Source organism: Carassius carassius, chromosome 2, assembly GCF_963082965.1.
Source record: "Carassius carassius chromosome 2, fCarCar2.1, whole genome shotgun sequence".
In the NCBI taxonomy this organism is placed as follows: Eukaryota; Metazoa; Chordata; class Actinopteri; order Cypriniformes; family Cyprinidae; genus Carassius; species Carassius carassius.
In genome coordinates, this window is record NC_081756.1 from 35318520 (window position 1) to 35462698 (window position 144179).

The 144179-nt window shown below is 39.7% G+C and overlaps 3 protein-coding genes and 1 long non-coding RNA gene across 4 annotated transcripts in view; 1 reads left to right on the forward strand and 3 right to left on the reverse strand.

The window, feature by feature from the left end:
* The window catches only part of LOC132097957 (uncharacterized), an 18425-nt gene extending 15419 nt beyond the window's left edge, over positions 1 to 3006 (reverse strand). The window contains exon 1 of the mRNA XM_059503994.1: positions 2612 to 3006. The gene's annotated coding sequence lies outside the window, so the exon portion shown is untranslated. The remainder of the gene's footprint in view (positions 1 to 2611) is intronic.
* Positions 3007 to 6798: 3792 nt separating this feature from the next.
* On the reverse strand, positions 6799 to 92214 carry LOC132109351 (NACHT and WD repeat domain-containing protein 2-like). Its single transcript, XM_059515371.1, has 8 exons — positions 91972 to 92214; positions 90443 to 90614; positions 80717 to 80805; positions 42188 to 42304; positions 19866 to 20069; positions 15796 to 15946; positions 13154 to 13743; positions 6799 to 11692 (listed from the first exon to the last, which is right to left on the reverse strand). The coding sequence occupies exons 1-8, from the start codon at positions 91984 to 91986 to the stop codon at positions 7799 to 7801; spliced, it is 5232 nt and encodes a 1743-aa protein (XP_059371354.1). The 5' UTR covers positions 91987 to 92214; the 3' UTR covers positions 6799 to 7798.
* LOC132109390 (uncharacterized) lies at positions 83671 to 84700 on the forward strand. Its single transcript, XR_009424493.1, has 2 exons — positions 83671 to 83747; positions 84446 to 84700. It is a non-coding gene; the product is annotated as an uncharacterized LOC132109390 (long non-coding RNA).
* A 16872-nt stretch (positions 92215 to 109086) lies between the features above and the next one.
* LOC132097963 (uncharacterized) lies at positions 109087 to 111888 on the reverse strand. The gene is made up of 2 exons (XM_059504008.1): positions 111802 to 111888; positions 109087 to 110958 (listed from the first exon to the last, which is right to left on the reverse strand). Exon 2 carries the CDS (start codon positions 110401 to 110403, stop codon positions 109471 to 109473), a length of 933 nt encoding a protein of 310 aa, XP_059359991.1. The 5' UTR covers positions 110404 to 110958; positions 111802 to 111888; the 3' UTR covers positions 109087 to 109470.
* Positions 111889 to 144179: the final 32291 nt, after the last annotated feature.

Sequence of the window (144179 nt, forward strand, 5' to 3'; positions counted from 1 at the left end):
AATTTTCAGCAGCCATTACTGAAGTCATTAGGGATTAGGGATGTTGCATCATTAGATGGACTACAAATGAAGTCTATACAACACTAGCGATCACAATCAAGATCCGTAGTCATTACATCACACAAGGCCCTGGGTGTATCACAACATCTTTTATTTTTTGGGGGGTGGGTTTGTAAAACTATTACTGTTAAATGTGCTGCCCTTTAAACGGAGTCATGATTATAAAGTGGGAAATGGCTAAAGGGAAAGAGATGGAGAGATTAAAACTAAATAGTGAACCATGGAAATAGGTGCTGCTTTGTGCTACATAACGTCATGCTCAGATGTACAATATAGGCTAGTCTGTGTACACACTAGTGTGTAAATATCAAGGTAAAATGTCGGAGCCTGACAGAGCTTTAGGCCCAGTGGACCTTTTGTAGGGCACCTCAGACCACACCTTACCCAGATCAGCAGACCTTGCTCAAAAGTAAACAATAAGTCTGACAGTAAACACCTAGACAAACTGCCGCAGCCCCCCTCACAGCTACTGTATACAGTAACACAAACTGAGACTGACTACCTGGCAAAGTCTAGATTGGATTTTACAATGTGAAAGGTACACACAAATAACAAAACATTATTAGGAGCTGTTAGTTTAACAAAGTGTTCAAAGTGTCTGCTACTTTTTGTTTTTGAAAGTCTCTTAGGCTCACCAAGGCTGCATTTATTTGATAAAAAAAAGAAAAAAATTAAAATAGTAATATTTGAAGAATTTTTAAATATATTTTAAATTTTAATTTATTCCTATAATGGCAATGGTGAATTTTCAGTAGCCATTACTGCATTACTGCAGTGATTTGGTGCTCAAGAAAAATATCTTATTATTATCAATGTTGAAAACATGTTCTTAATATTTTTGTGGAAACCCAGATATTTTTCTGTGTTTGTACATATTGCTACAAGTGTGACTGCATCATACAATAATTGCTGTTAATTATGTTCTTCGTCTGACTGACTACGTCTTGTATAAATTTTTCGGAAAAATCCTGTCATACTGTACGTGCACAAACCTTTTACAAACTACAGTTACACACCTTAACATTTCTTCTGCCTTCAGTTCATAGTAAAAGTAATGGTTTTAACCACATTTAAAATTATACAAATGATAACCAAACTCCAGCACATATTAATTACTTGTGTTGTTCAACTCACATTCCTAAAACAAAGCAGTGATATTACCAGAAAGAGAGATTTAAGCAACTATTCCATGTTGCTTGAAACCCATCTTTTTTTCCTTTTTTTTTTTTTTTTTTTTTACCATTAAAGGGTTACTCCTCCTAAAATAAAAATGTTGTCATTAATCACTTACCCCCATGTTGATGCAAACCCGTACATCTCAGATTTGCCAAAATGTCGCTAAGCTGATTTGGAGAGACACAGAGAAGAGGAATTGTTGAATAAAATCGTTTTTTTTTCTTTTCTTTTTTTTTTCTTTGTGTACAAAAAGTAAAAGTAACGTTACGGTTGAAACAGTGATGCAGATGGACTATTCTGACGATGCTTTTCATACTTTTCTGAACCTTGACACTGTTATTTACTTGGCAGTCTATGGAACAGTCTCAAGTCTATCAGTTTTTATCCAAAATATCTTAAATTGTGTTCTGAAGACGAACGAAGCTTTTACAGGTTTGGAACGACATGGGGATACGTGAATAATGACAAAATTTTCATTTTGGGATGGAGTATCCCTTTAAAAGAGAAATTCTGAAGAATGCTCCGGTTGTTTATGATCATACAATGACAATGGTGACTCAAAAGAGAAGCGACATTTATGATCCAATAATTCAGTCAGTCATTAATAGCTCACTGAATTGGAATATTTTCAGTAAATAACATCATAAAATTTGAATCTGTCCTTCACACAAAGCTACCTCATGGCTTCAGCAGACAAAATCTCATGGGCAACTTTTTTCATCATGCTTCTGTTTCCTATTTTAAGCTTACATAGTCACCGATCACTGTAATTGCATAAAAACGTTAAATTAATTTTTAAAATGTTACCGACTTCCAACCTTTTCCATTTGTGTTCTACAGAAGAAAAGTCATATGTGGTGAGATGACAGAATTTTTATTCTGAGGTAAACTATCCAGCACACAATTACACCGTTTACTGCAACACATCCATTTCACAAGGCAAAAAGTGTTTCTTCTGCAGTCACAGTACAAGAACAGGCAGAAGATGACAGAATTTTTATTCTGAGGTAAACTATCCAGCACACAATTACACCGTTTACTGCAACACATCCATTTCACAAGGCAAAACTGTGTTTCTTCTGCAGTCACAGTACAAGAACAGGCTTCAACCACCAATAATAAATAATAACTAAACTTCAGGTAATCTATCTGACTCATTATGTTAACTCCCTCATATTACAGGAAAAATGAACAGTTTTAGTGCCAAAAGATAGTTTTAGTGGCAATAAAGTAGACTTGATCTACTGTTTATCTTTTAAAGATGAATCTTTATATCGCCCAAATGTTCAGTCCGCCTGTATTGAGCTTTGCGCAAAAGGTGCGAGAAAAAACTTGAGCTCTTACATGATGTAGCGCGTGAAGAGAAAGCCTTTACCTGTTAGACTGAGGATGAATGTATGGCAGTTCTTTGCCAGAGGGGCTACAATTTCATCAATAACTCCAGCGTTCATTTATTTTCCCAATTTGTATATCCTAACATATTTCAACAGAAGCGATCCCAAAAAACAGTGTCCCAAAAAACTTCTTCCATGACCAGAAGACGTCGCACGCACATCGCAGCCGCTTCCTCCACCTTCCTTGTGTTTATTTTCCCTCTTGTGTTACTTCTTCCGAGTAAGGGAAGGTCCCCCGTGACTCCGCTCTGCCGTGCCTCCTCCACAAGTCCATTTGAATTTCAGATGGCAGTCCAAAGAAGTTCCTGTGCTCTCCACGGTAATGATCAAACCATGTGACGAGGGATCAGGAAAACTCAGCGGACTGGGAAACACAGTTTAAACCGCTGGCACACAGGGAAATAAGGACCGTCATGCAGTCTAATGAGGTGCTAGATAGGCTGGGCAGGTGCATTCAACTAGCCTCAACAAAACAAAAACAAAACAACTATTCATATATTAATTTATTGCAATAACATTTCGTGCAAAAGTTAACTTATTTAAAAAGGTATTACTGTTTTACTTTATCTCATCATTCCCTCCATTATCTACTTTTGCTCACAGTGCTTGCTTAATGAGTGTGTGAAGCCATGAGGTAAGCAACAATCTGATCAACTATAGTTGTATTTGTTGTGATAAGTGATCTTCTCACCTTTGAATGCCAGCTGAAGGTGACAGTAGGATATCTTTGTGTGACTGTCAATGGAAGCTTCATGTAAAGGAGTGACAAGTTCATTTCTGAGTATCTATTTCAAGTCAAAACATCTTTGCTGTTTTTTTCTCAGGTGGTGGTGTTTGTTTTTGTACCTACGTAACAACAAAAATGACTTGTGAGAATATTTGAAATGGTGCTTTCTATTTAGGATACCCATAAATCGGCTAAATCATATTTTACATTAAATCTAGTGATCTTTTTCAGTGATCATTTCAGATTTAGGAGATAGAAGATACTACCTTTTCAGTATAACAACAGAAGTCAATGGAAAGTCCACACTATGGTAGAAAAACATAAGCTATGTAGATTTGTACGTGTATTCTTGGTGGCCCTTTTCCTTGATTTATTTATTTAAATTTTATAATGTCCCTGGCTTAGTCTAGTAGTGTCTGTATTAGCTTAGAAGGTATGGTAACACTTTATTGTAGGGTCTCTTAACTAGTTGATTATTAGCATGCATATTACTAGAATATTAGCCATTCATTAGTACTTATTAAGCACATATTAATGCCTTATTATAAATTACCTTATTCTTCATCCCCAATACTACCCTATACATAAACTTAACAACTACCATACTAATTATTAATAAGAAGAAAATTTAGAATTTATTGAGGGAATAGTTAAAAGTGAATAAGTGTTCCATATTCTAAAGTGTTACCAAGGTATTATTTAAAAGCAAAAGATATGTTAATGTGTCCACCACTGCTACATACAGCTTATATCTGGAAGGACCTGTTTTTCCTTTTGTGGGAAATTTATTTAATATGTTGGAATTTTTTCAGCAGTTTTAATTTGAGTATACACAACACTTCTGGCTATATTGAAAATAATACTGTACATTAAAACACAGGTTTGATTATCATTCAAAATAACGTCCATGTGACTATGGTGCATAGTGAGGATGACAACAGGACACACATTTTCACTCTCTTACATGGGTGTTTATTGTTTTTGCCTCGATCCTCTACCCAAAGACTGTTAATCTTTCCACTTATGTACTTACGAGATTGAGTTACATCTCTTTATTTATTTATTTTTTATTAAAGATATCCTTTGAGCCAATGAACTGTATACTGTAGATTCTAATTAGTTAAAGAGTTCATGAAAATTTTAGATGATGATCATTTCATTTGCAAAATAGTTTTTACTTCTTTTCAAATTGTCAGTTGGTCATGATTTACGTATTTTAGCAGTCATTCGTGAAGAATTATATACTGTAATAAAAAATGTTTCTTGAGAACAAAGTCAGCATATTGGAATGATTTCTGAATCATGTGACACTGAAAACTGGAGTAATGTCTGCTGAAAATTTAGTTTTGCCATTATAGGAATTAATAAAAATGAAAATAAAATAAAATAATAAATTAAACTTTTGAATGGAAGTGTATATCAGAAGTGTTTCTTTTTATTTACAACAATACTGTACTTTATAGTATGGTACTAGGAATCTACTTGCACCAGGAAAAGAAAGCAGAAACTGCAGGATGATCAGAATGGATGTGATATATTTAGCAGTACAAATATTGACTATTTGATGACAATTGTTCAGTTACAGCACAGTGACTTCCCAGAGAGAGATGACTAAGAGCGTCTATGCTGTGATGAGTTTATGTATAAAAAAAATAATAAATAAAAAGGCAATGCATTTGTTTTTCCCAATGTTAATATGCCAGTTCCATAGTCATCACAACAGGGGGCTGATTCCACTGAGGGTTGAGTTTCCATAGACACACACACACACACACACACACACACACACACACACACACACACACACACACACACACCAGCAGTCCTGGCATGAGCTACTATTTGTTAATGGTGGTGTTTGTGTATTGTTACCTGCAGTGCTGCAGACGTGTGCGAAAGAATCCAGGTGTTTGCAAACAGTAATTGAAATATTGATATGGTATAACACGTGCCCTCTATTTGTAAAATATTTAACACACTTGTTTGCATACTGCACAGGGGAGTAAAACTATTATCAGCCACAGTTTCAGTCAATGTTTCTGAATGTGCCATGTAAGGTATCGTTTTAGCAAAGCATTCCTCATGTAAACAACATGCCTCTTTAGGGATCATTATGATAAACCAAGTTAAACAAAGATTTGCATGAGCTAGATTAGAAAGGCATAATTGTATCATAACAGGTTTTTTCGAAAATTATGTACTTTTATGTATCCATAAACTAATACATCCTATCTAAGAACCAAATGTATTGTGTTTTCTTTCCAAAGAAAGACCAATATATCCAGATGAAATACAATGAGATTTAAGAGGCAGAAAGAAAATTATTTTATTACATTAAAATGCTCCCTACAAACAATGCATACACATCAAGTCATATTGCTTTCAGACACATTTTCTGCTATTTTTTTTTCTAGAATACATAAACAACTTTGTAACAAAATGTAAGTACAACATTTATGAAAATATATATATATCTCTAAACAGGGATCTTCAATCTTGACAATACAAATAATAGAATAAACACATTCAATATCAGTATGTGAACTATGTTTTGCAAACGTAGTTAAAAGTCATTCAAGTTACATAACATTTAATATACTGTTCAACTGCTCTCATATCGACACATTCAAATATACTCTAAAACTGGCATTCCAATATAATAGCAATGGTATTAGATAATGCATGTTCTCAGAGTTATACTAGAAAACACAACAAAGCCAGAAAACTCCAGAAAAGTAACAAGAAGGGTCACAAACAACACCATTTAACATTCTGAAAACAAATACTAATAATTAATTAAAAAATAAACAAAACTTTGGCAAATATTGTACAATATCTATACGTTTTAAACTTCAGTGGGAGAAGCTAATCACACCTATACTGCTACAGGTTTTGGGCTGTAAATGGGCCTATGTGTCAGTATTCCCAGAGGTAAACATACAATTCGACGGAATAGCCCTTGAGTTATGGAGAGAAGAGTTTGGATGGAGCATGGCTGATCGTTTTGTTGAAACTAATTTCTTTTGTGACATGCCAGAGAATACCCATAACTGAAGCCAAAAATTGTATAGTTAGCATTCATGACACACTTACAAAGTCAATCTCTGTGAACAACCCATTTACAATAAGTGCAACCACCAAACACTACCTTGGCAAACACCATTCATAAATTAACATTGTTTATGAAAACACATAGTCTATAGTCATCTATAACTTGAAAGTACAAAGTATATATATTTTTTTCAAACACACAATCAATCAACCTTCACCTTACAAAGAACAATTATAAATACACTTTTGTATAAGATGACCCAACTGTTAAGGCGTAGAAACTCTTGGTGAGATGCTACACATGACTCTTTAACAGTGGTTTAGTCTTCGCATCAATACTCAACATTTGTAGCTTGATACAACTGTACCATCCTTCGATACAACGAATTGCACATTCTTTAAAAGTAACTATTCATTTTTGGATTTAGTCGAGTCAGAAGATGACCTTCTCAGTGTCAGTTTTAGAATTAAATATATGAGGATGGGTTTAATTCTGTCTGTCATTTAGAGCAAATTCCACACATGGATTCATGGACATCCATGCCATTTTGGTCAGAGAAAGCCTGGAACGCATTCTGAAATGACTAAGAAGCTTATAATGACTTCAGACAATTTTCTGAATACCTGAATACTGAAATGTACTTTCCAATGATCCTCATTTAGATTCTGTAAGCAATTTTGTATGAATTGAATGCTAAACCATAATGATGAATATGTTTATCAATGTATTTTTGTTTAGAAATTCCCTGCAATTTTTTCTTCATCAGTTTCTGTAACAAAGAAAATAAAAAAATCCAGGCACTCACTTTGATTGCATTTAGCACAACATAACAAATATTTAAGTAGTTGCACAAACGGCAGCAGCCAAAGTACATATGTACAATGTACATACGTTTACATTTTAGTACAGTACCAGAGGACGTAAATAAACAGACACAAATGAGTATTTAAAAAAAAAAATGGCAGCAACTTGTATGGCTACAAATATTTTACATTTCTGTATGCTTCTGTATAAAGTGACGTTATGGCTTGATTTGACTAAACTCATACAAAATCTGAACTATTTGGCCACAATGGCACATACATGAGAAGGAAGGACATATAAAGCCGAATGGATTGGCCTTTCCAATAAATCACATTTGTTAGGAATTATTTTTTCCCTTAGTACGATATTAAATTCAGTGTATACATTTGACAGTAAATTGATGATGGATAAAATAAATCAAGGTGACTGATTGCATATTAAGTTCAGCTTAATAGCAATTGGTCAGTTGCTATTATCTGATAACTGATCTGTGCAGCTGAATCAAAGTTGCTGTAAACAAAAATCACCTGTATCCATACATGGCCTTGTTCCTTCATGCCTGTCAGTGCGCTTTCATTGCAGCAGTTAAGTTTTCTTTGTGGGTGTTGTTGACTCTGGCTCTCCACTGTCAGACACGTTGATAGGACTATCCCGAGAGAAGACCTCAGTGGATTCTCTCCACACACAGTCAGCAATGGTTTTGAAGGCATTGGTGCTACACTTAGGTCGTACTTTCTGTGAGGCATTGTTAACTATTTGGCGACTGTTTGAGGTGGCAATCTTGATTTTCAGAGCGGCATCTACACGGTCTACGACTGTGTAGGTGCCAATGCTGCCATCCTCAAATCCCACAATTATGTTAAGTGCTCGCTGTGATAGGCACAGATAGGTTGCCGTTTTGTAGAGGGAACAGGTCCCGATGCTTTTACCATCTGCCAATCTCATGACGATCAGACTTGAAACCACACCTGCATCATCATCTTCATCGCAATTCTGGAAACAGATGTACACTAAGTAGCGTCCATCTCGTGAGAGATTTTGCCGCCAGATTATGCCAGCAGCATGTACAAGACGCAGTTTACCACTGTGTAGGTCTAGGACATTAATGTTCTCATCACCTTTCGACACAATGCCAAATTTCCCATTTGGTGATATTTGGAAATCCTCCAGGTTCTTCAAAAAGTTGCTAGGCAGCTGCACCCGCCTACACACAGACTCGTCAGCAACACTCCAGATGAAAACTGTTTCTGTGGAGGAGATGAAGACGACATAATCTGGACTGTCAGGAACTAACTTGAAGTTAACAATTGTGATCCCATCATCACAGATAAACTTTTTGGATACACTGCCTGACCACAAGCTAACAGCCAACAGTTTATTCATGTTGGTTCCCACAAGGAATGTGTTTGCTGTGGTAATGAGGGCATGCTGGAGTGTTACAAGAATGTTGCACACCTTGTGACCAGTAGCAAGCCTCCAAACGCGGGAGGCATTCTGCTCACAAAGGGACACTACAAACTGGTCATTGTGTGTGATGAGAAGCTGTGAGATCCTCTGACCATTGATACGGAATATATTCTCACCTGTGGTTGTATTCCAGATGTACTGACTACTTTTATCATCAGATGTCACCATTAGGTCACCCGATGTTGTCAAGACACAGTTTTCAACAAGGCCTTCATGTTTGAACACCATCTCAATGAAACCTGTGCTGTAGTTCCACTTATGGATGACCTCTGACCCATCCATGGTGTACACAAAATCCTCTCTGCCAGACAGCTGCAGACTTCGGATAGGTTTCCCAGTTTTATCAATGTTCGACATGGCTGTTATAATGTCAATGTCCCACACGGAAAGTACTCCGCTGCTGGCTACAGACAGCAGCAAGTTATGGTGTGTTGATTTGATCAATTTTACAATGGCTCCAGATATCTCTATCAAGCTGGCCATGCACTGTCCACTGTCTCTTCTCCACACAAATATGGATGATGTGTTCTCCATGGAAGCTATTATGCTTTGGCTATTCTTGGAGAGAACGGCCGCTACAAACTTTTCGCTACGCTTGGCCTTGAACTTCTCTGCCATTTTCCAAATCTTGGTGTCCAGCACCTCAATGCTTCTCGCTTTGCAGATGAGGATGGATCGCTGATCCTCAGAGAGTTCTATGCCCACCACTTCGGTCTCATCTCCTCTGCAGTCATAATCCTCCATCAGCTTGGTATTTGTGATATCTTTGGTGTTCCAGACGGATAGACTGCCCTCATTGTCGATCATCACCATTTGATGGATTGTATCTAGAATCAGGATGGACTTAACAAATCCACCAGAGAACTCAGAAGTCATTGTAGCAAGCTTGTCCCCACTACCAAGGTGGAATATGGTGGTTGTGTTGAGATACTGTCCACAGAAAGCATACATTCCATCTGGGGAACATTGGACACAGGTTACCTCATACCAGCAATGGAACTGATACAATGGCCAACCATAGAGCAAATCAATCACATTGACGTCTTTGCTTGCCTCCAGCCAAGCTAAGGCATGGTGGCTGGACAAGGTGAATCCATTGATGAACGCTACCCCACCAGTGATACCACAGTTCTTGGACCCTTTCACCTCCACCTCCGACAACAAGCAGGATTTGTGGTTGTCATAAATTAGAAGTGTGTTTTTTGTGGTTGCCACTACCAGATACTTCTCATCTGAGGTTAGCCTGATGCCAAGAACAACCGACCTCGCTGTGTCTATCTGTCTCATCAACTGTCTACTCTCAACATCCCATGTGCTGACAGATCCATCTTTGAGGGCCACAATGACTATGTTTGGAGCTAATGTAGGTAGAATCTCCACTATTTGCATGTAGCTAGAACAGAGTGGCAATCTCTCTGGACTGTAGGTGACATCCATTGAAGAGTGCAGTGGCACAATGGAGCAGTATTTAGGACCATCCTTGTCACATTCAAGAAGAAGGTGTCTGAGCTTGGGAAGAGACGTGACAACTGGAAGGAGCCTTTGCTGTAGTTCAGCAGACAGTGATGCAGGATTCTTTGTCACTTTAAGCTTTATACTGCGGAGCATAGTTGCAAGAAATTTTAGTTCCTTTTCTTGTGTGAAGCTGTAAGCTAGGTCAATATCTGACAGGGCCTTGTCAAACTGCCCAATCTTTATCATAGTGTAGAGCCAGCTGAAGTTCATTATGACACCATACATGAGATCATCTGTTCGGCCACTCCTTGTCAGGTGGTATGTTAGCTCCATCATCTTACGGTGGTTGACAAAGAAGATGTCCGGCTCTAGCAAGTTACACTGGAACACCCAGGGTTGTTCGGGTGTCTGTCTGTCATAAGAGTGCTTGTCAGCAGAAGCTTTGTCATGGCCATGAAGGCTCTGCTGGTGATGAGGGTTTCGATGGTGTGAGATATTCAGGGAGGCGAAGTGATTATTGTCACAATGGAATATCTTCTTTCTACCACCTGCCCATGCTCCAAGGAAGTACTCAGCCAAAAGGCTATGCATTTGATGTACATCTTCTTCATTACTTAGGTATAGCTTTTGTGCTATAAGATGCAGGTGGCGATTTGCCCACGCCATCAGTGTTACATTATGGACTTGATGCTCCACTAAATAACCTTCTAGTTCTTCTTTTAGACTGGCTATGAAATCATAAGAAATACGCAACGGGCTTTTAAGATTAGAGCTCACTATGATGTCCCCAAGGACACTGTTGTCCAAAGATAAGATATCCTCTAGCTCCAGCTCTGTCAGGCCTGCCCGTGCCATTGTGATGTAGCCCAGTGCCCGACAGACAAAGTGTGAGCCAAGCTTGTTTTCAGTAGTGTAGAAAAGCTGCTCAATGCTTTCGTGTACTGTAGAACTCAATGATTTGTCATCCACATCCTTGTGTGACCGCCAGTGAACTACCTCTCGGTAGATGAGGTTGACAAACATGGGGAGTGTACATTTTGCCATTGCTTCATTCACATATATCTGTTGGCCTGAGGTCACCTTCCGTTTGACACTCAGAAGCTGCAGTTTAAGTGTCTGACTGCAAGCTCTGCGATCTCTTTGCATCAGTTCAACGTAGGCATCCTCGTCATGTATCAAGCAATGTAATTTTTGGAGTATCCCATGCTTGTTGGGTAGGGTGGACACTACAATTCGGACTGTATGCGGCAGGTGGACAGGCAGCCACCACAGCTTTCGGGCCTCGTCAACATCCGCCAACTGCTCCAAGGCATCCAAAATGATGACGAGAGGTCGGTGGAAGGATGACTCCCCAAGCAAATTCACTAGCAATTCCCTCATCTCCTGGATCTTGTTAGGTAAGAAGTGGATCAGGCACCGATAGTTGATGGCAATCTGCTCACAGATGCTCTGTAGCAGGGTGCGAAGGTCAGTAGAGAAGTCTGTGGAACCGATGAATCTGACAATGATGACCGGGTCTGTTTCTGGTCCCATCTCTTTCTGTAGCCATGAATAAGCCTAAACAAATGAAAATGAAACAGAAGCTCAGAAATACAGCATTTACATATAGTTTATTGAATGTTTTCCAATATGTTAATTAACATTTTTTTTTTTTTGCAAACAGATTTAATCTACATAAAATACAACTACTGTATTCAATATTATTTAACGTTTAACAGGATCTTGTGTCCTGTTGTTATAAAAACTCACATGGTTAAAAATCCAGAAACTACTGTGACCTAGAGCAACGCTGTTATAAGTATGACTCTGGCAAACAAAGCTTGAGTGACTCGAGTCCATCCATTATTTAGTAGATCTACTCACTGTACACTAACTTTGACATCTCAGAATGTGAGGAAGGAATACAAAGACCAATGACTATAAAGCAAATAATCAAATGTACTCAACAGTGACAGAGTCAGCACTGGATTTCTTGTGCTGAAGATTTTATAAATCAGTTTGAAACGTTCCCTCATCCTTAGCACAATTCTTTTTTGGATGTGGTTAAAGGGTGCCCCCAACTGTGATTCAGGAAAACATGAAATTTTATTTCTCTCTGTCTGGAGAGGCTGACAATTAGTGATAATATGCTTTTCCAAAGCAACCATTTGCAAGAGGATCGTGTGCCTCTGTGTTTGTATTATTAGCCAAGGGGTGTGTGTGTCCAGATTGCTACTTAAATGCATCACTGTGCTCATATTTGCTGCATGATTCATAGGACCGTACAGCACTGACAAAGGCAGTATAAAAACATGCCAGCTGTACCAAACATGAAACTAATTTGCATGACACAGACAGACACCCTAGATTATAAAAAGTGTATGCAATGTGTGGGCATGTAACTTGCATTTCATATATAAATATTTTAGAATATCTGTCTCTCTGTAGTGTGTATGTTACATAGAAGCGTGTGAGAGAGTGAGAACATAAGTAAGGATGAGGGAGTTAGTCAAGGTCCCCAGGCTCATCATCTGTGAACTAACATTAGAGGCTGAGGTCTGTGATGGGTTGCCATGGGTGATGGGAAATGTCAACACTACGCTTCCTCCTTTTCTTCCTCACCCCCAAACTTATCAACACTGTCAATTCTGACCATCAACACATAAAACAGACACACCACTGAATCTGATCTCCATAAGCCCTAATAATTGGCTGAAGCTGACAGATATTAGTAATTAAAGTTTATCAAATTATTATTATCTATTAAATCACACAATTTGTTATGCAAGGCAAGTTCATGTAACAGCAGCCCAAAATACCTTAATGTTCATTTGAATCTCATGCCATGACAGATATTAAGTCAGAGGTAGTAAAGAACAGCTTTAGGCTAAATACAGGCATCCCGCAGTATTAATCTAACATGTGCCGGCATCCAGATGACCTTAAAAAGCAGGTCAGTATGTTCACACATGCTTTCTCTCTCACCCACCCACACACACACACACACACACACACATGCATTTTATACATGCTTTTCACCTGTTTTGCCACTTCAGCAAGTAACAATGTCTTTCCAGTGCAGGGTCCTCCATACACCACTAGGGGGGTTATTCGACCACCTTTGGAGTGGTACAGGTACTCCTGGACTATGTCCGAGGCTTCACTATTGTACACAAAAAAAGATGAAAAAGTCTTGCATAAAGACAGATGCTGTATGATTTCATCATAAAGTGGATCTGTCTCTGTGTCAAAGTTCTGTTGGACCGTGGCCTGGATGATATCCACCATGTCTTCATAAAACTGTTTACAGAGACCTTCAACGTAGTGGCTCTCTACTTCCTGTGAATAGCCAAATTTCATGTCACAATGAGTGACCGACGAGTAGACTCGAAGATTGGATGCTGCCACCACCGTTGGAATGAACTCGTCTCTTACTTTCAAAAGACGCTCATAGGCTTCTTGGTTTCTCATGACACCGTCGGCGCTCACCACAATGTCCATGTAGCGTGCCATCTCAGGGAGTTTAGCGAAACGGTCAAAGTTGGATATCTTCCGGATGTAACATACACATTTCTTGAGGAAGGCTGGGGTTTGCTTGCCCAGTGCGAAATCCAGTTCATCCTCTAATGCTGAAAGACAAGAGTAAAACAGAGATCATAATAATTACCCAGTTCTGCATGACACAATGTTTCTTTTCACTCATGGTTTTCATCCCTGCCACGATTTACTGTCAAAAGTCTTCAGTGGCACTTTCAGAAAACATACTTAATTTGATTTCATGAGGTGAGCGCTTCTCCTGGATTTGCCAGTCTTTAGCAAATGATTAGATCAATGTCTCTGAGCTGCCTTGACGAAGAAAAAAGTGATATGATCTCTTAATCCAGCCTCGCTGGTTTTATCAAAGACCTCCGAAGGCAGCGTTCCAGTGATAGCCTGCCAACCTCGTCAGTATCGCATACTTGCAGCTTGTTTTGTAAACGAGAGGAGAGGGGGATGCAAAGATGGCAAGTAAATGGCTGCAGATCCCTCAGGAAAGCATTAGCTCAGTTAAGTCTCACATGTACTTTCCTCACACTGGTATTAATAATCAAAATAAAAAATATATACACTATATACACTACCATTGTCATGGGTGCCTACTTTTTTTATTATTGTGTTACCGGTGATACTTTTTTAATAAAGATCTACAAGATGCCACATCCGTCAGACATAAGAGTGCACATGCAGATCAGGGAACTCACTGATGCTCTGAAGTAAGACAGAAGACCTCAGTTTTAATGAAAGGAACCTCTGCGACTAAGAATAAATTGTTTGTCACATAAAAAAAAGAAAAAAAAAAAAGAAATGCCTTGCTTAAGGGATCCTCTTGAATGCAGTTGTTTCATATATATTGCATGTCAAGATGAAGACTTAACTGTATTAGTGATTGAATTATAAGCCCATGCTCTCAGAATGACATTAAAGAGCGAGCAGTAAATCTGTTCTTTCTCCGGCGCCGACCCACAGTCTCTAATGTGGAGTATGGTAATGAGACTTAACTGTATCACTGAATATTGGATTAACCTAGATGAATTAAGTTTGCCTGATAAGATCTCCTCTTATGCCGTCTAATGCGGGCAAATTTTAATTTAGTCACAATGACTTTCAAGAGTGGGATAAAAATAACATTTACATTCATTATGAGCTTTAAATATGATCTCTCTTTGAAGCCACAAAGCTATAAACTATGGCTCTGTAGCATGATTCAGCCTTTTATTTTATTATGCATGCAATTTTACAGACAAACAACCTAAATGTTAAGCATCAAGCACCACTGAAACGTTTAAAGTGAAACGGTGCCTTTTAAGTAAACCTGGAAATTGCTTCACACATTGCTCACAAAAGATGCTGGAGGGCCACTATCTTGCAGAGTTTAGTTCCATCCCTTCTATGTATAAAGGCATTGTGTAAATTACTTTAAACTCATACTAACTATAGCATGTGGTCAATGTATGCAATAGAAACATATACAGTAAATAAGCAAAAAAAAAAAAAAGGCTAGTAGTTTACATGCCCTCTTGTTCTTTATTGTTGTCATGTGACGACAATGCCCAATCAGAGCAGTGTAACTGATTTACTGTCCTAATGTAGAGACATTGACATATCTTAGGTGGCAAATTTTTATTTTTATTTATTTATTTAAAATAGTAAATGTCAGAGAAATTATGACAATGGCCTGTTCAAAACTAGCTTCGCAGCGACAGCAAGCATGACTGATAGACAAGACTGCATTTATTTTCCCCAACAGAAGCACCAAATCAGCAAGATGGTGATACTTGTTAAAAGTGGTAACTAAGAGTCACTTTGGATCAAAAACATGTATTTTTAGCAAAATTACTCACAGAACACAGGTTATTTAAAAAAAAAAAAATAGATGAAAGAATCATATCGGGAATCTAGTCATATTAAATGTAGATTCTGTGGACCTTCAGCTCAGTGGAAAATAAGCTGACCATAATGATTTAACTTTAAGTACCCTTACTAAATATATTTACATATACAGTCAATGTTGACATTTACAGCAGTTGCAATGTACTGCAAAACACACTGCAAACCAACTCAGGCATTTAAAGCCATGTAAAATAACTAAACATTTATTAGCTGTGAGCTCAGTCATTACCGTAAATATAACTACAGTTTACCCGAGCAAAGAAATTTCTTGGCTTGACCGCTCTTCATGGTTCCCTTCTCCTGCAGCTGTAAAACAGAGGTTCTGAAGATCTTCTTGATTTCCTCTGAGACTGCCCTCCATGCCTTGTCATTCTTTGATTTTGCTATGCTGTTTGACTCCATCTGCGGGGTAAAATCCCATATTGAGTCACAATCACAATTATTCAAGGTTCCACGGTTTGTATGTTGGGCATTTGAAAAAAGGAAAAGCTACAACATATCATGTCACATTTACATTAATTAACACTTCTTTCATTCCACTAAAAGGTAGGAACAAATGCATTAGTACCCTGTACTTCTTGGTTTAACTGTAATGCTAGCTAGCACAGTTAGCATAATTTTAATCTTGTTCTGGAACAAACTGCGCTGAGGTTTTGTCCTAGTACTTGATCCCTGTCCTTCAAAGATGTTGTCACCATTGTTCGAGTTGTTTGTAAGTTTTTACTCTAAAAATCCAGTCATTTCATTAGGAATCCATGTGATCATGAATTTCAGGAACATGACTCTAATTTGAATAATTATTTAGCAATTTTTATTTTTACTGTAAAAGACAGGGGGCTGGCATCAGGACATGAATGAACTGCTGCCCCAGCTCCAACATTATTTAGGTTTCTACAGTACTTTATTAATAACTTCACTAAATAATGACTGAATTATTGGCTGGCTTTCCACATTTGGATTAATACACTCACTTGACTTCTTTGTGATTATTGTTTGTCACTACCCACTTTATTTTTAATGTAAGAGCAGGATCAACCATTTTTAACTTGAATGTGCAAGGCTTAGCGATAGTCCATTATGGTGCTTGATTCTGCAAACTGTTATTTGTTGTAATGTTTTAATTTATGAGTGTAATCATAAATACTGTAGCACAGATAATTTTAGTTTACGGCACTTTATTCTTTAAGTTATTCACATATATACTCACACACTCACAGGAAATAGCTTACTTTTTAAATAGCTTACTTAAATAGCTTAAGAAATAAGGTGAATAACATACAGATTTAAAAAAATATATATATTTTTTAATATAAAATAAAAATTACTTTATAAAGCACCTGTGAAATCTAGCTGATTAGACATTTTTACAGCAAAAAAACAGTATAAAGCATATTATTATATTTATAACACCTATTGAAATGAAAACATATTAATACACTTCTATGATTTTTTTCTATTGACTTTTTCCAAGTCATGCCTAGAAATCAAAAATTTGAAAGCTCCTAATATTTCTGTCACCACAGGAACTTTGTGTAATGTAGATTGATGTCAAAGGGAGTCCAATTTACCAGAGTTCATAAATGACTCTGTCTACTTGAACAGAGAATGTGAAAGCAGACACCACTCTGTGTTACTGAAGTAATATTTTAAGAAGTGTTTGTTATGAACCCAGTAACCTACCAGAGAGAAAGAGGACAGAAACACACATACACACACACACATAGAGAGAGAGAGAGAGAGAGACCAGTGGATGTTTCTGCTGAGTGCAGGTAGAAACTCAGTCCCTGCTGCGTCTCTTATTTTAGTCCAACAGAGACCCTCAGCTTCAAAGACGCTCCCTCAATTTGTAACCACTCTGCATTTCAATCTGATTTATACAGCACTAAATGATTTGTGTGTGTATGGGTGACAGAAAGCAAAACAGAATTTGTCTGTGTGTAAGAAAGAAAGAGAGAGCACGATTAAGATTTAATGAATGACAAACTGAATTTATGAAGCTAATAAACTCTACATGCAGTGAACAGTGTTTTCTCACGGGCCTGCCATTTCTACAATGCTCCATATAAAACAGCTATATCACCGGTCAGCCACTGACATTTACAGGTTGCTTCTGTGCGTGCGGGAGAGGTCAGGTTCAGCGTAATTCTGGATGCCTTCTCATGTGCCAAATTCAAATTCTAATTTGAATTAATTTTCCAGTTGCATTTGCTGTTTACATAGTTTCTGGGTTTCACCTGAGAATGAAAAATCATCTAACGTCTACTCATTCATGAAGCATCCTAGGTGTATGTGACTTTCCTCCTTCAGAATAAATTGAAGTTATATTATATATTATTTCACATCTTCTAAACAACAAACACCCGATTACCCCCATTGAAAGGCATGGAAGAGCAAGGACAATTTTTTACATAACTTCGATTGGATTATTCTGAAAGAATAAAGTCACATACACCTAGGATGCTTCAAGTGTGAGTAGAAGATGGACAATTTTTTATTCTTGGGTGAACTAACACTTTAATGGAACAACTTAAACTTGGGAAAGTCAACAAGCAAATAATACTAAAAATGTGTCATTTTTGCATCTATATGCCTGCTCATACCTAAATTGGATTTTAGCCTGTCCTACTGCTAAGATTTTGACTGTACTCAACAATTAAATTAAATCATATTAATACTGGAAAAAAAAAAAAGTCAAATTACTTTCAATTGTGACAATCAAAAAATATAATTTGACATCCTTTACCATTCAAAAGTTTGGGGTCTATAATCTTTAAGGGGTATGTACACTGTAAGATTTATTTATTTATTTTTTATTTAGAAAGTATACATTAAATTGATCAAAAAATACAGTGAAGACATTTCTTATAAACTCTTCTTATGAACGTTTTATTCATCAGGGAGTAATGAAAAAATGTATCACACTTGTTAAGCAGCACAACTGTTTAAAACTTTGATAAATAAATGTTTCTTGGGCACCATGTTTCTTGAGTATTAGAATGATTTCTGAATAATCATGTTGCAAATTTTAGTGGACAGCACATTCCAGGGCCAAGTTTATCACCAACATTCTGAGCCTCTGGCCCATGAGGGAAGAGGCAATAACAGACGCCAAGTCCTAAGTCTCCATCTTTGAGACAGCAACAGGTACAACCATGTTCTGAGGCTCCAGCCTGCGAGGAAAGAGATAATCTACATTCAGACTTAATTTAGAGTATTCATCCAGTGAGAAAACAACAGATGCAGCACATCCTGGGTCTCCAGCCTAGAGAGACAAAGCACATCGACCAAGTTCTGAGTCTCTAGCCCAGAGAGGCACAAGACACAGAAATCTGCAACAAGGTTAAGCTCCGGCGAGCAAACCTTCACTCCAAGGTACCTTTGCTTGCGTGTTCCAGGCTAAGGACCTTCTGCACCTACTCCAGGGCCACATCTACATTTTCGAGATTTTAGGATCCTTTGGTGATCCAGCAGATCAGCATCCTCCAGCGCTTTGTGTTCAAGACTGTCAAAATGGATTCCTGCTCCTTTCCTCTCTGCATTGCTACCAGCACAACCAGTGGATGAAATCACCGCTATCAGACTGCTCACTCGACCACAGAGAATGTAAATATCATTTATCCAAACCTCTTCCAGAGTCCTTGGTATTGTTAGTTATTATAAGTATATGATTTTTCTAATTTACATTAGATTTTATATAGCTGATTGCAGTTTATAGCAAAAAATGTATTTGTTTGACGCAAATGGGTTTCTTCACCTTATTTCTTTCAGAGTAGCAACATTTTATCTTTCCAGATAGTGTAGCTCTGACATTGCAACACCCAACATAATTACTTGCATTTTATGTATGTTATGCACTTTATTCCCATTTAATTTATGGTATTCATTTAGTAGTTGTTGATTATTCTTGTCTATCTATTTTATTACACTTGTGTCTTTCTTGTGTTGATGATACAGAAGAGGTTCTACAACGTTCTTATGTGATGTACTCATGACCACACCTTAAGTGACACGTGATCCAAACATCATAACATCATTGGTGACATGAGTACCCATCACTACACTGTTTTGCCTCCCTAAGTTAGCAAATGAAAGCAAATATCACTACAAAATGTATTGTTGTTTATAATAATAATTATAAAATATAATACTACAAGATGATTATATAAACTGTAAAATGTGGTAACCAGCATTTTGTACTTTTGTACCTTGTACTTTGGAATTATCTATCCTTTTAATTATCAAGAAGGGTTTTCATTGTTTCTAAAAAAATAAAGAGTATCCCAATTCTTCAAATATATTCTCTCATTCCTGCTCTACTTACGGAGTTCTGGTAGTTCTTCAGCATCTCAGCTTTTGGTTTTAGGTAGTAGGCAGGTGGGACTGAGTTCTCATCCCGACAATACCACTCCTCCAAGATCCGTGTGTCTAGTCCCGCCTCCACTGCCGCATCCAAAATCATCTCAAACTCGGCCGACTCCACCTCACCTGGGACCCGAATGCTGCCATACTTCTCTCCAATGAGACCCTGGGAAAGAGGGAGAAACTATATTTACACCTTGATCTTATCACAATGTATCATAAAAGCATAAATAAATAAACAGGGAGAGAATAGGGCTGTTACACTGTACAAAACATTGGCTTATTGTCTTTTTAAAATTTGGACTAATGCTACTTTTAACCCTGGGTAAATCAATGGTTCACACATGTAAATTTTAAGGTTAGCACTGTTTTTAACCCTGGTTTATGAAAAACTATAAGCTTTTGCAGTTCCCATCACAAGCAGTATTCATGTTTGCATATTATGAGGTCGATAACACTAAGTGGACATTGCAAAGTGACCTCATAAATATGCAAATAAGAACATTATCCCAGCGTTTACAAGTTAACAGTAAAAATCATGAAATATGGGATTAATTATTAAGACAGGATAAAGTATGAACAGTGTGAAACCAGGGTTAATAATTTCAAATGTAATATGTCAAAATTACTAACTAAGACTAGCAGGGTTTATTTAAAGATAACGAATGTAATGAATTCACAAACGTTCAGTAAAGCCTGTTAGCTTAGAAAGCCAATTTGTTATATCATTGTGTCCACAAGGCCATAATTGCCAGTGGCAGAGCATTCAAATTATGCTGGATAAGCCTATAGACTAATGATCTGACCCTTCTTCAAAAACATATCCAGACTTGCAGGAGATGAGACATGGGTTGTGGGATATCACGGTCTCTGATTAAAGCGGTGTAGCAGAATCTTTGCCTTCGCTCATATCTTTTCTGAAATTGTAGGTTTCCTACAGGAAAAGTGTGACAGCGGTGCTGCGAGATGATTTAAGTGATGGCTAATTCAGTATTTTTTAATGGCTACTGGGCTGAACTTTTAATGCTTTACTTTCCCCACCTTTACATCATTGTGCCTCTTGATCTCTAAGTCTATATGTCTCGCTCTTCCTCTGTCATTTTAGCTTGCACATTCTCTCTTTTTTTAACCTTCAAATTCTATCCGACTCTGTCCTACACAGAGAAAGGTACAAGGTGATTAGTGTGCAATGATAAGGAGTATTAGGACTATGAAACTCTGCCAACTAGATTAATAATGAAGGTGATGAGCCAAAACCCAACTCTCTCGCACCTTCTGCCTCTTCATCTCTAATAAGCAAGGTGATATGATTAAAAAATACTTATTAAAAACCTTAACCTAACTTATATATACAAAAACATATAAAATCACATTTTATTTGATATATAAATTAATGAGTAAATGTGCCAAATCATCAGTGTTGGATGTTACAATGTTATTACAACATTATTACTACATTTAACACTTTTTTTTAACTGTAGAATTCTTTCACATTGATTTTTTTTACTACAGCAACTACAGCAAAACATTTAGCAATATCCATGAAAATTTTATTTGAATATACATTGTTATATGAAATTTAGAATAACACATAGCCTGACATTTACTAAAATCAACTCCACTGAAATCTGTTGATTTAATTAAGGAACGATCCACCCCAAAAATGAAAATTCTTGGAAAATACTCTTATATATATTTTAAAACAAAATAAATATACTAACAATAGCAGAGGGGGCATTCGTGTGTGTAGTGCATAAACCGCAGAAGAACCCATAACCCTAAAACAATACAACCTTAGCGGGCAATCTATAAATATTAAAAACATCTTTTAAGGCCATTGCTGATTTCATCTGATAGATGTGTGTTTGTGCACAAATATGTAATCACACAATCCTGAGCACCAGAATGAAACCCTGAAAAGAAAAACAGCTTGGTATCATCCAGCTCAGACATACACAGTGTTCAGCCTCCAGCAATTCTAAACATTTGGTTCCAATTTCAGGCTTCTCAATTTCATAAATCTCATCACATTGGATGTGGAAGATGAGCTACACTTTTCAATTCACCTAGTGTAAATCTTTTTGACCTGTAATACATTTCTTATTTTTGTGAGGATCTTCCTCCACCAAAATTTAATTTTGGGTTTTTAGCCAGTTGTGAAAATAGCAGTCTACAATATATATATATCGATCGTTAATGCGCATCTCGTCAGTAAAGCCGGTTCTCTAATCAGCGGTAAATTCCATCAGGTGAGTGATTTCACATAGAGCAGCTGTTACTACACAGAGCCGTTGTTAACTGAGAAGCTGCGCAAATAAACGCTGAAATGAATGTGGATTTGCGCATCTTCTCAGTTAACAACGGCTCTGTGTAGTAACAGCTGCTCTATGTGAAATCACGCACCTGATGGAATCAGTAAAATTACCCTAAAGTACCATCTGTGTTGCTATACTGTTCCTCTGAGATGGTTTGCTTGGTCTACGTACATGCAAGGCAGTGTTTTTCCTTAAGCATGGACAAAACAAGAGTATGTATATATATATTCTGTACTGTATAGGCGCTGTATGCATAGACCCTAAACATTCAGTGCCACAGAAACTCTGGACCATGTGCTGTGAGACAAAGTCCCTTGATACTGTACCACACTTTGATGACACTTGAACAGGTACTAGAATAAACAGACACGTTGAAGTTGTATTAGGAGTGTGTATCCTAGTGCTTTCTTTTTCTCATCAACTCCTGTGGCTCTGTTACTGCTTGTTTCTTCCTTCTGGTTCTTTCTGCCCACTCTCTCTGTCTCTGCCCCAGGCTGTGTGACAGTGAGTTTCAGCTACTGTCTCCTCTTGCAAGAGCTTTGATGCCTTACTGTTCTTACTGTTACTTTTCTAGGAAACCATAACCTCAGAGCATTGTGGGAAGTGTAGAGTGTGTTCAGTGTTGTTCAAGATTAACTCGTCTTTAAGGAATGCCAAGTTCATTGTTTAGGAATGTTTTCATTTTTTAGATTTGAGGCTCTAAATGCAAACATTTATCATATATTTGATGTACACTATCGTTAAAAAGTTTGGTAAGATCTCTCTGATCTTCTCACACTGTACCATGTAGTTGCTGTTGTGTGCACACTACACAACTGCTCAGCAGTGGTGGAAAGAGTACAGAAAAAAATATATTAGTAGAGTAAAATGTACTTGTCCAAATAACTACTTGAGTAAGCAGCAAAAGAATAGCTTATTTAAAAGTACTGACGAGTAGTGAGTACTGAGCCGTGGATTCTACCCCTTTTAATACACTGCAATTAAAATAAATAAATAAATAATGTACATACTGTAATTCACATTATCTTTTGTTGTTTGTCAGAAAAAATGAAGAATATCTATCATCTGACAGTTTTAATTTTGACTGACAACTCTTTAAAATGCATCATAACAGCACTGAAAATCTATTAAAATTATGAAAAGATGAAAAAAGTTATTCTCTGTACTCATCACCATTTAAATAATAATGTTTGAACAAAAAAAAAAAAAAAAATCTTGCATATAAATTATTAATATTTAGAACGGTGTGAATAATACAAAACCCTTAGAAACTCATACAAGACTTCAACATCACACCATGAGATGGGTTAAAAAGAGCCATTTTCCTTCAAAAACAGTGCCAGTTTTGCCATTTTATAATAAAGAAATGAAAATCGTAAATATGATAATTTATGTTACAATTTAAACATAAATGCACATTGTTCTAGAAGGGAGTATCATCCCCTACCTTTTATACAGCTTCATTTACTCAAATTGTTATGCTTATAATGCAATTTGTAAGGAAAAAATATTAAATTGCAAAGTATCTCCAGGAAAGTTTTCCACACACACACACACACACACACACACACACACACACACACACACACACACACACAAATTTATCTTTGTGGGGCTGTGGCAGTCTCGTGAATAAGCTGCTCTATCAGCAGAATCCACAACTGAATGGAACAAAAGGTGTTGAAATTGAGAATTGTTTTTGCACGAGTGCACTTGCTAAATGAAGGTGGATTGTATAAAATCGATCAAAAAAAAAAAAAAAAAAATATTAACAAGCTACAATTTTGTTACATCACACTCTGATAGAGATGCAGTATAATAATGGCACAGGTCATCAATAAGGTGCATATTGAATCTGAGCCTCCAATTTCAGTACATTAAGCCATGGCCAAGCCAAGTGTTTTAGAGTGTCCCCAACACACTATTGCACAGCACACATCACACACTCAAACTTATCAGAAGTCAAAGCATTGCTGACTTCTTCAAGTGACTGCTGCCGGACACAAGGGTGAGACGCGGCAGTGCAGAACGCATGTCTCTCTATATACAGAATTAAATTAGAGTGGGAATTTACTGCATTATGAATGTGACACTTGCGGGAGTTATTAACATTGTATGCAGTACCAGCAACCTCGCACCAAATTTCAGGCCTTGTAGATATAGGCTAGTGTATACAAGTCATACAGTAACCAGAAATCTGAAATTTACCTTAAAAGGATACTCCAGCCCAAAATTAAAGTTTTGTCATTAATAACTTACCCTCATGTCGTTCCAAACCTGTAAAAGCTTCGTTCGTCTTCGGAACACAATTTAACATATTTTGGAAGAAAACCAGGAGGCTTGTGACTGTCCTATATACTGCCAAGTAAGTTACACTGTCAAGGTCCAGAAAAGTATGAAAAGCATTGTCAGAATAGTCCAACGGTGGTTCAACCATAATGTTATGAAGCGATGAGAATACTTTTATTCACGATTCGTCTCCTCTGTGTCTCTCCACATTAGCGCCATTTCGCCATTCTTCTGTGTGTAAGCCGTGTCAGAAGGGTGTGCTGTTTTCTTTCAAATCACAGCGTAAATACACGTAGAAAACTTATCCTATGACAAAATTTACATTTTGGGGTAGAGTATCCCCTTTAATATATGAGAGGAGCTCTCCATTACTCCAGACTTTATTATCACTTGATCCTTTAGAAATATGCTGATTTGTTGTCCAAGAAACATTTTGTAAAATTATCAATGTTGAAAACAGTTGTGCTGCTTAATATTTTTGAGGGAACCGTGATATTTATCTTTCAAGATTATTTGATAAATACAAAGTAAAAAACAACAACAACAACAAAAAACAACAACAACTGTATTTATTTGAAACAGAAACCATCTGGAATTTTATAAAATGTCTTTAGTGTACAGTATCTTGATCAATTAAAAGCATCCTCGCTGAAAAAAAAAAAAAAAAAACTTACAGACTCCAAACTTTGAACAGTGGTGTATATATTTGTAATAATGAGGCTAAAAGAGCTAACAAACTCAAAATCAGTGGTTCTTAATCCTGGTCCTGGGGACCCCCGCTCTGCACAGTTTCGTTGTTCCCCTTATTCAATCATCAGCGCGTTGGAGAGAGCTCAATGAACTGAACTGAGTGTGTCAGATAAGGGAGACAGAGTGCAGAGCAGTTGGTCCCCAGGACCAGGATTAAGAACCACTGATGTAAATGATATAGACTGAGCTTTAAAAATCTAATTTGCGTTTAAATGCTACTAGTTTCAGCAGCCCTAAAGTCAGTTTCCATATTAATCTGAGAGTTTTTCTCAATCTTTCTCTCTCTCTTTTACATTTCTACCCATCTCTGCCTGTCACACTTAGATTAAAAAATTATGATTTGCCTGGAGACTTTCTTTGGAGACACACCAGCACATGCAACCCAGAACTGTCAGCCACAAACCCCCTCACACTTGCACTCTCTCGCGCTCTGATCAAAGCCTAATTTTTTACTCTAAAATAGACCCAAATACATGCAATGACACAACACAACATCACTGAACTTCAAGGAGGAAATCCTGCATACAGATCAAACGCTCACAGAGTTCCAAGTGTGTCAGGGTTTGCGTACTTGTACTCCAAACCATGAAGTCCAAAGAGAGGTCTTTGAACTAAAGTCTGTTTTGGCTGTCCAAAAGGGTTTAAGGGAGAATACTTTTTTTCTATACAAACTGACCTCCATTCTTTTTCTTATGAGATAATGAAGTGCTCTTGGAATGGCCAGCAACTAACTCTCACTAACTACTTAGAGTACTCAAGTCAGAAGACCCATATATCTCTTTGGCAAAAAAAGATGAGTTTAGCTCATTTTAACTAGACCACTGAGAAAAATGGCCTGGATCTTTCCTGGTGAAGTGTGTAATTTTTCAGGGTAACATACTTTCTCCTATCCCAAAATAATATTTAGCACTTCCAGCTGTAAGAAGCAATTTATAGGCTGATTTTGGCAAAAGCTGAAAAAACTAGATAGATTAACATGACATATAATCAACTGACATTAGAACTGACTTTATTAGAAACTCAAAAACACCACAATTCTTTAGGTCTGTATGAATTCAATGTTTGAACGAAATTAATATAGAAAAACTTTTACGTTGTAAGGGTGATTTCTATTTCCAATAAATGTCGTTTTCTTAAAAGAATCCAAAAAATTAAATAAAAAATTATGCAGCACAATTGTTTTCAACATTGATGATAAGTGTTTCTGGAGCACCAAATGAGCATGAATGATCTGAATGGCTGCTTTCTTATAAATTATGATTTAAAATACATTAAATATAAAACATTTATTTTTAATTGTAATAATATTTCACAATTTACACAATTTTCTACTATATTTTGATAAAATAAATGCAGCCTTGATGAACATAACAGACTTAAAAAATCTTACAGACTACAAACTTTTAATTGGTAGTGTATATCTAATCTCTTGACACACATTTTAAAAAATATATTAAATGAAATGTTCTGCAACAGGCATAACAAATAGAGGTAACAAACGGAACATGTCCAGCCAATGACAAACGGGAAATATTTATAAAACTGTTATTGTATTATTGCATGCATCATCTTTGAAAAGTAGCTGGACCAAGAGCTCATATGAACACAATTTTAAATCAAGAAGAAAAAAATATACTCTTTTCATTTTACATGGCAAAAAGGAGTGCTTTGAATACCACAGCACAACCTGGCAGCTAATGCTAATGCAGGAAAGAGAAAGGCTAATAGGGGTGAAAATAGACTCTGCCCTACATGGATGGAGGTCAGACACTACATATCATTTAGAGAGAAAGAGAATGAGAGAGTGAGGAAGTGAGAGAGAGATGAGAGGGTGAGGAGGACGAGAAAAGAGAGGAGGATTAAGTGAAAGAGTAGATACACATCAGAGTGAAATTAGAGGTGAAATGTACAATAGATCACTGAATGTAGAGATTAAAGTGAGAGACAGATGGGGGAGTGAAGTGGAAGACAGAGATGGAGATAGAAAACTCCTGAAGGATGAGATTGAGAGAGAAGAAATGGTTGAGAAGACAATTAAAGACTGGTTCAAGGGCAAAAGAGAGTCAGGACTTAAATAAAAAAGTTCAGTTTGGGAAATAAAGCAGACTGAAAGAAATCCAAAGAATGTAAGCAAACTAGATAAAAAATGTGAAGGTATTTAATTCACTGGTTGAGTTCTTTCTTTGTATGGCAGAATTGTAAAACTGATGCTTGCCTCAGGTCCTGAAACCATATGGAGGTAGTCAAAAAGGCACGTGATCACATCATATATGCACTATACACACTAGCCTTCCTGAATATGCCCCCAATAAAAGTTAAACTCTACCTATTTGTGACAGACTCATCTAAAAAACCTGATCTTTATGGGATGTGTTATGAGAAAACGAAACACACACAGTCCTGTTCACATTAACATGAATTCTGGCCACAAAAATTCAGTTGCATGCGATGCAATAAGATGCAAACTCACTCTCTGACAGTAGCTGTAAGCAAGTCAAACACTATTTGCATGTTTTCAAACAGACGTTTAGGTTTTTTTGTTCACTGTGGTGTAATATATATATAAAAAACAACCAAATAAAAAAGTACAGTGATGAGACACTATTGTACTATTGGTTTGTCTGTTTTCTACACAATGCAATGGAAAATAAATTAGAATATCACTCAGATTTTTTTTATTTTAATTTTAAATTTTACCTTTTCTCACACCACTTGTCTGATTAGGAGTGGTGGAGGTACTGGTCTACTTATTTCAAATGAATGCAAATTTGATACTTTACATCTTTTATTGGCAACAGTTCATTGGAATCACATGCAATTACTAATACCCACCCTGTTAAAATCCATGCTGTAGTTGTTTATTCTCCCCCAGCTTGACTACGTAACGTCTTGGAGGAGTTGGATGTGTTACTCTTAAACTTCCCTGAGGACAGTAATCCTCTAAATCTACTTGGTGACTTCAACATCCACCTAGAAAAACCCCATGCTGCTGACTTCAACACTCTGCTTGCCTCATTTGACCTCAAGCGAGTGTCTACTACAGTTACTCACAAATCAGGTAGCCAATTGGACCTTATCTACACATGCTACTGCTCCACTGACAACATCTTCTCTTCTCTTCTCTTCTTTGTCCTTCTCTTCTTCCTTCATCAACTCTTACAGCTGACAACTTTGCAATATTCTTCATAAATAAAACAAGAATCTTCAGTTCTCCACACCACAAACTGACAAACACATCATAACAATAAATACACACTCTCTCTCCTCATCCTTTCCATTCTCGGAGGCAATAACTTACGCTGTAAAACTTATGTTTACAAACTTATCCATTCCAATAATCCTACTCCCTATCCACTTGATCCTATCCCCACTCACATCTTCAGTCCATTTTCTCCAGCTATACTGTACCTGCGCTTACTCACATTATTAACACCTCTCTTCACACTGCATTTAAGCAGGCTCGGGTAACCCCACTGCTAAAACCCTCTCTAAATCCAGCACTTTTAGAAAATTACCGACCGGTATCCCTTATCGAGCGCAGAGTTAGTTCAGTCAGGCCACGGAGGCATAGGCTGTGACCAGCTGATGCGGTCAGCTGTCAAATAGCTCCAATCACTAGAATTCTCCTATTAGACACGGGACATATATATGTGGCACTACTGCTCAGTAAGTATGCTCAAATGACTTGCAAGGCTCAAACTGCTCATACGAGCTATCGCTCACTCAGAAAACTAATCAGATGGTAAATCCATCTCCATAGGAAGTGTTAAATCAGGATTTTTTTTTTGACAGGATTCCCACAGAGTATCTCAATAGATTTCACGTTGTGGAATTCACCGCGTTGTTTGTCAAGTGACGGACTGGAAGTGATCTGAGCGACCACAGCTCCTATCAGTTGATATAGACACTTTGCCCGTGATTCATCGCCGAAGTTGTACTAATACAACTGACCCAACAAATTTACACGAGATCTGCTTCCCAGCTGGAAGAAGCAAGATATTCAAGAAGAATCAAAGCATCCACAAACAATTGGCCATTTCACCTTTAATTCATCTCGGGACATCTTCACGAAGCTAAGCAAAGTTTCTTTCATTTTTATTGCCTAGTGCTATTTTGGCGAACATGCTTCAAGACATTGCTCATTGTCCTAAGCTCATTGGTCAGTTAGGTTTGGTAAGCATCGTATTACCACACCGCTAACACCGCTAACCAATGAACCTTGTTAACTGTTGTCAAAGCTGTTGATATGAATGGGCTGCTGCTTCAGGCTCATCTATTGGGGATGTGTGACGAGCGGAGGAGATTGGAAGGATACAAAAGGGGAGTGACGACAGTGAAGGACAAGAGAGGACCAAACACAAAATAAAACCCAGGCCTGGTCCTCTCTCATCCTTCACTGTCGTCACTTCTCTTTTGTATCCTTCCAATCTCCTCCGTGGGACTCGAGACCGGTGAGTTGAGCAGGTGTCACTTATTTCCCAATCACTCCACCGGCCTTGCTCCATTCCCACAGCTCTCTGCCCTGCCCCACTCGTCACAGGATGCTTTCATTAAACTTATCCGACTATAGCCAACACGCTGTGTTTAAATCAGTGATATGCTGTTGCTCAAACTAACTAGTGTATCGATAAAGTGCTTGATACTTAAATGTACAGATTGTAAATTTTGTTCATATCAATGCTAAATGTTATCTGGACAAGGACTAATGCTGTTGCCTACATTCGAGTACTGACCATATGTCATACTTCTTTAAGGGGTCATGCTGATCTTTTTAGCTGTTATAAAAGAGCACCCTTCGCTACTTCTATTCTTCTGTAAGGGGATGCTGCCCCACTCTATGCACTTCAGAAGGTCTTTGCTTAAAGCTATCAGGGTATTGGGACTGCTTTCTTGTTGAGGCTTATCTACTGTAGTGTCTAGCACCATATCGTGCTAGATCTGCCGTTGCATAAGCGGGATTTATGCTTTCGCTGGCTCCACTTGCGAGCCTCCGATGACTGCGTGCGCACCTTCCCAAGCGGTCAAGGCTTTATACTCGTCGTGTTTGCCATCGTTACAGGGTCATACGGGTGCTTAAAATCTTTGAAAATCCTTGAAAGGTTTAATAAAAAAAAATGCTTGGATTTAGATAAAGTGCTTGAAAATGCAGTGCATTCGTTCATAATTATTTGCTTTCTTACTGAATGGTTAATCATTGTTTTTCATAAAATAAGCTGTAGTGTGTTCTTTATTAACGTGCACCCTCCGATAGAGGAGAAGGAAGAAAAAAAAGAAAGGAAAAAACCCTTAAAACTGAGAACTAAATACTTGGGTAGCCCCCTGATAAGTCTGCTTGGTTTTGTTTTCCATGGGAGAGTGTACGCTTTGAGCATATAAAAATAAACAAAATTTTCCCTGCTCAGTAAAACTAAATCTTAAGACTGTCGCGATTAAAGAGAAATGTGAAAATGAATGAAAGCGTTATTGTGAAAGAAAACCTTAAAATAAAATTATCAAACAGAACCTACATCACCACATGTTGTTTGGGAGGGTTCCAAGAAAAATTATCCTAGCTCATCCAAAAACAAACTAAAGCATATTAAGTTATCATGACTGGAATTTCAAATGGGACAGGTGGACATGGTCAGATGAAACTAAAAAAATAGCTTTTTAGCAGCAAACACTCAAGATGGGTTTGGTGAACACAGAGATAAAAAGTACCCCATGTGTACAATGAAATATACTGCTGTATTTTTGATGTTGTGGGCCTATATTTCTGCTGGAGGTCTTGGACATCTTGTTTAGATACATGGCATCATGGATTGTATCAAATACCAACAGATAAAAAATCAGTAAGTGACAGACTCTGTTTGAAATCTTATAACGGGCTATGTTTGGATCTTCCAACCATACAATAATCCAAACACAAACCTCAAAAACAACACAGAAATGGTTCACTGAGCACAAAATCAAGCTTCTGCTGTGTAGCCATCCCAGTCCTCTGACCTGAACCCTATAGAAAATGAGAGGAGTGAACTGAAGAGAAGAAGCACCATCATGGAGCTGGGAATCTAAAGGGTCTGGAGTGATTCTGGATGAAGGAATTGTCTCTGATCTCTTGTCAGGTGTTCTCTAACCTCATCAGGCATTATAGGAGAAAATTTAGACCTGTTAAACTGGCAAATGGAGGTTTAAAAAAGTATTGAATAAAAGGGTGCCGTTAATTGTGGCCAATGTGTATTTGAGAAAATCCTTTATTTCATAATAATATTTCCCCCCATTTTTAATTCTTATTATCCAATGAAAGGATACATTTTTGTGAATTAAAATAAAAAGGATTAATTCAATATTTTTGACCATGACTGTACATTTAAGATTAGCTTACAATGCATACAATCTTTATGCAGGGTTCCCCAGCATTAGGGTAGGTATTATTGGCATTATAATTAATCACATACGGCATTGAACACTACAGTTGTGTTCAGATTATGTGCTCACTGGACTGGACTCTCTCGAATATCATCATCATAAACAGTGGAAACAATAATTCATTCGTGGTGTAGCCGGCGAGATGCAGTGGAATCATCAGTCATTAATCAGGGATGTTTGTTTGCGGTTCTGCACGTTTAAATTCTGAATGGATTAACCATCTCGTTTCATGCTACTAAAATTACCTATTGAAGGATGTATGAACAGGACGTGTCATTCCCCCACCAAAAATATAATCGACATTAATCGTCATTGTGACAAGACTAAAATCTAAGGACATTCAATTGTAAGGACGTTTATACAAACAGTTTGTACCTGTCCAAATGCGCCGCCTGCTGGCAATTAGCTGATTTTTGTTTAGAACAATGCAAAATTGCTAATGTGCTTTCAAAAAATCCAAACGATTTAGAAAGTAAGGTGTGTCTGAGTTGTATCTGTGCGTGTGCTTTAACTAAGATAAGAGTATGTATGTAAACGGGTAATTTACCACAGTTGTAAATTGCTGGAAAATTTAAATGTCCTTGGAAGTGCCTGGAAGTGCTTGAATTTTACTTTGGAAGGTGTAAGAACGTTTAAGGTTACGTATGTAACCCCGGTTCCTCGAAGGAATGAAACACTGCGTCGAGAATGAATGGGGAACGCGCCCAGCGTGACGTCTCTGAATAACATGTATAATCAGTCCAATGGAAGGGCGAGACATCATAGGCAGGTGATGTCAGAGACCAGGAAGCACAAAAGCATGAGCGGCGAAGCCGGTAATCAGCCTCAAAGGATGAAGCAAGCGCTGGCCAGAGATGCCGGAAGTGTGGCACTGCGACGCAGCGTCTCGTTCCTTCGAGGAACCAGGGTTACATACCAGAAACTCGAGCTGTGTCGAGAACGAATGGGGAACGAGAATGCCCACTCCGCCAGACTTTCAAATCTCTGCCTAGTGTGGAAGAGCACAGCTAAAGCAAGAGAAGAGAAGGAGCCTGACAGAAATCGGGGACAGCCCATCCAATGGCCAAACTTCAGAAGGAGTGAGTCTTGACCCCCAAGAGAGGGGAGATCAGAGGACTCGAGGCTTAGGATAGCATCCTGATCACCGCTTAGCATAAGCTTCTTCTGGCCGGAGGCCTCAGCGCACCATGGAGAAAACATGTAACCAGAGGGTATCTGCCCACTGACTGGCCACCGAGAGGGGCGCGGTAGGCCACCATGGCCGCCACATAGACCTTCAGGGTGGAGTGGGTCAACCATGCAGAGAGCCTGCAGGAACTCCAGCACTGTACCAACCGGGCAGTTAATTGGGTCGAGCTGGCGGTCTCCACACCAAGAAGTGAAAAGCTTCCACTTCAAGGCATACAGTTTCCTCATTGAGGGAGCTGCTCTGATTGAGCTGATATCAACCAATCGTCAATGTGGTTGAGTGGTGAAAGTGTGGGGTGAGAGTGCAAGGCCAGTGGAAGATCCGTATTGGTAGGCTTTTGCCCCCAAAAGCAAACCTCAGGAACTTCCGATGAAGAAGGATGGATATAAGTGCATCTTTTTGAGAAAAGGACAATCAGCCCCCGAGAGCCGACTGTGCGAGCTCCACTCTTCATTAATGCTGCTTATTATAATATTAGGCATAATATGCTTGTGTAACTGGTGCTTGTGCAACTGATGCTTGTGCAACTGGCGAGCTTATCTACGCCTTTCCACATCAATCTCCTCAGGGAAAGACAGGCAGCGCGTCGCGCCCTCTCAACGGGGAGAAAGTACTGTAAACGCGGGCTTCTGAACCCCCGAGAGCGGGCGTCGAATCTGGTGGTTAAGGAAAAAGAAATTGACTTGCCCATCTTACATTCCTCCGCCTCGGCGAAAGCGGGGCTGGCACCGCGAGAAACGCCAGTGAAGGCTCCCTCCTCAAAGAGAGCCTTCTGAGAGTGGAGCAAAATGCTCGCATCGCAGCCGTCAACTCCCTCGAGAGCTGACACTGCGCGCTTCACTCTCAAGCAGACAACACACGAGCTGAACTTTTTTTTTTTTTGGCAGGGAAAACACACAACCTGAACGCTGCCTGCTCTCGCCCAAAACTTCTCTTGATTGAAGCTTTGACAATGGAGTTTATCAGTGGACAAACGACACTAAATAAGACTCACAAACAGATAGCGACTGACAAACACACATCGCTTGCTGAAAACAGAAGGCTGATAACCAGCTTCGCTGCTCACGCTTTTATGCTTCCTGGTCTCTGACGTCACCCGCCTATGACGTCTCGCCCTTCCATTGGACTGATTATACAGGTTATTCAGAGACGTCACGCTGGACGCATTCCCCATTCGTTCTCGACACATTCCACCTCAAGCGCATGTGAGCTCAGCTTTACAGAAACTCGCTGATCAGATCACAGACACAGAACAACAACACTCGGACTCTGTTTTAATCATTCTTGGGGACTTTAATAAAGCCAATCTCTCCCGTGAACTGCCAAAATACAGACAGCATGTTACCTGTCCCACCAGAGACAGTAATATACTGGATCACTGTTACACCACAATAAAGGATGCATATCACTCTGTTCCACGAGCAGCTTTGGGACGTTCTGATCACTGTCTGGTTCATCTTATACCGACCTACAAGCAGAAACTTAAATCTGCTAAACCTGTAGTAAAGACTGTGAAGAGATGGACCAGCGAAACAGAGCAGGATTTACAATCTTGTTTTGACATCACAGACTGGAGCGTTTTTGAAGCTGCTACCACCGATCTGGACGAACTCACAGAGACTGTAACATCCTATATTAGTTTCTGTGAGGATATATGCATTCCTACCAGGACTTATTTAACATTCAACAATGATAAGCCATGGTTTACAGTAAAACTCAGACACCTTCGTCAGGCCAAAGAGGATGCCTACAGAAATGGGGACAGGGTCTTGTACAATCAGGCCAGGAACACACTGAGCAAAGAGATTAGAGCGGCTAAAAAGACCTATGCTAAAAAGTTGGAAGACCAGTTTACTTCCAACGACTCTACTTCAGTTTGGAGAGGACTGAGAGCCATCACAAACTACAAGACACCATCCCCTTGCACTGAGGCTAATCAACGACTTGCTAACGACCTGAATGAGTTTTATTGTAGATTTGAAACCCCCAACACCCACTCTGACCATCTCCCTACACAACCATTAACACCTCCTGCAATCCCCCTCTCCATACCTCCTGCTCTTCAAATCTGTGAAGATGATGTGCGCCAGGTCTTCAAGAAAAACAAAAGAAGAAAAGCACCAGGCCCAGATGGCGTTACACCAGCCTGTCTGAAAATCTGTGCTGACCAGCTGGCCCCCATCTTTTCACAGATCTTCAACAGATCTCTGGAGTTGTGTGAAGTGCCTTCCTGCTTCAAACGCTCCACCATAATCCCCATTCCAAAGAAACCCAAGATAACAGGACTTAACGACTACAGACCTGTGGCTCTAACGTCTGTCGTCATGAAGTCGTTTGAAAAACTGGTTCTGGCTTATCTGAAGGACATCACTGGACCCTTACTGGACCCCCTGCAGTCTGCGTACCGAGCAAACAGGTCCGTGGATGATGCAATCAACATGGCATTGCACTTCATCCTGCAACATCTGGACAAAACAGGGACTTATGTGAGGATCCTGTTTTTGGACTTTAGTTCGGCTTTCAACACCATCATCCCAACAACCCTCCAGACCAAACTGACCCAGCTCTCTGTTCCTAGCTCTATCTGTCAGTGGATCACCAGCTTTCTGACAGATAGGCAACAGTTAGTGAGACTGGGGAAATTCATGTCAAACAGCTGCTCCACCAACACTGGTGCCCCTCAGGGATGTGTTCTCTCCCCTCTGCTCTTCTCCCTGTACACCAACGACTGCACCTCTAAAGACCCCTCTGTCAAGCTCCTGAAGTTTGCAGACGACACTACAGTCATCGGCCTCATCCAGGACGGTGACGAGTCTGCTTACAGACAGGAGGTTGAGCAGCTGGCTGTCTGGTGCAGTCTTAACAACCTGGAGCTGAACACGCTCAAAACAGTGGAGATGACTGTGGACTTTAGGAGAAACCCCCCTGCACTTTCCCCACTCACCATCATGAACAGCACTGTGGCTGCAGTGGAGTCATTCAGATTCCTGGGAACCACCATCTCTCAGGACCTGAAGTGGGACAATCACATTGGCTCCATTGTGAAAAAAGCCCAACAAAGGTTGTACTTCCTTCGCCAGCTGAGGAAGTTTAACCTGCCACAGGAGCTGCTGAAACAGTTCTACTCAGCCGTCATTGAGTCAGTCCTGTGTACTTCAATTACTGTCTGGTTTGGTTCAGCTACAAAATCAGATATCAGAAGACTACAGAGAACTGTTCGGACTGCTGAAAGGATTATTGGTGCTCCCCTGCCCACCCTCCAAGAACTGTACACATCCAGAGTGAGGAAAAGGACTCAGAAAATCACTCTGGATCCCTCACATCCAAGTCACCCCATCTTTGAACTTTTGCCATCTGGCCGGCGCCTCAGAGCTGCAAATACAAGAACAGCAAGGCACAAGAATAGTTTCTTCCCCCAGGCAATCTACCTCATGAACAGTTAAATGTTTCCCACTTAAACGTATGCTTATGCAAAAATGTGCAATATCCTTATATTTATTTGTTACCCCTCCATCCTAGAACATTCCTGCATCTCACTCAATCCTATTCCATTATCATTTATAGCACAATTGTTTATACACTTATTTATTTGCCAATTTGTAATTCTCCTGTAAATTTTTTATTTTTTTTTTGTCTGTGTGTTGATGTCTCTGTTTACTGGAAGCTTATGTCACTAAAACAAATTCCTTGTATGCGCAAGCATACTTGCCAATAAAGCTCTTTCTGATTCTGATTCTGAACTCGAGTTCCTGAAGAGGAACCCTGGTGTAATATTCTCTGAACAACAGGGGGCGACGAGGAGTAATCATCCTCTAAAACCATCGGGAATCACTAGTGAGAAGTCATTGGATGGATCTGAAAATTTAGGCAGCTGACTTGCTGAGTATCAGGCAATGACTTGCAGGCAGCATTTTTTGCACAAAGTCACCTTATGCACTGATTTTGGAAAGGCTTCTGATGCAGAGTAATGGTATACAGCATGATCTACAGCTAAATATAGTTAGTGATGACTAAGTGGAGATTTCGTGTAAAACGTACATTTACAAAAAATAAATAATAGTAATAAAAAAATTAATTAGGGCCTGCTATTTTCACCCGCTGGAGAGAACACCCTTTGCTGCTATAACTATAGGGGTCTGCTGTTCTATCCCTCAGCAAAGGACGAACACCCGTCAAAAAGAAAAGGACCTGCTGTTTTTTCCCGCTGGAGAGAACACCCTTGCTGCTATAACTACAGGGGCCTGCTGTTCTATCCCTCCTTTTGAGGGGAGAATACCCCTCTGTTAGCCAGTAGGCTGCATTAAGAATATTTCAATAAAGTTGTCTTTTCTCTTTTGCAGGAATGGAACAAGTGTGGTTTTGGGGGCTTCTTCTTCAGGCAGTAATACCTCTCATTATGTTTGAGGGGTAAATGTTTAGGCTTTTGTATGTTCAATTAATTTGGGAGCAAGAACCCCCATAAGGAACCATACCGCCAAAGATAAATCGTGTTCAATAAACTCAAGTAACTTGCCAAAGTGGTCCTGTCTGAAATTGAGCACAGCATTAGTTCAGTCAGTCCACGGAGGCATAGGCTGTGACCAGCTGATGCGGTCAGCTTTCAAATAGCTCCAATCACTATCATTCTCTTATTAGACACAGGACATATATACGTGGCACTACTGCTCGGTAAGTATGCTCAAATGGTTCGCAATCCTCCCTCCCTTCCCATTATAAGCATGAACATATTACCATGCACCTTCTGGTTGTCGTCTCTTTGTTTCAGATCACTAAGTCTTTCAAGTCCTGGTTGGCATGGACCTCACTGCTGAGAGACACTCATCCTCATAACCAAGCTACAGGATAGACGTCTCACTGCCCAATCTACACAATTACCACTGTTTGCTTTTAAAGATATTATTAAGTGTCTTAATTGTCATGTATTTCCAAGCTGATGTTTCCGGGGGGTTAATGTTTAAGCTCTTGTACTGTATGTTCAATTAATTTGGGAGCAAGAACCCCCATAAGGAACCTTACCGCCAAAGTCGTGTTCAATAAATTCTAGTAACTTGCCAAAGTGGTCCTGTCTGAACTTCTATTAATTGCAAAGACACTTGAGTGAGTTGTGTTCAACCAACTCTATATATTTCTCACACAGAACAACCTCCTGGACAACAACCAATCTGTCTTCAAAAGTGGCCACTCAACTAAGACTGCCCTGCTCTTGGTTACTGAAGCCCTAAGACTGGCAAGAGCAGCTTCCAAATCCTCAGTACTCATCTTGCTGGATCTGTCTGCTGCTTTTGACACAGTTAACCACCAGATCCTCCTGTCCACCCTCATGAAGATGGGCATGTCAGGGACTGCACTCCAGTGGTTCAAGTCTTATCTCTCAGGTGGGGTGAGGTTTCTAAAGGCCCCGGTATACTTCAAACAAAGTTAGTTTTCATTCTTCGTTTGGGGGCAAAACGAAGTTTGAAAAGGCTGAGCAACAGTATACTGTTTCCGAACATTCCAACACCCCCGTGCTGCTGGAGGCGGTGTGTAGATTAATGTAAACATGACTCGCGTTGCTGGCGCGTATGCCCTAAACACAACAATAATGAAATTATGAAGAGTAGGCAATCTTGGTGTAAAACGGGCCCCAATGGTCAGAATATTATAGACAAAAGAATAAAGATTACCAGCAGTTCAGAGTCAAATGTCATGTTTGCAAGACAGAAGAACCATTCCATTTCCATATACAGTCCTTTATGGAAAGTCTGAAAACTTTAGCATGATATTTAGCAAAGATATTGGAGTCAGTTTGTTACTTTATTTATTTATTATTTTTTTAATTGTTACAGCTTTTTATATTTTATGGTTGTCTTGATTTACTTTTGATAAAAACAAAGGTTTATTAATGTATGTTTGTTTGGTATTTCATTTATTGTATACCCTTTAAATTCATTTATTGAAAGAACAACAACAGCAGCAGTAGCTGCAGTATTGTGTAACATTTATTTGAAACACATGCATTTGGTACTTGCTACCTTATATCTTTATTCTTTCCTTTCATTCTTTTCATGGCTTTTGAAAACTTGTCTCGATGTTTCTCTGCGTCGCTTTTTGCAAAACTCCGGTCGTCCACACCAAGCTTCGTTGCAATTTCTTTCTTGGAATTAAATACATTCTCTGAATCTTCAAAGTCTGTTATCAAGCGCTCGTACAAGTGTGGATATATTTGTGCCAGCTCAGCTTCAACACTCCAGTGTGTTCATGTTGCTAGTGCCTAGGCCGGAGATATTGTTCTCTTTGCCTGACCTCCGTTAAATGAGAAACAAACGTTGAAAAATAATTAAACGTCAAAGAAGGTGGAGTTTCAGAACACACCCACTGAACCACCACAGACCAATGAAAGCTCAAAGGTGTTTAGGAGCCAAAACAAACTCCCCCAGAAAGTTTGCTTTGGTCAGCTGTTTGAACTGCTGAAACAAACTTCGTTTCGGCCTGATTTTGTTCAAAATGACATATCAGTTTATTCTTCGATTTCGTTTGAAGTATATCAGGGCCTTAAATCACAACTTCTTCCTAGATCTTCAACCAGATGATTCAATCGTAGTTGTTCACTTTGCAGCCTGTCTGACAGGCATTTCTGGCTAGATGAAGGACCATTACCTTCAACTTAACCTCGCTAAGACAAAACTGCTCATGGTCTCAGCCAACCCAGCACTTCATCACAACTTCTCTATACAGCTAGGTGTGCCAACCATAACTCCTTCCAGGACAGCCAGGGACCTTGGAGATTTGATTGATGATCAGTTAAGCTTCACAGACCATATTGCTAAAATGCTTTGGTTCTGCAGGTTTTCTTTCTCCTTGTCCAAGCTCTTGTTCACTCCAGACAGGACTATAGTAATGCTCTCTTGGCGAGCCTTTCAGCATATACTACTAAGCCTCTGCAACTGATCCAGAATGCAACAGTGAGAGTACTCTTCAAAAAGCCGAAGAAAGCCACATCACACCTCTCTTCATCAGTTTGTACTGGCTGCCAAATAGCTGCTCGCCTCAAAATCAAGGTACTGATGTTTGCCTACAAGAAAACCACTGGCTCTTCACCAATATAGCCAAACTCGCTTGTTCAGACTTATGTGCCCTCCAGAAGCTTGTCTTCTGCAAGTGAATGACGACTCATGGTGTCATCCCAAAGAGGCTCAAAATCACTCTGATTGCTTCTATTGTTCTCCTCATTTGTAAGTCGCTTAGGATAAAAGTATCTGCTAAATGATTGAATTTAAATGTAAATGTAATTGCCTTTGTGTGAATAGGACTTTGCAGTGTAAATTGCAGATGTTCTTTTTATCCTTTTCATTTGATTTCTTTCTCACTTTTTTCGCATTTACACAAAAATCGATGTAGAGTGTTTAAAACAAAGGTGCAGTAACATTTACCATTGCTCATTTCAGTAAAATTCTACACAATGTGGGTGAAAAATGGTCAAGTTGGCCAAATTTTCCACACTGAACATCAGAAAGCTACTTTGTTTTAAGGTGACTTGCATCAGTTACATACAATTTCATACACTGCTACACTAATGACAATAAACAATGGGCCTTTTTTAAGGTGAAAAACATTTGACTTTTTAAGGTGAAATGTGACTTATGGGACTGCAACATTAAGAGGGGAGTGTCTCTAAATAAATAAATAAATAAAAACATTGCAGATACAAGTAGTCACAGGGGATTCATTTGAAATGCATGTTAATACCAGGTGGAAACAGGACCTTAGTGCGCATCACTAATGTAAGTGTAAGAACTATATTCTCTTTTCAATGACTCTCACACACAACACTTCACCTCGTAATTAATTTCCACACAAAGACACACACACACACACACACACACACACACACACACACACACACACACACACACACACACACAGTGCCCCAAATCAAACACTGCCCTCTGACTCCAATTAGATCCCAATCCTCCAGCCCAGATTGCTCATTTACATTTTAATTATTAAAAAATCAATCTCCCTCCACACCTGAGAACTGATTCTGAACCCTTATAAAACACATACACACACAGGAGTCTGTGGTCATGTGTAAATGTCTGTCAAAAACCCACCAGGTGATCTTGAATGTGTATGTGTGTGTGTGTGCTTCACTTTTGGATGATCTCTCATCTCCTGCAACATCAGCCATCAAACCATAGCCTTCCTCTTGCAATACTCAGAGATTTGAAAGTAATTTTGCTGTGTATTAGTGTGTGTGTGTGTGTGTGTGAGTGAGCAAGTCACAGAGGCACAATGAGCTTCATCCTGTGAGTGAACTGAAGTGCTTAACTCCCATATCAGACTAGAGAGACATCATACCCAACTCAACCCATAAACAAGAACGTAACACCAGCCTAACTTGTAACACCACCCTAACTCTGCTTTACTATTTATCACTATTTAATTTAAAGCCATGCTATTAAATGCAATAAAACTTGCTATTAATGCTATTAAATTTGTATTTATTTTACATAATATTTAATATAATAATTTTACACTATTCAAAAAATGAATCTTGATACTTGATAAAAACAACAACAAAAACAACAAAATTCTGTGTGAAAATAAAAATCCTGCTTCCAACTGTTATTGACCAAACAGAAAACCTTTTCAGCCAATGCTGATCATTAAAAAATGCCATATATATATATATATATATATACAGTACAGACCAAAAGTTTGGACACACCTTCTCATTCAAAGAGTTTTCTTTATTTTCATGACTATGAAAATTGTAGATTCACACTGAAGGCATCAAAACTATGAATTAACACATGTGGAACTATATATGGAATTTTATACATAAAAAAGTTTGAAACAACTGAAAATATGTCATATTCTAGGTTCTTCAAAGTAGCCACCTTTTGCTTTGATTACTGCTTTGCACACTCTTGGCATTCTCTTGATGAGCTTCAAGAGGTAGTCACCTGAAATGGTCTTCCAACAGTCTTGAAGGAGTTCCCCAAAAGATGCTTAGCACTTGTTGGCCATTTTGCCTTCTGTCTGCGATCCAGCTCACCCCTAATCCATCTCGATTGGGTTCAGGTCCGGAGACTGTGGAGGCCAGGTCATCTGGCGCAGCACCCCATCACTCTCCTTCTTGGTCAAATAGCCCTTGATGCCTTCAGTGTGACTCTACAATTTTCATAGTCATGAAAATAAAGAAAACTTTTTGAATGAGAAGGTGTGTCCAAACTTTTGGTCTGTACTGTATATATATATATATATATATATATATATATATATATATATATATATATATATATATATGGGATTCACTGGTTAATTGTTTGATTAAATGTCATATATACCCACAACAAAGCATGGACCGTCTGAAGTTTTCAGACATTCTTCCAGTAATTTCATCCGTAGTCTCTGCAGCTCTGGACTGTCCCACTCCTCTGGAGCAATGCCCCAGTACAGGTCCACCACCTGGAAAACACATATATACAAATATTTAAAACAGCACTGAAACATAAACACACTGTCTAAACATTTATGATGCATTTAACTTCCAGTTGTGACTTACAAGACAGTACTTATTTGCTTTTAATTCATTCCAAAATGACTGACTTCATTCAACTCAAAGGAGAGGTTTAGTAGAATGGTATTTATTTATGCATTTATTTATTTGTTTGTTTGTTTTATTTTTGATAGTGCAGTAAGTGCTCACAAGGCTATCGGTGGCAACAGTTTAGTGCAATGTTCTGATTAAGTTTTTTATTACAATGAAAAAAGAACTGGCACATTATTCAAAGAGAAACATGAAGCATCAAATATTAGTAGACCTATATATCAACAACAAGCCTAATTCTTTTTTTATTACTAAGTAAGGAAGATCTACGGTGTAATGAATACCTGTGAGAGTATGAATTTCCACACTCTTACAGCACACATTAGCACTTTAAAAGGAACCATAGGGAGAGGAATGTAACAAGAACAGCAATGCTGAAAATGTGTTCCTTCAGTCAGCTAAACACAGCACTCATGCTTAGACACATTAAATTGCTTACTGCTCACAATTAAGAGTCTCTAATCATTTCAATAGTTCACGCTTACATATAATTAGCTGAGGTATGGAATGCGTATTTGGCGTGCTGTCCGGGGAAGGGCTCCGAGCTCGGGAATGGCCCGAACCTAGAGTACCCCCCCTTCCCCATCTATTTATAAAGTGAACTTGAAGTGAGGAGATGGGGTGGAGGAGGGATGCTGATAAACCGTCAATGGATAGAGGTAAGTCAGCGATATTTATACTATGGGATTGATTACTTGATTATGGTCCACCTGTGTTGATTAGCCTAAGTATCTGACGCGCTCCTCCCGAATCTTATTAATAAAATTACATTTTGAGTGCGTTTTCAGAATCACTACAATAGTTTGAGTTTTACAGCACACGTGTATGTACAGCAACAGCATAATAACCTCACACAGAGCCGTTCAAAAGAGTTATCTTGTATATCGTTTATTATAAAGAGTATATATGCTAGCTGCCATATTGTTTCGGTAAAATTAGTTAAAATTTCTCCACATACACCCACCAACCCTACAAACCAGGCTAGAAGTACATCTTATTATTAATTTTATAGATCATACATTATTTTGATAAAATTGGTAACATAGGTGCAAATTTAACTTGTAATTCTTGATAGTTTAAGCACCCCAGATCATGCTAATAACAAACAAAGTGATTTATGGCGCAAATTTATTTTTCAGACATTCATCATTCAGTCACAGTCCAACAGTATTTACATTGAATTTACTGTAAACTATTGTTTAAAAAGATACAATTTTAAATTTAAATTTAAATGTATAAAAAGTGGCAGTAAGTATTAAACTATTATGAACTCAGTATCACCGTTTCCATACAAATTTTAAGCAACACAACTGATTTCATCATTAAATCAGCATATTAGAATGATTTCTGAAGGATCATGTGACACTGAAAACTGAAATAATGGCTGCTGAAAATTCTGCCTTTCCATCACAGGAATAACTAATAAATATAACTAGGAATAACTAATTAAACGAATTAAATCAGAAAACCAACAGTTGGTATTACACATTATAACTGGGAGCATGAATGAGTTTAAGTTAGTTAAGTTTAATTTAAAAGTTAAGTTTAGCATAAAAGTACAGCAGTAAAATACAATAATAATAATAATAATAATAATAAAAGTACATGCAGTATATCACATAATACATTCCATTTAAAAGATCATTGATAAATGTATCAATGATACACCAGGCCACCAGGTCACCATACAGACTTTATTAAAGAGTTTGCTGATTTTACATCTGAGTTAGTGCTGGCTGCAGATAAAGTTTTAATTGTTGGTGATTTTAATATCCATGTTGATAATGAAAAAGATGCATTGGGATCAGCATCTATAGACATTCTGAACTATATTGGGGTTAGACAACACGTCTCAGGACCTACTCATTGTTGAAATCATACTCTAGATTTAAAACTATAACATGGAATTGATGTTGATGGTGTTGAAATTATGCAGCCAAGCGATGAATTCTACTTCTTGTTACAAGTATGGTAGAACCATCACTTCTAGCACAAAAGTCTTATAAGTAGTCTTCCTTATGTATCACAATTCCTTAGCATATCCAAAACTCAAAACTTCTTGATGATGTAACAGAAACTATGGACTCTCTCTTTTTAAGCATTTTAAATACAGTTACTCCTTTATGCTTAAGGAAGGTTAAGGAAAACAGTCTGACAACATGGTATAATGACCACACTTGCACCCTAAAGAGAGCAGCCTGGAAAATGGAGCGCAGCTGGAAGAAAACAAAACTAGAGGTATTTCATATTGCTTGTTGGGAAAGTAACCTATCCTACAGAAAAGCATTAAAAACTGCTAGATCTGATTACTTTTCATTTCTTTTAGAAGAAAACAAACTTAACCCCAGGTATTTATTCGATGCAGTGGCTAAATTAACAAAAAGCACTCATAAAGCATCAACAAGTGTTGACATTTCCCAACATCACATGCAGTAATGACCAGTGTTGGTCATCTTACTTTAAAAAAGTAATTAGTTACAGTTGCAAATTACTTCTCCCAAAATGTAATTGAGTTAGTAACTCAGTTACCACATTGTAAAAGTAATTAGTTACTCAGCAAAGTAACTGTGATGTTATTTTTTTATCTTCTATAATGCTATTACGTCCTATAATATCTTTAATATATAAGATGTTTATATTATCTGATTGAAGAATAAAAACACTATAAGTATTTTAGAAAATGTTGTATTTATTTGAACTCAATAGATTGCAGCCTGTCAAATGATATGCATAGAAATAAAAACATATAAAAAATACATATTGAAAATAAAATTAAAGTGCAAAATTAAGACAAACTAATTTAAACTTGGGTAAAAAAAACAACAAAGGGAAACCTGGCCAGTAGTGCAAATCTCTGTAACTGTATATTAGGCCTAACGTTACAATAAACAGAACACTATCCAACTCTTAAATATTCAGTACAGTAACATGTTAGCATGTGTTGATGTAAGGTGGTTTATAAGATTTGAGTTGCTTGAGGCAGACATGGATAAAGTCTTTTTACCTGGGCATAGCGTGCATGTTACAGAAACATTCTTGCCTTTAATTTCAATTAACGAGAAGTAGTGCGGTGTCCTGACATAATTCTACCCGTCAGATTTTCCTACCCGGGTTTAGCCTACTGTGCATGCGCACATCAATATTGCGTCGTTTTTATCATGCTAAACAACAATATTCCAGTTCGAGAACTGCATTATCGCTGACGCTTTTTTTTTCTCCATGATTTTTTTTCTTTTTATTTATTTACAAAGGAAATAATACAAAACAATGAACATGAACATGTGGGGATACAGAGAAATTGAAAGTACTTGTGTTTAGTGGTTGTCAGAGCGGCACCGCCCACCCAGCCAATCGTCATCGGATTTGCAACGGTGTCATCATCCCCACGCCTGCTCTCTCAAGGCATGTGATGTGTAGCCAAAGCATGACAACTCACGCATTATTCAACCAAATTGTAGTAACGCGACACTTTACATTCTCAAAAAAGGTAACTGCGTTGCAACGATGGGAAAACTAATTAATTAGATTACTCCGTTACTGAAAATTAAACTCAGTTGGTAATGCCATTATACTTAAACGCCGTTACTCCCAACACTGGTAATGACTTTATGAACTACTTTACTCATCAGATCAATACTATTAGAGATAAAATTGTAACCATGCAGCCATACAGTATCGCATACAGCATCACATTTTCTAACATAGGAGAGAGAGAATTGTGTAAACTTGTTAAATAATCTAAACCAACAACATGTATGTTAGACCTATTCCATCTAAGCAGCTAAAAGAGGTGCTCCCACAAGTCATAGATCCTCTTCTGACTATTATTAATTCCTCATTGTCATTAGGATATGTCTCCAAAACCTTCAAACTAGCTGTTATTAAGCCTCTCATCAAAAAAACACAACTTGACCCAAAAGAACTAGTTAATTATAGACCGATCTTGAATCTCCCTTTTCTGTCCAAGATACTAGAAAAGGTAGTATACTCACAATTGTATTTATTCTTAGAGAAAAATTGTATCTGTGAGGATTTCCAGTCAGGATGTAGACCCTATCATAGTACTGAGACTGCTCTCCTTAGAGATCCAAATGACCTGCTCTTATCATCTGATTGTGGTTGTATCTCTCTCTTAGTGCAATTGGATCTTAGTGCTGCATTCGACACTATTGACCACAACATTCTTTTGAATAGACTAGAACACTTTGTTGGCATTAATGGAAGTGCATTAGCATGGTTTAAATAGTTCTAATATGTTATCAATTCGTAGCAGTGAATGAAGAGGTATCATATAGATCACAAGTGCAGTATGGAGTACCTTAAGGCTCAGTACTAGGGCCATTACTATTCAAGCTTTGCATGTTACCCTTGGGAGATATCATCAAGAAACACTGTGTTAGCTTTCACTGTAATGCTGATCATACTCTATATTTCTTCATGGCCCAGCGAAACATACTGTACAAATTTGAAAAACTAACGGAATGCGTAGTCAATATAAAAAACTGGATGACAAGTAATTTCTTACTGCTAAATTCTGAAAAACAGAGGTGTTAATTATAGGACTTAAAAACTCTGCATGTAATAACCTAGAACGCTGTCTAGGGACTTGATGGCTGCTCTGTTAATTCTTCATCATCAGTTAGGAACGTAGGTGAGCTATTTTATAGCTATCTTTCCTTAGAAATCCACATTTCTAGCATCTGTAAAACTGTATTTTTCTATCTCAGAAATATATCTAAATTGCAGTTTAAATCTAGATTAAAGACCCATCTCTTTAACTTGGCTTACACATAACACACTAATACGCTTCTAATATCCAAATCCGTTAAAGGACTTTTAGGCTGAATTAATTAGGTAAACCGGAACCGAATCCAGACCAGAGGGTCACTGCTGTCACCCGGATCCAGTGCGTATCCAGACCAGATGGTGGATCAGCACCTAGAAAGGACCTCTACAGCCCTGAAAGATAGCGGAGACCAGGACAACTAGAGGCCACAATACTGATCCCCTGTAAAGACCATGTCTGAGACGACCACCAGGACAAGACCACAGGAAACAGATGATTTCTCTGCACAATCTGACTTTGCTGCAGCCTGGAATTGAACTGCTGATGACATCACTGAATTCAATGATGAACTGCCTTTAACTGTCATTTTGCATTATTGACACATTGGTTTCCTAATTAATGTTGTTCAGTTGCTTTGACGCAATCTTTTTTGTTTACTTGAAGTCACAATAGCCTATATACATCACATTTAGAAAGAATGATAATTTCTGTATTTTTGTAAAAGCTCCCGAACAAAAACTAAACAAGACGAGACTTATGACAGATGAAATATGGTACTAAATAAATACACGATTGTGATGGGTAATAAGAAGCTGACATCTGATTTCTCCAGTGGTCACATTTACCATGTTTACTATGGTAATGTTAATGCCTAGCATGCATAGTCTTTTGCATTGCTTATAAATATTTCTGCCTTGAATGGTGATTATAAACCACATCGGATCAATTTATTTCAAACACTCGCTGCTGACTGAAAGTGAGTTTTGTGCTCAACTTATTTTTAAATTTTTTTAATCCTGGTGTTTTAGCTGCTTTCTGAAATGATCTGCAGTGCTGACGCTCTCCAAATGTGGAGAAACTTCACCTTTTGTTCATAACTAGTCCTCTAGCCCCAGCTGGCCCACTTCGGCCCAAGGTTTTCGAAAACCCGGACCATTGGCCCAGAGGAATCCCCGACGAGGCACGATCAAGCACCGGAAGTGACAGTGGAAACGCGACTGGCCCTGGCATGCACTAGCGCACCCGCCTTTGGCCCGACAGTGGAAACGCGGCTACTGATCACATAATTGATTTGCCTTAAGCCTTATTTTAATTTGTTTAGTCAGGACCGCTACTGTCAAAGGATTTATTGGCAAATAACAATAATTAATATTGTTGGTATGGTTCCATTCTGGGCAAAAACTCTCCATCTGTCCATACAGCCTTGCCTGGATAGAGTAGGCAAGATCAGACACGGGAAAAACAAACACAAGGGAAAACGCTCGGAAATGCTACACAGGCTAAACAAGACTTTGCAGTGAGTGAGAGTGATTGTGCTGTTTTTATTTGTGTGTAAATGAGGTGCAGGTGTGGCAAGGAAATTGGCTGATGAATGAGGTGCAGGTGTGGCAAGGTGATTGTGATGCAGTGACTCATTGGGAATGTAGTTTGGGTGTGGTGCAACAGTATGAGAGGTGCTAGTGTTCAAGTGACATCTGGTGGTTGATGGGTGGAATGGTCCTGAGTGGAGTGCCCTCTACTGAAGTTCATGGGCACTCCATCTAATGATTGTGACATAGCCCCCCACCCCCCCAAAGGAGCGGCTTCCAGACGCTCAAAACAATCTAGGAGGGCGGTGGAGCGGAGGCGGAATAGGGAGAGGGACGGAGGGCCAGGTACATGTGGACGTGCAGTGGCCAGGGACCGGGGCCGAGCAGGCGGAACTGGGCCTAACATGGAGATCAGGAGCCTTTCCTTGACCTGACATAGGAAACGGGCCCTTCCTGGGCCTGACAGGGGAAACAGGGACCCGCCATGGGCTTAACTCGGAAACAGGGCTTAACTCGGGAACAGGGGCCCACCATGGGCTTAACTCGGGAACAGGGACCCGCCCTGGGCCTAACTCGGGGACAGGGGCCCGTCATGGGCCTAACTCGGGAACAGGGGCCCGCCATGGGCCTAATTCGGGAACAGGGGCCCGCTGTGGGCCTAACTCGGGAAGAGGGCTTAACTCGGGATCAGGGGCCCGCAATGGGCTTAACTCGGGAACAGGGGTCCACCAAGGCAGAGCAGGTGGCGTGGGAGCCCACCAGAGGGGAGCAGGTGGAGCTGGAGCCCACCAGGGCGGAGCAGAGAACCACCACATCTGAGAAGAGGGGACAGAAGCCCACCAGGGCGGAGCAGATGACCACCACAGCTCAGAAGAGGGGACAGAAGCCCACCAGGGCGGAGCAGAGGACCACCACAGCCGAGCAGACGGGACAGAAGCCCACCAGGGCGAAGCAGAGGACCACCACAGCCGAGAAGATGGGACAGAAGCCCACCAGGGAGGACCAGACGACCACCATAGCTGAGCAGACGGGACAGAAGCCCACCAGGGCGGAGCAGAGGACCACCACAGCCGAGAAGATGGGACAGAAGCCCAACAGGGCGGAGCAGAGGACCACCACAGCAGAGTCGATGGCACAGGAGAGCAAGTCTGGTCAGGTAGGATTGAAACAGATAACATAAACAGGTTAATAGCGGCCTCCCTGGGCGTGATGAGATGGTAGCTGGCATCCGTGGTCATGACAGGGCAGGCGGTGAGTTCATGGAGGACCTCCGTGGCTGCGACAGGACAGACAGAGAGTTGGTGGGTGGCCTCCGTAGCCATGACCGGAACGAATGAGAGCTCATAGACGGCCTCCATGGCCATGACAGGATAGGACAAGAGCTCTGGAAGTTCGGCTGAGATCTGACAGGGCACTGGAAGTGCGGCTGAGACGTGACAAGGCTCTGGGAGTTCGGCTGAGACGTGATGAGGCTCTGGTAGATCCGTGGTGATTTGATTCGGTTCATGAAGATCAACTGTGACTTGACTGTGCTCATGAAGATCGTTGGTGACTTGACTGTGCTCATGAAGATCGTTGGTGACTTGACTGTGCTCATGAAGATCGACTGTGACTTGACTTGGTTCCCGAAGATCGACTGTGACCTGACTTGGTTCCCAAAGATCGACTGTGACCTGACTTGGTTCCCGAAGATCGACTGTGACCTGACTTGGTTCCCGAAGATCGACTGTGACCTGACTTGGTTCCCGAAGATCGACTGTGACTTGACTTGGTTCCCGAAGATCGACTGTGACCTGACTTGGTTCCTGAAGATCGACTGTGACTTGACTTTGCTCATGAAGATCAACTGTGACTTGACTTTGCTCATGAAGATCAACTGTGACTTGACCTTGCTCGTGAAGTTTAACTGTGGTTTTACTTGACTCATGGGTGTTAATGGTGACTTGACCTGACTCTGGACAGTGAGCGGTGACCTGACTAGACTCCAGGATATCAACAGGGACCTGATCAACGGTGACCTGACTAGACTCATGAAGTTTAACTATTGTTTCACTTGACTCTTGGGTGTTAGTGGTGACTTGACTTTGTTCTGGACAGTCAGTGGAGACTTGACCTGGCTCTGGATGGTCAACGGTGACCTGACTAGACTCCGGGTAATCAACAGGGACCTGATCAACGGTGACCTGACTAGAATCATGAAGTTTAACTGTTGTTTCACTTGACTCTTGGGTGTTAGTGGTGACCTGACTTGATGGCGCTGGGCTGGCGGCCATCTTGTGCAGTGATTTTGGGTTTTAAAGTCCTCTCCCACAGTGAAAGGACAACCACATAACAAGAGTGCATTTATGTCAGTTAAGCAGATGAGGATTTCAGTCCATTATGTCCCTTAAGCTGCCATTAGACTCCCCTCTTGGTAACCATGATTTTACTGGTTCATTGAGTCCAAAACGGAATAAATCCTTAAACAAGACTTCATCGTCTAGAGGAACTCGATATACCAATTCACAGAACTGTTGAACATAGTCCTCAATAGATCGATCTCCTTGCCTTAGATTTAACAGCTGGTCGACTGGATCTGTGGTTAGGCTGGATTGGTGATAGGCTGACATTGAAACCGGAACCAATACCTCAGTGACAAGGGGATACCGGGCTGCTGGATCCTGGTATGGCGAAGTCTTCTGTAACAACGTGTCAGAGGCGTTCGGATACATGTGCAGAATTTTATTAAGAGAATGGTCATACAGGCAGAAATCAGGAACGGCGTCAGGTGTGTTAGGGATATCCAGAATCATTAATGGTAACAAGCAGAGATCGGGGCAGGCAGCAGAGAATCAGAGACGGTTACACAATCTAATATCAGACAAACAAAAAGCAAACAAAAGGGAAAACGCTCAGAAATGCTAGACAGGCTAAAGAAGACTTTGCAGTGAGTGAGAGTGATTGTGCTGTTTTTATGTGTGTGTAAATGAGGTGGAGGTGTGGCAAGGAAATTGGCTGATGAATGAGGTGCAGGTGTGGCAAGGTGATTGTGATGCAGTGACTCATTGGGAATGTAGTTTGGGTGTGGTGCAACAGTATGAGAGGTGCTAGTGTCCAAGTGACATTTGGTGGTTGATGGGTGGAATGGTCCTGAGTGGAGTGCCCTCTACTGAAGTTCATGGGCACTCCATCTAATGATCGTGACAATATGGTAATAAATATCAACTGTACTTGATTATACAAGAGACTATATGCAAAATGGGGAACAATAACATGTTGAGAAGGAAAATAATATAATTCCAGATTTTATTAGTAGATGCAGCTTAAGTGATCAAGTAAGGTGCTGTCAGATGGTAGAGGAGCTGGGGATGGAGAGTGCATGATGGGAGCAGCTAAAGTGTAGCTGAAAAGGCAACATAAATAGAAAAACAGAATGCAGACTGCTGTGTGTTGATTTTCTATAGGTAAATGCCTATTCTATATGCCCTCTCCCAGTGTTTCCCTTTCTGCTTAAAAAAACAAACGGACAGACTAAGGGTGTAACGGTACGTGTATTCGTACCGGACCATTTCGGTACAGGGCTTTCGGTACGGTGCACGTGTGTACCGAATGACCGAATGCAATATTTTGTATGCGGAACATATACATTTTCGTGTTTCCAAACGAACATATTAAGTGGCGGAAGTCTCCGCGTTCAGCGCAAATCCTGCCCTGCAGCTGATTCTAAGGCCGGTGACACACTGGCTGTGTGGCGTGAGCGTGCGTTTCTGCTGAGTGTCAGTTGCGTGACGGCTGCTTCACGTTTTCTTTGTCTTTACCATCTTTACACACCAGAATCGTGCCTCATGCGGCGCTGGCATGCTGCTCCTTTTGTAGGTGACATAGAGGGAGACCGCCGACAGACCAGGATCTTGTCTTCACGACAGCAATATCTATACTTCATGTTTAGCATAAATATAAAGCCTACTGATAAAGGACACCGTCAACAGTATTGACGGCAAAATAGACTATGTTTGACAGGTGCAATATGCCAGTGTGTCACCGGCCTAAGGTTTTCAAAAGGCATCACGCGAGTGTGAACATCACTACAACTAGGAAAAAAACGATTGTAATTCAGACACAGCTCCCGTCTGCATTTAAACAGACCTTTGCTCTTAATTCCGATCGGTGCAACGCAATTACGAAAGCAGGTCTAAAAACTGAAACTGTTGATGCTCCACTTTACACTTAGTTATATATATTTTTAAAACATGAGTAGGCCTACACGCTGGGATTGGTAATGCTGCACTGTAATCTTAGTTATTTATTTTTATTTTTCATTATATTTTATTATATGATATTGGTTTGAGACTGAGAGTATTTTATTTAGTGGAGAACTTTGCAGCAGTATTTTATTTCCTATTCTTTTTTTATTTTATATTTTATTAAAAAGTATTTAATTTGTAAACAAACTGTTAAAAAAAAGTTTATAGTAATAAACAACCTGCAGTTTAATGTTTGCATTTCTTTCCCTTACTGTACCGAAAATTAACCGAACCGTGACTTTAAAACCGAGGTACATACCGAACCGTGATTTTGCGTACCGTTACACCCCTAGGACAGACAGATACATTTACACATAAACACACTCTTGCACCCGCACACCAAAAATAGTTTACCTGAACTGGTGGCAAAATGATAGAGGAACAAGAGATTAAGGGACTGAAATTGCTTGTGTCTTTGTGTGTGTGTGTGTGTGTGTGTGTGTGTTTGTTAATGGACTTAATGAAGAGAGACAGGAGATTTCCTTAGCACCAGTATGGCAGGACACAGGAATATCCCTGGACACATTTGTCAGAATAAGTGTCACTGGTGCAGATAAATCAAATGGCAAACACGCTGAAGGGGGAATCTCTCCCTGCTGCATGCATGCGAGCGTGTATATGATAAAGGACTTGGCTTCCATAATCAAGTATGTGTTTGCCAATCACATCTGTTCAGTGTGTGATTATGTTTGTGATTAGTTTCATTTGATGTTGATTTAATGTGCCTATGCTGGTCACGTCTGTCTCTTTCTCACAATCTTAAGCAATCCAATAAAATTCTGATGTTATTCACATTGTGGTAGCTCTTTAGGACACCAAACACATTTTTTCTCAGCTGGCAAAAACCAAGTCACTGTGAGTCCTGCCTTCCTCATCAAGCATTGCTCACTGCAGAGCCAAATGACATCAAGCTCCCCCTCTCTGGATGTAATGGGTAGAGTTATGTTTAGTGATAAGTTAATGGGTAACGATCAGTGTGTGGTTGGTGTGTCTTGCTCCACCCATTACGTTCAGCAAGGGGGAGCTGGATGTCACGCTCCACCCATGGGCTCTGCAGTGAGCAGCCTCTCTTCCTCCCAGACTTCATTTAACAAATAGACCTACAATAATGGCTTCAGTCCAAGAGCACATACAGCACAAGAGACTTCCTACATAATATGAGCTTAACACTCAACTAATCAAACTTCTAAGAAGAGAGAATTACTTCATGTGAAAAATTTAGCTTTTAATGTATACGTTATAATGCTGAAAAGGAAATCCATGCCAAATTCGCTTTAATGTAAAAATAATATTGGTAAAACATTACAATAAGTTTCACTTTGTACAAATGTACTTTTTTCAGCATTTACTACTGCACAGTAAAAAATAATTAAAAAAGGTTAAACATTCAAGGTTCATTTAGATAATTCTCCTAAGAAGCTTCACATTGTTTTGTCATTTTAAATTTGTGTATTCAGTAAATGTGAAATTCCTCATTGGCCAAAACATTTATCAAGGCAGCTACAGATTTTTTTCAATTAGTAACAATCCTTTCTTCTGAAGACACAATTTTTTTTTTTTTTTTTTTACAAATAAAGTATATCTGGGATACAAGTACATTTAAAAATGTTTAACACAGATCTCAATATCTCAATAACTGACACACAGACCTCAAGAATGGGGACAAGAAATCAAGGTTATCAAGAAATGTATGAGCTCTTGACATCACAAAAAACAGTTTTTTGCAGCGTATAAATCGAGCATCGCATTAGTTCAGTCAGGCCACGTTAGTCAACGCTTGCATCAGCTGACAGTCAGCTGTTCCTGACGTGTACCAATCCAGTCTTGACACCTATCACCTGCACAGAACCCTAGGGTGACTGCGGGTGTCGCTGTTGGACAGTGTTTTCTCTACTTCCTGTTGGCCTACTGGCCTTGCTGTAGCTAATCTAGCTCCCTGTAGCCGTTTTTTTCTCTAGAATCTTTATCTTACTATCAGTCTCTGTTTTTTAAAGTGATAAAATATAACTTTATTCGCACCATATTTCTGATATTGTCAATTAATCTTTAATCAATTAATCTAGCGTTTTCATTCAAACCTATCACTGTTTTCTTTTCTTCTCTCCTCTCCTCTCCTCTCTCCCGCTCTAGTTTTTCACAAGTTCATCAACTGTGGTAAGAATATTTAATCAAGCACGGTGAGTAATGGCTTCTCCTTCTATTGTTATTTGCACCTCTTGTCACATGTACATCTTTCTCTGTCGCAGATGAGGGATTCACATGTGAAAAATGCAGGGAAATATGTTAGGCTGACAGAGAAGATTTCAGAATTAGAGACACACATCCAAAATTTAATTGAGGACAGTAAGAATGTTAGGGCTCTAGATACGGCATTGGATGCTTTTAGCTCAGGGATTCCTGTACATTGTTCGGTTACGGCAACAGAGCCCCTGCAGCAGGGCAACTGGGTGACAGTGAGGCAGCGTAGTCGTGGGTCAAAACACCGCTCTTCTGTTCTGATCAAAACATTAAACAGGTTCTCCCCACTCAGTGATGCACCCACTGAGAAACCTGATGAAAGTGCTCTAGTTATTGGTGATTCTATTGTACGGAACATGAATATAGAGACACCAGCCACCATAGTCAAAAGTTTACCGGGAGCCAGAGCGCCTGACATCTTGGCAAATTTAAAAGTGCTGGCTAATGCTAAACATAAACACAGTAAGATTGTTATTCATGCCGGCGCTAATGATGTTCGACTTCGCCAGTTGGAGATAACTAAAAATAACATTAAAGAGGTGTGTGAACTTGCAAGCACGATGTCAGACACTGTATTATGCTCTGGTCCCCTCCCTGCTTACCGTGGTGATGAGATGCATAGCGGATTGTCATCACTCAATGGCTGGATGTCTAAGTGGTGCCCACAGAATAACATAGGTTTCATAGACAATTGTACAAGCTTTTGGGGCAGACCTGACCTGTTGAAAAGAGATGGTCTTCATCCCTCCTGGGGTGGCACCACTCTTCTCTCTAGAAATATGGCAAATAGTATTAGTGTTTATACTTGACTAACTGGAGCCCAGGTCTGGAAGCAGACAGACTGGCTAAACCGACCGTCTGCTAGCTGCCTCACGTCACAGAGGTAAGCTAATTCTCAGCACATAGAGACTCTTTCACCTAGATATCACACCATAGAGACTGTGTCTGTTCCCTGAACTAGAAAATACAAAAAAAACGTCCAAACCAAGTTAAGATTAACAATTTAATTGAGGTTCAACAAATAAAAAACAGATGCAATATGGATAAACAAATGATAAAGCTTGGCTTATTGAATATCAGATCCCTTTCTACGAAAACAATTTTTAAATAGTATGATCACTGATCATAATCTAGATGTGCTCTGTTTGACAGAAACCTGGCTAAAACCTGATGATAACATTATTTTAAATGAGTACACCCCCCAAGATTACTGTTATAAACATGAGCCAGGTCTAAAAGGCAAACGGGGAGGTGTTGCTTCAATTTATAACAACGTTTTCAGGATTTCTCAGAGGGCAGGCTTCAAGTATAACTCGTTTGAAGTAATGGTTCTTCATATAACATTATCCAGAGAAACAAATGCTAATGATAAATCCCCTGTTATGTTTGTACTGGCTACTGTATACAGGCCACCAGGACACCATACAGACTTTATTAAAGAGTTTGGTGATTTTACATCTGAGTTAGTTCTGTCTGCAGATAAAGTTTTAATAGTTGGTGATTTTAATATCCATGTTGATAATGAAAAAGATGCATTGGGATCAGCATTTATAGACATTCTGAACTCTATTGGGGATAGACAACACATTACCATCTACGCTCCTAAAAGAGGTGCTTCCAGAAATCATAGATCCTCTTCTGACTATTATTAATTCCTCATTGTCATTAGGATATGTCCCCAAAACCTAAAAACTGGCTGTTATTAAGCCTCTCATCAACAAAACACAACTTGACCCCAAAGAACTAGTTAATTATAGACCAATCTCGAATCTCCCTTTTCTCTCCAAGATACTAGAAAAGGTGGTATCCTCACAATTATATTCCTTCTTAGAGAAAAATGGTATGTGTGAGGATTTCCAGTCAGGATTTAGACCGTATCATAGTACTGAGACTGCTCTCCTTAGAGTTACAAATGACCTGCTCTTATCATCTGATTGTGGTTGTATCTCTCTATTAGTTTTATTGGATCTTAGCGCTGCGTTTGACACAATTGACCACAACATTCTTTTGCATAGACTTGAACACATTATTGGCATTAATGGAAGTGCATAAGCATGGTTTAATTCATACTTATATGACCGCCATCAGTCCGTAGCAGTGAATGAAGATGTATCATATCGATCACAAGTGCAGTATGGAGTACGTCAAGGCTCAGTACTAGGGCCGCTACTCTTCACGCTTTATATGTTACCCTTGGGAGATATCATCAGGAAACATGGTGTTAGCTTTCACTGTTATGCTGATGATACTCAGCTTTATATTTCTTCGCGGCCCGGTGAAACACACCAATTTGAAAAACTAATGGAATGCATAGTCGATATAAAAAACTGGATGACAAGTAATTTCTTACTGCTAAATTCTGAAAAAACAGAGGTGTTAATTATAGGACCTAAAAACTCTGCATGTAATAACCTAGAACACTGTCTAAGAATTGATGTCTGCTCTGTCAATTTTCTTGTCATCAGTTACGAACCTAGGTGTGCTATTTGAGGAAAGATCGCAATCTTTCCTTAGAAAGCCACATTTGTAGCATTTGTAAAACTGCATTTTTTTCATCTAAAAAATATATCTAAATTACGGCCTATGCTCTCAACGTCAAATACAGGAATGTTAATCCATGTATTTATGACCTCAAGGTTACATTATTGTAATGCTTTATTGGGTGGTTGTTCTGCACGCTTAGTAAACAAACTACAGCTAGTCCAAAATGCAGCAGCAAGAGTTCTTACTAGAACCAGGAAGTATGACCATATTAGCCCTGTCCTGTCAACACTGCACTGGCTCCCTATCAAACATCGTATAGATTTTAAAATATGGCTTATTACTTATAAAGCCCTGAATGGTTTAGCACCTCAGTATTTGAATGAGCTCCTTTTACATTATAATCCTCTACGTCCGCTACGTTCTCAAAACTCAGGCAATTTGATAATACCTAGAATATCAAAATCAACTGCGAGCGGCAGATCGTTTTCCTATTTGGCGCCTAAACTCTGCCATAACCTACCTAACATTGTTCGGGAGGCAGACACACTCATGCAGTTTAAATCTAGGTTAAAGACCCATCTCTTTAACCTGGCTTACACATAACATACTAATATGCTTTTAATATCCGAATCCGTTAAAGGATTTTTAGGCTGCATTAATTAGGTAAACCGGAACCGGGAACACTTCCCATACCACCCAATGTACTTGCTACATCATTAGAAGAATGGCATCTACGCTAATATTAGTCTGTTTCTCTCTTATTCTGAGGTCACCGTAGCCACCAGATCCAGTCTGTATCCAGATCAGAGGGTCACTGCAGTCACCCAGATCCAGTACGTATCCAGACCAGATGGTGGATCAGCACCTAGAAAGGACCTCTACATCCCTGAAAGACAGCAGAGACCAGGACAACTAGAGCCCCAGATACAGATCCCCTGTAAAGACCTTGTCTCAGAAGACCACCAGGACAAGACCACAGGAAACAGATGATTCTTCTGCACAATCTGACTTTGCTGCAGCCTGGAATTGAACTACTGGTTTCATATGGTCAGAGGAGAACTGGCCCCCCAACTAAGCCTGGTTTCTCCCAAGGTTTTTTTCTCCATTCGGTCACCAATGGAGTTTTGGTTCCTTGCCGCTGTCGCCTCTGGCTTGCTTAGTTTGGGTCACTTCATCTACAGTGATATTGTTGACTTGATTGCAAATAAATGCTCAGACACTATTTAAACAGAGATGACATCACTGAATTCAATGATGAACTGCCTTTAACTGTCATTTTGCATTATTGACACACTGTTTTCCTAATGAATGTTGTTAAGTTGCTTTGACGCAACGTATTTTGTTTAAAGCGCTATATAAATTTACATTTACATTTAATCATTTAGCATTACTTATCTAATCATTAGTCTATTTAAATTCCCATTCTTCAGTGTCTCTTCCATCGCATCGCTGCTTGCAATTAACTCCCTCCTCCAACCCCAACTCCACCAACTGAACCTGTAATCCGATCTAACTTTCTTTCCTTACAGTCTCTTCATTGGAAGCAGTCTCACAAAATCACATTTTGTTTACAACTCATGTAATTGTGAATTGTAATTATGTATGCTTATAATGGTTCTGTTCTGTACCCCAGGGGGGTTTGTCTTGCTGCTCTCCCCGCTCTGTCCAAGCATGGCTGCATGGACAGGCGTGTGGAGTGTTGCCCAGAACATAACCATACCGCCAACACTAACTGTATGCAATTATAAATGTCATAAATCTTATTGACGGAAGTGGTCCTGATTGAAGTTAATGTTTACTGATAATTATGCCAGTTTTCATTGTTAATATCTTTTTTTAATTCATAATAATGTTTATTCATCATAATAATTCATAAAAATGTATTAGTATATGTAAATATTAACATGAATCTAGATAAATTAAAGCTCTGTTTATTGTTAGTTCATCATAGCCAATGCATTAACAAATTGAGCCTAAATGGAAAGTGTTGTCCGTGTGTTCATTTTCATATTGTGATTAACAGGTTTTGACTGTTAAGTATGTATACATATACACTATTGCTGATCTATTAAAAAATTCAATCAATCAATCAATCAATCAATCAATCAATCAGTCCTCATAATGCAAAATATACTGGTCTTGATGTCAACACGCAAATGGAAGTGTGCACCTAGACACGAAAATATTATGTTTATCTGCTTACCCCCAGGGCATCCAAGATGTAGGTGAATTAGATTTTTAACTGAAACTGTTGCATTCTATCGCTCTTATAATGTAAGTGGATGGGAATCATGGCTAAAACATACAATAAAAAAAAAAAAAAAAAAACAAACAAACAAAAAAACATACACAAACTAAACCTAATTAAACCCTGCAGCTCGCGCCGATACACTGTTGTGTAAAGACACAAAATGATCGGTCTGTGCAAGAAACTGAACATTATTTTTATAATTTATTTTACTGCTGATTCATGCAATATCCGAACTGTTAGAACTCTCCTGAGAGCGTTGTCAACCAGAAGCGTGAGGAGGCTTCTTCTTCTTCTTGCTATAAGGCGGATCGCAGATATATAAGTGCATTACCGCCACCTATCTCTCAAATTGACCATTGACAATCCTATCTCAATTATCGGATCTGCGATGTGCCATGAAGCAAAAAGAAGCCTCCTTATGCTCCTGCTTGACAACGCACACAGGAGGACATGCTCAGGATATTTCTAACAGTTTGGACATTATGTGAATCAGAGGTAAAAAAAAACAAAAAAAACAATACCTACATCTTGGATGCGCTTGGGGTAAGCTGATAAACATAAAATTTTCAGTTTTGGGTAAACTATCCCTTTAAGCACTCAGTGTAAGATTATGCAACACACCCATTGACCTTATACACTGTCATCAGGTGTTAGAACATGACAGGCATGTTTAATTCAGAAATCACAATGATCAGGCTTTCAGTGTGATAATCAGGTTTGATCATTCTTTGTGACTGGCAGATCACAGCAAAGACTGGCAAGACGTTTTCCTTGGCCGGACTGCATTTTGGCTGCTGGCAGTGGAACAAGTGGTGGGAGAACTGTTTTCACTCAAACAGAGTGAGTGCAATCAGTCATGCTTTCACACGCATGCACTGACACTTGTGCACGAACACTTACACACATTGAGCTTGATGGATCTGATCTCAACTATTAACTAACCAAGCAATTAGAGTGTGACAGCACAGCCCCCGGGAAACACTAATAACAAGGTATATAGACGGTTAAGTATCCCAAACATTTGGACATGACAACACAGATGACAAACACACCGTCCTTAGATTTCACTGAGCAATTGAGAGAGAGACACAAGGAGATAATTAGCATGCATCTGAAGCTTTTCATAAAACCAAACCTGAGAAAATTAATCAAGGAACTGACTTGTGAACTCAAGCCACAAGGCCATCAGATCTGTAATAAGTGGATGAGTTAACAGAGTCCATCATATGAGGAAAACTAATGGCTTAGCATATTCCCCATATGCTAAAGGTTTTACACTGCATGAAAATTGGGATTTCCGACCCCGTAAACGGCCGTAAATCTCCCTAATTTTCGGTAGTTAACGACAATTTACAGCCTGTGAACGTCGCGTTCGTCTGTGCCGAAAATTGTCTTAAACGAACCATGACGTATGCAGAGCGCTCGCGCGGGAGATGTGAATGGCTCTAATTAGCATATGAATAGCAGCTCTTGCCAAGGAAAGGCTTGAATTTCCTCACTCACTATTGGTTGAACCCACGTGGGTTAAACAAGAAAAATCACTCGTGATTGGTTGGCAGATCTGTTACTATTGGTCACCCTCGCTCATTATAAATTCAAAAAATTATAATATTCATATAAATAATATAAATTATTTTTTTATATTCATAAATTCAAAAAATTATAATATTTATATAAATTATTTTTTCTATTCATAATATGCTATTCTGTGGTATATTCATGTCATTGTTAACCTATGGACTACACTTATTACCATCAAGGACATTAATTTATAAAGGAAAGGAAAATTTGCCAGGGTTTATTCAAAGAAAGAGCTTTATTAGCACAAACACAAAACAATATTTCAAAATTTCTATCAAAGCCTGTAATTAGAGAGAGGGGCAACAGCCCTCCTGGAAAGATTATTTTGTTTCTTTACATTTAGGCTACTGAAGATGATTGTGTGTTAAGTGTCCACGACTTTTACTTTGATTTGTGATAGTTTTCACGATGACTTGATGAATTATGCTCTGCTGCTCACCTGAGGCAATGCGTGTTTCAGCGTCGTCATATCTGACTAAAAGAATGACATTTAGCCTAGAACACGCTCTCACGTGTTTATTTTTTAATAAACCACATTAAACAACATACAAATGAAATAATCTTTAGAGTAATCTTATAAAGCCGCAGTTATCATTACTAAGCGCGAAGCATTGACAGTGAATGAAACGAAGCGTGCACGCGCGTGAGCCAATGGTGTAGGCCTAGCCTAAACAGAGGACGCGCCACGGGGTTTTAAACAGAAAGAACGTAGCTTATGTTTGTATGCAGGCCTACGGAATTTATATTCACAATACTTAAAAAGTAATATTATTTTATTGCATTTATATTAGTTGTTTGAAGAGTTTAAAAAAACAGCCGGCAAGTCGGTTTGACTAAAAGGGGGAAAAAATAATTAGTTGGGTCGGCGGTAGGCTACTAAATTGACAGGGTCGGTCGGGTTACGGCAAACAAGAATATTTTTAAGGATGGCTAACTATAACTCACTTTAACTATAACTATAACTCACTTTATTTTGGGCTATCTCAGGCCTCTCTCTCTTGTCTACATCTAGTTCAAAACACAGCGGCTAGACTTCTCACCGGGACACGCAAATATGAGTCAATATTTTATTCAAACTCCACTGGCTACCTGTCATATTCAGGATTGATTTTAAAATTTTACTATTTGTGTATAAAGCTCTTAACAAACCAGCCCCCAATATCTGACCAATCTCCTCTGCCCGTACACTCGTACTCTGAGATCCAGTGATCACTGTCTTCTCAACGTGCCCAGATCCAGACTTAAGAAAACGAGGCAACTGCACTTTTGCGACTGCATGCCCAAAACTTTGGAACAGTCTACCCCTCTATATCAGACTAGCTCCCTCAATTTCCATCTTCAAAACATCCTTATTTATTCTCTCTTGCTTTTAATACCCCTTGACTATGATAGGCCTACAACTATTGCCTTTTTTATTGTCCTGTTTCTACCCTGCATTTTATCTATTGCCCAGAGCACTTTGGTCAGCCTTGGCTGTTTTTAATTGTGCGTTATAAATAAATATTGTATTGTATTTTTTTTTAGAATTAAGTTAATACCTTTTAGTCACCTGGGATAAAACTCCCCCTGCTACCCTCATTTGCATTTGTAAAGCTCACACCAGTCTCATTTACATGTTAAAGCATTAGTGTGAGGGGGGTCACGGGGGAAAAACTGCAAAGCAAGTTCCACGTCAATTTCCGACAATTTCCGACAGTTTGCAGTGTTGCCTGTAAATTGCCGTTTACAGTCGTAAACCTGAACTTCCACAACAATCTACAGCGCCGGTAACTGTCGAAAATCCCACTTTTCATGCAGTGTTATTTCTGCAGTGTCTGCCACTGATTTCTTAAATTATGACAGCTGTCGTCTACTTTTTATGATGCTCATATTTGTAAATTACAAACTAATCACATTGTAATGAACTATGAAAACAACTTAATTTAACTGTTGAGCAAAGAACTGTTACAAATGCTGACTTCTGTTTCCTTGTTATCTTTAATGCATTACAGCCCACATTTAAACCACACAGGGCTACAAAGTTAGGGTTTTTCAAAGAAAAAACACGCATATGCAGCAAGTATCATTAAACACAGTATACTGCACATTGGTGTGGAGTAAAAGAGACTGAAAAGCTGTCATTTTCCAATAATAGTGTGACCATAGAAATGATGATGAGATTTACTCATTTACTGAGGGACCTGGACATAAAATTTCATAACATCAGGCAAATATGACTGTATTTACATAATTACACAGCTCAAACTAAGGGTTTGCAAATATAATACTTCATAAATCCCAAATGGCTGGAGATAAAGGGTGAAAGTGTGCCAAACTGGTCAATGTCAGTGCTGAAAAAGTTCCATATTTATATTCATCTTGGAGATGGAATGAAAGGGAATGAAATCATGCAGAAAACTATCACAGAGGCTCATCTTTGTATGCGACTGGACAGAAAAAAGAAATCTGTCATAAAAACCTCTTGTTTTGTAACTTCAATATCTGGGTGACATGCCATCAATTACTTATGATGACATTATTATATTGTTTCAAAAAACATGTAGGAAAGCACATACATTGTGCAACACAGCAATAGCTTATATCACATATTAGTCGGCTACTACTTTCTTAGTCTTGAAATTTCAAATCAGCATTGATTAGAGGTTAACAGTGCATTGTATGTTTTATTTTAAAAGGGGGCATTTAACAGAAGCAAGGGATTTAGTGCCTAATAGTTAAAAACACAAACATAACAATAAAACAATGTTGAAACATAACATTGCAAGTTAAACTACTAAGTTACTATTAAACCAAATTTTAAAAAATGACATTTTTTGTTGTTGTTGTTGTTTTCTTCCATGAAAAATTGTAGTGTTTTTTATGATTTATTTATTAATGATTTTTTTAACACACACCTACAAACAACTACACTACTGTATACAGAAGTAAACAGAAATTGTACTCTAAGATTTAGTTTGGTTTGGCTGCCTGCAGCGATAACAACTTCTGCAAAAAGAAAATGATCATCTAAATGGTAAACAGCACAAGAGTCCAAATGGTTTGATATGAGCATAAGTTATGAGCTAATTTCATGATGAGATCCAAAACGATAGAGCAGAGGATACAAACATAATTTATAGTGCAGTTGCCAGTTTCAGCCCGATGAAAAGACCCACAGATTCTCCTGAGACAAGTTATGATTTATCATTCTTCTGGCCCTTCTGGCTACATGAACGTATCACTTTAATAGAAGACAAATGAGTCAACTTATGGCCCCCATTAGGGGCCAATTAGAAAAGAAATATGATTCTCCAACGTGTACGATGGTTGAACGCTATATCTTACGCTTATACCATTCAATTATCGAAAACAAGAAGAGAAGAATGAACACAAGCATCTACAATAGCAAAAGTAGGAGGGAAACAGAGGCATGCTGGGAGATGAAAAGTGTATGATAGTGAAAGGCAGAAAGCAAGGAATAATATTCCATACAAGTCCATGGATCAACGCACAAACAGTGATACACAACCTCCAAACTCTGTGAGGAATGAGCGTTTGTATTTAAGTCCTTCTATCTTTTCACCTCACTCTGTCTCTTTGATTTACCCTTCGGCTGTTTTCCATTCCTTTTTCTCACCTTCTCATCTGCTGAAGCTCCAATGAGTGCTGACAGATCCAATGTGCTCTCGCCAGCATGGAGCACATATACAACAGGCCATGAATTCCCAGGATGACTGTAGGGGTTGAGGTTGGATTCATAGCCTGCTGAGGAGTGCGAACGAGTCACCAAATGATGGTTACATAGGTCATAATCCCACTTTACCACCTTCAAGCAAGGCAATTAACCCAAGCACAAACTGCTAATAATCCATTTCCCCCACAAATACACTTTCCTTTTAACACACCTTTTCTCGATGTCACAATATATTTATTATTATTATTATTATTATCATCTGTATATATATATTTTTTTAGCTTGAGAAATTTTATATTTCTGTGTTTTAGATGTTTTAACTGTTTAGATTCCCCTGAAACATCTATAATAGTCAGTTTAATGGCAGAGTCCATTGTAAATCTCTATGCAACACCATGTTGTGAAAATGAATAATCCTTCATAAATGAATCAGTCCTCTAAATCTATGCAAAGTAGAATCTGTCAAAAGTAGGGCTGTGAATCTTTGGCAAGGCAGCGATTCGATTACGATTCATAGGTTTTCGATTCAAGAATGATTTTTGCAAATTTAGAACGATTCAATTCGATTCGATTCACAATTAAATTCGATTCGATTATAACGATTCGATTCTGCATTCTTTAAGTGCATTCACGGGATTATTTAAATGCTTCTACTAAATTATTTAAATGCTTAGTCAGGGGGCAAATTACAGTAGCATTTATGGTTAGAGAACCATAGGTTAAAAAAACAAAACAAAAAAAAACCTTTTGTCCATTGTTAAATGATAGTTTAATGATGCGACATGGCATACGTAAAAATGTATGTAAGCCAAGTTTTTAAAAAAGAGCTTAAAGAGTATTATGTATAAGCTAACATTTTGTCACACCAGGGGCATAGCCATAATTTCAGAAGTGACAGAAATGTCAAATACAATCATTTTATGTATGTAGCCTATATAATAATAATGATAATAATAATAATAATAATAATAATAATTATTATTCTTATTTTTATTTTATTTTTTACAAGGAACTTTTTTAATTACTTTTAATTAGCTGTAATAAATCAAATACACTGCTGGACAATAATCAATCATTTGTAATATATATTTTTTTCCTAATGGCAATTTTATGATTGTTTTATATACTAGGCTACATTTTATTAGCAATTATTTAAATTTTCTGCACAGAATAAGGTAGAAAATATACTTTATAGTTTCTGTACTGTAATAAATGTCAATTAGCACTGCATCATTCATAAATTGTTTGTGGGTTTTTTTTAGTTTCATCAGTTCATTCTGCTTTTATTCAGTTTAGCTGCTAGTGATGGGATTTATGGCTCTTTGAGGGGATCCGGATCTTCGCGATCCGTTCCTTTCAAAGAGCCGTTCAAAAGAACGGCTCTTTTGGCTCTTTTAAATATTTAGTCAGTTTTAAGAAGCCAGCTTGGAGCCATCTCAGTTTATCCTGGAAATAATCACTGGGAAGAATGATGAGGTGAGATTTGTAGTCAAATAATTAAAACTCAGATATCACACACCAATATCTGAGTTTGAATTATTCTGAAATATTGATTATTACCTCATTTGTCATGTGTGGACTATATTCCATAGGGTTGCACAAATCCCTCTGCTTAGACAGTGACATCACTATTTTGGATTTACCTTTAGTACAAAGTGTGTGTGTGTAAAGCTACGTTGACTTATGTTATTCATACAATACCTACTCACGAATAAACATCAAAAAGAAAGCCGGCTGGAATGAATTTCTGTGCAAAACAGCTTTTACTACAAACACTTCCACACAAGAACATTGTTATCACACAAGAACATTTTGATAGAAAACAAAAAATATTTAAAGTTAGAATAAATAAAATGGAAATGTCTACATACTACATACAATTACTACTGTAAACTTTGCAAACATCAGCCCCTTCAAGTCAATGAACAATAACAAAGTGGGCTGCAATAAATGTCTGTGCAAAACAGCTTTTTTTTCAACGCTCCTACCCAATGACAGAGGCACGCAGGATGTGAAGGACGTGAAGGATGTGTGCACAACTAATAACTAACATCACGCTATAAAGGGTTTGCCTGCGCTGGGTGCGCCCCTCCCCCTACAACTGTTCTGTCTCGCGGAGGAGCTCATTTGTGTGCATCTGTGTGAAACACGCATAGGATAAAAGAACGACAGAAAGAACGGCTCCCCTCCAGCCGCGACTCGGCTCCCATCGTTCATGTTTATGAGCCGTTCAAAAGAACCGGTTCGTTCGCGAACGTCACAACTCTATTAGCTGCAGATATAGCCTGGCACGTCTATGAGAGCGAGATCGCTTCTCTTTCAGTGTGAAAACGTCTTCATCTCTATTTAACTTTTCCTCTCCATCAGCGAATGATTCTGAGAGAAAACGCGCCAGATGTCTGTTTGCTAATGAAACAAACGCTACTTTCATGCATCTGATTATCAGATAAATCTCGCGCTCTTATTTCAAGGTCGTTGTTAATGCTGTGGTTAATTTTAAAAGTTTCCTTCGTATATTCGGTTCATCCGCATTGTTTAAACACACTTATCATTCAGTGGAACTGTGCGTATGATTTAGACACTTACATTTCTGCTCCGTCCATGCAATAAACACAGCTGTCGACGGCTCCGGTAACTCCGTCGGTAAGATGCAGAGAGCCATTGACAAACTGAGCCATTGCGTCAGAGACGAACGGAGCGCGAGCGCAATCCTGTGACAGTCTCAGGCAGTAAACAGTGGAGCGCGTGAAGGACAGGTAAGAGGATTCACGAACACTCTTCAAGGTCTCCATGAATTCGTGCGTGTAGTATTAATGTGTATACATTTTGAAAGCATTGAATCGCTATAGAAATCGCGATTCATTCGATTCTTAGCATTTTGAATCGATTGCTGTCCAAGATCGGCGATTCACGATTCAAAAATCATGTTTCAAGATCGATGCATATGAATCGACAGGGTTTGTAATCGATGCATCGAGAAAACGAGTGAATCGTTACACCCCTAGTCAAAAGTCTTTGACCTTGAAGTCTGTGACTGGACATTTAATTTTAACATGTTTCTTTTCAAGCTGGAGATGTTCTGACTGGAAAAACATTCGCATTAAACCACCACTATAAGCCAATAAGCCCCCCCCCCCCCCCCAAAAAAAAATAATAATAATAATAAAAAAAATAAATAAAAGCATCATAAATCAAACAAAAGATCCTGAAAATATTTTACATAGCTTGAAGAAGATACATTATTAAACTGATTATCAAACAATTAGTAGATATATTAACTTATTGATATTGTGAATTATCTTTTTTTTCAGTAGTAACCAGTGTTGGGGAGTAACTAGTTACATGTAACGGCGTTACGTAATTTAATTACAAAATTATTGTAACTGTAATTAGTTACAGTTACTACGAAAAAATGAGTAATTAAATTACAGTTACTTATGAAATTTTTAACGATTACAAAGGGGATTACATTTGAATATTTACACACATCCACATACAGATTTAACTGATTTCTTTCCCAAATTGCACTGACTATTCTGAGACATACCGCCCTAATAATTTCCGGGATACGGAAATACAGTCTGGTTCGTAGAATCCAGTCATAAAAACGGAATGCCTAACGCGGACGGAATATGCCACATTTTGGATGACTAAATCAAAAGTATGTCAGTACACTTGAATCAAAACATGACATGGACTAGTGTCTGTGAATATTAAGCCCCAAAAATGCAATATATGTCTCCTGCACATTCTGCGTGTCTGTGGAAATCAGGCGCGGACTGGACACCGGGAGAACCAGGACAATTCCCGGTGGTCTGGCAGCCGATTTTGTCCCACTATTTAATATCATTATTGTATAATTGCCTGCCGAATGTACTAAAGCGATCATTTGCGAATCCGCCATTTGATAATTAAATCTCTAATAAGTCATGAAGTGTTAGTCATGACTCGCGCGCTCTCCGCGCCTCCGCCAAACGGTTTGGATCAGACTCATAGAGTAATCAATGCGAGAGAGAGAGAGAGAGAGAGAGAGAGAGAGAGAGAGAGAGAGAGAGAGAGAGAGGACTGCTGGAGCAGAGAAGCAGAACTACTGTTCAGGGTTTCAGGTCAGTTTCATCTGTAAAGATGCTTTTTTTGTCTTTGTTTTTTTATTTATTTAATCAAGCAGCAGCACGTTGCTCATCAGTCATCACTCAAAATAATATATAAAGGACATCATTATTATCAGTTGTAATGTTACAGTAGGAATTTAGCTGAAAAAAAAATCCGATTTTTTCATAGGTTTAGTGAGCTACGACAGACAACAACACAACCCTTACGAAAATTAACATTTTAATATTTAACTATAAATCCAGAGAAAATGGTTACTATTGTTTAACTGTGGTAACCAAAAATGTAAAATTATTTTACAAATGTATTTATTTAAAAATAAATACAAATCCATTTGCAAAAAAAAAAAAAAAAAACAAGGTTATTTTACTTTTATATAGGCTAATAAAAGCATGTTTAACTTTTGTAAGGGAAAAACATGACTCATGTACAGTATTAGGATTTTTCTATAAAGATATTGTACTGTAGAGTATTGTATTGTAAAGTATAGTTTTGTTCAATCTTGAGTATTAAAGTCACGAGAGAGATGGATAACAGGGCAAAATAAAGAGACTGAAGAGAAAAATGGAAGTGAAGGTGCAGTTCAGGAGAGAACTTTTAATTATTTTGCATGTCCCCAAATTAAAGATTTAAAATAGATAAAAAATAGTTTTGTCCATGAATTTGTTTGTATGAGTTTTTTTCTCCAGTCTGAATTTTTTTACCAGTCCGCCCCTCCTGTAAATTAATGGCAAAGACATGGTTTCATTTACTACACGTATATAGGCCTACTGAAGCTCGCAGTGTTTTCAACCTCTGCCGCCTCAATATAGGAGTACACGAGCACATAAACATAATTTCTAGAACTGCTCTGTGTCACTTCATGTGCATTTTACTTATTTTGAGAAAACTATCATCATATACAAAGAGACAGCAGTTTAAAAAAAATAACCAATGTTTCAGGAGTTTATTACACAGAATACGTCACATGCTTATTAGATAAATGTATTTAAGTTGATGTATATGCTTTTATTTATTATTCTTTAATTTTCACAAATTTAGAAAAGTAATCAAAAAGTACTCAAAAGTAATTAGTTACATTACTTTAATGAAGTAATTGAAAAAGTTACACTACTATTACATTTTAAACAGGGTAACTTGTAATCTGTAACCTATTACATTTCCAAAGTAACCTTCCCAACACTGGTAGTAACAAAAGTATTTTGTCAGAAATCATTATTACTGTGTGTGTGTGTGTTCTGCATTTAATCACAACTGCTTATCTCTTGTGAATCTAACTTAGTTTATTAATCTAATGAGTTAATAAACATTTATATAAATGTGTTTATATGCAAATCAGTCAGTTCAGTAGGCTACCTGACACATTTAGACTTGACTCCAGCCCTGTAATCAAACCTTGCCTCTGCTGTGGTCGTCATGGCAGCCAAACAGTATTACCAGTGATCTGCAAGTACCTACAGCTCCTTTCTCACACTTTCATTGGATTATTAAGCCCATTTTTAAGAAGTGGTGCTGGTATAAAAACAGGACTGAATGTGATGCGTGAAGACTGGGCTTTTGTTGATGTAATCAAGTTGACTGGAAGCTCATCGGGAGATAGTGAACAGATTACACAGTTGTTTAAATGGTCAGCTGAGGTTTGAGCATGAATGTCTGTTGTCTGTGAAGACAGCATTATAAAATGGAGAGTCATGTGGGGAGAAGAGGATGTGATCTCTTAGAGCTTTGCTGTGTTTGAAGGGACATGAAAGGCTTTGAAAGACTAAAAATATATAAACTTTGGGGTTCTCATAATAATGAATCAATATGAATGAGAGGTTGGCTTACATCTAAAACATGAACATGATATAAGGATCATATGATGGCACATACTGTACAATATATACAATGCGATTTGAAAAACTGCATTTAACTGTCATACTGCTTTTAACTGTCATTTTGCATTATTGACATACTGTTTTCCTAATGAATGTTGTTCAGTTGCTTTGACGCAATGTATTTTGTTTAAAGCGCAATATAAATAAAGGTGATTTGACTTGATTTAATTCCAGTACCACTTTTTCTTTGCATTTCTTGCATACATTATTTATTTATTTAATATGCCAATAAAATATAATAAAGTTTTTGTTCATACACTAAAATAATGCTGGGTTATTTTTTTCTAACTAACTTGAGCCTGTTGGGTCATATGTTGGGTTGTTTTTTACAGTTGTGACGAGTTGGTTGCCTCACCCCTAATTATCATCGTCACCCCGTCCCTTAATTGCCACCCTTCACCAGTCTGCCGACTGGAGTGGGTGCGTGAGAGAGGAGGGGCACTGAAATAAATTGGGCTGGCAGCCAGAGATGTGAGCTGCCGGACCCGCGGTCCGGATGAGAACCACCCCTGTTACATGGCCATCGGGCCAGGATGCCGGGCTAGTCCCTGCAAGCGCTAGGGCCAACAAGATAGATGCAGCTGCTGGAAGAAACCGCTACCCCTTGCACCCCAAAACCAAAGAGGGGAATGCGTGCGGCCGCCGGACTCCGCCCCTTACCTGGACCCTTCCTTCCTGAACACTACTTGTCCTTCACAAACCCCGTAGCACAACGGGGAAACCAGATCCACTGTTTATTTTGGACAATTTCTAATTTTGACACTTTAATTCCCTGTTTTGGTTATTTTTCTGTTAAAAAATCCTCTCCGAGGCCTGATACTTTCCCCCACTGTGTCTGTTGTTTGCTCCTCCCGCCACACTGGTGGAGAATGTAGTCAAGGTGGAGCCTAGACAGCACAGTTGGGCAAAACCTGGTGACGTCATTTCCCCTGCTCGCAAAAGTTTGTGAAAACCCGGACTGGGACAGAGGAATGACGGAGACAGCCTCCCAGCCACAGAAGGGGTAAGTGACGTCTCTTCTATTGTCATTTACCCTGTGGTTGGTTGAGGCTGTTGACTAAAACACAGTTTCTCTGTCCCTATTCCGGCAAGGTGTGAGAGGGAGAACTGCCTAGAGAGGAATCCCCACCCCGCCCACTCTGACCGTTTGGAGCCTGGTTGAGGAAGGTAGCACTGTGTGGGCGGCTGGCCGATGATGGGAAAAGCCGCTTGGGGGGGATGGGGGGTTGGTGGGTGACGAGGTGGTTGCCTCCCACCTAATTATCATCGCCACCCCATCCCTTAATCGCTGCCCTTCACCAGGCTCCTGACAGGAGTGGGTGCTGAGAGAGGAGGGGCGCTGAATTAACATAGGCTTGCGGCGTGTGGTGAGGCACTCCTGATGCAAATGGAGCCTCATCACCACTGCTGTTTAAATGCCGAGCGCGCCTCTCCTCGAGAGACAGGTCTCTTCCCCGTGCCTGCATGCTGGTGTCCTCGTGGGTCCAGGAAGGGTGCATAGAGGGACTCCCATGCTGCTAGAGACGTGAGCTGCCGGACCCATGGTCCGGACAAGAACTGCACCCGTTACACAGCCGTATGGCCAGGATGCCGGGCCGTTTAGTCCCTTCAAGCGCCGCGGCCAATGAGAGGATGCAGCCGCTGCCCCTTGCACCCCAAACCGAAGAGGGGAGTGTGTGTGGCCGCCGGACTCCGCCCCTTACATGACCCCTTCCTTCATGAACATTACCTGTCCTTTACAAACCTCGTAGCATGACGGGGCAACAGATCCCCTGTTCATTTTGGACAGTTTATTTTTTGACACTTTTATTCCGTTTTGCTTATTTTTCTTTTAATAAAAGCCTCTCAAAGGCCTGACGCCTCCCCCATTGTGTTAGTCGTTTGCTTCTCCCACCACACAGTGTTTGGTAGTTTTTGTGTTACCCAGCTTTTGTGTTAGTGGCTGGGTCAATCTCACTGACAGCTGAAACTATTCACCCCTTCTCCTCCCTCTGATGAAACAACCCAGCTGTCAAGTTACAGTCTTTTGTGTCCTCTTCAGGTGAGAGCTCTTCTCAGTGCTGCTAATTAGTGCACTTCTGCTGTGAAATAAAGGTTTGTAAACATTTTATTTTTTCTATAAAATCTTCACTGTGCTGTAAATGATTTGTCAGTTAGCTAAATGCATCAGCAATGGTGGTTTCACATGATGGAAACACATTTTATAATACTTAATTAAAATTATTTAGATGTTAAAATATGTTCTTTAATCTCAGTATTGTTTGTTTATGGGCAGGTTGTCAGTCACGGCATCTTTCATCTACGAGTGAAACGTGAGGTAGTGGTCTGAGGGTCGCAGTTCCCCCACCGAACAGCAGCCAATCTCTGGCTCAGATTTTGGCGACACAGGACAATTTGGGTGGAAAGGATAACGGACAATGGTTGAAAACACTAAAATTAAAATGTTACTTTTAAATTTTTCTAAAATACTTGATAAATGAGATTAAATGTACTGTATTTAATATTGTAAACTATATTGTATTCATCAGAGTGAATTCAATTATTCTTATATTTTGTCCATGGGTGTTCTTGCTTATGAAAGTGATGAAAGTGAAAGTGACGTGACATTCAGCCAAGTATGGTGACCCATACTCAGAATTCGTGCTCTGCATTTAACCCATCCGAAGTGCACACACACAGAGCAGTGAACACACACACACTGTGAACACACACCCAGAGCAGTGGGCAGCCATTTATGCTGCGGGGCCCGGGGAGCAGTTGGGGGTTCGATGCCTTGCTCAAGGGCACCTAAGTCGTGGTATTGAGGGTGGAGAGAGCACTGTTCATGCACTCCCCCCACCTACAATTCCTACCGGCCCGAGACTCAAACTCACAACCTTTTGATTGCAAGTCCGACTCTCTAACCATTAGGCCACAACTTCCCGAATCCAAAGGGGGAACATTATTAATAAATGTTCACCTACAGTAGCCTTTAGTAATTCTGTGAGTGAATTTCCAACCCATTTTAAGACAGCAATATAGTCATTTTTAAACAATATCTGAGTTAAAAAAAAACAACTCAGCATTTTGGGTCAAACATTTAACCCAACCAACTGGGTAAAAATAACCCATAATGTGTTTTGTCCAATATTTGACCAGCAATGGATTGCCAAATAACCCAGAAATGGTTGTTTTTAACCCAGCATTTGTGTATTATGGATTTTAAAAATGATCTTCTATGAATCAGTTATCAGCCCTTTTTTCTAATTTTTGTTATCTATATCTGCAAAATCCATTATCAGACAGATTATGGTATGCTGTAATTCGCTCCCCACACTATGAAAGCCTATCAGAGTCCCACACTATCATTTTACAGCGCTTCCAGGCCTGATCCTGCCACTGCTAAGGGGATTGAGCTGCGTGCATGTGCATGTGCATGTGCTGTGACTGGACTGGGATGAAGCCTTAGTCAGAGAAATGTAGCCTCACACATGCACACAGATACACTCAATCCAGCATCTATCCCTCTCAGGGACTCAATCAAATTTTCTCAGGAAATAGAATCAAATATTGCTGACCAGAAAGAATCGCAATTTGCCACATCATATTTTCTGGTTGAGAGAACTCCCTTCTTTTTCTGTCTGTCTCTCACTTTTCTCTCTCACCTTCTCTCTCCTTCTCACACACCAATTATTTCAGTTTTCCTCTTCCTCTCTGACACTTTGCTTTCCTGTCAGTTCATCTTAAATAAAAATGTGATAAATATAATTAAAAAGAGTATTTTTTTTATCATAATATCCAGTAAGATATTATAAACCTTCTTAAAACAATACACTCTTCCTTCAGATGCAAAATTGTGCAAGATATGCAACTCCATAATTAGGTTTCATTCATGTGTCTTTTTTTAGTTCAAGCCTTAATATTAAGCCTAAATATATCTACATTCTGATTTTCCAATTATATTAACTTTCTATTTTCAAATCAAATTATAAGCATTGTGATCACAATAATGTTTCAGCAAAAAGACAAGACTAGTTTTCAGTCATGGTGTGGTGCAGGAGAGAAGCACATAAATGAGGCAAATGATGATACAAAGTCTTTAATAATCCACTAGGGGTAATCCACAAGGTGAAGGCAGAAACACACGTACATATCTACGAGACCGGACAACCAAACACTTGACAGAATGCAACTTATAAGGGAAACGTTAAAGAGGGTAATTGACAAGACAGGGAAGAGACAGGAGGAACCCGGAGTAGGAGGAGCCAGGCGGGACCCAGGCCACAGCCATGTTGGTGGCCCACGGTGGAGCCGACGGAGGGAGGATCCATGGTAGAAGAAGGGCCGACCGATGGCGGCAGAGCAAGTGGAGGAGGACCGCGAGGCGAAGACGGAGAGTCGATGAACCAGGGCAACAGCAAGGTTTTGGAGGGCCAAGGTGGAGCAGATGGTGCTGGACACCGAAGCAGAGGCAGGGATCCAGAAGGCAGTGGTGGAGCCGGAGCGACCGAGGACTGAGGTGGGTAGGAGGAGCCTGACAGAGCCTGAGGGATGGAGGGACGAAGTGGAGCCAGAGGAGTGGTGTCCCGGGGTGGCTGATGGTCGACAAAAGACCAAGGCGGAGCCAGAGGGATGAGGGAGCCCGGCGGAGCTGATGGACTGATGGGCCATGGTGGAGAGGAGGGAGCTAGGAGCCATGGTGGAGCTGCTGGGTTGAACGGCCGAGGCAGAGTTCGGGATTCAGAGGCTGGAAGTGGAGACAAGGGATCTTCCAGCCATGATGCTGATGGAGAGTGGCAGACCCGTGGCGATTCCAGCACACAGATGGTGGGCTGAGGGTGAGAAGAGGGGCTGCCAGACAACAGCGGTGGAGGAGGCTGGAATCGGGAGGGCAGGGTTGGCATTTTCGAGGAGTGGGCAATGGAGGGCACATTCTAGGGGCAGGCACTGGAGGACACATTCCAGGAGCAGGCACTGGAGGATCGGAAAGCCCCTCAGGGCTGGAAGAGGAAACCAAGGACTAAGGAGGTCTGGATGGGACCAGTGGAGATGACAGAGAGAGGACAGGGAGCAGTTCAATTTCCAGTTCAGACTCCCAGTCTATAAGATCCTCCTCTTCATTTTGGCTCTTTTGCCACGCCATATTCAGCTCACCCTCAGCCGCGGTGCAGGGGGCGGAACTCCTCTCCATGCTCACACTGTATGTGGCTTTCCCCCTTGTGGCAGGAGGCGTTGCCGGCTCAGAAACCTGGACTGATGTCATGGCTTCTGGCTCCACGGCGATCCTCAACTATGTCACTCCATGCGGCGATGGCTCGTTGGTTCTCTGTCAGCGGTGGGCTTGTGCATGTACTCCACGCATCAGGGAGATGGTGGGCTGGGCTCTGGGTCCGGAATGGGGCTGGTGTCATTCGCGATATCCACAGTCAGAGGTGATGCACAAGACACTGCACAGCACCCACTCAGCGATATTCCCCCGAGGACCATCTCCAGACAACCTCGCTCTGCACTAGTAAATCTGGGTAATCTTGTAAAGAGTGCAGAGGCAGTAGTCCGATAGTGGGTATGTTTGGCAATTTCCATGAATAGTCTTGTTGGATCCACGAGGGAAAGGCTCATCTGCTCAAGCAGGAGGAGGAAGACGGCAGGATCATCCATAAAATAAAACAAAAACTGACAAAAAGGAAAAAACAAAACACGGGGAAACACGCCACATTACTTTTCAAGGTCCGGTCTTCTGTCAAGGTTTAGTGTGGGAGAAAAGCACGTAAACAAGGCAGATCATGATACAAAGTTAATTAAAACTTTAATAAGTTTTAATTGGAGTGGAGTGGAGATGACTGTGGACTTCAGGAGAAACCCCCCTGCACTCCCCCCACTCACCATCATGAACAGCACTGTGACTGCAGTGGAGTCATTCAGGTTCCTGGGCACCACTATCTCTCAGGACCTGAAGTGGGACATTCACATTGACTCCATTGTGAAAAAGGCCCAGCAGAGGTTGTACTTCCTTCGCCAGCTGAGGAAGTTTAACCTGCCACAGGATCTGCTGAAACAGTTCTACTCCACCATCATCGAATCCATCCTCTGCACTTCAGTAACTGTCTGGTTCAGCTCAGCTTCTAAATCGGACCTCAGAAGACTACAGAGGGTAGTCCGGACTGCTGAGCGAATCATCGGTTTAACTCTCCCTTCTATTCAAGAACTGTACTTATCCAGAGTGAGCAAAAGGGCTGTTAAAATCACTCTGGACCCCTCACATCCAGCACACTCCCTCTTTGAACTGTTGCCATCTGGTCGACGCTACAGAGCACTGAGCGCCAGAACGACCAGACACAGGAATAATTTCTTCCCTCAGGCAATCCATCTTATGAACAGCTGATACACACTGAACACACTACACTTTATATTTATATACACCTACACTTAATTTATCTAACACACATACTTAGTATACACTTAAATTTTGCACATAATATACATGTACATACATAACTGCATTTTTGTAATATACCTGCCTACAATTGTCAATTTGTATATTGTCATTCCTTATCTACTTATTTGTATTTTTTGTATTTTTATATTCTTTTATTATGTGTTTTATGTTCTGTCGCTGTCATTCTGTTGTACTGCGGAGCTTCTGTCACGAAAACAAATTCCTCGTATGTGTAAACATACCTGGCAATAAAGCTCATTCTGATTCTGATTCTGATTCTAATAATCCACATGGGGTAATCCACAAGGTGAAGGCTTAATCACATGTACACATCGACGAGACTGGACAACCAAACACTGAACAGAATGCAACTTGTAAGGGGAACGTTAAAGAGGGTAATTGACAAGACACACCTGAACATAATGACACAATTATCATGAGACAGAAACTAGGTCACACAGAGAACTTGAGGAATGAAAGCGCAACATAATGATTCCAGAGTGTGACATTTCCATCCCAAAATCTCATATTTGAAGAAATGTTCATTCAACCAGTACTATACCCCCAGTACTACATTGTGGACCAATCTTACTCTTAAATCACTCACACCTGATAAACATAAACTGACATACATGAAAAGATAAGCAGTGATATAGGGTTAGGATGAGGTTAGTCTTGAGTCCCATGGAGGAGCTTCGGAAGGATAAAAGGAGGAGTAACGACGAGAGAGGACCAGGCACGGACTTCATGTTGTTAATTTGTATGTGGCAGTCGTCAGTAAGGGGCTGACACTTTTACCTTCATTTTGTGTTTATTTATTTATTAAAGTTTTATGTTTAAATGTTTGCCGGTTCCCACTTTCTTCTTTCCAGTGCTAAAGAGGTCAGTCAGCAGTTAGAAGCAGAAACCACAGGTGGCTGCACCAAGGCAGTGGTGCTGGAGTGATGGAAGACGAGGTGGGACGGAGAACTCGCTGCCGTGCTCCTGGGTCCAGGAGGGGTGGCTGCCATCCGAGAGGGAGCTGAGGAGTCGGCACCGTTCGCCAGGAGGCCAAAGGCTGCTGCTGTCTGCCATGATTGGGGAGGAGCAGGTTATGGGGTAGGAGCTGCTGGCTGCCCTCAACAAGAGGAGCCATTGCCGTCTGCCAGGAGGCAGAAGAGCATCAACCCATCCACCAATATTTCCAGTACCACCGCATGGCACCGACAATGAGCGAAACCTGCACAACTCACCGGTCTCGAGTCCCACAGAGGAGCTCCGAAAGGATAAAAGGAGGAGAATGACATTGAAGGATGAGAGAAGACCAGGTCTGGACTTTATGTAGTTATGTTTTATGCAGCCGTCATCCATTAGGAGCTGCAGCTTTTACTTTCATTTTGTGTTTTTTTTTTTTTTTTATTAAAGTTTATGTTTAAATGTTCGCCGGTTCCTGCCTCCTTCTTCCTGATCTACGAACTTTGTTACAGTGTGGTATCGAAATTGGTATTAAGAATTTCACAGGTGTTGCTATTGACTACAGAAAATTTTGGTATTATGACTAAAGACCTGTTCACACTTACTTTATGCACATTTTGTAGTCGCTCCTGAAATGTGCTGCTCATTTGCATAAAGTTACATTTGTTTTAGTTTTTTTCTCTGTCAAAAATTATTGCTATTATCAATGTCACTTATGTTTTCAGAGGCAGGCTTGCGTCACTTAAAGGTCCCGTTCTTCGTGATCCCATGTTTTAAACATTAGTTAGTGTGTAATGTTGTTGTTAGAGTATAAATAAAATCTGTAAAATTCTAAAGCTCAAAGTTCAATGCCAAGCGAGATATTTTATTTAACAGAATTTGCCTACAACGAACGATCCGTTTGGACTACATCCCTCTAGTTCCTGCAGTAATGAAATCACTAAAACAGTTTTTTGACTAACCTTTGCCCACAGGAATACACACAAAAAGGGGCGTGGTCTTGTTGCACTCCGACGGAGAAGAGGAGGAGTTGTGTTTGTGTTTGTCGCCATGTCATCGAAACGCTGTTATTTTCATTTTGGAGTCCAATCACCTTTGTTTGACCTTCCCAGGAATGCTGTACTTAGAGATCAATGTTTACAATTTATGCTTGACTCGGTTCCCGAAAATTATAATCCACATGTAAAACTATGTGCAGCACTTGCTCAATCTCAATCAGTTTAATGCCGGATTCGCACAAAGATTATTCTTGAAAGATGGAGCAGTTCCCTCTTTGTCTGAAGAAGGCGTTGTTTATGGACCACAACCGTTAAGTGTATTTTATTATTTAAGTTGGTGCATTTAACAGTTTCTGTAACTTATTACACAAAGGGCAACGCTGTTTAGCTTTGTTAACTATATGTTAGGGCTGTGCAAAAAAATTGAATGCGATTTTCATGCGCATCTCGTCAGTAAAAGCGCTCTGTGATTAGAAGTACATCTCCAGCATGTGCGTTCAGATCAGGATTGCCAGGTTTTCAAAACAAATCATGCCCACTTGCTTCTCAAAACTAGTCCAAAACTAGTCCAATCGCGTTTCCAGGAGGGCAGCGTGAGCTAAGCTGGTGTCGAATCACAACACAGGAACCGCTGGCACAATTAGAACTCATTACGTATTTCTAAAGGAGGGACTTTATAGAACAAGTAAGACATCAGCCCGTTTTTATGACAGTGAAAACAGTGGTATACAGATAAGTGAATTGTGTGAAAAATACTGTTTTTTTACACGCGAAACATGAACACATGTTATATTGCACACTGTAAACACAATTAAAGCTTCAAAAAAGCACGAAAAACGGGACCTTTAAAGTTTTTGTTTCTTGAAGGGACACTCTTGAAATCAAGCCCCAAACCTATGTAGGCTCAGTTCAATCTCAGCACACTTTTTGCACCAATAGCCATGGTACCTCTTCTAGGCACTGTTCATCAAATTGAATGATAAAAATCTCCCCACTGCTCCATTCTCTCAGACAACAAACCATTTGCATTGTAAATACCTCTCTGGAGGAGAGAAGGGGAAGAGAAAGAAGGATTTTTTTTCTGGCCATGCTCCTGAGGGCAAATTTAAGAGAGACATACTTTCGTCTTGCATAAGCATATCAGTCTTGAGATCACATAATAGTCCCTAAGAAACTTTATCTTCCCAACACAAAGAGCGAGAAGAAGAAACCAGAAGGTTAGGAAAGAAAAAAAGACACAGAAATCTGTTTATCGTGAACTTAATGTTTGCTGTAGAGAATATATAGAAAGGTTATGGCTGTGTTGTTACCTGGAATTCAGTGCCATAGTTCTCTCTGCAAAAGTCTCGTAGTTTGGGATAGACATGTTCTTTCAGAGCATTTCTCTCTGCTTCTGTATCTGTGAAAGGAAATACAAATAAACATGAATATTAAGAGAGGATACTCAGAGGACAACATTTTAAAAATGTAACTGTAAATATGTATAATTCTTTGTTTGTAAATGTCTTTAAATCAGTTTATTCAGATTTTTAACAGGCTGCAATTACAAAAGAAATAGTGTCGGTACAATGGAAGAGTGATGGTCTCAGATGCTAATACCATGTTATTTTGATATATACCATAATACTCTACATTATATATTACATTGCATTATTATTTATATACTGCTATAGTATTTATTAATAATTCGAATTTATTTTTATATTTTCAAGTTGCATTTTATTTTTAGTTAATTTTTTTTGTCAATTCATCTTCTTTAATCAGTTTTTTTATATATTTTTTTCCACAAATGTAGTACTTAAATTTGCCAAAGTTAACACCCCCCCCCCCCCCCCCCCGAAAAAAATGTTTTTTTCAGTTTTTTTCAGCTTGTTGAAGGTCTTTCCCTCTCAGATACTTTTCATCATATGCATATTGCTTACAAAGCAAATCACATACAAACGTCTCTCTTTCAGTCACTGTTTTGTTCTCTCTTTGACACACTGTATTCATACACTGTATTTTCTCAAGGGACAGCTGCCAGCAAGGCTTGAAAACAGAGATTCCCCAGCTTACACTGTAGTCACTACTTCTCTGCTGCTAGTAGCAGAACAAAAACAAACACAGAATCTGCGATCACACTGATAATGTGGAATTCAAAACATGGAAATAAACAGGACGATGCTTGATTTTGAAAATGTAAAACAAAGACACAATATGACATAAAATAGGAACTATTCCAGACAGTATATATATATATATATATATATATATATATATATATATATATATATATATATATATATATATATATATATATATATATATATATATATATATATGAGATTGTGAGGATTGAAACTAACTGCAGTTCTTGCAAGCTTGAGTGCTTGTGAATGAAATGCGAAAATACCTGCATTTACTAGTGGCGTCAGAATCTTGCACACAGCTGCAGAGTATATTGTTGAATATTACATGATGCCTTTTGTCACAGACAGTCAGGGCAATATGAAGCATGCGAGTTGACACATTGAGGATACTCAGGCTTACTGTTTTTACTACTCCACACATCTGCTAGTAGCAAGACAAAAACAAAATCTATCAGTGCCCTATACACAAATCAATTAAAACTGTATTTACAAACCTTTGATACAGTACATTAAATAATCTCTTATATGGATATTAAAATATTTGCTTTGCTATCACTACAGTCTTGATTTCAAGGTCACATAATAAGTGATGCTTAGTCAAACATAGCTAGGTAGAAAGTTAACTGAATTATTTGCCATTTATATGCACATTTCAACCCTACTGAAGCATGGTTTCCTCTTCTACTTGTCTGTATCAGTTTGCTATTGTGCAGGCTCTCCACTGATAGTTGATATTGCGATAGAGAACAGAAAAATCTGACTAGAGAGCTCTCTGTGGAAGATGAGGCCAATCATGCGCTCTGAACCCTCTAGACACAGGCAGCCAAGACAGCGTGTCACAGCTCACTACAGCATCTCTATCTGTGTCAGCCTAGTTCAGATTTTTGGTGGGTTGAACAGCTCATGCGCCTTTCATGTTTTAAATATTTTATAACTGTCCATTCTGATCATTTTTGGGCTGTCCTATAAAGCATCTAATCTCTAAAGTCTGTTACTTTTCCCTCACACTTTTTTCTTTTTTGTTGTTTTCTTAGTAATAAATGCTGTGATCAAACTATCTAGAGCTTTTGTTTCCCACCCACTCTCTTCTGAACCAGCTGCCTTGATAACTTTCCATTCTCTTATCATGTATTCCTGTACTCTTTCAACTTTTTTTCACCCCAACAAAACTAAAACATGATTATCCAAGCAATACAGGAACTTAAAACCCCAAAATGCTAATTTATTTCCACAGCAATATCACAAACATGTTAAATATCACTGTAGTTAAATATTTCGTAACATATGAAGTCTTAAACAAAAAATATATGCTAATGCTAACAGAGGTTAGAAGTGGAAAGGGGAGACAATTCCATTTTAAAGCATTCATGTAAAAAAAGAAGAAAACAAAACTTTGAAAAAAGGAAACGGCATTGTGTAGTAAAGACTAGCATAATTATTTTGAGGCTGTTGAAGTGGTAACACAAACATTAAAAGTATGTTTTACATGTAATATTTCAGACTTGTCGAGCTCGTATCTTCACTGTGTCTGCACCGAGAGTTAAAGACACAGACGGTGTTCTTCTGAAGATAGGGACAGACGGGTTTAAGGAGAGTAAACTTCAGAATTCTATCAAGTTATCTTTATTTTTACTAAGACTAAAATAATGTTTGTTTTTGTATATGTTGAAATCCAGAGACAAGATAGCTTCATTCTTTTGAGACTGATGCGAGTTATTTTTCTTTTTGTTTCTCTTGTGTCCTGCCTGTTTACTTCACATTGTGATGCAACAACAGTATGATTACATGTTAATATTTTATTGAAACCATTGATGTCCCTCTTTGCAGAACTCAAACTAATTTAGGATTAATGACACAGAAGTCTGCTTGTGTGAGGAGGAGGTGGTTTTCTCAGCTTCTGCTGAAGAGAGGGAAAGATAGTTTAAAGCAACAAATTAAACTTCATAATTTGTTTTTGTAGATGTTAAAAGCCAGAGACATGGGAGAGCATCATTCTTTTGAGATTTTTTGAGAAGTTATTTTTAGAAAATAAATGTTTCTGTTGTCTCCTGCCGGTTTACTTCACATTTTGATGCAACAACAGTGTGATTACGTGCTCATTTCATTAAAACCATTGATGTCTGTGTTGTAAATTCATTGCAGAACTCAAACCAACTTTGGAGTTGTCTTGTCTGATTTGGAGAGTCATCATTCTTAGTCTTCCTTCTTAAAGGTAAAGTTCACACAAAAAATCATTTACTTGCCCTCATGTCATTCAAAACCTATAAGACTTGAAATTGAAATGAATATATTTTTAATTTTCTCATAATTTTGTTAATCCATTTATAGTCTAGATAATCAGTATTTTCAAACCTCATAAATACAGAGTTATTGTAGAAGTAATTCATTCCGATATTTATATATGAATAAATCTTACATTATATGATAACAAACATGTATGTTCAAAATAAAATACTGGTCTCCCAGACTAGCAACGGAGGACACAAATTAAGAGAATATTAAATATATTTATTTGTTTTCCAAAAATGAGCAGAGTTTGTGTGGGTCTGGAACAACATGTGGAGAGTAAATTATGACCATTTTCATTATTTGGCGAACTAACCATTTGAAGAGCAGCCATCTACGTACATGAACATTTGTGAGGTATGGGAATGTCATGTCTGTTTTAATCTTTCAGGAAAGTAGCTTTCTGAAAGCAATATATTTATTCAAACAATATTACATGCCCTCACACTAGTGCTGCCATTATAGCCTACTGGAGCGCTGTGGTAGACAGACATTAAACAACCCCACAAAGTGTTGAAATTATAAAACAGATTATTTACCTATGCTTACAGATGTGAATACACCTCTATCTGAGAATGGATAGTTTAATTAAATGTTTTATTTTTTCAAATGTGTTTCTCTTAGGCCACTGATGAAGAGCAGGCGGTGACTGGGATGAATGCTGGTCAAAGAAGAGAACGTCCTTTCCTCTAAACTGATGCAGCAGTAGTTTTAAAGGAGGACCCTGCCCTGGATGATGTAGAAGATGTCACATGTGCTGATGGGGCTTCTTCATGACTACATCAGTTATGCTAAAGAGATCATGAAAGTTGACAGTGATGCATGACCTGTATTCATGGACTATGAAACAAACTGTAAGTGTATATATTTTAAAAACAATGTTAAATGCTTTTTCTGTGTTGTTTAGTAGAAGAGTTTACACGCTGTCATTCATACACATGCTCACATTCTTTCACACACACACACACACACACACACACACACACACACACACACACACACACACACACGTCAGAGTTAATGTTGTGATTTATTTGTGTACTGTCATGCCAGAATAGTTGGTAAAGAACCTAACTAATTGTACATTTATTGTATAATAGTGTTTTCGTATATTTTTATACAATATATACAATTGAACAAAGTCCAATTTGATCTTAAGTTATATTCAACAAATGTTCAATGCTTTCTGAACTGTAGCTGTTAATGCCATCCTTTTCTGCATTTCTTCTTACATGTTGCTTTTTGACTTTTCTCGTTTTTAAAGAATATTTTCCTTTTGGTAATTATTATTTGTGTGTAAAAGTGATATTTAAAATGAACAATATTTGTAGGTTTAATGCCTAGCTCAATTTGGGTTCATTTTAACGTAGCATGCATTGTTTCCCACATCGTTACACTCAATTCGTGGCGGCACTCCGCGAGTTTTTTTCTGCCAGCAGGAGGCGCTAAGAGCAGGAGAGGTAGGTTTCGACGGTAACGGCTGCAAAGCAGCACTGAGCTCACAAACGCTGCCTCATCAAGCATAACATGCGAAATGAATTTGAACATTTTTATAAATACAGTAGTTTTTCTTCTGAAATTCAGTGATAAAAAACACCCACTCTGGTTTTTGAAACCCTGCAATGTAGTCATTTTAAACCATAAAAAAACAACCCAGCAGGCTGGGTTAAACATGATAATCCAACTGGTTGGGTTAAAATAACCCAGCATTGGGTTCGTCCCTTTTTGACCCAGCGCTGGGTTGCCAAAATAACCCAAATTGGGTTGTTTTCAACCCAGCAGTTTTTAGAGTGTAGATAGCAAGGCAACTACCATAATTTGTGTTCCTGAAGATGCTCATCAAAATTGACAAATTGTCAACATTTTTTTGTCTATTTCTCTGTAGATTTACGATAAGACACAAAAGAAACTGAATTTAGTACTCATGTGCTGTCTGAGTGGCTCTTTTGTCTGTGCATGGTTCGGTTGTTTGGCTCAGAAAACTGGACCAAATTGAGCTTTCTTTAACTTATGTCCCACCGGATAGATGAGGGCTGAGTTTCCCAAAAGCTACGTAAGCCTAAAAAGTTTTGTAAAAATGATCGTATGACTGATCTTAATATTACGGTCTTTTCCCAAAAGCATCATAACTTAATGATCACTTGAAAATCATCGTAGATCTACAAGTGCTCTGGAATAATCGTAAAGCCCTAAATGCATTGTCACCTGCAGGACAATGGGCAGATTACACCTTTAACTTTATTCAAGTGCTTTATTCATGTTATTATAGTTAAATTAGAATTTATAAATGAAATGAATTATATTATATTATATTATATTTGAGCTGTCTGGAACGCAGCATTAGGTTAACATTTCAATAAACGAGCATGTAGCCTACTACAATTACGAGCCAAAGGTGACATTTCAGCTCTTGACAAACGTATAGCGACTCCTAAGTAGCACTTAAAGCATGGATACGTGTGACTACGTTACGTGCATTTTAGGTAAACGCACGTGAAAAAATAACGAACGTTCATAAAATTACTCATAAAAAACTTTCTTATGTGCTAAGATTAATCATTATCAGGAAACCCAGCCCAGAGCGTTAAGAGTTCAAAAGTGCATATCTGACCTCCCAACCATGTAGAAGATTAGTTCTGACTGTACCTCTTCCCATATCATCCCTCCCTAAATTTTAAATACAAATTTTATTTGTTTTATTTGAAAATTATGTTGAAAATTATTAGGTAACAAAATTCAGTGCAATGTCGCCATGATTTACAAACTAAATTGACACACACACACACACACACACACATATATATATATATATATATGATAAACAAATTGAGTGTGGCCACAAAAATGTTGCCCCCGAATTGTTTTGAAGTATTAATTTATGACCACAATATCTATATTTTCATCTGCATTTGCATAATTTCTTGTGAATGGAATCCAAAGTCCATTTGATAAAGTGATTAATCATTAATTTCTTTCTGCTTTATGTCTAAGAGCTTCAGAAAAGCCCATAAAAAAGAAGTCTAACCAACAACACTGTCACAAAGGGGTTCTTAAAAGCATATATATGTGTGTGTGTGTATATATATATATAATATATATATATATATATATTATATATATATATATATATATATATAAATAAATAAATATATTTTTATATATAAATAAATAAATATATATATATTTAGGCCCACATTTTAGAGCTGTATAGTATGCAAGTTCTGATAGAAATAGATGCCACACCACATTAACATCAATGACATTTTAAGATAAAAGCATTCTACAGTCACTTATCACTTTCTAAACATGCTTTAATAGTTTATTAATGTCTGCATCATTTCGAAGCATGCATCTCACTCAATGATCTGTCTAGTCATGTCTATAATCCAGGGTAAAGCTTTTGTGCAGTTGTATCCCAGAGGTTCTCACATGTCTCCAGCAGCACAGGCTCTGAAAGGATGGTCGCATATAGATGAGCTCAGTATTGATACAGCTGTCTGATGCTGAAGCACAAGACTCTAGGGATTAGGTGAGGTCGCAAGATGGAGGACGATGGAACGAGAATTGCCCCACATCAAAGGCGCCTGACCATGTGTGTTTAACAAATGAATGACATCCCATCTGTGACTAAAACACATTCCTGTTGGCAATCCATTAGCTACATGGCATTAGTAAACTAATTACCACATGCTCAAAGGCAAAAATATTATATTAATATTCAAAGCACATAATTATCCATCATTATTATAAGTAATTTGAGTATTTTTGAATGCAATGCTTTCATGAAGCAATGTTGCATTAAAGGTTAAAGTGTGTAAATCCTTTGTCTGGTAAAATACTGTCAACATGTAATATGCGGAGATGATTATAAATAAGCCATTAAATGAAAAAAAAAAACAGAATGACCCTTTCATAGACAAACAGGAGTAAAAGGCTGCTTCATTTTGCCCAGCATTTAAAAAAGTGAATGCACTATAATGAATCATGTTGGCTAACTCCACACATGCTGTTACAACACAGTAGCATTAAATTCAAGGTCCTTAAGGCAGAATTAAACTCTTGCACATAAGACTATATTCTCCCCTGGTTGTCCTACAGATAGACAAAACAACAAAATAAGCGTAAACATGTTATCACATTCATTTCCTCAAAGCGTCAATCTCAACCTCAGCAAGACTCCAGCAACTGCTGTCCTAACTGCCTCTAGTAGACCCACTAAATCACTGAGATGACTTCTACAATAGCACTAGCACAAATTGAAAGCATTCCTCTCAAGTCTAGGCATGTATAAGAGTGAGACTTGTAAGACTGTTGGACAGCAAAGAATTGTTAAAAGTCTACGTGTGCAAGGCCAAATCCGTTTTTGTAATTCTGAGATTTATGAATTGCTCCCTCTAGTGCTTAGAGTGGAAAAGCATTGCACCAAAGCCCAGCTGGCTCATTCAGTTACTGAAAGTATCATTAATTCTACCTTGAGATCACCTCTGAGTTGTGCATCTACAGGTCCAGTACATCAGATTCAACACTTTACCTCACACTCTCTCAGCACAGAGCATCACCTCTGCCTCTCACTAAAGCATCTTCAAGCAGATGGCTTTCCAGGGCTGACTGCTCTGACCAAAAAAAAAATCTCTGTGTTCTCTTTCTAATGCAGTAGAGAAGTGGCTTAAGACTCACTCTCTTTACAGTTTTCCAGCATGAGTTGTATAAATTTATTGATGGTTGAATGTGATAATGCACAATGGTGTTTGAATGTAGAGCCTATAGAGAAATAAATAGAAGTCTATATAAAAAAGAAGAAATATAAAGCTGAAAAGTGTGATTTATATACCTCTAGCTCACCAAATGAACCTGCCCAAAATAACAACCATTTAAAATAGGTTTTCCAAACACTCCCTCTGCCTACCACAGGTCCAACAAACCATAGTCCTGCCTCAAACACACACAGCTTGATGTGTCAGCTGGTCAGGATACTCAAACAAAATGAAGGTGAAGTTAACAGTGTAACTAGAAATGTTAATTAAATGCAAGTAATTTAAATATAATTACAATGCACCAATATATACGTACATAATAACTATATTGAATAAAGTTTATAGTAAAGACCACCTAATATAAATACATTTTACATACATTTTAAATATTGTTTACTATTATTTAATAACAATAAACAAAGAAATATTATCATTATACATATTAAGGAAATAATGCATGTAAGCTCATACATGTGCATTAGGAAAAAATGCAGAAACAGGTGGAATATGACATGGGCACCTATGTTATAGCTGCAATTTAGAGGAGACTTTATCGTTAATACTCCAACTTGAAAGGTCATCATTTTATTTAAGACATCCTTTCCCCAATTTAATTTATTCAAGGGTATCTTCCCTCCTTTCACTTCATCCTCAATCCTCTGCACTAATTTCTCAATTTCTTTCTCTGTCTCCCTTCTAACCCATTTTATACTTTCCCTTGGCTTGTTTACTCCTAGATTAGAAGTACTATTTTAAGGTCTCCCTGCAGCCCATATTTAAATCTTTGACTGCATATGTGCCGTCTAGTTCCCCTGGCACTCATTAAATCTGAGGTCAACTCTAAGCATCACTGGGGTTAAGCCTAAAGGTGTAAAAATGAGCAATCAATGGTGGGAATGATGACCTATCAACGATTTCTCGGTATAGGAGCAAGAAATTCCCACTCTGTTAACCACTTTCCCATAGCCACAAGCAAGTTTTTCACTGATAGCCCCGCTATTTTAATATAAGAGACTGTAGAGCAGCACAATATTTTGTGTCACGGTTGCTTGGCCTACATATGTTTTTGTGGAACATTGAAACCTGTGTTCAGTGCTGAGACTGCGGCTCCACTAACTGCTGCTCTTGTCAAAGCTCATGGGACAGTGGTCCTGCAGACATTACCAATGTCTATGAAGATAGCAGTGTGTGTTATGAAACGACACGATGATATGGAACTGTCATTGCCATCTGAAATAAATGATAAAGCATGTTTTTCATATCGATTGTGCATTAACAGATGTCAATCTAGCTGACAGAACTAAGTGTTCATTGCAAATAGTATGGTCCTTGGGTTCAGGTGATTGTCAAATTCACATACACACACTTTTTTTGCACATATCTTGATTAATATAAACTCTAAAAATGAGAGATATTTGATCTGAGGAACATTAAATCACACTGGCAGAATATTCTGTAGAAGCTCTATAGATACCCTTTCAAAAGTTCATGAAGAGTTCAGATGCAAAAGCCTCTAAGTGCCGTCTGAAATTTTCATCTAAAATGATCATTTCATCAGGCTCCTGTCTTTATGTTCTTTTATTTCACTTTAATGGCATAGAAAATGACATACTGTATACATTGCCATTAAAGTAAAATTACTGAACCTAAACATAGGAGCCTGACAAAAATGCTAATTTTAGAAGAAAATTTCAGATGGCACATAGAGGCTTTTGCATCTGAACTCTTCATATATATATATATATATATATATATATATATATATATATATGCGTGTGTTCATGTGTGTGTGTGTGTGTGTGTGTGTGTGTGTGGTGCGTGTATATATTAAATTTAGAGTGTGGGAAAAACTACTGCATGCTCTTACCATCAGGGTTGGCACAGATGAAGACCCGGACACTCCTGCCTGTGGGGACATAGAACGGTGGCAGCGCAAGGACATTGCCACTGATGGCTGCTCTGCGCAGTGCTGATTCACGGGGACAGGGCTGCCTGCTGGCCACTCCCAAAGGCCACATGGGTGGCGATTTCCAACGTGGCTGCAAATAGAATTGAGAGTGTTTAGGAACCCAGAACTATGGTTTTGAAATACTGAAAGGAATGAATGGATGAATGCTGCATATGTACACACACAATTTGGTGGAATCTCTTAAGGATTGAAGATGTAGTCGCATAAACAAAATCTAGTGAGCAAAAAGTTCCTTTCACTATTGTCAGTAGTGTAGTGTTGTATGAAGCTCAGCTCAAACAGAAGTCAGTTTCAAACCAAGTAGCTTTCTGTTGGTTGATGAAGCAAATCCGCTTAACTTAACAAGTGTGATGGCAAATGTGAACTGGTTCCCATTCAAAAACAGATTCATTTTGTTACACTGTAACACCACTATACTGTGCAAAATGTGCAACCAGTGTAGTCTGATTCCCACACGAATTTATCTTATGATTCAGTTATTTTTAGTTAATCAAAAATATAAAGTGTGACTAAAGAAACACTGACTTTAATGAGCTGCTTTATTTTAATGAAAAAAAGATTGATTGCACTCACACACTCAAGTGTTTGGAGTTGACAAACACAAATGGGTGCGAATGTCAAATGTTATTGTGTACACAGCAGTTATTATTTATAGTATTTTCTTCACTCACCTTAGTCATAAACATAGTAACAGTGCCGATACAAAGATACACATTATAAGATTTTCGGTGATATTGTATAAATATGAATGAATTAATGAATGAAATGCTTAACATAATTATATTTATTTATACTGTAGTTATGATAACATGTTTGGTTAAAGTAATTACCCTATAGATTTGTGCAAACATTCTTCGATTTTTTTTATTATAAATAAATTAGTTACTAGTAGAACCTTCAAGGAACCGGAATCGTAAAAAAAAAAAAAAAAAATCAGATTAACAACCAGAATTGATTCTCATTTCTAGTTGTAAATGACTTATTGCTTGAGGAATGCATGAGATTACCATAATACAAGATCCGAGCGCAATAAGGATTTCCTTGAAAAGAAAGCACACTAGATCGTGTATACTTTTTTTTTTTTTTTTTACTTAATATCATTTTTCAATGACAATGATGTAACCAGAGAAAAATGCGTAATTGCAACCGGTCACGAACTGCATCTCCGCACAAATGGAACGAACAATCGATAATTTTCTGTCTCGGCAAACAACGAATCTTAAGAAGAGAGTTGAAGATCGCCTGTCCTAGTCGCGTTTCCTGCCTTAACATTAAACTTGCCAAAATGCAAAACACATCCGAAGACGATAAAGTTGCGCGTTGATCGTACAGTAAAGCCATTTCCAAACAAAATAAACTCATCTGCGCTTCAACACACAACGAATGCAGGGAGCATGCTTGCACAGTAATACACTTGAAGTGCTTACGTTCATCCTCTTCATCCTGAATCCGTATAACACAATATCCGAGCAGGTATCCACGGAAATCAGCGGAGACGGCAATACAAACGCCCATTAAATATCTCTAACCGAAAATTAGTCCCGGGGGACCGGGAGAGTGACGGTCGCTGGCCAAACCCCGGTGGTGCGCATCCTCCTCGTGTCGTGCCTTATAAAGCTCTGCGCACAGCGTTTTCTGTCCGCAGTGCTTGAGGAAAACACAGAGGTGACAGAGATGAGAGTGAGAGTGGAGGGATATTCCTCTCATCGCCAGCTGTCTCTTAATGCGCAGCGGCGAGCAGGAGTACGAGAGGAGGAGGAGCGCTCTGAATTCATTATCAATAAATGCTTATTTTTCGCAGCGCGCTGGAAGTTTAAGTGAATTGAATTAAACATAATTTATTGGACTGCATTGCTGCTCGCGCTCGGGGAAATGCTCAAACCTCGCCTATTTTGTTAGCAAAGATGGACGAGTAAAAATGCTACAGTATGTGTCGGCTATTTTCCAGATAAAAAGTGCGCTAAAAATAACAAATTCTAAACGATATTTGTAAAATGCGTTCTTGTAGGTTATTGACTGCCCTTACTGAGAAAACAGCCTACAACAGACAATATAATTTTTTTGCTCGTCTTCCAGCCTTGTCAAACTGTCAGCTGGCTGATTTTAGAAGGGTTCTGGTGAGGCTTGAAGACCAGCTTAAACCAGTTTAGACATGCGGTTTAGGCAGTTTTCTTCGGCAAGGTGATCTGATGCTCTCTGCATTTGGGCACATTTCAAATACCATGCAGAGCAGATTTATCATGAGGTTAACCTACAAGTCTGCTGCTGCTAATGTCTTGCTTTTCGACAAAAGTAAAATAACTGGAAATATTGTGCCCACAAGCCTCTATAATGAATCCAGGTCACATGCAACTAAAATACATGCAATAAGTTATAATAGGCACTGTGCTCTAATATAAAGGACCAGACACTCTGTGTAAGGCACACATGAACACTGCAAAAGCAGAGGTGCTGAATCTGGCAACCAGCGGTGGCTTAACCTTTCTTTCCTTCCCTCTTCCGGTAAAGCTGTAAACCCTCCTAGGCAGAAGGAAATACCATCTTCTGATTCCAGATCTGTTTTGCAGCCCCTCTTGTGGTGTAGGCCATGTTTGGCTGGATAGTGCTGATCACAGAGCAGTGTGAAAGATTCTAATTTCTCATATGCTGAGCCGTGTGAAGCTAATGTTATGGGGTTTTTTTAAACAGTCCCAGCATGCTATGGGCAATTAGGGAAAGTGAAAAGTATTGACACACACACACACACACACACACATGCATGCATGCACACACAAACACATACAAACACACAGGTTTGGTAGTAACAGCACAAGCTTGAGCACACACACAATCAGCATTCATTCTGACCATACAATCTACATCTGCAATAATGTGGATGTATCATTGTGCATAATTACAGAAGCAGCCATGCAAAGAAAACAGCTCCACAGTGACAATGCAGCCCTTATGACTTATGGTTATCTTATCAGACTCAGGTTTTTTTTTTTTTTTCTGAAAGTGTTTGAGAGCGTGAGAGCATCCTGAAAATATTGTTACTAGGGATAGGAACAGGAACAGGAACAGGAACAGGAATAGAACTAGAAACAGGAACTCGGAAGACGAGGAAACTCGGAAGGCGAGGAAACTGGGTGACGGAAAGAAAGGACTCCATGAAGACAACAGAAAAAGACCGGTTAATATAGGCAGGGTAATGACTATCAAGTGAAGACACCTGAGTGCAATTAACAGGAGTGCAACTACTGTAATGAAGCGATAAGGCTTTATGGGAAATGTAGTGCCTACGGTGAGGTGCCTATGGGGAAGTGAGACCACTAGTGGAGACTCAGGGAAACAGAGACCAGACAGCGTGACATTACCCCCTCCTCCACGGAGCAGCTACCAGATGCTCCACCTGAAAACAAGAAGAGACCAAGGAACACAGAGACCAGGAGGGAGGTGGAACAGAAGAGGACCAGGGGGAGGGACAGAGGGCCAGGTAAAAGGGGGAAACAGAGACAAGAAGTGCAAAAAACAAAAACAAGGAGCCCAGGAGGGAGGTGGACCGGTGGAGGATCAGGTGGAGGGACGGCGGGCCAGGTCCATAGAGGGAAACAGAGAGAAAAACAAAAACAAGGAGCCCAGGAGGGAGGTGGACCAGCAGAGGATCAGGGGGAGGGACGGAGGGCCAGGTCCATAGAGGGAAACAGAGAGAAAAACAAAAACAAGGAGCCCAGGAGGGAGGTGGACCGGCGGAGGATCAGGGGGAGGGATGTAGGGCCAGGTCCATAGAGGGAAACAGAGAGAAGAAGAGCAAAAAACAAAAACAACAACAAAACACAAGTCCATGAAGGAACATAACGTTCAGTGGCCCAGGGCCGAACCGACAGGGCAGGAATCCAGAGAGGATCAAGTGGAATTGGAGCCATGCGGTCGAGACAGAAGCCCACCAGTGCGGCGCAGAAGACCACCACCTCCATGCGGTCGAGACAGAAGCCCACCAGGGCGGCGCAGAAGACCACCACAGTGGGATCGATGACACAGGAGAGCAAGTCTGGTTAGGCAAGTCTGAAACAGAGAACATGTACAAGTTAAGGGTGGCCTCCGTGGCCACGACAGGATCAGTCGAGCGCTCAGAGAGTTCGGCTGAGATGTGACGAGGCTCTGGAAGTTCTGCAGAGACAAGGAGAGGCTCTGGTAATTCAGCCGAGACGAGGAGAGGCTCTGGTAGTTCAGCCGAGACGTGGAGAGGCTCTAGTAGTTCAGCAGAGACGTGGAGAGGCTCTGGTAGTTCAGCAGAGGCGTGGAGAGGTTCTGGTAGTTCAGCAGAGAGTAGTTCAGACTTGACTCTGCTCATGAAGATCATTGGTGACTTGACTCTGCTCATGAAGATCATTGGTGACATGATTCTGCTCATGAAGATCAATGGTGACTTGCATTTGTTCATGAAGATCAATAGTGACTTGCCTTTGCCCATGAAGATAGTCGGTGACTTGACTCTGCCCATGAAGAACACTGGTGACTGGACTTTGCCCATGAAGATCATTGGTGACTTGCCCTTGCCCATGAAGATCAATGGTGACTTGCCTTTGTCCATGAATATCAGTGGTGACTTGCCTTTGCCCATGAAGAACACCGGTGACTTGACTTTGCCCATGAAGATCACCGGTGACTTGACCTGACTCTGGAGTGTCAACGGTGACTTGACCTGACTCTGGAGTGTCAACGGTGACCTGACCTGACTCTGGAGGTTCAGCGGGAACCTGACCTGACTCTGGAGGGTCTACGGGAACCTGACTCGACTCTTGAGGGTCTACGGGAACCTGACTCGACTCTGGAAGGTCTACGGGAACCTGACTGGACTCTGGAGGGTCAACGGCAACCTGATTCGACTATGGAGGGTCAACGGGAACCTGACTCGACTCTGGAGGGTCAACTGTGGCTGTCATCTTGTGCAGAGGCGCTGGACAAGCGGCCATCTTGTGCCATGACTCTGGACCAGCAGCCATCTTGGGCAGTAGCGCTGGGCCGGTGGCCATCTTGGGCAGTGGCGCTGGGCCGGCGGCCATCTTGGGCAGTGGCGCTGGGCCGGCGGCCAACTTGTGCTGTGACACTGGGCAGGTGGCCACCTTGTGCTATGGCGCTGGGCTTGCGGCCATCTAATGCTGTGGCGCTGGGCTGGCAGCCATCTTGCGCTGTGGCGCTTGGCTGGCAGCCATCTTGCGCCATGACGCTGGACTGGCGACCACCTTGTGCTGTGGCGCTGGGCTGGCGACCACCTTGTGTTGTGGCACTGGGCTGGCGGTCCTTCTGTTTGTAGACCCTGGTCTAGAATTGTCCATCCCACCGGGAGAGACAGGAGTGGCTGGAGTATCCCACGGAAGCTGATGTTGAAGGTAGAACACGAAATCCCAAAAATTAAAAGCGTCCAACTGATCCATTTCCATACGAGGCACCGGGTCATCCAGACCGGTGTTGAAAATGTATTTTAGGGCCGCATCATTATATCCCATACCATCCGCCAGGGTCCAGAACACTTGTGCCATAGCACCCACCTCATTGCCCTCTTGGCGGAGGGTGGTCAATTTGACGTATTTTGCCCTTCGTTCCACCATACTGACTGGGGAACGGGTATGAAGTCCCACACCGCTGGATCTCGACATTGATGGATTCCTTCTGTTACGATCGGAGACCCAGGGAAACACAGGAGACGATAGATCCAAGCGCAGTGTGGTTTAATGGGTAATCCAAATCAGAATCCAACAAGCAGGGGTCAAAACCAGAAATCAATCCAAAACAAACAAACACTAGGGATAGGAACAGGAACAGGAACTAGAAACAGGAACTCGGAAGACGAGGAAACTCGGAAGGCTGGGTGATGGAAAGAAAAGACTCCATGAAGACAACAGAAAAAGACCGGTTAATATAGGCAGGGTAATGACTATCAAGTGAAGAAACCTGAGTGCAATTAACAGGAGTGCAATTACTGTGATGAAGGGAGAAGGCTTTATGGGAATTATAGTGCCTACGGTGAGGTGCCTATGGGGAAGTGAGACCACTAGTGGAGACTCATGGAAACAGACCAGACAGCGTGACAAATATGCACTACCAGAATATATTTGTTTGTTTGCAGTAATGCAAATGCCTTGCGAATGGAGATATAATTTGCATATAAAATGTGTGTGTGCAATGAGCAGAGGGAAGTGAGATATAGCATAAGTAGGTGTATGTGTGCACACACATGCATGTTTTTACATTCATCCTGGTATACCGTCATTGACAACAGAAACACCCACTAGCCAATGAGACCCATATATCAAAGCCCAACTTCTTTTTTTCTTCACCATGCCTGTCCTTTCTCTGCTCAAAAAGCCCCTATACAACTGCTATACCACCAGCATATCCTTGCCTCAAGATAACCCCTACACAGATTGATAACCTCAATCCCCGGACAAATGCATGCATAGTTTCCATGGTAGGCAAGACAGGGGCTTTGTCTTCCTCTCTAAATGCATTGAGTGTGAAAACAGTTTGCCCCAGTCCGAGCGTGTGAGAGAGTCAAGGTGAGAGTATGTGATCAAAGTGAAAATGTCTGAGGCTTTGTGCTGAAAAGACTTTCACTGATGGATGACCCATTGACAGTTTAGCAATTTGGGCGAGAATTTATCAGAGAGGAGTAATAGATTTTGGCTTGTAATACATTTGCTGGCCAGGTTGAGAAAACTAATTTATATGGACAAAAGCATTCAGACTGACGTAATTTCATGTCACATTGTGAAATGTTGGGGTGTATTTCATAATGCACTTTTTGTGTTATGTTAGAGCACTGAGCTAATTTATCTCCTATTTTATCACACTGCTCTGGGTGTGTGTTCACGGTGTGTGCGTGTTCACTGCTGTATGTGTACACTTTGGATGGGTTAAATGCAGAGCACAAATTCTGAGTATGGGTCACCATACTTGGCTGTATGTCATGCCACTTTTTAAAAGGCATTAGTGCAATTTTGTATGTTATGGACTTCGAAAAAACTCCAAAACACAGAAACATTTTTGTTTTGGTCTTGTTCTTTGTGAAAGAAACATGGAGTTTCAAGAGGAACTATTTTTTTTACACATAAGTATGCAAATTTAATAGTGTTTTCTGAAATATGTTCTATATAGCAGTATGGGAAGTCTGTGGATAATTCAGAACCATGGACAGCACCCTAACTCTGGAGCAGAAACTTACAATCTTCTGGGCTCCAAGTAGAAACCAGGAACTGTTACGTTTATGAACTTTGTTTCCTTATTTGGTCTTCCTGTTCTAGTTTTGGTTAATTGATGATTCCCCACCTGTCTCCAGTTCCCTCATTACCTTCTGTGTATTTAAAAAACCCGGTCTGTTCAGTTCTCCCTCGTCCGTGATTGTATGTGAAGTTATCTGTGAATGTCTATGTTAATGCTGAATGTAATGTAGTATATTGTCTGTATTCTCCTTCTTCCTTTAGTAAACTCCTCATCTGATCCCGATCCTCCTCGAGCACTTTTATCCTTTCGTTTAGCATACATACACACCCATAATTGTAACAGAATCACGGACCTAACAGCCTTAGTGGAGATCGAGGGCATGGAAGAACGCCCTGTCCACACTTCCGCGACTGAGGGTGAGCTGTATTCGGTCTCAGGAAATTATATGGAGCAACTATTGGATCTAATGGACTGGTCTATGGAGGTATGCCCTGAATTTTCTGTTTCTCTGCTGGTTCCGTCCAGCCCTGATCCCCCTGTATACCCTCTCAGTCTCCTACTCCTACCTCCTCCAGTCAGTTCCTCTGCACCATTTCCGCTGGTTCCGCCCAGCTATGAATTTTCTGTTTCTCCGCTTGTTCCGCCCAGCCTTGAATTTTCTGTGTCTCCGCTGGTTCCGCCCAGCTCTGAATTTTCTGTTTCTCCGCTGGTTCCGCCCAGCCCTGAATTTTCTGTTTCTCCGCTGGTTCCACCCAGCTATGAATTTTCCGTTTCTCCGCTGGTTCCTCCCAGCCCTGAGTTTTCTGTTTCTCCCCTGGTTCCGCCCAGCCCTGAATTTTCTGTTTCTCCGCTGGTTCCGCCCAGGTATGAATTTTCTGTTTCTCCGCTGGTTCCGCCCAGCTATGAATTTTCTGTTTCTCCGCTGGTTCCGCCCAGCTATGAATTTTCTGTGTCCCCGCTGGTTCCGCCCAGCTCTGAATTTCCTGTGTCTCCGCTGGTTCCGCCCAGCTCTGAATTTCCTGTGTCTCTGCTGGTTCCGCCCAGCTCTGAACTTCCTGTTTCTCCGCTGGTTCCGCCCAGCTATGAATTTCCTGTGTTCCCTTCCAGCCTCCCTCTCCCACCTCCTCCTCGACCTGCCAGTCCCTCTGCTCCACTTCCGCTGGTTCCGTCCAGCCCTGATCCTCCTGTGTTTCCTCCCATCCTTCCTCTCTCTCCTCCTCCTAGACCAGCCAGTTCCTCGACATCATCTCTGCTGGTGCCAGTCAGTCCCGCAGCTCACCCTCAATCCGCGCCATCTGGGCGCGATGGTTCGCCGCTGGACTGCCAGTCTCCAGCTCAGCCTTGGCGTGTTAAGGCCCTGTCTCCGCCTCCAGCCTCCGAGCCTCCGAGCCCTGGACTCCTCCTCGGTCCTTCGACCCAGCGGCTCCGCCTTGGCTCTTAGCTTCCTCGTCTCCACCATGGCCTGGCATCCCACCTGCTCCACTGGGCTCCCTCGTCCCTCCGGCTCCACCTTGGTCAGTCGTTGACCATCCGCCGCCTCGGGACTCCATTCCTCTGGTTTCACCTCGTCACTCCATCCCTCCGGCTCTGTCAGGCTCCTCCTTCCCTCTGGTTCCACCTCCATCCTCAGTCACTCCGGCTCCACAGCGGTCTTCCAGGACCCCGCCTCCGCCTTGGTCGCCTGAGCCTTCTGCTCCACCTAGGCCCTCCGTATCCTCGACGTCACCCTAGCTCTGCGGCTGCGCTGCTCCATCTTGGGCTCCTCACCCACCGGTGCAGTCTCCTCCTGTCGGCCCCCTGTTGTCGTCGGCCCCTTCTCCACCATGCCCCCCCCCCCAGTACCCCCACCCTCCCTCCGCTGGTATTCCTCTTGCGGTGCGAGGACGCACCCTTCCGGGAGGGGGTGAACTGTTACGTTTATGAACTTTGTTTCCTTATTTGGTCTTCCTGTTCTAGTTTTGGTTAATTGATGATTCCCCACCTGTCTCCAGTTCCCTCATTACCTTCTGTGTGTTTAAATACCCGGTCTGTTAAGTTCTCCCTCGTCAGTGATTGTATGTGAGGTTATCTGTGAATGTCTATGTTAATGCTTAATGTAATGTAGTATATTGTCTGTATTCTCCTTCTTCCTTTAGTAAACTCCTCATCTGATCCCGATCCTCCTCGAGCACTTTTATCCTTTCGTTTAGCATACATACACACCCATAATTGTAACAGGAACAGAATAAACACATGCAAAAAAGGTGAGGTTTTTAAAACAACTCAGCCTGGCATTACTAATGTAAAATAAGACAAATCACTCCCATTATAATCAGCAAAGTATTCTGACAAGCATCTTGTTTCTTCCTCGGCTCCAGCCAAATCATCTTTTTGTTATGGCTGATTAAAATTATGTATTTTGGACTTTATGGAGTTTATATTGTGTTTCTCTCTATTCCTGTTCACCTGCCCTGTTTAGATCTGTTGCTTTAGTTTCCAATTAGTTAGTTCTGATTTGTTTCCTTGGTTACTTATGATTTGTAGCTGTCACTCATTCTGTAGCTGTCAGGTATTTCGTATTGCTTGGAGGGAAAGTAACATATCCTACAGAAAAGCATTAAAAACTGCTAGATCCGATTACTTTTCTTCTCCTTTAGAAGAAAACAGACATAACCCCAGGTATTTATTCAATACAGTGGCTAAATTAACGAAAAATAAAGCCTCAACAAGTGTTGACATTTCCCAACACCACAGCAGTAATGACTTTATGAACTACTTTACTTCTAAAATCGATACTATTAGAGATACAATTGCAACCATTCAGCCGTCAGCTACAGTATCACATCAGACAGTGCACTATAGACCCCCTGAGGAACAGTTCCACTCATTCTCTACCATAGGAGAGGAAGAATTGTATAAACTTGTTAAATCATCTAAACCAACAACATGTATGTTAGACCCTATACCATCTAAGCTCCTAAAAGAGGTGCTTCCAGAAGTCATAGATCCTCTTTTGACTATTATTAATTCCTCATTGTCATTAGGATATGTCCCCAAAACCTTCAAACTGGCTGTTATTAAGCCTCTCATCAAAAAACCACAACTTGACCCCAAAGAACTAGTTAATTATAGACCAATCTCGAATCTCCCTTTTCTGTCCAAGATACTAGAAAAGGTGGTATCCTCTCAATTATATTCCTTCTTAGAGAAAAATGGTATATGTGAGGATTTCCAGTCAGGATTTAGACCGTATCATAGTACTGAGACTGCTCTCCTTAGAGTTACAAATGATCTGCTCTTATCATCTGATTGTGGGTGTATCTCTCTATTAGTTTTATTTCATCTTAGTGCTGCGTTTGACACAATTGACCACAACATTCTTTTGCATAGACTTGAACACTTTGTTGATATCAGTGGAAGTGCATTAGCATGGTTTAAATCGTACTTATATGACCGCCATCAGTTCGTAGCAGTGAATGAAGATGTATCCTATCGATCACAAGTGCAGTATGGAGTACCTCAAGGCTCAGTACTAGGGCCGCTACTCTTCACGCTTTATATGTTACCCTTGGGAGATGTCATCAGGAAACATGGTGTTAGCTTTCACTTTTATGCTTATGATGCTCAGCTATATATTTCTTCGCAGCCCGGTGAAACACACCAATTTGAAAAACTAATGGATTGCATAGTCGATATAAAAAACTGGATGACGACTAATTTTTTACTGCTAAATTCTGAAAAAACAGAGGTGTTAATTAAAGGACCTAAAAACTCCGCTTGTAATAACCTAGAACACTGTCTAAGACTTGATGGTTGCTATGTCAATTCTTCGTCATCAGTTAGGAACCTAGATGTGCTATTTGATTGCAATCTTTCCTTGGAAGGCCACGTTTCTAGCATTTGTAAAACTGCATTTTTCCATCTCAAAAATATATCTAAATTACGGCCTATGCTCTCAATGTCAAATGCAGAAATGTTAATCCATGCATTTATGACCTCAAGGTTAGATTATTGTAATGCTTTACTGGGTGGTTGTTCTGCACGCTTAGTAAACAAACTACAGCTAGTCCAAAATGCAGCAGCAAGAGTTCTTACTAGAACCAGGAAGTATGACCATATTAGCCCGGTCCTGTCAACATTGCACTGGCTCCCTATCAAGCATCGCATAGATTTTAAAATATTGCTTATTACTTATAAAGCCCTGGATGGTATAGCACCTCAGTATTTGAATGAGCTCCTTTTACATTATAATCCTCTACGTCCGCTACGTTCTCAAAACTCAGGCAATTTGATAATACCTAGAATATCAAAATCAACTGCAGGCGGCAGATCCTTTTCCTATTTGGCGCCCAAACTCTGGAATAACCTACCTAACATTGTTCGGGAGGCAGACACACTATTGCTGTTTAAATCTAGATTAAAGACCCATCTCTTTAACCTGGCATACACATAACATACTAATATGCTTTTATTATCCAAATCAGTTAAAGGATTTTTAGGCTGCATTAATTAGGCAAACCGGAACCGGAAACACTTCCCATAACACCCTATGTACTTGCTACATCATTAGAAGAATGGCATCTACGCTAATATTTGTCTGTTTCTCTCTTGTTCCGAGGTCACCGTGGCCACCAGATCCAGTCTGTGTCCAGATCAGAGGGTCAATGCAGTCACCCGGATCCAGTACGTATCCAGACCAGATGCTGGATCAGCACCTAGAAAGGACCTCTACATCCCTGAAAGACAGCGGAGACCAGGACAACTAGAGCCCCAGATACAGATCCCCTGTAAAGACCTTGTCTCAGAGGAGCACCAGGACAAGACCACAGGAAACAGATGATTCTTCTGCACAATCTGACTTTGCTGCAGCCTGGAATTGAACTACTGGTTTCGTCTGGTCAGAGGAGAACTGGCCCCCCAACTGAGCCTGGTTTCTCCCAAGGTTTTTTTCTCCATTCTTTCACCGATGTAGTTTCGGTTCCTTGCCGCTGTTGCCTCTGGCTTGCTTAGTCTGGGACACTTCATCTACAGCGATATCGTTGACTTGATTGCAAATAAATGCACAGACACTATTTAACTGAAAAGAGATGACATAACTGAATCCAATGATGAACTGCCTTTAACTATCATTTTTGCATTATTGACACTGTTTTCCTAATGAATGTTGTTCAGTTGCTTTGACGCAATGTATTATGTTTAAAGCGCTATATAAATAAAGGTGACTTTGACTTTGACTTTGACTCATTCATTAGTCTCCTTATTTATACTCCCTGTTCTGTCCAGTCATTGCCTGTTATTTTCTTTAACATTGTGTGTGCTACATTTGCTCCTGCGATTCTCCTGTGTGTACTCTTTGTGGATTTATAATTAATGATACATTATTATTATAATTAAAATAATATTTTGGGATTATATGCCATTGTGTGCTTTAAATAGCACTACACAATACAGAATAACTGGCCACTAAGTGAGTATTCTTTTTTCTCCCATATCCACATGGATCTGCCTGCTGTTCAGCTGCTCTGCCTGGAGCAGAAGGTCCATTCACTGGAGGACCATACTGGTGCGATAAGTGTTTTACCACACAGCCTCAGCAAGCCGTCTAAGGCGTGCCTCCCAGCCAATGGTTCCAGAGAGGGCTAAGTGTCTATAGTAGTTGACAAACGGCAGAAACCATTGAAGCTATCTCATTGTGGATGGTTGAGGCCATTCTGTGACTGCCTTGACCTTGGATTCGTCCATTTTTACTCATTGGCGACTGACATGGTAACCCAAGAATGAGGTCTGCTTGACATGGAACTCACACTTTTCAGCCTTGACCTATAGTTGGTTCTCCAGTAGACGAGAGAGAAGAGCCTTGACATGGTTGATGTGTTAATGTAGGCTATTACATACTGATTCAGAAGGTCTTGGAAAATCTCATTAATGAATCATTGGAAAACAGCCGGTGTGTTAGCAAGCCCATATGACATAACCTGATATTCATTGTGCCCTCTAGTGGTGAGGAAGGCAGTTTTCCATGCATTGCCCTCTTTTATTTTGATCAGCTTGTAAGCGCCTTGCGTGTGTCAAGTTTGGTGTAAAAGGTGGCATTTCTGTGTTGTTCAAGGGCTGAAGGTGACATTGTTCAGTCCTCTATAATCAATATATGGTATTAGTATTTCATATTACTTTTTCACAAAGAATCCTGCAGCAGGTGAAGATGTGGATGGGCAGATGAAATCTTAGTTTAGGGCCTCTTCAGTATATTCCTCCATGGCTTGGGTTTCATTTCTGGATCGTGGGTAGACTTTACTTTTAGGAGGCATAGCATTGGGAAGCAGGTCAATGGCACAGTCCTATGGGCGATGAGGTGGTAATCAGACTTCTGCCAAGTTGTTGTAACAGGTAGAGATCTTAATCTTGTTAACCTCTAGGCCAATGGTTCCCAACCTTTTTCAACTTGCGGCCCACACAACCAAAACAAAAAACACATATGTTTGCGCGGCCCACTGCAAAAAAATTAACTGACCACGCTATCGGTCAGAACACGCAGAGCAGAGCATCAGTTTCAATCCGTTTAATAATCATAAAGTATGATGATTAACATTAGTGAGGGAGACAGCCTTTACATAAACTGCAGTTGTTAAATGTCAGGATACTGTAATATGAGCTTGGTCATGATGAGAGGTTTGGGTATTTTGTTCAGTCAACGGGCTGCTGTATAATACTCAGATTAGATGAATATTCTTAGCTCTGTTCAATCTCTGTAATGGCAGCATCCGAGAACATCGAGATGATGAAGCTGAATCAAGTGCAAGTTATATACTTCCAGAAGGGAATCAAATGTACAGGCTATCCACTGTGTGATCTTTACTGCAGCTGGTTTGACTCACGACAGGCTGAATGATTATCAAAGGATGAGAGCTTGATGTATTGTAGATATGTGCAGGACATATGCATACAAGTTTGTGGATGTGTGTGGTTTATTCCTACAAACACAAAGAACAGGAATCTAAAATCAGTAATTAACATAATAAACTAACATATTGACATACATTATAGGCTGCTCTCCTCAGGCTGTAATACAATAGTAGAAAATGTCACAGACACAGACTGTCAATTGGTTCATACTGACATCTGCACGTATTCGCGCACACGTACCGATACGTGATGCGTGTATTTCAAAATCAAAGTCTAAAAGTGCATCGTTTGGAGTGCATCGTCTCTGGAGTGCATCGTTTATCCACTTCAGAGTCAGGTATTGTTGGAAGAGTAATCAGCCGAGCAACTGGTCTGGTATAAACCTTATCCTTGACTTGGATATCTGCAGACCTCACGTGACCATCTGCACTACAGTGTACTGCAACTACTCTACCAATGGGCCAGAGTGCTCTGGGGAATTGTGGGTCTATCAACAGAACTACTGAGCCCACTGTCAGATCCTCTGGGGCTCCATGCCATTTCTGCCTGTGCTGCAAGGTTGGCAAATAACTCTGAATGAACCTGGCCCAGAAGTGATCCGCTATAACTTGGCAATGTCGCCATCTTCGTCTGCTCAGTCCTTCACTCTCAGGATACACTACTTGAGGCAGTGCCCCATCTGGCCGCCCCATGAGGAGAACATTTGGGGTGATAGCATCCAAGTCAACAACATAAGACGAGGTGTAACCCAGCGGCTTTCAAATTTAAGATAGCCTCAACTTCGAGTAGAACTGTGTGCAGTACCTCTTCAGAGATTGGCTGAACTCCTATGACTGTGTACAAAGCTGCCTTGACAGACTTGATTTCCCGCTCCCACGTACCCCCAAAATGAGGTGCGGCAGGAGGATTGAAATGGAAATCAATCTTCTGTTTGGCAAGAAGTTGTCTGAGATCTGAGGACATACTGCGGAAGCATTCACTGAGCTGGCAATGAATCTTCTGAGACTCATCAGAAAGGAGTCGGCATCCATCCCGTGTGTGAGGTCCAAGTGCACTGCTCGGGTGGTGAGGCACTTATAAATGATACCCCATCTCTTTTCTGAAAGCCTCCCCAATTTGACTTGGAATGGTCCAAAACAATCTACTCCAGTCGAGTAGAACGCTGGCTTGTATAACCGTAAATGGGCTACTGGTAAATCAGACATCTTTTGGATTGATGGCCTGGATTTCCATCTCCTGCACTCTTGAGATTGATGCTGATGCTGAGGCTACTCCGACATACCATCCTTCCAGCTTTGAGACGACTCAGCTCCTCTGCAAAGCACTCTGATTGACTTCTACGGAAAACCGTCAACTCTGCTTGCCGATAGTCCTCTGCAGACAAGGGCTTCTTCAGGCCAGCCGCCCCATGAGCCTCCTCTGCTACTGCCTCTACCAGAGCTTTCCAAGATGAGAATGACTGGCCTAGAGTGGCTTCTTTTTCATCCACACTGCATACCACTCCACATGAAGTTGGCTTCCTGTATTCTGAGGTATCAAGTCCTGACACCTCTCCCGGTGAGGATGGCCATTCAGCAGGTCTTTTAAGGAGGAAGGATGGGCCTTGACTCCAACGATTGGGCGTGCCTAATTCCGCTAAGGTCTTTCCCCTGGTGACATCGTCGGCTGGGTTCTGTGCAGAGTCCACATAGCGCCAGGTACACCCTGCTGTGAGCTCCTGGATCTCTGCCACACGAGTACCCACGAACACCTTGAAGCGGCATGACTCAGACCGCAACCATGTCAGCACTGTCGTCGAGTCACTCCAAAGAACAATCTGATCCAACTTCACTGTCAGCTCTCTCTCTATGGTCTTAGCAAGTTGAGCTGCTGTCAAGGCACCACAAAGTTCAAGACGGGCAACAGAATGCTGTTTGTGGGGTGCTACTCTGGATCTGGCTGCTATGAAAGCCAAATAGACTCTACCCTGAGTGTCTTCTGTCCTCATGTAAGACACTGACCCATAAGCTTTTTCGGAGGCATCACTAAACACATGAATCTGCCGAGAGGCGATCTCCTGTTGGGTATGAGTGGGAGCATAAGGTCTGGGCAGCGAAATACTCGACAACAAGGGCAACTCAGATTCCCAGTCCATCCATGCCCGTTGCAAGTCTGCGGGTAAGAGGGGGTCGTCCCAATCACGCGGTTTGTCCCACATGCTTTGGACAATCAGCTTGGCGCGAGTTGTGTAGGGTGCTATAAATCCCAGGGGGTCTTATTGTCTGGCGACCACTTTATAGACATTTCTCATGGTCAGGGATGTGTACTGTAGAGTCTTGTAGCCTAAGGTGTCTGTCTCCCACTGCCAACTGAGCCCAAGGATCGGTTCTGACAATCCAGACTCATTCTTTGAGAGCCATCCCTCCATGTTATCTGACCTTGCTTCTGTTGGGAGGTGCTGAAGAACTTCTGGTTTATTGCAAGCCCATTGCCTGATCTCAAACCCTCCAGAGGATAACACTGACCTGAGACTGTCAACCAACACCTTGGCTTCGTCTGTATTGGGCACACTCTGGAGAAAATTGTCCACATAAAAGCAGTGTTCCACTGAATGTGTCACTACCCCTCCTGGCCCAGGATGATCTCTTGCATGCATCTGAAGAGCAAAAGTGGCACAGCACGGTGAGTAGGCAGTACCGAAGGGTAAGACTTGCCACTCGTAGATATCAGGGCTTTCATCCCGTCTCATATCACGCCATATGAATCTAAGAAGTGACCTATCCTCCGGTAGGAGTCGAACCTGATGGAACATTGCTCGAATGTCGCCACTAACTGCTACCGCGTGTTCCCTAAAGCGCAACAGTACTCCCAGGAGTGAGGGGCCAAGCGTAGGACCGGGAAGGAGTGTGTCATTCAGACTTGTACCTTGGAACTTGAAGGAACAGTTGAAGACCAAACGCTTCTTCCCGTTGTGGCTCACAACATGGTGTGGAATGTAACACGACTCATCTGTAGTAGAGGTCTCTTTGGGGTCAACTTCCTTGACTGCTCCATCTTCCACTAACTTGTGGATCGCTGCACTGTGCTCCTGTGCTCGTAATGGGTCCTGACCCAAGCGTCTTTCAAGACTCCGGAGGTTAGGTAGGACGGCTTTGATAGGCGCTCTAAGTGGGGGAACATTCGGCTTCCGTAACAACGGCGTTGCATATCTAAGAATGTTTCCAACTTGCACTCGTTTCGAGTCCTGGCTTCCAACAGCTCCACGCCTTCTCTATCCTGCTTCGATCGCATAGCCAGCTTACTGCTCTGATATGGCAAGATATCCATCTTCCAAAGCCTCTCCACATCCTGCAAAAGATCGGCAGTTTGGCTCAAAACACAAGTCAGAAGACATTGTTGAGTAGGGGACATCCATTGTGTGAAATGTGCTGGCCCTTGAAGCGTCCATCCCAGCCTTGTGCGAATGGCTGCAGGTCCTCCTGGAGGGCCCAATCTCACTGGCTCAACAGGGGTAAGTAAGTTCGGATAGTCTGCTCCAATCAGAATGAGTGGCTTAACCCGTTCAAATGACTCCAGGGGGAGATCAGCCAAGTGCTTATACCTTCTCTTCAAACTGGCCACTGGATAGGAATGGTCTGCTAGACCCAAGCGCTGTGAGGTGAACGCTTCCCTAATCCGAAAGTTCGTCTTGGGATTTGCAAGGGGCGATATAGTGAACCAGACAGCAGATCCTCGAAGTGTCTGAACTTCCTGACGGATGGTACGGAGGGCGAGCTCTTCTTGCTTCTTCTGCAAGTTTAAGATGTCAACTGCTTCTGGGAGGAGCATTGTGCGTTCTGACCCATCATCCAGAATCGCATAGGTGTCTTACGTTCTGCCTCCATTGCGCAGTAACACTCTTACAACTTTCAACAATACACGAGAAGTAGCCGAGGGCCGATCTACATAAAGAACGTCTGTGCTGGTACTTACCAGGCAACTCTCAGATTTCAGCGGCACGGCTGAAGAACGTGAGTTGGCATCATGCAAGACTCTCAAGTGCTTCCCATTACACACATCAAATAACCTCTTAAGATCACACTGGGCCGCTATATGTGCTCTGGCACATCTCCAACATCTCTTATTGATCCTTATCCATTCAATAACCTCCTCTCTCGTGAGCTTCTTTATAGCTGGACATTTATTGAGGAAGTGTTCTGTACACTCACAAAATGGGCAGTACGGATTTACTCTGCTCTTCCGTTGCTGCACTGAAGGGCCTTCCGTTTTAACCGCTCTGCCCTGTCCACTCTCCGATCCATGCAACACTGTAGCTGCTGGTCTGCTGTGTTTCCTCTCAACTCGATAGCCTGATGTTCCCTGGCCACCAACACCTGAAGTGGAGTCATAGCCTTGGCACCATGACTCATAACATAGCCATTTTGCAAGGTCCAGCAATGTATGCGTGTGACCAGGATGCTGGAACATCTGACGACGGAAGTCTGCTCGCATCTCTGGTGGACGCTTGGTGAGCAATCAAGCAACATGTGAGCCACATCGTAATTCAACCTCCCCATCTGGACCTAACGTCTGCAGCATACCCACAAGCGACTGCACCTGCAGAGAAAACCTCTCAAAGGCAGCTATATCCCCTCTTCTTACCTCAGGTGAATCCATCACCGCAGCGATCCTCTTCAAGGCGACTTGATGCGGCTGTCCAAACTTCTCTGTTAAGGCGATCATTGTGTCGGTATATGTCATAGGTGAATTAATAAAGGAGTCTGCAATGAGACACGCTTCATCTAGCTTTACATGATCCACCAGAATCTGGTACTTAAAAAGCTCTGAAGCATCGGCCGGTAACAGATTAGTTAGGGCTAACTTCAGATGAGAGAACTCCATCGGGTCATTACGGATGAAAAGGGGAATCTTCGGCGTAGACCCCGGTACTCCCCTACCAGTGTCACTGACCCAGGGGAGAAATGTGTACTTCGAGTAGGGTATGATTGATTCATGCCAGGTCGGACTCCACTCCTCCCTGCAGAGCCCACATCTGAATGATAAACAGGGGGTGGATGTGAAACAGTAGAATAAGTTGCTGGCCTCGGAGTACAAACCTTGGCATTGTACTGATCAAAACCTCCTCTAGTCTGGGAAGGGCCTACTATTCTCGGGGTGGAGTGAGAATGAGTGGGAGTCAGGATATTAGAGGCCACACTATCTTTCATGAGCTGCAACTTGCTCATCATCCGATCCAAGACATTGATCACTCGCATTTCTTCACCAACTGCACACATCGGAGGGTAATCTGTTGTAGGCCAAGGCGGGGGAGGTAACTCTTCATTAGGCTCCTCTGCCTCTGAAGCCTGAAAGTCATCCGATATAGCAAGGGGTGGCATGGGCCATCTCTCTCTGGACTGATCTCGCTGTACTGCTAATGGCGCTCTGGCTGAGGCTGTCAATTTACCCTCTCTAGTATCATGATGTGAAACCGAATCATACCGCATACTCTCACTCAGTAACCTGCTCTGTGGTACTCCCTCCGCTCTGTAAGGCATAGGGGTGTAAGATTGTCTGGACGTGTCTAGGAAGCTCTCCTCGAAGCTTAGAGAGTTATCATCTGGAGGCGGGTAAAGCTCATTCCATGTCACATGAGATTGTGAGCTTTGGCTTTCTCTTGGTGTGGGCGGTGCCACTGAACTCTGTCTCTGGTAATGCATAGCACTGACCTCATAGTCTTTCAAATAAGAGGGCTGTCTGATTAAACGCTTAGGCCGGGTGGACATGGCCTCTGATACTCCAACACTCTGCTGCATGCTCCCAGCACAGCTACTAATCCGGCTCGAAGGACCACTTATTGTAGCAAAGAGCTATCTGAATTACTAAGGCTAGCAAGGTATAGTAGTGAACCAGGTGTGTCGGTCAGAACACGCAGAGCAGAGCATCAGTTTCAATCCGTTTAATAATCATAAAGTATGATGATTAACATTAGTGAGGGAGACAGCCTTTACATAAACTGCAGTTGTTAAAAGTCAGGATACTGTAATATGAGCTTGGTCACGATGAGAGGTTTGGGTATTTTGTTCAGTCAACGGGCTGCTGTATAATACTCAGATTAGATGAATATTCTTAGCTCTGTTCAATCTCTGTAATGGCAGCATCCGAGAACATCGAGATGATGGAGCTGAATCAAGTGCAAGTTATATACTTCCAGAAGGGAATCAAATGTACAGGCTATCCACTGTGTGATCTTTACTGCAGTTGGTTTGACTCACGACAGGCTGAATGATTATCAAAGGATGAGAGCTTTATGTATTGTAGATATGTGCAGGACATATGCATACAAGTTTGTGGATGTGTGTGGTTTATTCCTACAAACACAAAGAACAGGAATCTAACATCAGTAATTAACATAATAAACTAACATATTGACATACATTATAGGCTGCTCCCCTCAGGCTGTAATACGATAGTAGAAACACTGAATATAACAACACATTCACTGATATCTACATGATCTATAATATGGGTATTAACATTGTAACTTCAACTGCAATCATAACTACCTCAGACGCAGCACATCTCGTGCAATAACTGCGTCACAACTATAAACCAAACAAAAGTGTAAAACGATCATTACTCACTCCTACAAGACGCACACGGCACAAATACAGTCAAGCTGAGGCCGATAAATGATAATGAACGTTTCTGGCACTCGTTATACAGAGAGATTATGCAGTTATGCAGAGACGTACCGATACGTGATGCGCGTATTTCAAAATCAAAGTCCTCAACAGATTCAATGCAGCAGCACTCTGTCGCTCTCTTTATCGCCTTTTGCACAGTTTAATATGTATTTTTTCTTTATATATATGATTCTATATGAAATGATGTTATTATGTTATGACTTAGACATTTTTACATATATGAACAATATTATTTCTTTTAATAGTAATTGGCGACCCACCTGCAATACCATCGCGGCCCACAGGTTGAAAACCACTGCTCTAGGCTTTCAATGCTAGTCGTGAGACACGGTTGGGGTTTTTCAGCCAAGCAGTGACTTTCACAAAAATTTGACCAATGAGTTTGCTCACCATGATGGCAGGAAATGCTGGGGTCATGAATGGATAGCCATGGGTATCCGAGAATATCTTTGTGCAACTAACAAACAACTATAAACCAAACAACAATGTAAAACGATCATTACTCACTCCTACAAGACGCACACGGCACAAATACAGTCAAGCTGAGGCTGATAAATGATAATGAACGTTTCTGGCACTCGTTATGCAGAGAGATTATGCAGTTATGCAGACACGTACCGATACGTGATGCGCGTATTTCAAAATCAAAGTCCTCAACAGATTCAATGCAGCAGCACTCTGTCGCTCTCTTTATCGCATTTTGCACAGTTTAATATGTATTTTTTCTTTATATATATGATTCTATATGAAATGATTTTATCATGGATAGCCATGGGTATCCGAGAATATCTTTGTGCATAGGGGAGTCAGTAACAGACAGGTAGACTGATCCTTGATGAAACAGACATAGATTGTTAGTGGCTTTGTCTGGTTGGTGATTCCCTCTCTGAATAAGGCATCATCCACTGCATTGATCTTGATAGGAGGGATACATAGCTGAGTAGTGATGTTATACTTTTGCATTAGGTCTTGTTTTATCAGGTATAGAGCGGCTCCAGAATCAATCATCGCTGTTAATTCAACAGAAGTCTGTTCAGTCTTTAGGGTAAAAGGGAGCTTAAAAGACTTGTTACTTAGCAGTGAAAAATCTTCAATATTTACCCAAGGAGCTGTTCGTATCTTATGTGGACATCATTTCATCCACTCTGAGCAGCGAGCATTCTGAACTCAACAGCATAATTAGCTGCAGTATGGTTAACTTGTGATATGTGAAGAATCTAGGTTGATTTATCCTTGCCCCCAGCAGGATATTCAAACATTTCTCGTTATTGTTGGATGAAATAATCAAAGGAGATTCTAAACTGTGTCTGTGTCCCAAACTGCTGCAGCCTAGTCAATCACTGTAGCGGTCAATATTGTCATCATACATGCGCTTTTCTTTTCATCTGACTCAAACTTATCCCTTTCATGATCACAGTAGATTCTTTCTAGGTGAATGTGTCTATACTGCTCTGCAGATCCATCAAACTTATAAGGTTATGCAAAGCTTACCATCTTTGGCATTGAAAGCAATAGGACATAGCGAAACAGATGCTTGACAGGCTGGAGTTTAGCAAGCTGCTCTTGGTAGTCTTTTAATACCCAATTTTGATAAGCAAACGCCTCTTGCAGATTCGAAACTTCTGCTGGATTCACTGGTGGCAAAGTATTCGGTAACAATGAGGTTGAGGCAGAGTTAGAATCCATATGCGGAAGTTTATTAACAGAAGACTTCATAAACAGAAACATTAAGACAGGAAGAGGGTCAAAACCAAAGTAGCAGTCAAATTCGTCAGCATACACAAGGGTAATCAAAAAGGCAAAGCTGAGCCTTTGCCTTTTGATCTAAACCCAAATATCAGTCCAATCAGGCCACCAAAACAAAAGGGATAATCCAGGCAATCGAGAAACAGGGCATCAGGCAGAATCATACAGAGGACAGGCAAGCAGATAACAGGGAAAACGTTCAGTAAGGCAGTAGAACTGGCAATACTTTGTAATGTCCAAAAAGCCAAATAGCAGCCAAACAGGAAATGATCACAGAAGCAGTAGAGGGAGTAGCACACAGTCAGCACTCAGTACTCCCTCTGCTGGCGTGGTGTTACATTGAGCACATCTTTTATTTTTCCATACATTTTTTTATATTCTTGTTATTTTATTATTTATTTTGCTATTATGTATTTGTGTCGAAATGTAATATTTTGTTCTCATTTTTATTTATAGCCGAAAATGTCATTTTACTGCTTTATTGTTTGTATTTCTTTGGTGTTTTGTTTGCTGGGGTAAAAAATATTGCTGAATTTCAACGTGTGGTGAATCTGTGCACTTGATATTAAATAGAAAATTCCAGTAAAGTTATTGAATCAAATGACTTTGAATTGTAAAATATATTCTGAAAACTCCTATTACCAATATATACATCATGTTTATTTGTAGACAGGTTATCTAGTAGGCTAACATACTCATTGTTTTGCTCAGGAACAAAGTCAGTGGAATTGTAAATGCTGCCCATTTCTCAGAGAGGGTTGTAGATTCTCCAGCCAAGCACTGACTTTGGCAGGAGAACCAACACCATTTAGGTGGAAACGATAATTTTATGCCTCTACAAAACAAAACAATTCCCAGACAAAAAAAAAACACTCACAGACTTTCAATGTTATGTGATGTCCCCAGAAACCCTATTAAATCAGTTTTGTTGATTCATTGACTGCAAACATGCTCATCTATTCTACATTTAAATGGAGAAACAATTGGTTCTGGTCACACCAAATATGGATTACAAATCTCAAACGTACTGAAACATTGAGCATATTGCCAACGTGTGAGAGCCAGATAGTACATCCATACAATGGAAGCATTTAGTGTGCCAGAATTTCCCAGCACTCCTGCTAAGCATGCCTGCTAATCCCATCAATGACTCTGCAATCGTGAATGTTTTTGTTGAACGTTCCATGTGCCTGACATGCCGATAAAAGCTTGAATGGTGAATGAGATCCAATGGGAAGTGCTGACTTAATCTAGCTATTAGCACTGATAGGACGTAATGTGTGTAATAGTCCTCGGCTGAAAAGAGGGATTAAGAGATGCCAATCAAGGCACTAGCATCACCTTCTGCAGCAACTGAGTTATAATGATAAAATTGAGGCATTCCAACAGGTTGACTGGACAGATGTTGTTTACATGCTTTGTGCCTATTTTCCCTCCTGAGAAAGGCAGACTGATATGTAAATAGACATTCTGATACAACAGAAGCCTCACCCTGATGTGTTGTCATTACAATAATTCTAGTAGCGAGGTGTATATAGTTTAACGGGAAAGATTTCAGCACCAGACAACTGAGTAGAGTGAGAGAGGGAGCGCATGTGTGTGCATTCAGTGACCTTTAGATTGTAATTTATTTGAATTGTGATTCTGCATGGTGAGACTTTTATATGCAGAACTTACAGGTTTCACTTGTAGAAGGTCATTACATATAAACATGACACATTTCTCAGAATTAAATACAACAGGCAAAGCTAGCTATGGTGGATGTATACTAATCATTAAAATAAGCACATTTAATTTTTAGATTATCAGTCCCGGTTGGATCCCAAACTTTTTTTAGGTTTGTGTTTGACAAAAAGAAAAAAAAGTGTAGAGTTACATTAATTGCTATCAAAACCAGGCTATGCGATTTTATACAAGACACGTTTACAATTTATCTCTCTAAACAGATGCAAGACTATGAGGACCTAAATTTATTTTGGGCATGAGGTAAATGTAATATTGGAGCTGTTCACTGAACTTTCTTCATTTCTGTTCTCCCATTCTCTTTTTCAGTCTTCACATCCTCACATCTACGTCCTCTCTCTCTCTCTCTCTCTCTCTCGTTTCCGGTTACGCGTGCACGTGCACGTGCGTGGGTGAGTGACCGAGAGGTGTGTGAGCGTCTGAGTGAGCGCTGACAGGTTTTTTTCTCTGTAAGTTTTCCCTTTCATCTCTTTTTTTTCTTGCGGGTCTGTTAATGCTTTAAGGGCGATTTTTTCTTAACTCTGTGTGTTAAGTGCTGCTGAAATGGGGACACATTCTGATGGTCTTTCAATGTTAACTGCCCGGCATGGATGTAAATGCATGCCGGATGAATCAATCACAGTTGAAGATGTTTTAAATGCGATTGGAGTTGATTTAGGTGCGAGTAATATCTTATCGGCATCTAGAATGAATAAAGCCATCGTTGTTTTTCTAAAAGAAGAGTCCATGGTAGATGATTTGGTTGAGCGTGGTTTATCTGTGGGGAATGTTTTCATGTCAGTTTTACCGCTATCTAATCTGGCAAAGAAAGTGATGTTATCTAATGTACCCCCGTTTATTTCTAACAACTCATTAGAACGCTTACATGTTCGCTACGGCAAATTAGTGGGACCAATAAAGATGATTCCTCTTTGCCTTAAAAAACGCCAAACACATATGGTGTTGAACGCGGATTGTCAATCTTTAAATGTTTCTGCAAAGATTACTGTGCAAGGCAAGGGTTACAAAATATTTATTAGTACAGAATCGATGAAATGTTTCAATTGCGCCAGATATGGACATATAAAGCAGGCAGCTACAGAAAACCATAGTGTGGGTGAGAGCATCAATGAAAATAATGAAGATGTAGAACAAGTTGCAACGATGACTCTGTCTGGTGATAGAGATCATCAAATTGAATCTGAATCACTAAGTAATGTGAGTGCAAATGAACAGTCTGTTGAGACACGTTTGCATGTTGGAATTGTAAATGATTCTGTAATAGTGACTGCAGGAGAAAATGAATTGGGTGTTCCTGATGGACAGATAAGAGTTGCGGGAGAGACTCAAATGTTGGTTGAAAATCTATTTCAGAATATAATAGACACAAAACCACTGGAGCCAGAGCTAGGAGAATCCCAACCGGTTGATGATGTTAGTACTGATAGTGCCACATCGGATGAAACAGGTGTGACTGAAATGAATTCTCAAGGAAATACTGAAGGGAAAGCCTCTGTTTTTAAATTGAAGTCTTATTATTCTGTCCAGCAGATAAATAATTTCCTTGATGCCACATTTAATCAGCGAAGACCCAAAATAGAGTTTTCTTTTCCTGATTTACAACTTTTTGTTGAATCTGTTGCTGTGGCGATGAGAAAATCTACACTTGAGGAAATTGACCAGCCTAAAGGATACAGACTTAAGAAATACATGAGTACTGTTAGGCAAAAATTGAAAATGTGTCATAAAAAATAAATATATAGTCATGTTTATGTATGCATTTAGTTTTTTCCTTTTTTTCCCCTTCTTTTTATTTACCATATGACATCTTTAAATATAGGGACTTTCAATATCAATGGATGTCGGGCACAGCTAAGAAAGCTGCTTTATTTGATTATTTAATCTTAAAAAAAGCAGATATTGTCTTGCTTCAAGAAACCCATACAGACATATACAATCACTGTGTATCATGTGTGTCACTGGGCTAGAGATTGGAAGGGCAATGCTTCATTATGTACATTATGTTACTCTTCTCGTCCCGTATTGGTAATCAACCAGTAACAGTAGAAATTATGCCAGGCAGAATTTTGCGAGTTGATATTACTCTTGGTGGAATTGATTATACTTTCTTTAATGTTTATGCACCAAGTGTTGGTCAGGAGCGTGTATTATTTTTTGGAAAACTTTCTGATGCCCTCTTACAGTGCCCTCAAGATAATATTGTTGTCAATCAATCAATTTTTAGATAGAAATCACGATGAGCCCCATCCATTGTCTGCTTGAATTTTGAAAAATCTGATTGACTATCATGACTTTGTTGATGTATGGAGGGAGGCTTTTCCTGGGGTTAGACAATATACTTGGTTGAAATGAAATTCAAATAGATTGTCTGGAGCCAGATTGGATCGTTTCTATGTTAAAAAAACACCTAGAGATAGGTTCTTTAATAGTTGTATTTCTCCTTCTTTTCTCTCTGATCACCATTTTTGTTCAATATCTGTTTCTGTTGTATCTTCTAAAATCTATAAATCACAGTGGCGTTTCAATAATAGACTTTTACAAGATCACAATTTCCTTCAATCTTTCAATCTTTTCTGGGAATCTTGGAGAGAAAAGAGAGATAGTTTTCAATCAATAAGTCAATGGTGGGATATTGGCAAAGTCCATATAAAGATTTTTTGCCAACAATACAATGCAGAAAGTATCGGAAGCTTGAAAGATGAAATGAAGATTCTTGAACAGAGCATCCTTGAACAAAGCACCAAAAATGCTTCGGATGATTTAACTTCTGTTGATCACATCACAGAGAATAAGCTTCTGTTGAAAAATCTGTTGGAGGAAAGAGGAAATTTAGCTTTTTTAATAACTAGATTTTCCCAACTTAATGAAATGGACATTCCCACCCCATTTTTTTGGACTTGAAAAAAAAGCAAAAGGAGCAAAAACAATTTCACCAATTGAAACTTCCAAATGGCCGAGTGATAACAAATCAACAAGAGATCCAGTCTCATGCAATTTCTTTTTATGAGGACTTGTATTGTTCTGACCAGTGTGATGATCTAACAACAGACCAATTTTTACATGAATTGCCAAACATCTCAGAGGAGGAGAGGATAGAGCTTGACAATCCTTTAACCTTTTCCGAGGTTTCACAGGCTGTTCAGGAGTTGAGCCTCGGGAAGTCACCTGGGTTGGATAGGCTTTCAGTGGAATTTTTAAAATCCTTTTGGAGTCTAATAGGCCAGGATTTATATGATGTTTTTGTAGGATGCATTAATGGAGGGACTCTACCTTTAAGTTGCCGGAGAGCAATGTTAACACTGATCCCCAAAAAAGGAGACCTTGGATGCCTAAAAAACTGGAGACCAGTTTCACTGTTATGTGTTGATTTTAAAATCTTGTCGAAAACATTGACTAACAGGCTCAAGCAACATATAATCCATGTGGATCAAACATTTTGCATCCCTAAACGGACAATCTTTGACAATCTGTTTTTGGTGAGAGACATTATTACTGTTGCAAAAAGACATAAGCTGGACATTGGTTTGCTTTCTCTGGACCAGGAGAAGGCTTTTGACCGTGTAGTCCACCACTATATGTTTAAGACTCTGGAAGCTTTTGGATTTGGTCCATATTTTGTATCTTGTATTAAGCTGCTGTATAATGATGTTTATAGTATGCTTAAGATTAATGGATCTTTGACGAGGTCTTTTTCAGTGACCAGAGGCATAAGGCAAGGCTGTCCGTTATCAGGCCTTTTGTATGCGATGTCTATAGAACCGCTTTTGATCATGCTGAGGAAACAGTTGTGTGGTGTTTCCCTTCCTGAATTCCCTTCCAATTTCTCCTGAAATTGCTCCCATTAAACTTACCGCATATGTGGATTATGTAAAGATAGTTATAAAAAATTTCGAGGATATTAACAAGGTAACCTCTTGTTTAAATAATTTTCAAAAAGCATCATCTGCTTGTATTAATTGGGAATAATTTACATCTTTTTTGTTGCGCCCCCAAAATTGCCAAAACAGTGTAAATGGGGCAAGGATGGTTTCAAAATGCTTGGAGTTTACTTTGGGAATGATCATTATGAAAAGAAGAATTGGGAGGGGCTAGTTGATTGTGTTAATGGTAGACTTCAGAGATGGAGATGGCTGCTTTCACAACTTTCTTTTAGAGGAAGATGCTTGGTAATTTATAATATAATTGCTTCAATGTTGTGGCATAAGTTTACTGTTCTAGACCCTCCTAAAGACTTGCTTAAAAGTGTTCAAAAGACATTGGTAAATTTTTTCTTGGATGGTTGTCATTGGCTTCCTCCAGGAGTCCTTTACCTTCCAGTGGCAGAGGGAGGTCAAGGGCTTATACATCTCGAGTCAAAGATCTTGGCAATGAGGATGCAAACATTGCAGAAACTTTTGTATAGTTCAAATGATTTGCCCTGAGTGCGTTTTGGGAGATCTATACTTAAGCATATTGGTGGAATAGGTATGGACAAACAATTATTTTTAATGAAGAAAGCGTTTGTCAAAAAGTTTTCTGATCTGTCTTTTAGCTTTTATGATTCAGTGCTCAAATCATGGGAATGTTTTGATATATTCAGAACTAGTGAAGAGCACTTTGGTGTGGAAGAACCTATTTTTTTTAACCCGCTTATTGAGTTTCCTTCAAATGTATCTCAGTCTTTAATCAATAGATTCTTGAATTCTGGTTTCACTAAAGTTATTGATTTGATTGATTTAAGTAGAGGCCACTGGAGAACTTCACAGTCACTTGCTGATAAAGTTGGCTTTAATTCTCTTAGAGTAATTGATGGATTTGTTAGGGGGTTGAAATCATCCATTCCTCTTCATTTGGTCAATCTGTCAATCATGTTTTGGAGAATGGTGTTGTATAGATGAACTTCCCTAAGTTAAAGGTGGTTCCCAGAGAATGTGGCATTGATGAGACTGGTTATGTTTCCTTATTAAAAGGTTATGGAGAATTGACCTTTGATTGTATAGGAAAAAAAATACTATACCACATATGCGTTAAAACTTTACATGTTGGTCAGTTGAAAGAAAAAGTTGATACTAAATGGAGATCTCAACTATCTATACCTGAAAATATTCTTCCCTCCTGGAGACTTCTGTATAAACCTCCAATTTCTAAGAGATGTGGTGATCTGCAATGGAGATTGATCCATTGTATCCTAGCTACAAATAAGGTTATTGCAAAAATGAATGAAAATGTTACTTCGATTTGCCCATTTTGTGATGCTATTGATACAATTTTTCATATGTTTTGTGACTGCTCTAGACTTGACCCTATTTTTGTACTGTTGGAAAGAATTATATCTAAATTGGGGTTCCTGTATACTAACAGCCTATTTATTTTATGCTGTTGTTATAGGAAATCTGCACAAGAACAATGTGTACTTGCTAATTTTGTCGTAGGTCAAGCTAAATAGGCAATTTTGAAGTCTCATCAAGAAAAAAATGCAGGCAGAGATGTTTGTATGGTGGCTTTATTCAAATCCTTAGTGGAATCATGAGTGATTATAGAATATACATATTACAAGCATATTAATAATGTTCTTTTTTTTAAATGGAGATGATGTGTTAAGGAAGCACTGGTTATAGTGAATGATAATGGGGGGTTGTTTTTTAATTGGTAATTTATTTATTTAAAAAGAGCAAATGTGTGTAATGTGATTGCGATGTAATAATGTATATCCCCAAAAAAAAAAAGAAAAAAAAAAGTTTTTTTGACTATGGTGAATAAAAAAGGCGTGTAAGTCAAAGTCTCTCTCTCTCTCTCTCTCTCTCTCACACACACACACACACACACACACACACACACACACACACACACACACACACACACACACACACACACACACAATATACTAATTTGGCAAATTAGTAAAATCTGACTGTGGGGCAGAAGAAGTGGGTTATTTTGGCTTACCATAGTGACATTTATAATTGATGATACCTAGAATATCAAAATCAACTGCGGGCGGCAGATCCTTTTCCAATTTGGCGCCTAAACTCTGGAATAACCTACCTAACATTGTTCGGGAGGCAGACACACTCTTGCAGTTTAAATCTAGATTAAAGACCCATCTCTTTAACCTGGCTTACACATAACATACTAATATGCTTTTAATATCCAAATCCGTTAAAGTATTTTTAGGCTGCATTAATTAGGTAAACCAGAACCGGGAACACTTCCCACTTAACATCCTATGTACTTGCTACATCATTAGAAGAATGGTATCTACGCTAATATTTGTCTGTTTCTCTCTTATTCCGAGGTCACCGTAGCCATCAGATCCAGTCTGTATCCAGATCAGAGGGTAACTGCAGTCACCCAGATCCAGTACGTATCCAGACCAGATGGTGGATCAGCACCTAGAAAGGACCTCTACTGCCCTGAAAGACAGCGGAGACCAGGACAACTAGAGCCCCAGATACAGATCCCCTGTAAAGACCTTGTCTCAGAGGACCACCAGGACAAGACCACAGGAAACAGATGATTCTTCTGCACAATCTGACTTTGCTGCAGCCTGGAATTGAACTACTGGTTTCGTCTGGTCAGAGGAGAACTGGCCCCCCAACTGAGCCTGGTTTCTCCCAAGGTTTTTTTCTCCATTCTGTCACTGATGGAGTTTCGGTTCCTTGCCGCTGTCGCCTCTGGGTTGCTTAGTTGGGGTCACTTCATCTACAGCGATATCGTTGACTTGATTGCAAATAAATGCACAGACACTATTTAACTGAACATAGATGACATCACTGCATTCAATGATGAACTGCCTTTAACTATCATTTTGCATTATTGACACACTGTTTTCCTAATGAATGTTGTTCAGTTGCTTTGACGCAATGTATTTTGTTTAAAGCGCTATATAAATAAAGGTGACATGACTTGACTTGACATTTAAATTTGATGCCCTCAGCTCAGTCTATGAAAGTCATTGCTCTGTAAATTCCTTTCTGCATTTGGCTTTAAAAGGATTTCAGGTCTTAATTATTGTTTTAAAAGTTTTAGATTGAGCCTGAAATTAAGTCTCTTTGTTAAAAGAATAGCTCACTCAAAAAGCAGAACACAAAACAAATATAGTTACCATTGCCTTTTAATGTATGGAAAAAAATCACTATCATTTAAGAAAGAAAGAACAAGATTGGAACTACATGAAGGTGAGTAAATTATGAAAAAAAAAAAACAAATATATATATATATGAAAGACAAACAAAAGTCTTGGCATAATTTAAAGCAGCAGCAAATGAAATTTCATTTATTTATTGTTTTTTTCTAAATCCATGTTATAGATCTTACTGTGAGCAATTTGTCACGGTTCAGGGGGCTTCATCGGCTTCCCTGATGTCTGTGTCCTGTCATTGTCTGCAGCTCGTGACCTGGGCAATCAGCGCTGATACATCGGCGCTGTTGTGTGCAGATCACGAGCTGATTGCCCTCACCTGTCGCTTGTTCCCATTTTCCCTTATATTCCCTGCTGTGTCTGTCCCTTGTTGTCAGTAGATTTCGTGTTGACTTTGTGACAGTACTGTGTGGCTGTTTCCTAACCTGTTTTCCACTGTGTTGCTCAGGACTTCTAGACGAGGAGTCTTACGTTGGCCGCGTGCCCGAGATCCTCTGTCTCGTTTTTCCATGTCCCGTTGGGCATTGCACCAGTGGTGGTATCCACAGCCTGTGTCCACAGGTAACTGTACGGACAGCTCTGGAGTTGTTACACTTGGGGTTTTGTTTGTGTTTGTGTCTTCACACATTGGATTATTTTTGGATTCACGGTTGTACCAAATAAACTGTTTCACCTATCTTCAGCATTTGAGTCCTCTCTCTTCACGCCTGACACAATTCATCATTCACACATAACATTCATGTGTGTTAAATTAAAAAAATGTCTTGAACTTGTTTATTCAAAATGCCATAACTGTACTTTCCGTTGAAAGTAACGTACTTCTCTCTGGCAATGTATGCTGGACTGCAATTATTTAGTCAACTTAAACCTGTCCCTTTCATTCATCTGCCTCCACTTTTTGGAACCGTTGAATATTTAAGTAAAATTCTTGACAATAAACTCTTGCCATTAACAGGAATTGCAGAGAGAAGGAAATGTGATGAGTGATTGAGTAATTATTTTTTCAGAGCAGCTTACATGGACAATAAATTAACACTGAGCTCCTAGGAGAATATCTCTTTCTGTCTTTCCTCACTCTGTTGTTCAGAAATGTGTGACTGAACTTAAACCTGTTGTATTTGCATCTTTATTACATTTAAGCTTAAATGTGTAATCTTCCAATGTTAAAGGGAGAGTTCACACAAAAATGTAATCGTGATTTACTCACCCTCATGTCATTCCAAACCCATAAGGTTTTGTTCATCTTCAAAACACAAATGGAGAAGTTCTTGGGGAAGTCATGGCCTAGTGGTTAGAGAGTATGACTCCTAACCCTAGGGTTGTGGGTTCAAGTCCTGTGCCGGCAATATCATGACTTAGGTGCCCTTGAGCAAGGCATTGAACCTCCAACTGATCCCCGGGTGCCGCAGCATAAATGGCTAGCCACTGCTCCGTGTGCGTGCGTGCGTGAGCACGAATTCTGAGTATAGGTCACAATACTTGGCTGAATGTCATGTCACTTTACATTAATTAAACCTGAGAAATTTATATTTCTCCATTAAAAGTCCATTCACCCTAACCATTGATGCTTCAATAAGTTATAAAACATTGAAACATAAATTCATATAAATCAAACTGATCAATCCCATTCTCTTGAAGAGACATGAACAATTTAGGCTTTTATTCACATTTAACATTGATTAGCACACATACATGGAGCACATGAAACATAGTAGACAGAAGATCAAATGTTTGGCTTGTTAAAACCAGAGAGATTTGCTCTTGTGCATCAAGCAAACATGGTTGAGCTGCCTCTGAACATATTTGATGTGCTCTATGTAAGTGTGTTGATCAATATGTAGATATTGATATATGTAGATTATTGTTGTTCTCATTATTTTTATTATTTATTTATTTTTGCTATTTAAAAATAAATAAATACAAATAAAACTCAGTGCACATATGTCTACTTCAAATTTATTTTGATGGAAGTATTAATTTTATGTTTTTGCAAAGACTAAAGTCTCAAACCCAAAAAAATATTCTTTTTAAAAGACGGCTCATTTTAACATGCCCCCCATATATCTACGTCACGATGTGGGAAGGTTTGCATAATGCCACCCAAATGTTCACGCAAAGAAAGAAGGTGTAACTTTTATTCTCGCTGTTGCCGCCACCTCCATGTTGTGGAGACGCTGTGTGTTTCATTGTGAAAGCGAAACGACTTTGTTTACTTTTGTACTGTTCCAGAACAGTTCAACCCAAATATTCAGATGTGTGCAGTGCATTTTATGGAGGAAAGTTTCCTGATCCTGGGAGAATAGATTACAATGCCAGCACTTCTGACTCACAGTTTGTAAGTACATTTACATAATTAAAGGATTTGCCACTGACAATCCAAATGCGAGATTTAAGCAGTGTAGAGAAGCTCTTGTTGTTTGTCATTTCTCTGATCACAAATGCAGACATGGTTTTATGTTTGCGCTGCGTGATGCAACGCAACGCTTTAAAAGACAGTATAAGTCAGCAGTTCTCAATTCCAGTCCTTGTGCCCCCCTGCTCTGCACATTTTGTATATTTTTCTTATCACTTCAGACTTTTGTTCTATTAGAATATAAATGCCCTGCGAAGTGGATATCACAGTATATTCCGCCATGATTCCAGTTCAGAGCGAACATCTATGTTCCATTCAAAGAGCATTGAAGTGTGCGAGAATTTAATTTAAAATGTATTTATTTACAAAGGTATATTAATAACATATCTTTATTGCGAGGATTAACCCCTTGAGATGAAACATCTCATTTTCGAGGGGGTCCTCCAGTACATCAAAGCAAAATGAACCAAAACAGCAGAGCAAATATCACGGTCAGATCCACTTTTGAGTCGTGTACTTAATGGAGCTCCCCTGTTAGTTATTCATTATAAAACGTGTTTTTACAGCACAATCACAAATATGCTATATTATGTAAGTAACAAACAGGGTTTAGATTAAGCCAGGATCAGGCCATGGCTCAATTAGTCTTGCCTGTGAAACCGGAGGATAGCGTCTTTACACCTTTTGCTTATATGTTGCTGACTTTACACCTTAGATTTAATAGATTATTAACTCCAAAATCAATACCACTGTATGAAAATAACTTGTACTCTTAAATTTAAATAATTATTTCGTGAAAAAATATATTCTCACCATTGTAACTCACAGCAAGCCGTCATATTCGTCTTCTTTCCAGTTTAACGGCGGTTGGCATCCAGCTTATTGCCGCAATACCGCCCTCTTCTGTTCCGGAGTGTGGATCAGATAATAAAACTAAACGTACACGTCACTCACATTGTTCCCTAACATTAATATCTACATACACTAGCGTACTCTTCAAATACAGTTTCTCCAAACGTGTTTATTATTTTAGGTAGTCATTATCAAGATAATCCATGTCCAAGAGTCAATTTCCTCGGATGAGATGATTTTTATTCGTTCCTTATTTAACAAGATGCTATAAACACACACTGACCTCATCGAGCTTTTATTTTGGCACTTCCGGCATTTTGAATTTGCATATTAGCTAAATATTTAGTTTCAACCGAGACATTTAGATTCAACATTTAGTTTTAGATGTAACATTTAGATTTAACATTTAGATTTAGATTTAACATTTAGATTTAACATTTAGATTTATATTTAACATTTATATTTAACATTTAGATTTATATTTATATGTAACATTATATTTAACATTTAGATTTAGATTTAACATTTAGATTTAACATTTAGATTTAGATTTAGATTTAACATTTAGATTTAGATTTAGATTTAGATTTAGCATTTGGATTTAACATTTAACATTTAGGTGTAACATTTAATATTTATATTACTATTTAAAATATCTCTAATTTGACAAATATTGTTGTAAATGTGCTAAAAAGTGACAGTCAAAAATTCATACCAGTTTTTGAAACATTGTTTGAAGCTAAATGTGACAAAATGTTGCTGTTATTTTCAGCATGAGCAGCTTTACAAACGGCACCCGATAAGAAACAGCACAACAAAACAACCAGAACGTTTTATGGAAAGGCTTCGATGTTTCTTCTACAAAACACACAAAGTTAATGATGGAAAACACTTTCACATATTGTACTTCCCATATGTTTTATTCAAAGAGATAACACTGACTTAATACATTTTATTACAATTTTCTTCTTTAATAATAAGAAAAAATATATTAAATAAACAAATATAAAAATATGTATGTATATAATGTATATGAATTCACACTTGTCCATGTGTGGAGACGTTACGCAGCACAAATCCATGAATGAATGTTCCAAAGTGAAGGAAACTTCAACAGATATCCCCTGCTCAGGGAGTAGGGAGCAATGAACACTGTGTAGGGACCACGTCAATCGGAACACAGTTCATGCACAAAGCTCACTTCTAATGAGCTGGTTATCTGAATCAAGAGTGTTAACAAAGAGAGACATGCAAAATAGGCAGAGCTGGGGGTCGCAAGGACTGAAATTGAGAACCGCTGGTATTGTCATTATAATCCGTAATTATGTCCCCACTGGATGCAACAAATGTCTCGTTTATAATGGGTTTTTGTCTTGGCGCTTCGGGACACACGGCATCACAGTACAGAACAGGTGTAACATTTCCATCACACACTTGAGGTATTCGGCCGAACACCTCACCGAATATCACACTGAATAGCTGGCAAATCATTATCGTTATAATTAAGAATGTGTTTTCTCAAATCAGCGTGTAAACTATACACAAACAACCAATTCAGAGAAAGTTTATGAAAATGATTTGAACGTAAAGCGCAGTTCACAAGTTCGTACTGAACTTTGGATGTCGTATTGAATGGTTCAATATTAGGCGTAGTCCACACTTACATGGGTATTTTTATAAACTGAGTTTTTCCTCCATTTAAAAAAAATCTTGTCCTCATTAAAACACAAAAATAAGCTATGAAGCGCTGTCAAGAGCATGCTAAACCAACAGGTGGTGATATAATCCTGACCGTAAAGCCATGTTGGCCAATCACTGACTCGCCTCATGTAAACAAAAGATATAGTGGTTCACACCCCCACATTGCAAGAATTTCTGCAAATCTTCAGAAAACATAAAATCTTCTTTAAAAGTTTATTTTACGTATCATTTTTATACAAATACAGTGATGCCTATTACAACTATAGTTTGTGACTGACATGAGGTTTTTTTGTAATGTGCTATTAGAAGAGTTGATGCTTCTTTGACATGGCATGAAAAAATCTCTTTTGTCCTTCACTTTTAATCAAGTATTGTTCAATAGAAACATTGTTGGTCAGTTTAGGTCGGGTGAGCCAATTGTGGGTAATCTCCTAAGCTGTTCCCATGGCAATGGGGCGCCTGTGAGTTGCAGGCTAATCTGTGTGAAATAGCGTGGGCCTTGTGTTCCCTTGGTGACACCTGTAACTGACAGGCTGAAAACGACCTGAATATTACTTTCTGACCTCTTAGACTTGGTGGGATTTGTTAATATGAGCCTTTGCTGCTATAGTGTGACAAAACATTGAGTAAGAAATTATCCACTGATAAATAAAGTCTTCGCTTTATTCCTCAATTATATATTTAGTGAGCCTGCGATATGATTTGTCTGTGAATTTGTTTCACAAAACAACCAGAACGTTTTATGGAAAGGCTTCGATGTTTCTTTCTTCTACAAAACACACAAAGTAAATGATGGAAAACACTTTCACATATTGTACTTCCCATATGTTTTATTCAAAGAGATGACACTGACTTAATACATTTTATTACAATTTTCTTCTTTAATAATAATAAAAAATATATTAAATAAACAAATATAAAAATAATTTCTTAATAATAATAATAATAATAATTATTATTATTATTGTGGTTGTTGTTATTGCCTTTTAAAGAGCATTTGCTCAAACTATCATTCTTTTAAATAATAATAATAATAATAATAATAATAACAATAATTTTAATAATTATAATACATTATTATTATTATTATTGTTATTTTAAGAAGGAGAAAAAATATTAATTTGAAAGAAAGAAAGAAAGAAAGAAAGAAAGAATGAAAGAAAGAAAAGAATTTAGGAAACGCATACACCGAACAATATAGGATGAAGCATAAATAAAAAGGTTAAATGAGCCCCTGCTAAAGCAGAGCAGAGAGTGAGTGAGACAAAAGTGCCATTCGGGTGCTTGATTGCAGATCAGTCCCAGCTGATGAGAGAGCTTCAGAGGAGATGTGAAGCAACTAGCACTGAAAAGGTGTCAGGGTGCTTGATGCAGGTAGATGTGTTCATTGCACTGAATCTGGTTTTTATTGCTATGCTGATAGCTGGCACACTTGCCTTTGAGAAAAGGTTAACCATATGCCTCAAAACTACACGCAATATGACAATATCAATATGCCTCATAACATGACTTATTTGACTCTCTGAAGATTTATCCTACAGAGCATATGCTTTTATAAATGACTGACACAGTAATGGAGACATCCAAGCTTACATTGGTGTCTGTGTGTCTGTGTGTGTGTGTGTGTGTGTGTGTGTGTGTGTGTGTGTGTGTGTGAAAGTGATGATTCAGAAAGATCCATCTGCTGTCTGACAGAGAAGTGTCCTCAGTGGATAGACTGGCTTACAGCTACATTTTAACAAAGCAAGAAACAATTGAGGATGATATAGAATTTGCTATATACACAATTTTAATTATTGGAATGGCTCAAGGGTGATCCTCTGTTGTGCTACACCAAAACTTACATGGCAGTTTGTTTTTGAAGGATGATGTCATAACAATGATCTATCAGCAATTGAAAATAAGCTATAGACAAGAAATTAATTTAATATGTATGAATTTTCACATCAGAATGGTAAAAAAACAAAAAAGGATATCATGGTCAGAATGTTTACATTATGAATTAATTAATTAATTATTAAAATCATTATTATAATTACATAGTAAACAGTAATATACAACATCATACAATTCTATATACTACTAATCCCATCTTTTTATTTATTAACACAGGCCAATTTCTGAGCTCTTATTGTTTTTATTAGGCCTGCAAGTTAAAGTTTTGAGGTTAAGGTTTATAGTAAGGACAAAAAATTGGGCAGCATTTTGCATGTTAAACTGAAAGACCTCAAAGAACCAAGAAAGCTAAAATAATTTTTTACGATTCCTGAAAACTTTCTTAGAGTGCAAAATCTTTGCAAAACCTTACAGTGTGCTCTATAAGCTTTATGTGTACATCAACACAAATGGCCACCCTCTGTTATAAAAACACTGGCATACTTCTTTTCTGAGCCAAAATGTAGTTCTAGTCAGAGGGAAATTAAAGCTTGTGTAACCATCAGCATCACTCTACAAATGTTATTTTAATAGTTGTAATGCTGTTATGCCTCTGGCTTACTGCTATTGCACCCCATTTAATAATTACTAATAGTCTCTTAACACAACATCATGTATCGGCTGGTTTTGAATAAATAAGAAAAGCACCAATTCTGAGAAGCAGAGCTAAAGAGGACAGTGTGCTGGTGACATGTTATTTAATTTAATCAACACTTTTAAACAAATTGGCTAATTTTGCAAACAAATCTTTTTTTTTTCGAGTTTCATTTTAAAGCTTTTTAGCTCTTCACATTTGTCTTAGTCCACACTTCTGTGGGTCTTGGTGGAGCTGGACCCTTTATTACATATCGCTGCCCAGAAATGGTTTCGCAGTTGCTCAGGTTAATGCCAGCCTGTCTAAAAATCCTGTAAATATCTATTCTGAGTGTTCCTCTCGGTCAGCTTTATGTTCACACTTGTTATTTGCCTCTGTTGCAATTTTTCATTAGCAATTAAATCATCAGCTGTGGGCTAGGTTTAACGTTTTAATATGTTGAGCTGTTAAGTCAGTAGATTTTTATACTGAACTGAATTTTAAATTGATATTTTCAGACCTCAAACAGAGACAAAGGAGGGAATTCACTGAATGATGTGCCTCATTCTTGTTATATATTACCTTTTGAATGTGACTGTCTTACAATCTTTTCTATAAAAGATTGTATCCGACTTTCATTAATATGTTTTGGTCAAGCTCAGGCACTTTAATATTTAATTAAATAAGTCTACAGTTCATGGCAGTAACAGTAACAGAATGGAACCTAACAGGAAAAAGATAAAGCTTAGGCTTTGAGTGTCTGACAGCTTACATGAGGGTATGAAATTGAAGTTAATTTTGATATTTTAAAATGTATATTTTGAAATTTATACCACATTGTATCATACCATTATCTGAAGTTTTATTTAACAAGATTTCATGTTTTTTAAAGTGAAACAAACCAACGAACACCACAAAGCATCACGGAATTCATAAAAAAATAAATTCATAAAATCCATGCTAATATTTCCTTCTATTTCATTCCTTTTGTTGTTATGTTGATGTCACTTCCTGGACATCAAAGAACTACATTTTTTAATATACCATCTGTATTAACAAATAACCAATGTCAAGCTGCTTTTCTGTTTTTGCACTAGTTATGAATAAAGTTTGAAACCTGTCAAATCTTAACAAATCTGGCATAATGTCATAAAATAATAATAAGATGCAGGCATTTGCACCGAAATATCATACACGAAGTGGGGCAGTTTTATTGAATTCACGTTTGCTATTTCATATCTGTCTCTGAAAGAAAATAAAATACAAATAGAGCATTTTTGGTTGACGTTTCCCTTCTCAATTCAGTTTATCACAAAAGGGGACAATAGCTGAGTGACATAATGAGACATATGAGCATGAAAATGAACACACACACAGACATACACAGAGCTAATCAGAGAAACAATGAAGACTGTGCTCACTAATGAGTTCCTGCCAGACATACCTGGTAGTCTGACAATAAGTGCACAGAAACACACACACACACACACACACACACACACACACACACACACACACACACAAACAAACACATACTGTACATTTCAAAAGACAGATACACTATACTTAACAGTAGCGTCATTTGAAAAACTGGTGCTGGCCCACCTGAAGGACATCACTGGACCCTTGCTAGATCCTCTTCAGTTTGCCTACAGAGCAAACAGGTCTGTGGACGATGCAGTAAACATTGGACTGCATTATGTTCTGCAACACCTAGACAGACCGGGGACCTATGTGAGGATCCTGTTTGTGGACTTCAGCTCGGCTTTTAACACGATCATGCCAAACCTCCTCCTGCCCAAACTAACTCAGCTCTCCGTGCCCACCTCCGTCTGTCAGTGGCTCAACAGCTTCCTGACAGACAGGCAGCAGCTAGTGAGGCTGGGAAAATACACATCCAGCACCCGTACAATCAGCACCGGAGCTCCCCAGGGCTGCGTTCTCTCCCCACTGCTCTTCTCCCTGTATACTAACGATTGCACATCTAAGGACCCCTCTGTCAAGCTCCTAAAGTTTGCAGATGACACCACACTCATCGGCCTCATTCAGGACGGTGACGAGTCTGCTTACAGACAGGAGGTTAAAGAGCTGGCTGTCTGGTGCACTCTCAACAACCTGGAGCTTAACACGCTCAAAACAGTGGAGATGATCGTGGACTTCAGGAGAAACCCCCCTGCACTCCCCCCACTCACCATCATGAACAGCACTGTGACTGCAGTGGAGTCATTCAGGTTCCTGGGCACCACTATCTCTCAGGACCTGAAGTGGGACATTCACATTGACTCCATTGTGAAAAAGGCCCAGCAGAGGTTGTACTTCCTTCGCCAGCTGAGGAAGTTTAACCTGCCACAGGATCTGCTGAAACAGTTCTACTCCACCATCATCGAATCCATCCTCTGCACTTCAGTAACTGTCTGGCTCAGCTCAGCTTCTAAATCTGACCTCAGAAGACTACAGAGGGTAGTCCGGACTGCTGAGCGAATCATCGGTTTAACTCTCCCTTCTATTCAAGAACTGTACTTATCCAGAGTGAGCAAAAGGGCTGTTAAAATCACTCTGGACCCCTCACATCCAGCACACTCCCTCTTTGAACTGTTGCCATCTGGTCGACGCTACAGAGCACTGAGCACCAGAACGACCGGACACAGGAATAGTTTCTTCCCTCAGGCAATCCATCTTATGAACAGCTGATACACACTGAACACACTGAACACACTACACTTTATATTTATATACACATACACTTAATTTATCTAACACACATACTTAGTATACACTTAAATTTTGCACATAATATACATGTACATACATAACTGCATTTTTGTAATATACCTGCCTACAATTGTCAATTTGTATATTGTCATTCCTTATCTACTTATTTGTATTTTTTGTATTTTTATATCCTTTTATTATGTGTTTTATGTTCTGTCGCTGTCATTCTGTTGTACTGCGGAGCTTCTGTCACGAAAACAAATTCCTCGTATGTGTAAACATACCTGGCAATAAAGCTCATTCTGATTCTGATTCTGATTCTGAAATCATGCTTAAATTATTTAGCCTTACTGGCTTTATCTATGCACATGCACACACAGTACTACCAAGGTGTTTAAATAGGCAGTTGATCTTACCTCATGTAGCGGATCTAACCCAACACCACAAATGAACCACCGACACCAGACTCTTTGCCCACTTTAGAGCATAAAACTCTAATCTATGAGCTGGATAATGTGACTGAGCCCTTGACAGGGTCTTACTCACGAAGGCTACTGGTCTTGGCTTTTTCTCCCCATTCGGTATCTGACTCAGAACTGCACCTAGCCCATCCATAGATGCATCAGTAGACAAGAGGAATGGTCTCTTAAAATCTGGATGTGCTAGAGTAACTGTCTCTGTGAGTGACTGTTTGATCTTTTCCACAGCAAAGTCACATTCTGCAGTCCAGTCTTCAGGGCTCAAACGTTTGGGTTTAGGAAAACAGGCCATTCCCACCTTTCTTTCCGGTCTTCTGCCCAGCGGTCAGTTTAAACTGTGGCTTGGCTAACATTGATAGACCCTCTATGAAATGAGAATAATAATTCACCACTCCAAGGAAAGATTTGATCTCTGGGGTGATAGAGTCTTTCCATCTTCCTCCATCAAATCGGCCACCCTGAACTCACTGATTGCAGATACCTTTGTTTGGTCAGTTGCAATACCATTCTCTGATACAATGTGACCTAGAAACTTCACATTCTTCCTCATGTAGCATTTCTTTTGGGACAATTTGAGGTTGTACTCTCTAAGCTGAGAAAACACCATCTCAAGGCGGTCGAGTGCTTCCTTCTCAGTCTTCCCAAACACCAGTAAGTCATCTAGGTAGCACAGAAGAGACAGGTAGTTCTGGTCTCCAAATATTGCAGTCATCATTCGAGAGAACGCCGCAGGACTGTTGCATAATCCCTGAGCCATCCGGTTGTATTCATAGAGACACACAGGCATTGTGCATGCTGTATACTTGCGATCCTCCTCATGGATTGGGATATTATAAAACCCAGATGTTAAATCCATGGTGCTGAAATAGCAGTTATTTCCCAAGGATGCAAGGGCGTCAGCTTGGTATGGCCGTGGACATGCGTTTTTCTCTGTTCTTTGGTTAAGCCATCTGAAGCCTGTGCATATCTGCAATTCTCCAGAGGGCTTCAAGACCAGGACTAAAGGTTAGGCCCACTCACTGCTGGACTTCCGTATGATACGGCGTGCCTCCATTTCATCCAGGGTCTGTCTCAACTTGTGGTAGTGAGCTGGCGGAACCCTTCTATAAGGCAGTCGGAATGGTTTTTCGTCACTTTGTATTCTTGACCTGCTGAGTCACATGTCTTAAAACATTAGAGCCTACTATCATGTCATCCTCTTGACCTGGAACAACTAAAAAGTTCATAGTCATCTTGCATCCAAGCAAATCTACATTCAGCTCATATGCACATTTTGGCTTTGTCTGGTTGCCTCCACATCCAGTCAGCATTTTCCTTGTGGGTTTACTCAAATTATCGCAAATAAAACTGTGATCCTTAAGTATGCGCTCAGCTGACTCACTCAGGGTACAGGTTACAGATCCAATGTCTACAAGGGCTAAGAGCTCAACTTTTCATTCGGCTAATGCAGTAGCACAGAAAAGATCATCTTCATCATTCACTTTTGCATAGATCGGATCTTGATGGATGTGTGAGCAACTATTCTCAAAGGTACTTGCCTCACTCTCATTGCTTGTCTTTAGAGTAAGACTGTCATCAGTTTTTTTGGTCAGGACATTAACAAAATTCTCTGGGGGTTTTAGTTGGCTGGTACCCACACTATTCCCCTCACAGTGTGGGCTTTCTAGTTTAAAGGCCGCTCTGGCTCAGAAGACATTCTGTGTGTTTCCCGTTTGATTGGTTTTCTTTTGGGGCATTCGAAACCTCTGTGTCCAGTCTCATAGCATTTGAAACTTAGTCCTTCTTTGAAGCAGTGTGTCTTTGTCATGTGATCAAGGGCCTTGCAAACTCTACAGGAACCTGAATATGCACTCAGCTCTCCAGACGAAGCTTTGACTTGCTCTACTTTTGTCTCTTGTCCCTTCTGTGAAATGAGAATCTGTTCCAGGAGAGACACCGCTCTACCAAGAAGAGCTGGATCAAGACCACTGGGCTGACTACTGCCAGAAGCTTGCTGCAATGTCATACACCATGCACCAGAGGGACTTTCTTCAACTTGTAATGTTCTCTCTGCACTGGTTGACTGTTTATCTCTATGGTGGCTGTCTATCAGCGTTTGAACTTCCCTAGCAGTCCAACTCTCCAGTGGTTTACTCCGCAGGGCCGCATAAATGAAGGTTCAGGACAGTGCCTAACGAACATCATTGTTACTTCACGACTAGGGTCTTCAACTTTTTTTCCTTGTCTCTGTAGGCACTTGTCAGCCAGGTCAACAGCCTTATTAAGTCTAATCCAATAATCTAACCCACTTTCTGATCGCCTGGGTAAGGTCTCGTAGAAGTCCTCAAAGGGGTAGTCGAGGAAATTGAATCCCCAAAATGCTGTCTCAGAATAGAGCAAATAACATGCGGGTCTTTACTCATATTAATCAGGGGTTATTTCGAATGTATGTCCTTACAACATCTTTAGCACGGCCCATCAGTCTATCAAGAATTTCCTGGCCTTGTTCTGACACACTAAATCCCTTCCTGTTCAGATATGTTTGCATCAACTCCTCCCATTCACCAATAAAGCATCTATCAGTTCTGTCACCTCTGAATGTCAAAGGTTCTTTGATATCCTGATGTCTGATTACTAGGTTAAGATTCAACCAGTCAGTTGGCTGAGCTAAGGACTGTTGGGCATTTTCTCTCTGGGCATTTTGCCCAACTGATGACAAGCTGGCATCAATCTGGTTACCTATTTCACTGCCTAACTGCTTCATTAGGTCTGCCATAGTTTGCCATTGGTTCGGCGGGTCACCTCCTAAAAAAACCTTGTCTAAAGCCCTATTCGGACAGGACTAGTTTTCTAAACTACGTTTGAGTTTAGATTCTTACCACCTGACGTCTGAGATTTTCATGTACCAATTCGGACGGGACTAACATCTCCATGTTTATTACAGAGGTGTGAGGGTCTGTTTTGTGCATCTGGGCGTCAACAGAGATCACACGTTCTGTATACGTGCATTGCGTATAGTCATTCGGATTGATTACCATTAGTATTATTACACAATAAATACTAAATGGCTAGTATAGCAAAACCATGTTAATGTGTTTCTTTAGTTTAACTTGTTCTCCTTTTTTTCTTCTAGTAGGTTAAACCCATGTTTAATTTTCATAAAGGTACATCTGTAATTAAAACATCATGTAACTGAGTGCATAAATGAACGTGAGTAATCTTACCTGATGCTGAAATTACAATAGCCAGTATTAACAGTTTATGTGATCTGGCTCTTGATTTTATTATTTTTATTTTTTATTATTATTATTTCTTTGCCGGAAAGCAAATATATCAAACATGCGCACGGTAAGAGCATCTATGGTAATTCACATTGGCCAAAACACACGAGGACACGCATTGTCAAATAAAATTTCACTGGCAATCACAGACATTCACATTCGGATGGGATTAGTTTTCTCAGAGGATCAATGAGTTTGCTGAAAAACAGTAGGTAATTTGCTCTGGAATTATCACAGAGGTTGTGTGAGAAAAACACAGACGTGGCAGATTCGGACGGGATTAAAATCACCAAGTACATCTGTGAAACGACCCCCTGTAAAACTAGTCCCGTCCGAATAGGGCTTTTTACTATGAAAGGCTGGTGAGTCACATCTTACTTCTGACTGACTTTTGTTCTTGATCTTTGGGGGGTCTACTGAGGTATCAATCATGTCATGCTCTAGCATATTATTCAATAATGCCGCCCGCCCCAACCCGGTCGAAACCCTTGGTAACCTTGGAACAACATTCAGAGGGGTAACATTCACATGGTCAACATCTGCATCTTGCAACTGTTCATGTGATCTGGTGTGTGTATAGCTGTAATGGTCCATGATTAAATGTCACTGCTTATCTGCTCCCCAAAGTTCTCCTTAAAAGTGATGTCAGCTGAGGTTTCTTCCGGCGTTCTGCGATGGCTGATATTTTGAAATCTGGGTCACGGCACCAAATTTGTAGCGGATCTCGCCCAACACCACAAATGAACCACCAACACCAGACTCTTTGGGGGACCACGTCTGCAGTTTATTAAAAACAGGACAGGAATGTTCTCACAACATTTACTAATAAAACATTTTTTCTCTTTACAATGTCTCTTTTTGTTAATTTCATTTCATAAAATGAATCACACATTACATACAACACATGTTAGACACATTCAGTCAGGTAAATAGATATAAGAAATGCATATAATATGTTCTATATATATATTAGATTCTTTGAAAATACATTACAGTACGTTTTAATCTAACATCACAATGACATATGATCGTATAATGGTAATATTTTTGTTACAATATGACATACCTGCAGTTTATTAAAGACAGGACAGGAATTTAGCATCAACACACTCTCAGTTCTGTGGTCTCTGTGAGGAGTGTGAGAAGATAGAAAAGTGAATCCCTGCCCCCATTAACACTATAACTGCATCTGCTATCAACTATTTCAAGTACACACTACAAATACACAATTTTAGACAGATAAAGACAATATACTTTAACTAAGTTAACTGCACAATATCTTATGAGTGTAATCCACCCTTTTTAATTATTTCAATCAGGACCACTTCCGTCAAGTATATTTATGACAATTATAATTGCATACAGTTAGTGTTGGCGGTATGGTTATGTTCTGGGCAACACTTTACATGCCTGTCCATGCAGCCATGCTTGGACAGAGCGGGGGGAGCAGCAAGACAAACCCCCCTGGGGTACAGAACAAAACCATTATAAACATACAAAATTACTATTCACAATTACGTGAGTTGTAAACAAAATGTGATAGAGACTGCTTCCAATAAAGAGACTGTAAAGAAAGAACAAAGTTAGATCGGATTACAGGTTCAGTTGGTGGAGTTGGGGTTGGAGGAGGGAGTTAATTGCAAGCAGCGATGCGATGGAAAAGACACTGAAGAATGGGAATTTAAATAGACTTGGTACACGTCAGGAACAGATGACTGTCGGCTGATGCAAGTGTGACTAACGTGGCCTGACTGAACTGACGCGATGCTCGATTTCAATCAGGACCACTTCCGTCAAGTATATTTATGACAACTATAATTGCATACAGTTAGTGTTGGCGGTATGGTTATGTTCTGGGCAACACTCCACACGCCTATCCATGCAGCCATGCTTGGACAGAGCGGGGAGAGCAGAAAGACAAACCCCCAAAACAACCATATGCCAAAACTCCCCAACACAACTGATGCAATTTGAATGGCCAGCAATGAGAAATGTTGCTTGATACTATATTTATGGGGGAAGCATCACCCAACTCGGAAAGAAAGCATACAACAAGCATGTTGCTTTAGCTGCTTATGCAACATATTTGGATGAACTGTATGGGGGAAGCATACGCCCCTAGCAGCAGCAGCAGCAGCCCAATACGATGGCAGTTTATATATCATTCAATTTAAGTGTCTAACATGCTGTAAAAATCACAAAGGGTGAGGATGTGCAATGAGAATGTTGCTTAAAATGCTTAAATCTCATGCCAATCCAGAGTACCCACAGAGCAGTACCGAATCCCCATCTCCAAAAGTCTCCAGCGTTGTCATATCTGCAAGACAAAAATACAGATTCCGATTCTCTCTGGAAAACCAAGCTCCTGTAGGCATGCTGTGGGCGGAGCTATAATACTGAGGTTTCATGTTGTTTTCATTAACAATAATCACTTAAGTGTTGATTTCCAACAAGAGACAGAAATCTGATGCAGTTGTACTTACCTGAATGGGGTCTTTTACCATGTTTTAATAGCAAACGATGTGCAAATCCAGTATCAGTCATCCAAATTGGCCATGTTTAGCACGAAAATCCATCTCTTTAACACTGAACAACTCTGAATCCATGAAACACCATTGTAGCCCCCATTTAAGCAAATGTGTGATACATACGACCCTTTGCTGCGGCACAAGGAGCATGCAATATGCATTTATGCTGTAAGTTGCATAATGGAGGGTGGTAGTCCAGCAGTGGAAGCATACACCCTTCGGAAATTTAGGATGACATCCAGTCCAGGGGCGCCCCCAAGGGGTGGCCGTATAAACTCTGGCCACCCCTGCGGCCACCCCTAGGATTATTTGCAGTGGGTCCTATTAATTTAAATGCAGAATGTAAATTCACAATAGTTTAAGAAGTGAAAAAAGTGCAGCACCTGCTGCAGCCACAGTTTTGCGTCTCTGAGCAACATTAAAGTGTTTCGTTCCTGAATGAATCAACCGTTTAAATGATTCGGTTCAATCGCAATGACTCACTTATTAACAGTGATTTGCTGCCACCTATTGGCGGTTTTAATTTCACATTTAATGGAACGTTTTCATTTTTTAAATAATTTCAAACATCAGTTTTCAATGTTTTATCTTTAAAATATCAAAACATTATTTATTCATTTGTAACTGCAGGTTAAAGTATTCCATGTTCCACGGAGCTGCATTAAACAGTGTGTAAAAACATCTAAATGGCACTTCAGATGCAGCTTCTGTTTTATCTGCATTGCAAAGATCAATTTTGTTGATACTGATTGCATTTGCTTGGTAACAGCCCAAATGCAAGTATTTGACCTAAAATATGGTGCACACTTTTAGAAACAATTGTGTAAAGGTAAAAAAAAAAAAAATCAGGTGTCAGCACAATTAAAAATAAGATATCAGCACAATAACACTCAGCAAAATAGTGTAATTATCGTTATCGATAAAATCCTAGAACTCACAGAGATATAACTTTTTGTCTATATTGCAAACCCTTAATTTCTTTCTTTATTTTAATGTGCCACCCCCAAAATTTACTGTGGCCTCATTTGGCCACCCCTGTTAACATTTTCTGGGGGCGCCACTGACCTCATCCTGACTGAAATACTGTGACGAGAGCCATGCATAAACAAATGCCCACAAACCTTAATAAACTAGAGCAATGTTGTAAAGAAAAGTGGGCTATAATTCCTCCAGAATTATGTAAGAGTCTGATAAAGTCATACAGAAAATGATTATATCAAGTTATTGTTGCTAAAAGTGGATCCACAAGCAACTGAATCATAAGTTGTTCCTAGTTTGTCACCCATAGATTTTCCATTTTGGTAAACAGATAATAAGACAGTGTGATATGTCATGTGTTGTTGTTCATCTGAGGTTTTATTTTTCAAATTTTAAGGCCTGCCAAGGACCAGATTATTTTTTATTATGTCCTGATATGGAAAACCATGAAATTCAATAGGGTGTCCTTTCTATTTCAAATGACTGTATACAGCAAGGGTGCTATGAATGTAAGTTTGCTTAATTATATCTCGATTAATTATCCATTTACAGAATAAGGGAAATGGGTGCTAATATGTCAATATTAGCCTGAACATTTTCAAAAAAAAAAACACAACTAAAAAAAAATTACAATTATCCTTTATTACCTATACGAAGTGCAAAGAGTTTAAAGGATAATTCTCCTAAAATGATCATACTCACCCCTCATGCTGTTCCAAACCTATATGACCTTCTTTGTTTTAATGTAACACAGAGGTATTTTGAAGAATATAACTTTTGGTTATAGCCAGTTCGTCTATACTTCAACCAAAAACTGGTTATAATAAAAATTTTATTTTATGTACAAAATATATGTTCCACAGAGGAAAGCAGGATCATACATGTTTTCAGCATGGGAGTGAATAAATGATGAAGAACTCTGTTACAATGTCTCACAAATTTCTTGGATAGTTCCAGTTCTAGTACTTGCTATGATCACAACGCACATCATTTTATTCCTGGCCACATTCCTAAATCAATCTGCCATTGATTTCACTTTACAATAGATTGTGGTAGCACTTCACTTACAGGTTTCTCAGTGGATCATGTTGGTCAATCATGTTTTAGTATGCATGAACAACTATATGGAAATTGTAAGATGGCTGAGAAAATTGGAATATAGTTGGCATATTTTTCTGTAATCTATTGTACCATTTATGTTCCTCATTTTCTATTTCCCATCTGTTGTTCACATAGGCAGATCTGGGGCTCGTTCTTCGTACGTTGCTTATTACATCCGAGATCAAATGACACATCCAAGATGATTTCATCGTGCTAATCATAATCCGGCTAATTGAGTTCTTCGAACACACCTGTTGTTTATGATTAGTATCGCTGGATTGAGTTATCTGAGATAACTGCGCGTTCACGCGCTGGCTTAAAAGGGGATATGTATCGATAGTAGAAACATTGATCAGCAACGCTGCTATTGGCTGCTCAGCGTGGCCAAAGAGCGCGCACAGTTTTTCTCCTCAGCAGAGCAAGATAGTCGAAGTTTATTCGGAATTTTAATGTTTAATCAAAACGCCAGGGAACACCTCAAAATGTCAATGTCAATGTCAATGTCACCTTTATTTATATAGCGCTTTAAACAAAATACATTGCGTCAAAGCAACTGAACAACATTCATTAGGAAAACAGTGTCAATAATGCAAAAATGATAGTTAAAGGCAGTTCATCATTGGATTAAGTTATGTCATCTCTGTTCAGTTAAATAGTGTCTGTGCATTTATTTGCAATCAAGTCAACGATATCGCTGTAGATGAAGTGTCCCCAACTAAGCAAGCCAGAGGCGACAGCGGCAAGGAACCGAAACTCCATCGGTGACAGAATGGAGAAAAAAACCTTGGGAGAAACCAGGCTCAGTTGGGGGGCCAGTTCTCCTCTGACCAGACGAAACCAGCAGTTCAATTCCAGGCTGCAGCAAAGTCAGATTGTGCAGAAGAATCATCTGTTTCCTGTGGTGTGGTCCTGGTGGTCCTCTGAGACAAGGTCTTTACAGGGGATCTGTATCTGGGGCTCTAGTTGTCCTGGTCTCCGCTGTCTTTCAGGGATGTAGAGGTCCTTTCTAGGTGCTGATCCACCATCTGGTCTGGATACGTACTGGATCCGGGTGACTGCAGTGACCCTCTGATCTGGACACAGACTGGATCTGGTGGCCACGGTGACCTCGGAACAAGAGAGAAACAGACAAATATTAGCGTAGATGCCATTCTTCTAATGATGTAGCAAGTACATAGGTTGTTATGGGAAGTGTTTCCGGTTCCGGTTTACCTAATTAATGCAGCCTAAAAATCCTTTAACGGATTTGGATAATAAAAGCATATTAGTATGTTATGTGTATGCCAGGTTAAAGAGATGGGTCTTTAATCTAGATTTAAACTGCAAGAGTGTGTCTGCCTCCCGAACAATGTTAGGTAGGTTATTCCAGAGTTTGGGCGCCAAATAGGAAAAGGATCTGCCGCCTGCAGTTGATTTTGATATTCTAGGTATTATCAAATTGCCTGAGTTTTGAGAACGTAGCGGACGTAGAGGATTATAATGTAAAAGGAGCTCATTCAAATACTGAGGTGCTAAACCATTCAGGGCTTTATAAGTAATAAGCAATATTTTAAAATCTATGCGATGCTTGATAGGGAGCCAGTGCAGTGTTGACAGGACCGGGCTAATATGGTCATACTTCCTGGTTCTAGTAAGAACTCTTGCTGCTGCATTTTGGACTAGCTGTAGTTTGTTTACTAAGCGTGCAGAACAACCACCCAATAAAGCATTACAATAATCTAACCTTGAGGTCATAAATGCATGGATTAACATTTCTGCATTTGACATTGAGAGCATAGGCCGTAATTTAGATATATTTTTGAGATGGAAAAATGCAGTTTTACAAATGCTAGAAACGTGGCTTTCTAAGGAAAGATTGCGATCAAGTAGCACACCTAGGTTCCTAACTGATGACGAAGAATTGACAAAGCAACCATCAAGTCTTAGACAGTGTTCTAGGTTATTACAAGCAGAGTTTTTAGGTCCTATAATTAACACCTCTGTTTTTTCAGAATTTAGCAGTAAGAAATTACTCGTCATCCAGTTTTTTATATCGACTATGCAATCCATTAGTTTTTCAAATTGGTGTGTTTCACCGGGCTGCGAAGAAATATAGAGCTGAGTATCATCAGCATAACAGTGAAAGCTAACACCATGTTTCCTGATGATATCTCCCAAGGGTAACATATAAAGCGTGAAGAGTAGCGGCCCTAGTACTGAGCCTTGAGGTACTCCATACTGCACTTGTGATCGATAGGATACATCTTCATTCACTGCTACGAACTGATGGCGGTCATATAAGTACGATTTAAACCATGCTAATGCACTTCCACTGATGCCAACAAAGTATTCAAGTCTATGCAAAAGAATGTTGTGGTCAATTGTGTCAAACGCAGCACTAAGATCCAATAAAACTAATAGAGAGATACACCCACGATCAGATGATAAGAGCAGATCATTTGTAACTCTAAGAAGAGCAGTCTCAGTACTATGATACGGTCTAAATCCTGACTGGAAATCCTCACATATACCATTTTTCTCTAAGAAGGAATATAATTGTGTGGATACCACCTTTTCTAGTATCTTGGACAGAAAAGGGAGATTCGAGATTGGTCTATAATTAACTAGTTCTTTGGGGTCAAGTTGTGGTTTTTTGATGAGAGGCTTAATAACAGCCAGTTTGAAGGTTTTGGGGACATGTCCTAATGACAATGAGGAATTAATAATAGTCAGAAGAGGATCTATGACTTCTGGAAGCACCTCTTTCAGGAGCTTAGATGGTATAGGGTCTAACATACATGTTGTTGGTTTAGATGATTTAACAAGTTTATACAATTCTTCCTCTCCTATGGTAGAGAATGAGTGGAACTGTTCCTCAGGGGGTCTATAGTGCACTGTCTGATGTGATACTGTAGCTGACGGCTGAATGGTTGCAATTTTATCTCTAATAGTATCGATTTTAGAAGTAAAGTAGTTCATAAAGTCATTACTGCTGTGGTGTTGGGAAATGTCAACACTTGTTGATGCTTTATTTTTCGTTAATTTAGCCACTGTATTGAATAAATACCTGGGGTTATGTTTGTTTTCTTCTAAAAGAGAAGAAAAGTAATCGGATCTAGCAGTTTTTAATGCTTTTCTGTAGGATATGTTACTTTCCCGCCAAGCAATACGAAATACCTCTAGTTTTGTTTTCCTCCAGCTGCGCTCCATTTTTCGGGCTGCTCTCTTTAGGGTGCGAGTATGCTCATTATACCATGGTGTCAAACTGTTTTCCTTAACCTTCCTTAAGCGTAAAGGAGCAACTTTATTTAAAGTGCTAGAAAAGAGAGAGTCCATAGTTTCTGTTACATCATCAAGTTGTTCTGAGGTTTTGGATATGCTAAGGAATTTGGATACATCAGGAAGATAACTTAAAAAGCAGTCTTTTGTGTTAGAAGTGATGGTTCTTCCATACTTGTAACAAGAAGTAGAATTTACAATTTTGGCTATATGAATTTTGCAAAGAACTAAATAATGATCTGAGATATCATCACTTGGCTGAATAATTTCAACACCATCAACATCAATTCCATGTGACAGTATTAAATCTAGAGTATGATTTCGACAATGAGTAGGTCCTGAAACGTGTTGTCTAACACCAATAGAGTTCAGAATGTCTATAAATGCTGATCCCAATGCATCGTTTTCATTATCAACATGGATATTAAAATCACCAACTATTAAAACTTTATCTGCAGCCAGAACTAACTCAGATGTAAAATCACCAAACTCTTTAATAAAGTCTGTATGGTGCCCTGGTGGCCTGTATACAGTAGCCAGTACAA

Bases quoted from the DNA above. Each gene is read 5' to 3' on its own strand.
- LOC132109351 (XM_059515371.1), bottom strand. The intron at 20,070-42,187 runs GTGGGTATATAT...CCTCTTTCCCAG, and splicing joins CAGACGGTCCATGCTTTGTT to GGTCTCATTGGAGAGAAGTA. The intron at 11,693-13,153 runs GTGAAAAGCATG...TCATTTGTTTAG, and splicing joins TTGCTGAAGTGGCAAAACAG to GCTTATTCATGGCTACAGAA.
- LOC132097963 (XM_059504008.1), bottom strand. From the start codon at position 110,403: ATGCAGCAGAGTGTTGGAGTATCAGAGGCCATGTCCACCCGGCCTAAG.